Source organism: Dermacentor albipictus, chromosome 4 (assembly GCF_038994185.2).
Source record: "Dermacentor albipictus isolate Rhodes 1998 colony chromosome 4, USDA_Dalb.pri_finalv2, whole genome shotgun sequence".
Taxonomy (NCBI): domain Eukaryota; kingdom Metazoa; phylum Arthropoda; class Arachnida; order Ixodida; family Ixodidae; genus Dermacentor; species Dermacentor albipictus.
The window spans coordinates 156,007,607-156,151,785 of NC_091824.1; the positions used below are offsets into that span (position 1 = coordinate 156,007,607).

The window sequence follows — 144,179 nt, forward strand, 5'->3', positions numbered from 1 at the left end:
GTTTCTTTTCAAACTCCTTCTGGTGTCCTCACCTGCCTCGAACTCCTGAGTTGTATCATGTTTCGTATGCCACGAAAAATTACCAGAGAACATAGATCTTTCCGTGCTCCTGCCTGCGATCACCAGCACTCAACTGTCCACAGAATACTCAGCCTTTATAAGGCTTATCTTCATGATGATCTTTATATTTTTCATAACCGGCTGTCATTGTTCTTTTCCTAGCATTGCCTTGTTGTGTCATAGTTTCAAGCATTGTTTAACGACCTTTCTCCTTTATTTCTTTTTTTTTTGTATTCACCTAGCGCTTTTTTGTAGGTACACTCTTATTTTCTGAAGTGTTATGCTTATCTCCAGATTTCTTTTTTTGGTTATGTATGCGTGCGCCAGCGCACAAACCTTGGCATGGTAGCACGGTAAATAAATAAATGATTGAATATTATTGCTATTAGTATTATTATTGATCGTACTTTGAAGATGCGATACCTTTGCTAGTGTTATATGTCATTTTTTTGAAGTATGTTAGTGCTATATTTATGCACTGCCGTTCATACTAATTGCCTCAGGGGAGGCAATTAGTATGATTGCGCTGTGGCTGAGGCCAGTAAGGTAAGAATGCAAGTTTGGGCAAGTTTGTAAAAGTACTTGTAAGGAACACTTAAGTAAATAAATAAATATTACATTGGGATAGTAAAATTAGTAATGAAGTAAATAAATTAATAAATAGGCCAATACATATAATCCAGCATCAACGGTTATTTGATGCACAAAAGGATAGTTAAAGTTAGCCAGCACTTCGCTGTTTCTAACCTAACCTCGGTTAGAAAAACAGGACAAACGTTTTATTTTATAGTGGCCTACATGCCTCAATGCCAAGCGGCCTGGATATGAGATATAAAGGCGCATCACAAAGTAGCATGAATGCATTCAAGTTATTCGCCAGAATTCAGTCACCCTACTGCAGTGAGGTAAACCTTCAACAAAACAAAGCAAGACCACAGCGGTAAGTGGGTCGTATAGCTTTTTTTGCACGATAAACTTCTAATGCCGCCGAGGAAATATACTAAAACCCTGCTAACTTGATTACTGATACAGAACAGCGGCATGTTCTGAGCCCGCATTCACAAAACTTTCTTCAAGTAAGTGTCATCCGCGACTGGCTGTCGTCGCAGCAATCATCGGTTCATCACGCCCGGGCATCTGAGTGCCAGCGACTGCAAAAGCGCTGTCATGAGTGTTTTTTTTTTTTTTTGTCAATGAGAAGTCTCATTGCGTCATTCCATCTTTAATTGAATAATCATATGGCTTTTGACTTCACTGCTTCTGGTGTGCTGGGGCAGCTAAAGGTGCATTCACACGACCGGACGGAGGAGGAATTTTCGCAGCGGATGGCGCATCACGTGACGCGCGCGTCATCGAAACTTGCCGCCCTCGCCTTGTCCGGCCTCCTCCGCTCGCGGTCCGGATTGAAAATGCTCGCCGGTATTTCCATCCGTCCGTTTGGCGGTCGTCTGGCCTCAATTTAACGTAGTCAGCGTCAAATCTGCCAACATTGGACGGGTTGGCGTGGCAACGAGGGCGTGTTGTCGTCTTGATGCATCCGTGGCCTGATGCCACGTGTGTTTTTGTTGTGCAGGAGTGTGCAGGAGTGACCGCATGTGCTTTTGTTGTGGTGCAGCGGCAAAGGCGAGTCGTGGTTGCGCGCGCATTTCTATTTAGACCGCGCAGCCTGCGTGACCTCAACATGAGTGAGGTGCACAAGAAAATGCTAAGTGACGAAGCAACCGGCACTTTTTTTTTTGCTCTTGTTAATGGATTCGCAGCGCTATTGAATATAGAGCACGCCGATTATGCAAGCGCGCAGCTGCGTAACAGGCTATGGCAAGAGATCGCTCTCGAAATGGCTCAGCGGCATGAATAATCAGCGCCTTACTCTGTCGGTGTGTATTATTTGCTATAACTTCATTTTTGGGATAATGACGTGCTGCGTAACCAAAAAATAAAGAAAGAGAGAGGGCAGGGCGCTCTGTCATTTCTGCGCTCAGCCCTGTCTCTTTTTTCTTTTGTGGTCAGCAGCATGTTACCAGTTCAATATGAACTATGTAGCCGAAACATTTACTTCATTTTTGGGAATGCTCTTCTAGATTTGAACCATTGTGTTTTCTTTATCTGATTGAACCTCTGCAGAGTTTCTAAAAACGATTTTCGCGAACAAACGCCGCACGTTCAGGAATTTTCAACCAGAGCAAAAGCATCATCTCCAACAATAACCGGGGGCGCTTGAAGATCCGGTGAACTTGCCACTTTTACGGTTTTGGGCAGTCCCGCATTTTTATTTCATCAATTGCTTTTCGCAGAGGTGTTGACTGCCAAATTCCGCCATCACCTTGTGAACCAGGGGCGCCAATGTCCAAATAGCGAAACCTATAGTTCAGATCGACAAGCGCAAATAGCACTATGCTGAAGGTTTTATTGTAGTTGAAATACAAAGAGCCGGAATATTTGGCTTGATGATGCACATATGCTTTCCATCTATCGCACCAATACAATTGGGGAACTGCCATTTTGATGTCTTGCATGGCTCCAGACCACTCTCCGTCAGACTTGGGGTCTTCAAAAATTCGTCTTTCGGCTCCAGGAAGATTGCCACACATGTCTTCTATGAGCTGGTTGACAGTTGAGTGTCCTCCCTGAACTGTCAGCTTAAGGAGTAGTGCGTTTATTCTATTAAAAAAAGAAAAACAAGAAATTGTTGGTTACGCTAAAAATTAACAAAGAAAGACAGAACTCCGCATTCGAATAAAATATGCACATCTGATATTCACACTGGAATCTGTGTAAGGCTAATCTCTTATAAAGCGTCTATTTTCATGCTATGAAACTAAATTCCATACACACAGTTGTCTTTATTTCACCATATTTCCAACATTCTTATGCAACATGTTTATACGATGTTCATGCGCCGTGCAGTCAAAACAATTCAGTACTGTTGATGTGCCCTAGCATTTGCTATGTCTACGCCGAAATACACGAACTGTTCTCTGCGAGAGGTAAGGGCAGTCACGTCACAACGAAGATGTGTTTGTCATTGTACACATTGCACAGAGATGTAGGACGCTAAAGAGTGGTTTGGTTCTTTTTTTTTGTTTTATTCCTGCGTCCACGGGCTACGGAAATAAGTGCACGCGCACATTACACGCGACGTGAAGCGCGCACTTCCCAAGAGAGCGGCAGCAGTCACAGCCGAGAAAGCTGGGGGATGCCTTCGATTTAAAAGTCAGCGCGCCTCATGAAAAGTGACACTTGATACTTCAAATTGAAGCAAACGCTAGTGCTTACCTGCAACGAGAAAGCGAAGAGTGATTTGAAGCCGTGCCTTCGCTGGCACAGATGGTCTCACGATGGTTTCTTGCCGCTCGATTATATATCGAGAAGTTCAAAAAACTGCGTGCTGCTGACGCGCAGTAGGTGCTTGTATTCGTCCGGATCACACTCGAGCAGATCTTAACAAAGCAAGCTCTGAACACAAAGCGTATTCTTCGATATCCGTGGTTTCCTCCAGCATAATCGTTCTCTTTTTACAGCCTTCACCTAGACGTCTTCACTCACTTCGAGTAGAACAGCCAACGCGGACAAACGCCGCCTCCGATAGCTGTCTATCTTGGAATGCGCACTCGTACCCAGCAATTTGGCAACGCGCGTGGCGTTGGAGTCGAGAGTAAGCACGCGGATTCCGCAAACGGCGCTCCGGCTGTGGGAATGCGACCTAACTCGTCCGCGCCGGATTCAAGTGATGACGTCACCATTTTGTCCGCGGAGCAGGCGGGATTTCGCCCTCCCGTGTGTATCCACCTTAAGGGCCAGGCATCGGAATGTCCCTGCGCATATAGTTCGGCATAATGCGGGCGCGCGTCACGCACGGCACAATTGCGTTAAGCCGGGTCGAAGTCCAGCGCTAGCGCGCAACCAGCGTGCCTGACGGTGTTCGGCGCACTTTGGCGCGACCAGTGCGGGAATCGAACATTTCCTACGTCACGCCGGAGGCGCTATACGAGAGTGCATTTTGCGCTTTCTTAGCTGACTGGCAGCATGCTGCAGCCTTCAGTTCGAATGCACTGGAGAATGCACTGGAGGCGCCAAACGAAAAAGCGCTCGCTCGTGCCGCCCTTGTGCGCATGCGCTACAGAAACAGCGCCTCACGTGGCTGTGTTGCGGGCTACGTTCGACTCGCCGAATTATACAAGGCGAACAACGTGAACAGCAGCATCGTAACCTTTACACAGGGGATCGTAGCAGCAAAGAAGGCAATTTAAATTTGTTGCGAAGCCAATGCCCTGTTAGATTTCCGCGGGGCACGTATTTCACAACGGTCTTTCGCATTGTGTAAGTGGGGACATATCCGGATATTGGGATATTTTCAAACAATCTTCGACTCGAAACTCTTTCTCCATCCCACCGAGTTGAGCATAGCGCTGGAAATTGGCTAAAAATGTTTCTATAGGCTTCTCAACAATTGTCGTCGGACGTTAGTGAAGTGCTGTGGCCACTTATGTCAATGGGTGGCATGGCCATCCACTTCCTCGTGTTGAGGTTTTGAGCAGGTAAACGCTCTAGAATATAGGGAACAGTGTTCCTCCACAAATTGCGGGTCGTGACGCAAGCCACATGCCTAGGCCCTGTTTTAGGGGCCGTTTGTTCGGTGCCGCTTAACTGAATGAGCATCAGAGTCTAAGAAGTCGCATCCCTCCAAGCAACGTAATTGTCAATTAGGATTTTGTTCATGCATAAGGAGGACCTATTTGGGAACATCTATGGCAACTTTCAGCTGCTAATTTCAATGGGTGAAACATTGAGGCATTCAAGCTGTACAAGAACCCCATATTTTATTACCACATAGCCGAAGTTTGCCAAGGATGTTCTCAAATAGGCCGCTTTCATATTTAAATTGAATCCTAATTCTTGACTGTGGCCGTCGGAGTTATTTAATCCTTTAAACAACGATGTCCATTTATTAACGCAGCGTGTGCGAACAGTCATTGAAAGAGGGTGGCAGGTGTGCAGCACGCTTCTCGTCCTGCATTTCTGGGAAAAAAAGTAAAAGCGCCGACCTATTTCGGTACTCATTCTTTCGCGAGGACTACTTTCAGTGTAAAATACATTCGTAGGTCTTGACCACACTTAATTCACGCTTGAATTCAGGTTTGCTATTCAAGAACCATTACAAATGAAACAAAATATACTTAACTAAAATGCTAAAATACCGAAATACCGATAAAGAGCGCACAGAAAAAGCCAGGATATTGCGATAAAACTTGTATGTGCATAAAGCGCATCTGTATGTAAATGCGCCACGTACATACCGCATATCACACTTCGCAGAATCACCGTCCTCAAGATGACTACTGAGAAACACCTACCGGTTTATATCCCCACATTTTTTGCCATTTTTGCACTTTCGGTGGTGGAGTCCAGCCGAACAAAAGCGTTTTACGAGGTGAGTACAGGCCTTTGTTTCACATTTCATTTGCGTCAAACAGTGTATTGCTATCAGAGTTCAATGCAAGCATAGAAGATATATATATATATATATATATATATATATATATATATATATATATATATATATATATATATATATATATATATATATATATATATATATATAAAGGATAACAGATTACGCTGTGTCTACGTCGTGATGTGCGCTAGCACTTCTTTTTTTTTTCTTTTGCACGTCTAGTTTCTGCCGCTATGTGAAACTGTGATACATTTTGCCTGCATACTCGTATTGCTTCTTCATTTATGTTTTTCTCCTTTTAGGTGATAGTTCACTTTTGCTAACTAATGCATTTAATTTTCTCTAAGGCCTCCTTATGTGATTAGGTTTGGCTCTGTTCTTTTTGTGTGTGTGTGTTCCTGCCTAGTTTTACTCGTCAATTGTTTTGTTCCTTTCACATTGTATAACTAATTATGTTTGCCTTTCTTTGATTATTATTTTAATTATTTGCCTTGTAACCCTGTATTGCCCACCTGCCGCGCTCCCGAACGAGAGCAGAAGTGCTTATAATAAACAAATAAAATAATTAAATTTCCATGGTGTTTATGGGGTTAAAAGCGACCACTCGTGCTCAGAGACTTCTAAGTGTCTCTTTATATGTGCTGTAAAAAACTCAGCGTCACTCTCTAGCATTTTTAAACATTTCTCTATAATACCATACATCTAGTGGTTATTCTTTTCACTCGTTCGTTTATTTCCAAAGACAACAAGACGTGCGTCGCTGAAGTGGAAACTGCTAGAACGCATCACAAGTGCCATTAACCAGTTGGATAACCCTAGGACGCTTCAATTCGCATCGTTTGGCCAAATCACGCGTATAGAGTGTTATGTGCGAGTAATTTAAAGCAATAGTAATCAAAACGCACCTTTTATCCTGATTTCACCCGGCGAGAGCTGGAATCGTTAAGGCAATTTTCTTGGCGTCTGTCACCGGTTTAATCATCCCCTGTATATAATTTTCACACACACACACATACACGCACATTATATATATATATATATATATATATATATATATATATATATATATATATATATATATATATATATATATATATATATATATATATATATATATATATATATATATATATATATATATATATATACACGACAAAAATCGTCGGCGAACATCTCTTTTATCCCTAAATTCTGCAGGGCATAAAGCTACCCCTCTTGTAGGGCTCCATGGTGGATAGCTGGCATTATTGCCGAAAAATACTCACGCAATTGTGACAAACTCTTTGCCCCCGTTCCTTAATGGCCCCCACAAAAAAGGGTGCACCGATGAAGTGTGCACCCTTTTTCAGAAAAGACAGTAAGCATGATCTCACCTTTTGTAGTGGCCAAATCACTTACTGAAGTTACTGGCGCAGGCTATAAATAATCAAAGATGGCCAGCGGTGATTTCATTCTGGAGCTCTGTGAAAAGAAGCGACGGGAAAATCTGCCTAAGCTAGTGTCATTCGAAGACATCCCAGTGACAGTGACCCCGCACCGCACGGTGAACACGACCCATGGTGGTGTTTCCGATGGTGACTTGATGGAGCTGACAGAAGCTGAATTATTAGAATGCTGGAGTGAGGAAAATGTAATCAATGTTAAGAGGATTAAGCTAAGGAGCGACAACAAAGCGATGAGGACCAAGCACCTGATGCTTGCCTTTAGTTCAAGTGTGCTTCCTGAGAATATTGAGACAGGGCACGTGACGATCCGGGTAAGACCATATGTCCCAAACCCTCTACCATGTTTCAAATGCCAGCGACTTGACCACACCTTACATAACAGCCGAGGCTGCCAAACGTGTGCTAAATGCAGTCAGTGCTCATGAGCACTCTTCTGAATAGTATGAAAACTCCTTCCACTGTGGGAGCTGTGATGGGGAGTACACCGCGTACTCGCGGTCGTGCCCATTAGAGAAAAAAGAAAAGAAGGAAATTTATCTGTCGAAGTGAAAGAGAATATTTCGTTTAAAGAGGCACAAAGGCGGGTGTCATACCTGCCCAATTACAGCTTTGTCTATGGGACGCGCCAGCCTTCCGGCGTCTGTCCGGCCCACACCCAGTGAGCCGCCAGTGACGCCATCCGCCCCCTTGGAGACAGCGCTACTAGCGCCACTCCACCACCCCAGCAGACGGGGCCATCGACCTCCGGGCTAGCGGCCTCAAAGCTCTCGTCTCCCGAGACGAGGCCTTCGTGTCAAACACAGTGCTCGCAAGAGCGCATGTACCGCGACTCAGCAGAGGCGATGTACATAATAACCGGCCAGGCGCCGCCGCCAGCGCCTAAGGAGCGGCGAGACTCTCGCGATCCTTCCAAAAAGAGAAAAATGTCGAATGACAGGGCCCCAATGGGGCTCTGTAAGTTAAGTTATTCTTTTTACACCAGACACACCGCACAAACATCGTCTGCAACATACTGCAATGGAATGTCAGCGGACTTCATGGCAACCTCGACGACATCACAGAACTCACCAATAAATTTAACCGAAGGTGCTGTGTGTTCAAGATTCGCACTTAAAGCCTACACAATAGAAATTTTTCAAGCAATATGCCATTTTCCAAAAACACAGTGACAACGCTTCTACTTTGTCTGGAGGAGTAGCTATAGCTACAAATAAGCCTTTTACTTTCCAGCAAATTGCCCTTCATACGCCCCTAGAGGCTATTTATATGCGAGCAATTTTGTTCAACAGGGTGATAGCCATTTGCTCCATATACATACCGCCCAACTATCACCTCAGTAAAACAGGATTTTACAGCCTAATCGACTAGCCCTGAGAACCATAGATGATCATCGGGTGACTTTAACGCTCATCACACTCTTTGGGGGGAATCCCGCGATGCGATGCGAGAGGTCAACTCATAGAAAACTTCCTTGTGAACTCTGGTGCGTGCGCCTTCAATAAGAAGGAACCGAGATATTGCAACTTCCATTATAATTCATATTCATCAATAGACCTGTCAATTGGCTCTGCCTCTCTTTTTCCTGATTGATAATGACATGTCATGAAAAATCCATTTGGAGACGACCCCCTCCACTTGTCCCTCGCTTGAAACTAGCTTCAGCTGATTGGAAATGTTTTAAGGAATCAACCTATTTATCCTGAAATGTTATGAATTATTTTACTGTAGATCATGCTGCATCACATTTTGCCGCTTTCATTATTGACGCTGTAGAAAAGTTCATCCCTAAAAAAAAGAAAGGTTCTTCAAGTGGAAGACGAGTTTCCTAGTGGAACGAGGACTGCAGGAAAGCTCGAAAACAGCAAAACAAACCACGGGGCATTCTGCGCCGACACACAACTACAGAAAGCTTTTTTTTAAATTTACACAGTGTAAATCACAAGGAAAACACACGTGACGGAAGGCTAGGAGAGGAAGCTGGGGGAGGTTTCTTTGGAGAATGAATTTGTATAACACAAGAAGCAGAAGAGTGGAATTTGCTCAGAAAGCTGAAAGGGCAGAAACCGTATCCGCTGCCTTTTGTGGTTAGAAACGGTTTGGAAATGGGCTGCTCTTTGTGGTAGGAAACGGGTTGGAAGACCAAGTAGATCCTCTTAGTAAACATTTTAAGCACGTGTCTAGCTCCACTCACTATTCGCAGACATTAATTTATTACAAAGCAATCGAAGAACCCAAGACACTAGACCGCAAATGCGGTGACATCAATCTATATAACAGCCCATTCAATATTACCGAGCTTGGAGTTGCATTAAATACCTGCAAAATATCTGGGCCGGGATCAAACATGATCATGTATCACACCCGCCGTGGTTGCTCGGTGGCTATGGTGTTAGGCTGGTGAGCACGAGGTCGCGGGATCGAATCCCGGCCATGGCGGCCGCATTTAGATGGGGGTGAAATGCGAAAACACCCGTGTACTTAGATTTAGGCGCACGTTAAAGAACCCCAGGTGGTCAAAATTTCCGGAGTCCCCCCCTATGGCGTGCCTCGTAATCAGAAAGTGGTTTTGGCACGTAAAACCTCATAATTTAACTTAATTTTAATCATGTATCACATGATCCAGAACATGCAAACAGACACATAAATTACATTGCTCGCTCTCTTTAATAACATTTGGGCAGCGGGACAGCTTCCAGCTGCATGGAAAGAAGCTATCGCTGTCCCAGTCTTCAAACAGGGTAAAGACCCAACCTTGGTAACAAGCTACCGTCCGATAGCGCTTACAAGCTGCCTGTGTAAGCTGTTCGAAAAAAATAAATAAAGTCTCTCTCTCTCTCTCTCTCTCTCTCTATATATATATATATATATATATATATATATATATATAGTCATATGATGAGAAACCAACAAACACTGACACCAAGTACAACATAGGGGAAATTGCATGTGCTTAATAAATGAAATAAAGTAATGATAAATTAATGGAAATTAAAGTGGATGAAAAAACAACTTGCCGCAGGTGGGAACCGAACCCACAACCTTCGCATGTCGCGTGCGATGCTCTACCAATTGAGCTACCGCGGCGGCGTTTCCCCATCCACTTTCTTGGGTATTTATGTGTACTAGTAGAACCCTGGGAGTGTTAGCCAGCGCCCCCACTCACAGACCTTGGCGGCGGACGTGGAACGTCTTTTTTGCCGCAGGCGTCACGAGAACGTGATCTTTTCGGGTGAAGGCAACTGGTCAATAAACCCATATATGCTACCTGAAGGCATCAATGTTGCCGGATTCGAGACCCTCGTTATGTAATAAACGAGAAGAAAGGGGGTTAACCAAGGGACCAAGGTGCAGATACCCAAGAAAGTGGACGGGGAAACGCCGCCGCGGTAGCTCAATTGGTAGAGCATCGCACGCGACATGCGAAGGTTGTGGGTTCGGTTCCCACCTGCGGCAAGTTGTTTTTTCATCCACTTTAATTTGCATTAATTTATCATTACTTTATTTCATTTATTAAGCACATGCAATTTCCCCTATGTTGTACTTCGTGTCAGTGTTTGTTGGCTTCTCATCATATGACTAATAAATATCGGGTCCCTTGGTTAACCCCCTCTCTTCTCGTTTATATATATATATATATATATATATATATATATATATATATATATATATATATATATATATATATATATATATATATATATATATATATATATCGCTGTGGCTTCGTTAGTTCAGCTTTCTTTGTTGGGAGTGATCCAAGGACTAGGAAAGATATTCGGTTTGTATGCTCATGGAACGGGTTGCGCTTACGAGGAAGCTTTACCTCGAGTGCTCCTATCTAAATACATGTAAAAGGAGAATTCGTTTTTCTCGGCAACCACTGCACCAAATTCGACGGCGTTTGCTGCATTTAAAATAAAAACTTAAAATCTAGTGACTGTTGTTTCTCATTTCCGATTTCAGTCATACATTTTTTATAAAAATTGGCAAGAATCGCAAATTTTCAGAAGACGAAACTATCAAGTTTAGAACTTCGTAACTCAGCAAGAAAAAATGATATCGCAATTCTGTGAATTGTATCTGATAGCACATCTAAAGCGGACAAAATTGATATGTTACACATGAACCTCAAAAATGTATTAATATGTAATTACAACTTTTGCAGAACCCTCGTAAACAACGTCACAAATTCACGTAAGATGTAAAACGACACATCAAATTTGTCCGCTTTGAATGACCTAATGGATGCCATTTACAGAACTGCGATATCTTTCTTGATGGTGAGCTATGAATTTGTAAACGTCCTGCTTCTCTTTTTTTTTTCAAACTTCCCAATTTTTGAAAATTCTCTTAACAAAATTGAGGCCCAAAATCGAGATTCCGCTACCAAGAGTCACTAGGGTTTAACTTTCACTAACAAATGCAACCAATTTCATTAAAATCAGCCAAGGGGTTACCTCAGAGAAACGTTTTTGTGTTTTACATGTATTTGAATAGGCCGCTTTGGAGTTGGGCCTATAGGGATTGGAGCGGTCGTAGTCGTAGCGAGGACCTTGGGGCGACAGGATTAGGCGAGCAGGAATTATTGGCAGTATTTACATTTAAAACATGAGGTACATCGACAGTCTAGCGTGACTCCCATATGGAGCCCGCAAGACTAACATACAGCAAACAGCTTACGAGCACAAAGCTCACTAGTACATCTCGAGCACGACAACGAGCACTCAGCTCCCGACGACGAGCACACTCTAGCAGCCGGCAACCGCTGCTTATAAGCCCTTGGTCCCCCCATTGAGTCCCAGTGGACGGAAACGTTCGTCCAGTCATCGTTCGACGTCACCGTTCGACGTCACCGTAGATGACCCGCCCTTTTAGAGGAGGGCGAGGGCTGTTGGAGGAGGATGATGACTCAGATCAACGTGCCGCACATACACACAGGTGAAAAGGGCCGGAGCCGACGTCAGAGGGCTTCGTATAACTCTGCTTTGTCCCGGGTGGCGCGGCCAAGTGCCACATTCCTGAGCTGACCACGCGCCACATGGCTGCCGGTCATCCACAGTTCTCTGAAGTGCGCCCCGTCTGGTGGGATTGGAACACGTGCAGCGGGCTGAAAGCTGGCACGTCGCCACCCCGTGCGGCCATTCCTAACAGGCCCAAGCTAAAGCTTCCGCTTAACTTTTCCTTTTGCCTCATTATTTTCTCGAGTGGCAGCTCGCCGCAACGCTAGCAGATCCTCGGACCCATATACCCGCGAGATGGGTTAGATAAGGCTGAAGGTAAAATAATGCGAGTCAGCGTCCATAAACAAACCGTGCGATAACCCTTAAACCCATAAGCAATATGACTGTCACCTGTTACCTCGTCTGGGTTTTCCTTAATTGTACAGTACTTCTCGTGCAAAATTGGCAACTGGAAAGAATAGGCGGAAGGAACTCGGAAATTAAGGGATTTACTAATGGAGAGAGCTGAGGCAGCAGCAAAACAGGAAGGAAAGCGAAAATTACAAATTTAACCGTTGCTTGTGAAAATATTTATGGATCAACAATGTTTTATTTCCAAAGGAAGTAGAGAAAACGCCGCCAGAAGTGGAAAACAGTTCCGTGTGTTTTGAATGATGCTTCTACAGTTATCAGACGAGACGCCTGACGTAGCGACTTCTCTGCTATGCTTATGTGGGTGTTTTTCTTAGCCTTTCGCGGTGGGCGCAGTACATCTAGAATTGCAACGTCCTCTGCTTCACGCGGTTGTGCGGGACTTGATGCCACGCATCGCTATGCAGCTTCCCAAATATTAATTAGAGTCGGTTATGATAGAGTAGGATATGCAAAGGGGGAAGGCAGCTGGAGAGGATCAGGTAACAGCAGATTTGTTGAAGGATGGGGGACAGATTATTCTAGAGAAACTGGCCACCCTGTATACGCAATGCCTCATGACCTCGAGCGTACCGGAATCTTGGAAGAACGCTAACATAATCCTAATCCATAAGAAAGGGGACGCCAAAGACTTGAAAAATTATAGACCGATCAGCTTACTGTCCATGGCCTACAAACTATTTACTAAGGTAATCACAAATAGAATCAGGAGCACCTTAGACTTCTGTCAAGCAAAGGACCAGGCAGGATTCCGTAAAGGCTACTCAACAATAGATCATATTCACACTATCAATCAGGTGATAGAGAAATGTGTGGAATATAACCAACCCTTATATATAGCTTTCATTGATTACGAGAAAGCGTTCGATTCTGTCGAAACCTCAGCAGTCATGGAGGCATTACGGAATCAGGGTGTAGACGAGCCGTATGTAAAAATACTGAAAGATATCTATAGCAGCTCCACAGCCACCGTAGTCCTCCATAAAGCAAGCAACAAAATCCCAATAAAGAAAGGCGTCAGGCAGCGAGATACGATATCTCCAATGCTATTCACAGCGTGCTTACAGGAGGTATTCAGAGACCTGGATTGGGAAGAATTGGGGATAAAAGTTTATGGAGAATACCTTAGTAACTTGCGATTCGCGGATGATATTGCCTTGCTTAATAACTCCGGGAACCATTTGCAATGCATGCTCAGTGACCTGGAGAGGCAAAGCAGAAGAGTGGGTCTAAAAATTAATCTGCAGAAAACTAAAGTAATGCTTAACAGTCTCGGTAGAGAACAGCAATTTACAATAGGCAGCGAGGCACTGGAAGTCGTAAGGGAGAACATCTACTTAGGGCAGGTAGTGACGGCGGATCCGGATCATGAGAAGGAAATAATCAGAAGAATAAGAATGGGCTGGGGAGCATTTGGCAGGCATTCTCAGTTCATGAACAGCAGGTTGCCATTATCCCTCAAGAGAAAAGTATATAATAGCTGTGTCTTACCAGTACTCACCTATGGGGCAGAAACCTGGAGGCTTACGAAAAGGGTTCTACTCAAATTGAGGACGACGCAACGAGCTATGGAAAGAAGAATGATAGGTGTAACGTTAAGGGATAAGAAAAGAGCAGATTGGGTGAGGGAACAAACGCGAGTTAATGACATCTTAGTTGAAATCAAGAAAAAGAAATGGGCATGGGCAGGACATGTAATGAGGAGGGAAGATAACCGATGGTCATTAAGGGTTACGGACTGGATCCCAAGGGAAGGGAAGCGCAGCAGGGGGCGACAGAAAGTTAGGTGGGCGGATGAGATTAAGAAGTTTGCAGGCACGGCATGGCCACAATTAGTACATGACCGGGGTTGTTGGAGAAGTATGGGAGAGGCCTTTGCCCTGCAGTGGGCGTAACCAGGCTGATGATGATGATGATGATGATGATGATGATGATACTTAGTAGAGCAGTAAACGAGGTATCCAAGAAAATCCGTTATTGTTCTGCAAATATGTATTTATCTATAATTCTTCCAAAGCTAATTCAACAAGCGCTACTAGAAATTGTTGTTTTACACTTCCGCTTGTTTACTTGCTGTTGGCAGTGTACTTCCTGCGCTTCTTTCCTGCGTGAGTCCATTTGATGTGGTCCCTTGTTTGCCATATAAAGGAGAGGTGTAGCTGACAGGCGTACCTGTGAGACACACATCATTTTATTTCTTCTTTTAAGGATTTACGCGTCTTTATAGCGAATGGTGGGCATTATTCACATTTGTGCTAGTAAAAACGTACCCCTCGCCCTTATTTGCATAGGAAAGTTACCTAGGTTTGCCTCTCCGTGCTGCTCCCTCCCCCCCATCTCTCGGAAAAAAAAATTCTGGATACGTGCCTGAATGGAGGTATCTCACTAAACTATAATACTGCACGTGAACCTACCTAGCAATTACACATCTGGGATCGGCAGAACATGTGAAATCAATTTCATTTATTGTTCCATCATAATGGATTTTCTGGGTCCACTTCTGGTTCCTACGCTTCCTGAAGAAGGTGTTCATTCTTCTCAGCTTATTCCTTTCCACAAATTCTACCAACATCTTTCCTTGAGTGGTCCTAGATTAGACGCCGTAGTTGCCAGTTGCTTGTTCACCAACCTGCATTTCTCCCACTTTTGCACTCAAATCATCCATAACTACAGTATACTTAGTTTGCACTTTTCTTATCGCTAATTCATCACCTCCATAAAACCGATGTATTTCGTCGTCATCATCATGAGTTGAGGTTGGTTCATAGGCTTGTACTATCTTTAATCTACACCTCCTATTAAGTTTTATTACGACCATTGCTACCCTCTCTATATTGCTGTGGAATTCATCAGGGTTGCCCGCTTTGTCTTTATGGATTAGGAATCTTACGCCTTACTGTTTCTTATCTTAAATCCTCTATAGCAGAGGACGTGGCCATTTGACAGCACTGCATAATCCTGACCAGGTTTAATCTCACTAAGGCCAATGATGTCCCAAACAATGCCTGATAGGTCTTCAAAGAGTACTGCTAAAATAGCTTCACTCGAGAGACTTCGGTTGTGAAATATTGCCAGGGTCAGTTTGCATTGGCAGCCTGTCGGGGTGCAGAGATTCTGAGCGCCTTCTGCTGGGTTACAAATCTGACTGCCGCCTTGGTAAAGTGCTCCGACGCTGCTGGGGACTGAGGGACATTGGTTGATCGATTGAATCATTTGGGAGAGAGTGCCGCATAATGCACCAGGGAAGTTGAGTACTTCTGCGCATATACGCCTGGAATGTGAAATAGCATGCCATTCTTTCAGCTGGTTCAAAGGCAGCCGGTAATGATATACGAGTGCTACAGTTCGGGAGAAACGTTGGAACCTGCAAACGCTGTTAATTTGGCACTCTGCTAGATGGTACGCAGCCCAACAGCATCCAAGCGCTTGGCACCGCGTGGTACGAATTACGTGGACAGCCGGACAGCTACGTGACGTGAGTACCTTCCTTTGGGATGGAGATGGAAATTAATTTTGACGATCATAACGGCCATGCTGTTTGTAGCGGTCACTGCATTACAGCTCTGCTATCGCCAGGAAAATGCTAGCCTTGTGTGCTTATTGCGGAAACTGAGGCAGTTAAAGTTGAACCGGAGCCCCCCACTACGTCGTGTATCGTAATTAGATGGTGGTTTTTTGAGGTAAAACTCCAAAGCTTAGTTTTTTTTTTGGCCCCTATGTTAAAACGTATTCTCGTTTCATGCTCGATAGTGTATGGTTGCTGTCATATATATGTGCCAGGTAAAGATTGTAGATCGCTGCGAAGCCTTAGTAATGTATTCACTTATTTACGACGTAGTGGTGGAGGCTATTGCTCTGCACTTCGGAAGTATAATAACCTGGGAGATAAAATAATTCAACCAGTGTCAAAAGTTGGTATGAGTCGGCAAGCGTTCTCTTACACGTCGACTTGCTCCCCTAAGCCGTGAAGCCGTCATCTTGAGGAACAGACGACGTCATGATCATGGTAGCAGGCCGCAGGCTTGATGAATTACAGTGAATGTTTAATTTTTTCATGCGATTACCATTCTTTGGATATTGAAAATCGGTTTTGGTGTTTCGGTGTCTGTCAAAGAATAAATGTCATTTCAGTATGGCCCAGGAACTCCCTTTGATGACCCAGAAACCGACTTTACTCTAAATATTGGCAATAACATTTAACACAGTTCGAGCTGGCTTTGCTTTAATAGCAACTGGTTTGTGAGTGGTCTATCTGCCAGCCATCTTTAAATGAAGACCCTTCGACTTGCTTTCTTTCGCACGCGCTGTATCAAGCGGGGCTTATTTGAGGGAGGGATGATAGATTCACGACGCTATTACTCTGGTTTTCCCGGGAATATTACTTGAGGTTCACGCATAATATTTTGAGTTAAGCTCTCTTGAATGTCTTTAAACAGAAAACTGTCAACGTGATTTCTTCATAAAATGTTTATTTCATGAAAAAGCTACAAGGCCGGGAGTGAAATGTTGCAATTGTCGCAAAGGTATATACATGTAACCGGTAAAATATGTAGTTACATAAATGTGGAACAACATGGTATTTGTTAAATATGAATGTAATTGCGAAGCCCGAAATGAATATCTTCATGCGAAATAAAATGACGGAAAGTTCAGGCTGTGGGACAACCACAAAAGTATAATTGTGTGCTCCATACTTTGCAACCTGGAGTTCGTACTTGTAATAGAATCAGAATGTGTCTAAGTCGTATTGCGATAATGAATTAGATTTTGTTTGACCTTTAGTTTTATTGCGGTAAATAAAAAGCTATAATTTTGATGTATTTCAGCGAGAGCTTCACGGAGGTGTACAATCAAGCGGCTGGAGTAGGAATGGTCAAGAGCAGTTGTAAGTTCTCCTTCAAAAATACCTTGATCGCGTTTGGGGTCATGCTTTTAGCGTAAACAAAGGGTGGACCTTTGTTCTTCACTCAGTACAAGGGACTAACCCCACCAGACAGGCGCAATGCAGTAAAACACTTGCTGGCCTCCGCAAAATTTGGCGACGGATATGATGGGAGACTCACGTTGTGAACATTGAGTGGTCGCTTCATCGAGAATAATGAAACTGGCATATTATCCGACCAGCGTCTATGAACATTGCAGTATGGCCCAGGAACTCCCTTTGATGACCCAAAAACCGACTTTATCCTAAATATTAGCAATGACCTTTAACACGGTTCGAGCTGGCTTTGCTTTAATAGCAACTGCTTTGTGAGTGTTCTATCTGCCAGCCATCTTTAAATAAAGACGCTTCGACTTGCTTTCTCGAGTCCAAGAACTTCGAGCCGTCACCTGAGGCCACCACATCAAGAACTGCCGGACTATTCTTCACTAAAGTTTCTTCTTCTTCTTCGACTTGCTTTCTTTCGCACGCGCTGTACCGTTGAGCTCCGAAACCACTCTATTTAAATGTGTATCCTAAGCTAAATTTGCTGCATGATCCACACTACTATATATTATATTCACTCACTCGTTATCTTTCTAATACTTTCACTGGCTTATTGGAGTGTATCCTTTTCATTTTCCAGCAATGACATATAATACGGAGGTTGTGCTGCCTCCTTATAACGGCGCAGCTTACTTCTTCAAAATCAGTGAGTGGATTTCACAGTTGTTTAATTGACGTAAATGGACAATTCCGTAGTGAGCTAAAACGCAATTCATTATATGTGAAACACAGCAGTCATATCAGCCCACAGCCAGAGTGCCGAAATACCTGCTGACAGAACACTGCCCGCTTTACGGCTGCAAAATTGTGGTCTAAACGCTAAAAAAAATGTAGCATTTTCGCTCGAAAGGTGAATCCTCGATCAATACAGAACATTAGTAAATAGCTACCCGAAGTAAGGTTAGTAGTTCTATCGGCTGTATAAGCTTCGAAACATTCGCACAGTAACTGAATTAACAAGCATGCTGGCAGCGTGCGCAAGCACACATGAACACATCACACTCGGTGAGTGCTAACACGTCCTGTCAAAACTCTGGTGTGAGCAAGAGCGGCAGCAGCAGGGAGCGAAATGACCTTCGTGCAGTCTATCACTTCAACGCAAGAGCGGCGAGAACACAGCGTGCACAAAGATATGAGCCGTCTGTAGTTCACTTTCAAGGAACGGCGCGCGCAACCCGTCGCGGCCGTGCAAAGTACGCACTTGTTGGCGGATTCGAAGCCGCCTCCTGCTTTCTCGGACCATGCCCCTATGCGTTCCTTTATATATGGCGCGCGAAAATGAGCCACGATCAGTTCGCCTTCCACCCAGTCGCAAAATGAGCAGTTGCTGCCGGAGCACAAAGCCGCCCCCCTCCCCTATCTCCCATCCCCCCACAGCCTTTCGTGCGACGGAAGACGGCGCGTTTGTTCTCCGCTGCCGTCCTTTGCGCGCGCCAGATTGCGCCGCGACGCTGTTATCGCCCTTGAACATTATACGGAACGTCACGGCGACGGCCACGACAAGAATGCGCCTGGAGTCTCCATCTGCTTGCTATCACATAAAAAAAAACTATTCGCGTGAGAAAACAAACACGCACTCTAATTACTGAGAAATGCGATTCGAAATGTGTTGGTCGAATACATTTAACGTTCTGCAACTTCCATAAATACTATTTCTATAGCCACCGAATAGGCTGGATAAGTAACATTCCAACCGCTGGCTTTTCGCCTTTCCCCCTTTCGTCTCTGTAACACACATATATCTTGACGGCCGTTTTTTTTTTCGTCTCTCAGCAATCACGAGTCAACAAAACCGCGTGGTGTACAAGACCTACGACACGTCAGGAACCTGCTTTAACGCGGCGACGTTGTTGTTCAAGACGTGCTACGACGTAAAGGGCGAGTGCTGCAGCCAACTGAAATCCTGCGAGAGCCAGGGCGTATCGCTGAGCAAACCTCGCCAGAACCTGCGCTGCTCGAAGCTAAAGTTCACGCAGTATCCACAAGCTGAACCATTTCCCGTGTGCGCCGACTATTATACCTGTACCTAGCTTCATGGCACACGTCTGTTTGAGTCTGTAGCGTGCCGATATTAAAAACAAAATATATGCATCGATTTTTCAGTTATGCATTTGGAAGGTGCTCTTGAAGCTTAGTTGTTGATAAGGGCTGCAAGGGGGCTGTTCTAGTTGATAGGTTTACATCATCGGTGTTGTGTCCTTCTCGCGTTAGTTGTCTTCTTTAGCAATGTTTTCCTCGATTCTTATTTAAAAGAAACCAAAGGGAACTCGAATGTTCTGACTAAAATGAACTAGACCGGAACAAGCATGAATGATGTGCCTGCTGCCAGCTCATTTGCATGTGGACTCTCAGTTAACAAAAACCACAAGTGTAAGCAAAAACATGCGATAATTTGAGCAGAAAATTCAATAAACCAAGCGTAGCTCCTACTTAACATCACGCATTGAAATTAATCTGAATGACACAAGAGCGACTGCTTGTAACGAAATTCTTAGCGCCTCATTAAAACCTTCCACCGCGCTTGCACAAATGCCTTCCGTTGTCGTTTGGCGCGTGCGTCGTCTTTATGCGTAGCACAAGGTTGTGCGTGTTTATGTGAGCGGTGACAACCGAATGTTTATGATGAGACATTCAATACGGGCCCTGTAGACTTAGGCGCGCGTTAATGATAATAAGAAACAACAACATTAAAGCTAAAATGAGCACATAAAATGAGCACCGCAATGCTTCTCATCAAGCAAGTGTATACGAGGGAGGTTCTGAAAGTAAGTTTCGTCATTTAAAAAAAAGGAATATTATACAACAGGTAAAAGAAACAATTACCATAAGAATCCATGCCCGTTGCTTGTTATACGACGGAAGGAGCGCCAGCGGAGGAGGGATGACGCACGCCCAGAGCGCCGAAGAAGAGAGAGAATATGGCAGCAGACGGGCGGTGCCCGCGGTTACTCGAGCACAAATCACAAATTGTAAGCAGACGTGTGTTGAAAACGTGGTCGCCAATGAAAGTGCGTGCTGTTATCCGGTATGAAAGGGCGCGTGGGACTCGTGTGTCAGCCATCCATGAACGCCTACAGATCGTGTATGGTGAAGAGGTCATGACTCACGCCTTGCATCGCAGTGCACCAAGTTTTACCAGAGTGGTTTCTTAATAGCGATTGCGTGAAACGACAAATGTCTCAATGTTGCCGGCGACTACGTGTAAAAATATCGCAAGGTGCATAGTTCATGACGCCATGGTGTATTTTTTGGCACTAATGTTTACATCCTTCGTAGTTTTCCAAAGTAAAAATCAAATAATAGTTTTAATATTGTTGTAGTATTGACCAGCATTCTCCAGCTTCTGCATCTTCTTATACACTTATCATTTAGTGTTTTCGCATGCGCGACTATCTCGCACAGCCTCGCATTTGTCATTTACTGACGAACCTCACATCTGATGTCTGGTTTATTCGCATGACTCACATGTGATAGTGCAGCCGGTGTCGTAATTGCACATGTATACGGCAAAAGATACTACAAGAGAGCTCGACTTCGAATCGCGGTCCCGGCTTGTTAAACCCGATCACTCACACGCACTTCCATTGGAGAGACCACACCTGCAAACTAGCTCAGCTTCGGGGTCCGGTCACCTTGCTTCCTCAGTGCGCCTTATTCAGGAAAGCTTGTATTTGGACTGGCTGCTTGTATTGCACACAAAGAGCAATAAAGGCCTCCATCTTATGTTTGCACGCATGTGTTGTTTCTTTTATTCCTAAGAGCTTGTCTACGCCGCTGAGTGTGCAAAGGCTCTGGGAGAGCGGTAGTATCAAACCTACTGCCAAGCAATCACCCAAAGGTAAAAAGGTTAGCGGCGTTTCACTTCGTGAACTCGGGTTACGCGAAAGAGTATTGGTGCTCTTTCATTTCTGTGCGTCGTGCTTATGCTATTTTAAATTTGCTTTGATTGTGTGTAAGTGTGGCGATAGCCAATGTATTTTTCTATGTTTTGCGTTCATTTATTGATTTTTTATGAACTGTAAAGTGCGATTAGGAAAGATGATAATACACTTTAAGAAAATGCATGGTGCCTATGGTTTCAAGCAATTTGGTAAGGTACTATTCAGACTATTAATTTTTCCTCTCTATTACTTCCTCTTCTGGAGCCTCCTGGGAGTCGCCAAGCCCGTGCCTTCTGCCGGACTTGTTCAGCTCGTGCCTGGCGCTTGGCGACCTCTTTGCGTTCGGTCGGCTCTCGCTCGGCCAACCACCTCTTGCGTCGCTGCTCCGTGCTTCTCGCTCGGTGCTCGGCCTCTCGGTCACAGACGAACCCAGTGTGTTCATAGCGCACACAGAACCCGTAGCAGCTGTAGAGGAGGTCAACCCAGCGCGGTTCCCTCTACTCATGTCTTCCGCGATGCTTCGGCAGCTTTCTCCTTCCCGCTTCGCTCAATGCCACCTAGACTTCCCTCTAGGTGGCGTTGCATTGCCGCGTGTTATGAGGGAAGATATAAGAGGGAAGATATAATACAGAAGAAGAAGCATGTGCTTGCTGCGGTAAAGCCACTGAAACTATGAAGCATGTTTTATTAGAATGTGAAGACGTCTACCCAGCGGTCGATTTAAGCACCACTTGCCCCCTTGAAGCCCTTGGGTTCAGCGAGAGCAGTTGAAAAGTAAACATGTCCACAATAGGCATTAGTAAGAGGCGATTGGAGGATTGGCGGAAGAAAAGTAGGGAAACGACAAAAAACGGAGACGTACGAAAGCGCAGTTCGCAATAGGGGAACAAAAAGTTTGGGTGTAGTAGTTCATAGTGTTTTTTTTTTTCTTTTTTTTATTGTTTGACCTAGGTAGGATATTAGGCAGTATAATAGCAAGAGCTTGGTGGCCCGACCCACCACCCCGTTCCAAAGGGGACGCTCATAACATCCATCCATCCATTCAGCGCGCTCCTTCGTACTTTCGTAGGCGTGTGATTCTCTTCTCCACCTCCAGGCACCTTCCTCCTTCGGCGCTCACTTCCCTCGCAGCGACACACATGATCTCGCCAATTTCACAGGCGGGGCATGTAAACTCTTGTGCGCAAAACGCACAGAGGCTTGCCCGACAGTCGAGTTTCTCAGAGTGGAACGTTTAGATAAGTAGCAGGAGTCATTTAGACGCCCTTGGAAACCCTGCGGACCCAAATAAGCACCAGAAAACGGGGTCTACGATTATGTTTATTATGTCAACCTTTCATGCAGAATACCAAACGCTGACAGGAAGGGATGCCCTCAGGTAATCGATATGCTGCCTTTTCGAAGCACAGATGTTCCGTAATGGCCGAGCACTTAGATGGGAGCGCGCTTTTATTTTGTAGCGGACGGTTTTATTGGTGGTTCCGGTCTATGTCACGCAACCCAGCCACGGCGCATGCTCTACTGCGATGCGGCACACCCGAGGCTGAAAAATGGCGCCACTAGACCCCATCACAAGATCCCACATTGAGGCCTCTTTCGAGTCGCGTAAATTCACAAGTTGCTGAGCCCCGTACCAAGGGAATTTCCTTTAGAAAACCAGGGAGAAGGAATTTTATGGCAACGGAATTCTTACTCACAGCCTCCCGTATACGAAGTTTATGGTCCCCCACAAGGCCGTAGGTGCGGCGAAAGAAAGACATGACGGTTACGTGCTACCAGTTTCCAAACGTAGATGCATCCCTAAGAAACATAAATTACTTATATTCGTTATGTGAACGAGAGCAGTTTAAGATCGCTAACAAAAAAGTCATTTTATCTCTGCTCTGGAAACCGAAAAAATGCCTGTAATTCTGCCTTCTACGTTGGAACGTCTCAGCGTGTCTGCATTCTTCCGTTGTACGTTGCGTGAAAGCCAGGGACAGTTTGCAGCTTTGCTGAAATAAAAAAAAGGAGATTAAAGTGAAATAAAGGAAGCATAAATGAACAGTGTTTCTCTCTTTCTCTTTGATGCTGAACACTCTGCAAACGTTTATCTGCTAAGCTTTGAATGGGCCATGGAACCCTTATTGTTTTAACATTTAAAATAGATGGGGAATTGCTTTACCGCCTGATTAAATTGTGGTAGTACTCGAGGGCTTGAAGTAAAGAAAACCCAAGCCATATTCCTAGATAGCCGCCAATGTAGCCGAAGACTTCAATCACCTAAGGAAAAATAAGATGAAGACATGTCTTATTTGGACAAGCCACGAAACGTGGAATGGTTCTGTTGGAGAAACAGAATGCGTAACGTTTAAACGAGGAATTACTTGACACTATCATAAACATTAAGAGAGCCAGATTTCGACTCATTGTTGACTGAGTACACATGTAAAAACATTCGTGCATTTGTCGCTTAGCCACTTCAGGAGCAGATACCGGAAACACTTACACTAAGTCTGGGTTGCTCCGTCACCAGCTCTACGCTGTCCGTGGCAAATCTTACATTGAGCTCGTATGCTGTTCTGAGAACATAATTGGATTAGTGTCTTGACGGCTTAATGTAAGAGTGTATTTCTTATCTTGATTAGTGCACTTACTCTTTAGACCCGTTGGATTTCTGAAACAAAAAAAGATATGTCCAATCTAGGAGCAATGTATAGATAAGAGCGAATGAATTGCACCCAGCTCGCACTACTCACCGCAATAGGCCGTATACCCGTGACACGGCTGTCGTATGCGATGTCCCTGAAGCACAAAGTGATATAAGGTAATATAATTGGCAATGACAGAATGACGCTCCACTGATGGTGTTCACTCAAATGGAACAGGGTTTGTTCACAAATCGTCGTAGATTGTCATTCAGCTGGCTTTTTTTCAACTACGGCTTAAAGTGCTTTCTACAAAAACATAATTGTGATATATTGTTCTTGTATCGAATATCGTGTGGCACTGTATGTGTTATACCGTACTTTCTATTAGCACTAACAGTACTGCAAATAACAGACAACAAAGTAATAAAACAAGCTTAGTAGAGATATTGCTATTCTTTTGTTATATAATGTTGAAGTATACGCAGATTCAATATGTGCGTTTATGCAACCATCCCTATAGCTGTTCCTGAGGTACACTTTTGATATGTTTAATTTTTGCGCCTTGGTACTTTGATTATGTGATATAAAAGGAAAGGGGATATACCATTGTTAAAAGAGGATCATGTGTAGGATTGTAGTCACGCTAGACGCAGGACGTCGTAAAATTCAGTTGCTGGCTGCTAATATATTGAACTACTTATCGGGCTGTCATTAGGTTAACGAAGGGTAGCGGCCAGTATTTTAACAAATTAAGAAAACAACCTAATATTGTTGCCTCTTAAATATTTTTTTCTCATTATAATGCACGTAATAATTCAAAACATAACTTGTGCTTAAATGTGCCACATTTTTAGTGCCGCCGCGAGATATAAAAACGCGTGTGAAGCCACCTAGCGATCTTGCGACAGCGCAGTCATCCATGGTGACGCACCTGTTTTAACTTAGTAGATATCTTGGATTTGAATCAGAAATATAAAAAAGAACTAAGCGGTAATTATGCATGCGTGCATTTGGTGAAGTAGAGTCACAATAACTATTTTGATTTCATTGTACAGCAATACAGGCAATTCTATAGCCGGCACGAGAATACCAGAAAATTGAGTTGCACCAACGCAGTGCCAACAGAATGGGCAGAAAGCAAGTGGAACACGAACAAAAAGTATCATGAATGTAGCGGAACAGAAGCTGCGTTTTGCGAACATCTCACGTATAGTATGAATGTTCAGTGCGTATTGCGTAAAAATTTGCCATTGAAGAGCACTATATTATAGCTTCAGTACAAACCATGCGTTTCATTGCCAAACAATCGGCCCAAATAGCCCACAGCGAAGCGCCGCCGTGTACATTTCAGTGCACGCCCCGACCATCCATCCACGCTAACGCGTCCATGGGGCTCCCACTTAAGCTCGACCTCACGGCCAATACCTTTGAGTGCTTTGTAACAGACACGCTAATAAGTTTCAGCTAACTAAATGTGCGGTTTGAGTCAGTAATTCCATTAAAGCGAACCTTTCTTGCGTAATTTCCCGGTTTCTTGGCGTCCGTCTGTTGGATCGATCAGTATCGCGGCGGATATTTTTTTTCTGATTCTATATACGAACGTTAAAGGTGCAGCGAACGCAAGTGCCAGCGAACGGTCTTAAATAGCGTTTGTACGCTGACCGATGCTGTAGCGCGAATAAGCGTGTCTCTGTTCTGTAAAACAAAAATAGGAAGTTTTACACAGTAACCTGAACAAGTAATGACGGCTCCCAGGTATCTATAAATCACAAGTGTTTGTCAATGTTACGAAGCAATATGTACAATGGCTCCTTCAGTTACTTTATTTTCAATGGCTTATCAATCTGGTATATACCACTGGGTGTCTGCCTGCTTTCGTTCAATCCTCCAGAATGGGCATATGCCACAGTTAAACAAGGGCTGTATAATTTTTGTGTGCAACTAGATAGTGCGGTTCTCCTCTGTATAGACGAGTGCAACTACCATTCTTCACTCAAACAGCACCATACATCGCATTCGTCTTCGTGACATCGCTGCGTATGCCTCCCCCACTGTGCCTCCTCCTAAACCAGTGTTTGCATTCCGGCGTGACTTCTTAGCGGTGCCGTCGATAAAGATGTAAAACAAATTCCTGAATGTCAAAGTTAGTAACATTGTGGTGGATAAAGATATACAATGCATCAGGTTTCACCCTCCATAAGACGAAAGTGAACACATGTGAGCGTAGTGCCTTGAGGTGTACATGATTTAATTAATCGTTTCACATAGATTCCAACATCTGCGTTCGACCTGCACAACTTTGTTTTCTGTGCTTCACAAGCCTACCGCGCGGTTTCCAGTAGGGTTCAAATGAAACAAGGAAGATAAAGGAACTTCTTACTCGCACGATGGTCGACATTGATCCATGCACGATTCAAATATGTTTGCTTTGTATGCAGCGTTCCAGCAGTTTTCTGCAATAAAAGTCGACAAACAGCCGGTGAAATGCCATTGCGACTGATCCTATATGCTTCTTTTTTTTTGCGTATCATATGAGCGATATTACAGGGTATTCTGCTCATAGCCATTGTAGCCAAGCTCTTGTAATACTGAAGCAGATTATGAAAAATTACAATGACATTTATATGTTTTTTTTTATCCCAGCGTTTTCAAGATTAGCATAAATTATAGCTGTGCAAGAATAAACCTGAGAAAAATATTGGAGCAGTAAGGTATTGAACAGCAAGGCGCAAAAAGATATATGGAAAATATTGCATCACAAAAGCCTATTATCCTGTCAGCCTTGCAAGGAATCTTTAAAAAATCGATACTACCACGATGCATATATCGAGCGCCACAGTTACAAGCGCAGTCGCAAAAGCCGCAGGCAAGGGGATGACTCATTACTGCGTCATTTTCAAAATACGGATACATACATTGTTCATTCTGGATGTGCCAAATTTGCAGCAACAGTTATTGGAGTATTCTTATTAAGAAGCAAGTCAAGCCTAGAGTTACAGTTATATGTTTTAGTAAATTTGCTCTCAAGTTGAGAAATCAGCCTTTCTCATTCCTTTCAATAGATATGCCGCTCACGTAAAACGACGCGCATCGTGAATGAAGCCCTTAGTATTTAAATTGGCACATCACTGACGTATAACTGAATAAAGAGCATTAGCCATATGATTGCGATTTTGATAGCACGCGTAAAAAAAGTAATTGAAATCAAGTCAACAAGTTATCTGCGCGCCTTTAGGAAGCGTACAGTATGTGGTTATAAGCATTCCTGTCCATTCTACAAAGATTTAAAAGCTAGTAAATTGCAAGACCATATTTTTTTTCCGATCGCAACGTTTGATAAAATAGGCGCACAAAGCTGCTTTGCTATATGTCAACGTGCACTAGAGTTTTTGGGCCTAATGGAAATCCTCTAAAGCTTGAGTCACTTACTTCCTTCCAATAAGTCGCAGATGCGACCTTTGAACATGGCTGAGTATTCGTGATCCGACATGTGACAGCTGCACAGTTCCATCTCTTTCTTCATCAAGCACGTCTGAGTGCATGACTGAAAAATAAAGTGCCAGGGAAAAAGTTTATTCAGTCAGTCAGGGAAAAACCTAGTGTTTTGCTGGAGCAGAAATTGCACTTTCCTTCCACAATTCTCGCGAGAAAACGCACTCTATGATTTTACCTCTAAATTTTCCTGTACGCTGTACTTTACGAATATCAGTATTGCAACAAGTCGTTTCGCAATCCTTATACTGGAATGCTGAAAGCGGAGTAGTTGTTTAAAGCAACCTTTTTTCTTATTGACAGCTCCACTATAGTGTATCCTGCTGAATCAACAGCCATATAGACTACTGGTGTATGAACGAGATATATATGGCTTGTAAAAGAGCGAAACGATGCTATGGAAAGATCCAGACTAATCTTGTCTACATAACCATATTTCGCGTCGAACGTTCACGCTGACTGAATTATTCTGTGTATATCGTTAAAATAAGGGCGGTTCAGTCCACTGGAAAACAGCGTAAGTTTTTCCAAACAAAAAATGTTTTAGCTGTGGTTGTTCCTTCCTGTATCAAACTGTTGTGAAATGAGGTATGTTTGCACATTACCTCTTGAGATGAAAATCCGTAGAATTCTTCCTTAACGCCTTCACTAATGTAGTCCTTACAGCGTGAAGTGAAAGGGGACGGCAGGCGTCGTTTAGTTTGCTGTAAGAAGTGACAAATCATGATTAAAACAACTGCAATACTTCCAGGCATATATTTATTCGTATGAGGAAAACAGCGAACCGTGTTATCGCTTGCGGATCTTAGCGTTGACACTTTTTTCACAAATATCGGTACCGTTGGCATTGGTGCTCGTTAACACCTACCAGAACTAAATGAGTTGCGATAACAGGGGCGCTGAGCGGCCTGATGTACAGCGTCGCTCAAAAAAACGTGCTGGGGCTGTATATGTGTGTATGTTCAACATACACCCAGCGTAGCTTTGAACGGCACTGGTTGACATTCCCAGTGCTAGATCTTGTAAACATGAATACAGAAATTAGCGGACGGATTGATAGCCGTCGCCGTGGCACAATTGGTAGTGCAACGCACGTCTAGTGTGGAGGTTTTGTATGTCTGCGACCGGCGGCACGTTATCTTTTCGTCCACTTTCATTTCCCTTTTCTTTATTATTTCATACATTTCAAGTTCAATCACAGCTAATTTCCCCGAAGCTTGCCTTGGCTGCAGCGCCTGTCGGGCTTGTATGATCGTGCTTAACTAAATTCGAGCGCTTGGGTTATCCAGCTTCACTGGTCTCTCTCTCTCTCTCTCTCTCTCTCTCTCTCTATATATATATATATATATATATATATATATATATATATATATATATATATATATATATATATATATATATATATATATATATATATATATATATATACGCGCGCGCCGCAAGTGTGCGTTCGTGTGTGTGTGTGTGTGTGTGTGTGTGTGGTGTGTGTGTGTGTGTGTGTGTGTGTGTGTGTGTGCGTGTGTGTGTAAACTAACGGTGGTCTGCTGCGGACAACCGTCAGCTGAAGTTCGCTCCTCGAAGAGGCAACACAAGTGTTGAGTGAGCTGCTGAACAACACTGTGCAATGTGGTGAACGTGGTTTAAATCATGGTTCCGGGACGTCAAAGAGGTGCGACGACCTACTAATGAATTTCTCTCGCATTTGCCGCTAAATCACCTTTGAATTTTTTGCATTGCGGCTCTATTGGGATGCAGCCGCTGAGACCCGGATCGAACCCGCTACCTCGAAGTCAGCAACGCAGCGCTATAGCCACTGCGCTACCGCCGTGCATGAGCACTCTACAAGGACGCGAATAAATACAAAGTGTTGGCTACTATATGGAGCAAGCCACACATGTTTATTGCCATAGCGATTCTATGGGCACACTGGCGAATTGTTGTTACCGTCAGCGTGATGTACCGTATGTACCGTGATGTACCGTTCAAGTGCATTAATATCATGCCCCGCGAGCCGCATGGTGTGGTTGCGAGAAAACGTATGAGAGGGTGAGCCGAGAAGAATGGTGTCTTGATGAGGGCCGCTTATCGCACACCCAATGTTGGAGGTCGCGCGTTCAAGCGCACTTGAGGAGGTGCAGGTGAGGGCACGTCTACTCCTCTAGACCGGCTGTGGCTGAGCGTGGCACTTCTCAGTGCATACGCGGCCCTCACGACCCATCTCTGAAGTAATCTGCAGTGGCTGCAAAGTGTTGGACGGCCAGAGATGGCTGGTGGCTTCATGTGTGCGTTTCTCCCACGTGCCTACGTTGAGGGTCGCGTAACCTCGTCTTTCGAAGGCACTTTGAAGCCAGAGGCAGCATGAGGCGTGCGCTCAGGGCTGCCGGCACTTTTTATCATGCCAGCGCTGTGACAGCGATTGCTCGTAGCCATCGAGTGAGATATATCCATTTTGGCCTGTGCGCGCGTGACACCATAGGTGTTAACTTATTTAGGATGTGAACATTTACTATAACTTCTACGACTGATAAAACAACGAACCTTAATTACTTCATGTGGTCGTCCAATACTTTATCACTATCAGTGCCTCGCCTTTGGGTAGAAACTGACTTTTTTTTTACTCTATCACATATTCAGTCAAAAATAATTATTAAGCTTCGCAAGTAATAATTTTAGGGTAAATATTCCAACAAGAAACTCTAGAGCATTCTAGCAAATCTCTAGATTCGCAGCTTTGAACTTTGTACTTGTTATTTAATAACATTTTCTGCGGCCTAAACAAAGCTAGCAAAGTGTGAAAAAAGAATAAAATAGCTCATGGGATACCCGCTTGAGCGCCGTGATTGAAGCTCTCTCTAAGGTGCCGTTGGGCTGCGTGCTTTGTTCGTTCATATGTGGTACATTTTAGAGCACCGCGATAGCTGCACGCAAGCGGACTTTCTTTGGGGCACAGAGAAAAAAAAATGAGTAAATAAGAATCAGGAAGTTCAAATGTGCTGAATTAGATCGTTCCTACAATGCTATATGCGTTTCTTATTGTACGTTTCACCGTAACGCTAATGATTGTGAGGTTGGTTAAATAACTTTCAGTGATTATCCACCTAGGCGGAATAGCAAAAAAATTGTGCGACTTCCTCCATACCACAGCCAACAACGTGCTATTGGTCGCACCCTCTCACAGGGCTTCGGCATAATATTAAACTCGCGCTAAAGTAAGCCGGAATATCCTGTAAATTGTTCGGAACAGCAAGGGTAGTGTATATATTAGGTGTGTCTTTTGTGTTCTTCATTCCTTCAATGCTGTTTTTATTCTATCCCTCAGATTGAGTAGTAATAAAGACGGAAAATCAGAAATAAAAAAGGCAATTTCCAAGACCCGCTGAGTATCGTATTGCGGCCCAACCTGCTTTATGGCGATGTCGTAGCTCTTCTGTGGAACCAAGGCGATGGCGGCGTTGCGCTCGGGTTGGCACAGCTGCGGCCGCTGTACGAACACCGGGAATGGCAGCAAGCTCATCAAACGTAGAGTGTTTCTCTCGATGAAGCGCATGCGAATACGCAGTTCTATAAGGCATTGCGGGGAGAGAAGGGACAATCAGTATTTTAATGCGAACAGCATTCTTAGCCTACTTCAGCCCCTTCGGATCAATATCTCAATCTAGTCTGGTTAAGCCACACTTGAATAAAACAATTCATTACAATTTCTGCGGTGCTGGGCGAAACCAAACTAGTGTTACACGGGTCCCTCAAACACAGTAACCCGACGCTTAGCGTGGCGCCACGAATGCCTGCGGGTAGTAAGGGATTATTTCTCGACTTTAACGCGCACCAGCGCGCCACGGATCTCGGAAGCCCCAGAAGAAAAGAGGACTACGCGCGGACTACGTGGATACGCCGCTAGATGGCGCATCATGTCCAGAGGGAAGCGCGAGAGAAAAGTCCAGCTGCAGAACACAGTTCACACGCGAAGCACTTCAGCGGTGGAAGTACGGCGTGTCGCTACATTGCTTGGATGTTAATCGCATTAGCGTCGACGCTCAACGTGAGATTGGCTCTGCCTCACTTTACTGCCTTCTAATATTTACTCTTCTCGGCACACTCCACAGAAACAGTAGGCGCTTGCTCTTGCTCTTTTCCCTATGAAATACTTAGGTCGAAAATGGCAGAATATATATACACAGAAAACGGGGGGGGGGACAAACAGGTCGAGTTGAAATAAATTGGCTAATTGCAAATAATTGGCAATGAATAAAGTTCGAACCCAACAACCAGATCAACGACAAGTGGCGCACATCATTCGTTGCGGGCTATAACTTTCTGTGCTTTTAGTCAGGAAGTATTGAAAAGAGCAAAACGTTCTTGAGAAAAGTATAAAACTCAGTAATTCATACATAAGAGAGTGGTAATACCTCTTTATGTCTTCTTCATTGAGCCTAGCTGGTAACCAGCATGCTTTCTAAATCGCAGGGTTGGAAGTAAGTGTTCTAAGCCAGGTGAGAGTTTGTAAGGCCTAGCACCTCTCCTTTTTCTTCTGCCGGCGTATCCCAGAGATCAAACCATAAAACTAGCCACTTTTACCGCATCTACTGTCTGTCACAGGATGTATACAAATAAGATGAGAAAATAGTCCTTCGCTGATTAGCAGCGCATCGCAGCACATTGGGATATGTAGTCAACTTTTGTGACATAAATAAATGTTCACACGCAAACTCCTCTGTGAGTTGTCCAAGTATGCGCAAGCATTGTGCCACTTTCTTATCTTCATGCAGCCCGGTGACATTATCACTGCCATGGGAGCTGATCTGACTAGTATAAATGACAGTGCTGCGGCAACACGAACCATTATCAACCGTGATCAGCCGTATTGCGGCGGCGGCTGCACATGGAATGGCCGCACGGGCCCTATCTTGAAAGCGAGTTGCGATGGGGACGCAGTGCGCCGAGTGCTGATAGCATCGTGTGCGCTGTGTTCTCGCCGATTAGTCCACGTTGAAGGGAGAGTCAGCACGATGGTCAATGCGCTAGCTGCTGCGGGCCCTATCTTGAAAGCAATCGTCCTACGTGACGGATGGACGGAGGCACGGAAGAACGGTCGAATGGGTTTCTTCGTTGGGTAAGCACATAAATCCTTACGCATTTAGTACATCTAGTTTGGTATAGGTAGTTAAAGCGCGTAACAGATAAGGTGAATCTTTCTTAGTGGTACAGTGTGGTAGAGAGCGCCATACTGTAAACAGTGCATGACGTTTAGCATATTTGCAACATGACAGCGCACCACGAGAAGTATGTGGATTGCATGGAACCTTCTCTATCTGGGCTGTTAAACTAACTGGCGTGGTAATTTCGACCCGGCTTACTGATGTTTTAAAAAATACTCACCGTATAGCCAGGGCATGCTGCACTTCTGAAGCATGTTGTCAGGGCCTCCATAAAGAGTACTGTCTATGGTGTAACAAAGCATGATAGGCAAACGCAGAAATGTTATCCGGATGCTGAAATTGAGAATCACATAATTAAAGAATGCATGGTTGTTATTTTTAGTGTGTTTTAACAATAACTTTCCCATGGCACATTTACCAAAAGTAAATTCATCTGATTCTCTGCGTCATGTGGAAGGTCTGACATAACATTCCGGGCAAATGCGAATGTATAAAGAGGTAATAACTTATATGTTCCAATGAAGTACCGCCAATGTAAATCATTATAACTTTTGAGCTTAAGTCACATGGTTATTATATGTCATTCTGCAGCGGATTTTATCTTTCAGCTGTTTTGCTAGGAAGCTTGTGCTTAATATACGTGCGCCCAAAGATTATAATGCACGAACTAACCTTCTGAAGAAAGAGCTTCTTACGGCAGTGCTGATACGTGCTTACTCGGTGCTTCCTGTACAGCACCGCTGACTTAATGCTTTCTGTCCTCAGTGTGTCTATTCGAGCTCACTTAATGCTCCCGAGTGCTTTATGTGACCTCGTTAATTAGCTGTCTCTAGTGGATATATATGATACATCAAGTTTGACATCATCATCCTTGCGGCCTTTCTTTTGTGAAGTGCCATCTAGTTCTTTCTTTTTTTAGGTAACCATTCTATGTGAACAGGAATAGCCGGCGCTGCTTAGAGAAGCCAATATCTGATAAATATTATGTAAAAATACAACGAGCACAGGCTGTCCATAGGTTACAAAAAGTACTGTTTAGCCTTATCACAGGCTTCTTTGTTAGCAATATATTATCTGGATACTAGCTCAGAAAAAGTGTGAGGTCTTGCCCTCACAGGCCGCCTGGCAGCACATATTGTAAATAACTCATTGTGACACATGTGCAGACGTTCTATAGAATGTCTAAAGAAATTTGTTTGAAGTTTCGCGCAGGCTTCTCTTTTTCAGGGCATGTAGGTGGAATGATTATGTCTTAGCTATTACAGCAGATATGTGAACCCATGTCTACTTGCTAAAACCTCAAGAAAGATTACTTTCTATGAGGATAGCCGCTTTCAGCTTACATTTAAATACAAAAAGATGCTCTGTATAGACAAGAAAAAAAAAGCTTACTTAGAAGAAAAAAAGCTTTTTAAATGGCCAATTTGAATATTGTCAGTCCTCCTGCAAATTATGGCGTGCGAGTATTTCGTACGATCTTCTTTGCGTGACGCAAGCAACCAGAGGTCAGCGATGCAGGTACCTTTCGTTATGAAATGTGCTACTACAACCGCCATTGCATTTCATCATGTCTTAAGACTACACATATCTATATCATATTAGACATTGAATAAATACTTTAGGTAATATTGGTCACCAGGCAATTTGAGTAACCCCCACTAGCCAAACAGCCGTTACTTGTGTTCATAAAAAATTAACTGATGTAAATTGATACTGTCCTGGAACGATCTCAAACGGATCCCTGGTTCTGATAGGAGTGTCATTTCTCAACCAGTCACCATTCTATTATTTTCGAACATACTTAAAATACTTACTGGTCAACGCAGCTGAACGACCGACACTCGGAGCTGGTTGACTCCATGAGGCATTCAAAAATTTCTTGCGGTTTATATCCGACAAGTTTTCGCATCTCTGGTTCGTACTGGGCTCGGAAAATTCCAAACGTCACCTCCTGCCATAAGTTAGAGGGAGGCAGTGGATTAGGATAAATATTCCTTGAGTCTTCAAAAGAGCAGAAAAATGAGTCCAGCTAATTTTGTCGTACACTTTGGCCACCGTATCATGTCACGATATAAAGCCGTTCTTCACAGAGTTATTTATTAAACACCATTTCTTCGACAACGCACTCAACTTAACCAGAGTGACAACACACCCACTGCAAGTTGCTGTGAATTGAACGGCCTTATTCAGAGTTAATTTTCAATTAGTATATTGAGCCACACAGAGCTGTAAGCTTCACAAGAGAAATACTTCAGCATACCTGGCTAAACTTGGTGCATAACCGAGGGGTCTTGAGACAAGCATCAGACTTTTTGTTAATCCTGAAAGAAAAGCCAACAACTTAAAAACAAATTATGTTATGATCCGTTATGAGTTCCACTAACATTACACAGCTCATGCTATACAAAACTATACACAGCTGACCGTCACAAAGTTCAGAATCACAACCTTTGTCATAATCTAAATTGTATCATTACGAGTGATTCGTCAGGGTCACATGTGATATTTTCAATAAGTTCAAAACGTGTAGTGTATGAGGCGAAAGATACCGATGCAATCACGTTTTCACGAGTGTAGTCATATGTTCTCGGTATACCGTCTCGCCAGACAAAGTTATTGTTAAGGAAGAAGCAGGTGACTGGACATGGTCAAAGCAAAATGACATTTCGACTTCCGCGTGTGAATCCCTTGTCCACAATCTCCTATAGAGTGCATCGTCCAGTGCACAGTGTAGCTGTTGCAGTTTACACAAGCACTCTCACTCACCAACTATTGATGCAGACCGTCACTGACGGGAACACGAGGTCCCGCCTTTTCACTTCTGTCATTATGGACTGATGGCCGTATTCGAGGTACATCCTGACCTGCAAACCAGCCTGGTACATAAATGTGGCCGTGCAAAGCACGACCATGACTGAACTTAACAACCAAGAAATAGCACAGCGCCTCTGAACCTGATTCATGCCTCAGTTTTATCGCAACTCTATATAAGAACTGAATACGGATTCACAGACTGGTCTATAAGCTGAGCAGAGGCGTCTCCATTCACTGCACACCCAGCCAACGTTCTGAGCCTTTATAGCGAGCGTTCTCGTAAGATACAGATAATGGTCTCGGGGCACATCAGTATTATTAGCAGGCAATGTTAATAGATCCTTCTACTGCGTGCTTCAGGTTGTAGAAACCTCGCAACATGCCCCACACAATTTACGCCGCATGTTGGAGTCTGGTGCCATGATTTAAAGCCAGCTTGTCTGTACTCTGCGTAGCACGACCGATGAGTATATTACATGGCGCACCGATTTTTTACCCGTCACCGCTAACAAAAGTTGACGTTCGTGACACCATTTGCTTATTGATTAGCGTATCTATGGAGGCCTCAACAACTATAATGGATGATTACGTTCTCTGTTTTTGTCTACGACAAAACTTACATGGCACGGACAGTGTTTTCGGCCTAAATGACTGTTGATGACTACGATGTACAACGTATATACGCAATTAGGGAATAGAAGCTAAGCTTCCCACTCGGTGAAAAAAGTGACGTGGCTTTTAAGTGAGTGAACCAATGAAAACTTCTGACAGCCAAATTTTATGAGGCTTCATTTAACCCACGCAGGAGCGGACAGGGAGGGTTCCTTAATAGGTTTACGTTCGCTTTTGTGATGACATAAATACTAAGGATATTGCAGGAAAGTAAGAGTTGCCATTCGAAGCGTAATAACTTCAGGATGAGCGGTAATTAGTCGTGCGCGTGGCTAGTTACCACCAGCATCATGACTTAAAATTAAATTATGGGGTTTTACGTGCCAAAGCCACGATCTGATTATAAGGCACGCCGTAGTGGGGGACTCCGTAAGTGTGGACCCCATGCGCTTCTTTTATGTGCACCTAAATCTGAGCATACGGTTGTTGTCGCATTTCGCCCTCATCGAATTGCGGCCGCCGTCGCCTGTATTCGATCACGCGATCTCGTGCTTAGCAGCGCAACACCACAGCCACTAAGCAACCGCGGCGGGTGCCAGCATCATGAACAACGCTCGGTGTGTGGGAAACTGGCACATCATTCAGCAGCGAAATTAGAAGCATTCATTTTGCACAAAGAAAATTATGGGCTGATATGTATTACTAAATTCAATACGCAGCTATTATAATGTAGTGTTTCACACCCCTAGTATAGCATAATTGCTTACATAGCACTTTATTTATTTTGTATTGTACTCATTGACATTCTACTTGCAGTGGTCTTTTCTAACATTACATTTTACGTGCCATATTGTTTTGTTAAAATATTTGACGATCAGAGTACATAAGTTTTCTTGCTTTTCATGTTCGCAGCTTTCGTACATAACAGAAATGATGCTACTTAGCCAAGCACGAAACCTATGGTAACACAAAGATTCCAAACCATGAAATAAATAAGGTATTTGTCTTACGTTAGCGACATTTTTGCCATTTTAGGGGGTAATACAGGGTGTTTCACGTAACTTGAGCCGAATCCTAAATATATGTAAATGTCACGTATAGCTAGACCAAACAAAGGTAATGTTGTCTGCCGTTGCTTGGAGATACTTAGATTATTTTTGCATTCCACCTAATTACATATTAGGCTTAATTAATTAACGAACTTCTAAATTATCACAATTAGATTAAAAGTGTCAATGAGAAAATTGCAGGGCCACTTGAAAACATTGAGAGTCATCGCACACTGTGAAGGTGGATGACCAACGGAGTGTATGTATGGTGATAAATATGCTGATAATAAGTATATGCTGATTAAAATGAAAGACGCATACCACAATGAACTGAATTTTTTCACGTTTTTTTGTTAGTTCATTAAATTACATACCCAATGCCCTTTCTATATTTAATCTTCTTTTGGTTGCTTTCTTGGATTTATTATTTGGTCGCCAAGGCGACTACCGCTTTATGATCCCTATGATACACATATATGTGGCTCTGCGGCCACACTGAAAAGGTTCTTGGCCAATGTGAAGTCTATACACGACCAATGACGCGTCGTGGGTACACTGATGTTTCTGTAGTGTTGAATGCGGAACCTTTCCCGAGAGAAACGCCACGAACCACTTTCCGTCTGGCCGAGGCCCCTCTATGTTGAGATCGCCCGCAATTACGATGGCAGTGGAGTCGGTAGGGGAGATACAACCAAAGGTGCACACGCCCGGTATTTGCGCCACGCTCTTATCCGCATTGCGTTCCGCCCGCCGCCGCCGCGCACATTCCCGCTTCTGTTCACGACGGAATCCTCCGCAGGCGCGATGTTTTTCTGCACTCTTCAGCGCTTGCCGCTCAGCCATTGCACGGGTGGAAAGGAACTAAGATAAGGTTACGTTGTTTGCCTATACAGCCCATGACGTCAAACCGCAATTCATACTAAACCATGTACATTCCTGTGTTACCTTTTTTTTTATTGCGACATTTCAATATCAGAATAGGTTATGACATTTCTCGCAAATTAACGCAGCGGGGACATACCAGGCGATATGCTTCTTCTTTGGCACTTTTAGCTCTTGAGTAGACGCCATCTTTTTTGCGTACGCACCCAAACCGCCAGAACCTAGCGCATAATTGCTCCACTGTGAAACTGCCGATACAGCTCTCTATTGTTCAACACGTGCTGCATAAAAGTTATATTTTTTCCGAGCGTGAAAGTAGCCCGCGAATACGCGCAAAATTGTCGCGCGACTGACCCCTCGAGGCACTTTGCATGTATTCGAGGGTTTCTTTCACCCTCGGCAAAACCCTCTTACGTAGCCTGTATTGAGCTACAGAAAGCTGTATCGGGAGTTTTTCATGGTTCTCTGCAATTTTCTCATTTACGCTTTGCATATAACTATAAAGATTGAGAAGTTGATTACTTGACGATTTATCTAATGAGGCTGAATGCAAAAATAAGTCGAGTATCTCGAAGCGATGACAAACGAGATTATCTTGGTGCAGCTAAGTAGCATTTGCACATTTGTAAAGTTTCATGCAAAAGCTGCACCCTGTATCTAGATGAAAAGGCACAGGTTCATTGTGCGTATATATATATATATATATATATATATATATATATATATGCTGTGCTACTAAATCCATGTCGAAAACAATGTTGAGCATAAGATCAACCATTATGATACTCTGGAAATTCAATGCTATGTTTGTAAATTATGTGTTGAAGCATTTTACAAGAATGAGATGTGACAGAGATGGGTCTGTAGCTTAGTAAAGACTGCTTATTCCAATATTTGAATAGTGGAAGCATTTCACCGTTTTCCAGGCGAAAGGGGCAACAGATGTCGAGACAGATTTCTAAAAAATAACAGGTAAATATTGACTAGTTCATAAAGAGTATCTAAAGATGAATGCATTGCATATATTGTCAGGACTACCTTTCTTTTTCGGATCCAGTTTTAAAATCAAAGTCAGCACACTCTGCTTCGAAATAACAGTGTTGTTAATAGAACTATGAGTCTGTTCTTTAAAAGGAGGAACAACGGAGTTATTAAGTGTGAAAACAGACTTAAAGTAACTATTAAATACACTTGCAATCATAGAAGTATCACTTATAACTGTGTCGTTTATTTCAAAAGTATCAGTAGTAGATTATTTTGGCAGAACACAGCTCCTAAATTTACGTTGATTATTTCTAAGCAAACCTGGAAGTGTTACTTGGAAGTAAAAATCACGAGCAGCATTAGTTTGGCTTCGAAGTTCCTCCATAAAAGCAATGAATTGTGCAGTAAGAAGACGGTCACCAGTACGTTTAGTACGCCGCAAAAGTCCAAGTAGTCGTGACAGCTGCAAAATTTCCCTTGTGATCCAAGGCAGCTCTGAATTCGTCTTTTTCGTTTCTAACGGTACAAAAAGCACGACGCAAAATGTAATGAGATCACTAAAAATGTAGTTAAATTATCGACAACGTCAAAAATGCTAATCGCTTCAAACTGGCTAAAGGAAGCACTAAGTGCATCAACTATACCAACATCATGAGCGTGGTTCATATCGCGGAAAGTAGAATAAATATAACGGGATTTTGGTACAGGACAGGGAATGGATTTTAAGACCGCTTTATGATCTTATATGCCGTCTACGACAGCACATTCGTAACCATAATCACAGATCCTGGGGCTGAAGAAAAAAAAAACAAGATCGAAAATTACCGAGCCTCTTGTGGCATCACTGACTATTTGCTTTAAACCGGAAGTCTGTGAACAGTTCAGTGTTTCTATGTAATGGTGGAAATCATGGCCTAGCCGAGATAGCGACGGATAGTGTATATCATGGACATTAAAATCACCCATGCATATTAAATTTGGCGAATGAAGTGCTATTTCTTCGATGAATGCATTCAAGGAAACCAAAGGGTCTGTGATCAAGTTAGGTGGGTGGTAAGAGACACCACCAACAAAAGTCGATGACTCAAAATAAACTTTGCAACAAACCGATTCAGTTTGAGAAGGAGCGTCAAGCACAGACAAATTTAAGTCCGAGTGTAAATTCAAGACAACGGTGCCACCTCTACCTTTTGTTCTATGAGTTCTTATAGCATCAAAACGTTATAGCATTATAGCATGATAGCGTTAAAGCTGGCACTGCAAATTTCACTATATAACCACGTTTCCGTGATTCCAATGATATGGGGGAAGCAGGACAAAGTTAAGGACAAGAAATCAGCAAACTTGTTGACTAAACTTCTGGCGTTAATATTGCAAATGCGCAGATTATCGGGGAAGTCAGGTGGGCGTCATCGAGAATGAGAAGCAGTAGCTGAAGGACGCGCCCTGGTATCACGATTACGAGACTGCACAATCGTGTCTGCCCGTGCCAGTTATAGCGCACGTTATCAACAAACACGTGGTCCTTTACTATGCGCGCGTTGTAGGTCATATGACCTACAACTTGCATATTGACAGTTTCTTACAAAAGCCAATATTTAAGAAGGTATGCAATTACTTTATACTATTTAATATACCTTGAAAAACGGGAAAAAATCGGGAGGTCGCGCGATCCTCCTTGCACCCTGTAGGCACCCTGTAGTGACGCAGTGACGCACACGCACACGCACATACGCACGCACACACACACACGCGCGCGCTATATATAAATAAATAAATAAATATATATATATATATATATATATATATATATATATATATATATATATATATATATATATGTGTGTGTGTGTGTGTGTGTGTGTGTGTGTGTGTGTGTGTGTGTGTGTGTGCAGTGAATGTTGTGTCAATACTTTACATCGTGGAAAACAATGTACCAGAAATTATTCTAGCTCTGAGTCTCATCTCGCTATGCGTTCATTCTTGCTCACCAACTCTTTCCTTAAGTTTTTGGGGAACCGTGATTTTTTCGCAACGACGCGGCCATCGTGCGCTCGCGCCACATTTCTAGATGTTAGCGCTACCTCTTGACAACCAACCACGTAAGCGAAAGTATTTTGTCGCCATTGTTTCGGAGACCGCTTTTGCGACAGCAAATCTTGGAGGCCATGCACCTGTCCTTACAGTACCGACAATGCTTCAGAGATGGCGGTAGGTATTCAGAAAGCAGTGTAATTCTGATTTTGCATTCGTCGAGTCTGATTGCCGTCTCTCCGTATGTTCTTAGAGACGTTAGAATGGTAAAAAGCTTAGAATTTCCGTTCGGAACGTGTTTAAATCTGGTTCGGAAGTTAATTTAAAAACGGAAGTGTGACAGAAGCATAGCCAGAGAGCAGCTTCTTTAAGAAGAGAAACAGTGGTATTACCGTTTCGGGTGGCTATGGGTATCTGAACATCTGACATTTCTACATTACTAATCAACCACGTCGGGTAGGAGAAAGAAAATGCTGACAGTAATGATTACACGGCGACATGTTGGCTGCACATTGTTTTCTTTATTTTCTGTGTAACAATCCATGAGAGTGGCTTGTTGGGCTAGTTGGTACATAGTTATGCTAGGAGAATGCCACCTTCCTGTCTCTTTGTCTATGTCTGCCTCTCGATTTTTTCCTACTCTAAAGTTTGCTGGCATTCTCCTAGCATAACTGTGTAACAATTGTTTGAAAAGTAACTTCTTCGCACTTTAACGTTTTTCCCCTTTCTATTCCCCTATTTTCTACCCCCTGCGTACGACGGTAACAAACCGAGTGCTCGTCTGGTCGACCTCTTCCCCTTTCCCATTCTTGCTTTTCTCTCTTTCTCTTCTCCCAAACACCGACATTGAATCACTCGCTGACCTTTCCCCAGCCGAGACGATCGTTCCCGAAGTGAGCTTGCTTTAGCTAGGCACAAGCCACTTCAACAGTCGTTTTGCCATAGCACGATTTTTCAAAACCCGAGGAAAGGCAAACGTGATATTTTGACTAGTTATTCCTAGAACTAGCCTTTGGCTGCCACGTACTTCTAGTGTTTGTTCTTCGAACAACGTCCTCGAGGGCTCTCAGAATAGTTGAGAAACACGTACCATGTCCTTAAAGGGTACCTCAACAGGTTTAAGCATTGCCAAAAACAAGCACGATGCGTAGATCACGCGCTGAGGATTTTGTCTTCAGTTATCAAACCTCTACATAGCGCGAGGACCAGCTGGTATTTCACTATAAATCCCCGGTTCCCTTCTATGAATATAGGCAAGGTTTAAGAGAAAGAGATAAAGTTGCGCTGGGGATGCAATATATCTTTCTTTTGCAGTTTGATTGTAAGCACGCTGGTGATGTGTTGGAAACGTTTAGTTTACTTGGCGGATGAAACACTTTGCGTTCAGAAATAACCAAAGCATTTTGGCGCGTCAGTTTATTAAAGCTACATTCGTGGTATCTCTCACCTAACATTACTGCCACTCCCTGGGTTACATTTTTGGTATTTTGGACATGCTTTATCGCCTTTCGCACAATACGAAAAAATAAAGATAAATTAAGTATTTCTTTTTCTTTTAGGACATATTACCCTGACAAATCACTGACACAATGCATATGCAAAGGCTATAGATAATCAGCCAGAACCTTTCCAGGCCAATAAAAATAGAACAAGGTATCACTTGTGCGTAAACAAGCGGCCTTGAACATGTCGTATAGTGTTGTCCGATTTTCATAGGACAACCCCGTTCAAAACCTGTGAACCACAATATATATAGAGAAATAGGCGTGATTCGCCGAAGTACTCCGGTTACGCTGCTGAGTGCACAAAGTCCCGCGTTCGATTGCCTGGCTGACAGATTCACAAATTGAAATTCCATGCCGACAGATAACAGAAGCACTTGTCTGCCAGGCTTTTGGTGCCCCGAGGAGGGCAAAATTAATCCGATGCCTTCCGCCTCTGCACCTCTTAGTCACGTTTTACTTGCTGATTTCAAAGGAACAGTTAAGGGAAATCCTAATTATTTGACATTGCTAAAGTATTTCTCTTTCAAAACTGTACACTGTTATTATATGGTGATACTGATTGCATTATAAGAAGAGAGAACAAAGGTGACTGTTTCACTTTTTTTGTATTCACCAAAACCCAACGCCGGCATGTTAACGTGACGTCCCTGTTTTGCACACTGCTGCCTTCTCTCCACTGACAGGAGCATCCGTGGCTATTACTGCATTTATAGGGATGTTCTCAAGGTGGCCATCTAACAAACCTGTTACATATCTAATAGGGAGAAGCTTAGCGTTATTAGGAAATATATTGCCGGATTCAAAGCTTACTGTCGCAGTAGGTAAATTAGGGAAAACCATATCACGGGATTGATACTTGCAATGGTTCTAATAGCTTCTGCACCTAAATTACCTGGGGACGGTGCAGTCAACACCGCTGATTCGCAAAGAACACAGTTGGCTCTCGAATGAACACATAGGAGGAGTGTGCCTGGGGAGAAGCATAGATACTGAGTAATGGCTGAACTGTCAGTATCCAAAATCGAGTTTGAAGAGAAAGCAGGTGAGTTTCATGATAAAGAATATATTATTCACTGCAAGTTTTGGAAGGCCAAGGCATAGGCGTAATGATTCGCATTCTAAAAGAACGAGAGGGCGTAATTTATTAGCAAGACATCGAGAAAATAATACGCAACCAAACTCTAAAGTGGGGCGGACAGAATACAATAAATCATCACCACAGTCTCCCTGCGCATTCCGAAATGACTGTTGCTGACTCTTCGTAACGAAACCAACAGCCCGTGCTCCTTTAGATGCGATGTATTCTATGTGCGTCCGCCATTCAAGCTTTTCTGTATAAATCATTATCAGATAGTTAAATGTTTGTACCTGAGGTATTATCTCCTGATCATACGTCAGTGTTATCCGGACAGGAAAAAGCAAAAATATGATGGCACTTTTGTTGACATTTAGCTACATTTGTATTCCCTTAAGACATATTTTAATCTGATTCAAATACGACTGTAATTCTTTATAAAGGCTATGGATATCGCTTGACACCCGAAAAATTCGATATCATCAGCGTATACATATAACTGCACATCACGGTGTGTAGGAATATGATTTAGCAAAATATTAAATAATTTTGGGGTGAGTACTGCGCCTTCAGGAACACACCTTGTCTGTTGGTAACATTGAGAAGAAACACAGTTTTGGTAGCAGTAAAATGTATGTCCGCTCAGGAAATTACACATCGATGCAATTATATACTGTGCGAAATTCACGCTTTCAAGTATGTCGATAAAGATGGTGTGCTCGTTAAGGTAATACGCCTTCGCAATGTCTAATGTCACTAAAGCCGCGTACTGGTTGTTGCGGCGAGCGAGTTGAATTCGACTCTCCAAGTCAACGTGAGCACACCAAATTGAGCACCCAGGCCTGAATACTACTTTAGAGTCACCTAATATCAGGTTGTCGCCTATCCACCTTTGGATATGACCATACAATAATCTCTCGATTAACTTTGCAAGAGTTGAAGTCAGAGAAATAGGCCTCATGTTATCTATTGTGTATCCATCGCCCTGCTTCTTAAGTAGTGCAATTACTTAGACAACTTTCCAATCTGGATATATCTATGCATTCTGAATTGAAAAATTTATAGATTTAACCAAATTTTGGCGAGACAAATCGAATATTATTTTTATCATTGCTGTAGTTATGACATCAGGACCTGGAGCTGAAGCTAGCAGTGACTTTACCACTTTCACTAATTCTTCTAATGTGACTTCTGTGAATTTATCAGCTTGTTCAGGTGCCGGCAGGTTATAGGGTAGAAGTGACGTAAATCGACTGGCTAAGCCTTTTGCTCAGGTCGAGCATGCTAGCGTGTTCTATTCTTGCGTTACCTGCGTGTGAGCCCATCTTCTTCTTCGCCTGCTTTGGAGGCGATAGTCACGCCGCTACAATATCTGTACAGAACTGTGCGGCATTTAATTAAGTACCTTCTTTCTGCTGCTGAGCCTCACCGCATTCGTTGTGTCACTTTAATGTGTGTGTGTATGTGCGTGAGAACGACGTTTATCAATTGAAAAAAATTTTAATATGAAGCATTTTTCTCCGAGTCAACTTCGATTTCTTGTTGTGTATCTGACCTTTTTTAGGGGCTGATCCCGAAGACAGTACGGCGTAAAAGAAAGCAGCCAGAGAAGAGAACATTATAAACATACCTTTTGTTTCAGAATTAGGCTACCAATACATGGAACCTATTGAATTCACTTTGGAGGGCCTCTCTTCTCTCATAAATAACCTTAAGATGTCTTCTTCATGTGGCATAGATGGTATAAACTCAAAGATTTTAAAGAATACAGTAGAAATATCAAGCAAAATTCTTTTTTACATATTCAGACAATCACTTGCGACAGGCCACCTTCCCGCAGATTGGAAGATGGCGAAAGTTATACCTGTATTTAAAAATGTCAACAGGAACTCCTGTTAGAATTATCGTCCCATTTCATTGACATGCATTCCCTGCAAGTTGCTTGAACACATTATCGCTTCGCAGATTTACAGACATCTTGAAACTAACAAATTCTTTTTTCATAATCAGCATGGCTTTAGGAAGGGCCTCTCGTGCGATACACAGTTATTTGAATTTACAACAGACCTACACACTAACTTAAATTATAACTTACAAATTGATTGCTTGTTCCTTGATTTTTCGAAGGCATTTGACCATGTCGCACATTGTCGCCTAATATCAAAACTATCCGCACTTAAATTGGACTGCCTTACCTTGTCATGGCTCCGAAATTTCCTGTCTAATCATCAGCTGTTTACTATTGCAAATAACTACTCTTCCTCCGTAACAGACGTTTCTTCTGGTGTACCACAGGGTAGAGTCATCGGTCCCTTGCTTTTTCTGATATTTATTAACGACTTACCTCAAAATTTGTCCTCCGCCATCAGAATATTCGCCGACGACTGCATAATGTATCGCCCAATTAAAAACTCAGATGATCATCTCGTTCTTCAGCAAGACCTTCAACAAATCAATAACTGGTGCAATAAATGGCTAACGACTTTAAATACCACAAAATGCAAAGTAATCTCTTTTACCCGGAAGTCAGCAACCTCACAGTATCCCTACCATTTAATAATTACACTGTTACAACAGCTGCACAATATAAGTATCTAGGGATTCTATTCACATCAAATATTTCTTGGACAGAGCATATCACCTCCATTTCAGCTAATGCCTCCCAATGGTTGGGGTACTTGCGACGCAACTTAAGAAATGTTCCTTCAAATGTTCGCAAGCTAGCTTACCTAACTCTCACTCGTCCCAAGCTCGAGTATGCATCTCCCATTTGGTCCCCTCACCAGAAATACCTAATTGAAACGCTAGAACGGATCCAGAATAGAGCAAGCCGCTTCATCATAAACGATTACAGCTACCAGTCTAGTGTTACACAAATAAAACTTAAGCTTTCATTACAATCCTTGAGCACTCGCCGAGACATTGCCCTTTTATCACTGTTCCACAAATTCCTTCACTCCACTCGAACACCCGCATGCTTGAAACGACCCTACTCCACGTCACATAGGCTTCATAATCATTTCCGCTATGCCCGCCTTTACGGGTCTACAAAAGCATTCCATTACTCTGCTCTTCCTCGTGCTATAAGAATATGGAATTCGCTCCCGGACAGCATTGCAAACCAATCTAACTACGATTCATTCCGTGATGCCTTGACTGAATACATGACTAAAGAAAAGTGAAGTTTTACGTTTGTCGCAGAATGCTTTCTATACTTGCACTATCTTTTACAGCTTATTTTCGCATTATTACCGTTGTGTCGCTATGTTAACCGTTTCATTGGAATGTCGCGTCCGTAACTTTTCTGTGATTGTTTTTCATTATTACTGTTTTTATTAATTACACGACTTCACTGAAAACATTCTGTGTGATTTATTCCTTGTTATTATATTATGTTTTTATGTTTCTTTTTTTCTCTAGTGAATCATGAACTACATAATTATTGTTTCATCTCAGTTGTACTTTGGTTGTATGTTGTAAACAGATATGGTTTATAGATGTCTTGTATTCTATGTATTTTCTATGCACTGCCCCCCTTACTCAATGCCTCACTTTGAGGCCTGTAAGGTATTTTTAAATAAATAAATAAATAATAAAGGAAAAAAGAAAGGGGAGGGGGCGGACTGCGAATAGGATGGTCGTAGTACGTGACTTCTGCGAGAATTAAATAAAAGCTTTGTGCTCCAGAAATTTTTGCAGAACTACATAATTACTCAGACATCATTGCGCCTTTAGAGAAGCTGTTTTGCATCAAAGTCCGGTAACCCTTTGATTTGCATTTGAGCCCGCACTTGAGTGTGGTCCCGCCTATTGGGCGTGGGCCTCTAGAGCGAAACCCGAGGAGAAAAGGAACAGAACCGCTCGCTGCAGAATACTTCTATGTTTCATAACACCCGTTGTCTACCAAACCAAGCCTGTCTCGCATTGCGTAGATGTCAAGTGGAGTTGAGGCTAATTAACCTCTAAAAGCGAAACTTTTCTTTGCAAAGATCGCCAGGTTTCGTAACCGTGGCTGCGGCCTAGCTGTTCTCTTACCGAATAGGCCAACCAGTCATAGCGGATAGCCCGTACTGCGCGCGCCGCGGGGTTCCTTGCATGACCGCGGCATGGCGGTCGCCTCCGCTCATCCGGTGTAGCAGCGGCCGTGCGGGAAAGAAAATGAACGAGAAAGCTCGCCTCCCCGCATCCGCGGCTGCACGGTAATGAGAGAGTAAGCGTTTCTTGCGAATAGAATGGACTCAAACTGCACTACATACGTATGCGCATGCTGTCTCAGAAACCAAGATGCATTCAAGGCGTCCGTCGTACTTGCTAGTAGTCAGCAACTCCGCGTAATAAAATTTAACAAACCAGTATATTTAAAGTGCGCCCGCGCTTGTGTGTGTGTGTGTGTGTGCGTGCTTGTGTGTACGTGTGCGTGTACGTGTGCGTGTGTGTGTGTGTGTGAAGCATTGGCTGCAGCATTTCTTTCTTTGTCCTATAGTAGTATACATCGTGTTGCGTTGAAGAACAGGAAAAATTTCAGCTTGGATACTGCCAGAGCTGTTCATGATCATGCGTCAAGCTTTGCAATAATTAAAGATACTATTGTTATCTGAAGCGGCAGTGCTATTTGCAGTGCAAAATATTACAGAACTTCTTTTAGGGATATAGCCGCAGCAGGAAAATGCTCGAATAAAAGCGCAAGAGTAGCGCTAACAAGAGCGAAGCGGAGCGGAAAACAGCGGAAAGACAGAGATGCCGTAATACGGTTTTTTGTTATCGCGCCAAGGAGGACGTCGTGGCTTCTACATCTCAAGAAGGAAGGCCGTTGGCATCCGAACCATTGCGTCTAGGTCAACACCCACTCATTGCCGTCATATTAGCATACTTATATTGTGTTCCTTTGAACACAGGACGAGTGCAAGAGAGATACATGAGTGTTCTAGTTCTGCAACCGCTAAACCTGTGTGCACCCTGCATGCCTGACTCGGCACGTTCGCGCACTCCAGCTTCGAAGTAAGAGTAGCGCATCACAGTTCCTGCGCCGCCGTGAGCTGAAAGGTGAGACAAGGTTTGAAGCATTTCGCTTGGACAGGCCATGAATCAGGCGTCTCTTGTCCTTCTGGGTTGTCTTTTTCTCCTCAAGCATGCCCGAAAAGATGGCACCGGAAACAATACGGTGATAAATCAAACAGACGAAACGCCATCCGCAGAAGCAAGGGGCCTGCCACGCGGGGCTTGCGTGCGAATGTACAGCAAAACTATGCGCGAAGCAGCACCGCACCGAGCCGCAAGCCCATTCACGAAGCGAACACTTGTCGCTATTGCGAGTTTCCTGTGGCATCCGAGGAAATACAAGACATAAAAACGCTTCCGGTACGCTCTAATGGTTCGCGGATGCAACGCGTCTGACTGAGGAATTAGTGGTTCACCAAGGGAAAGCAGACGAATAAGCAAACGTGGAAACCTCTCGCGTGCTAGAAGCGGACAGGTGACGGCGGGTGTTAGGGACTATTTAGAAGGACGAATGCATGGCGGCACAAGAAGCAACTGCGAAGAAAAGGGCGCCATTATCGCACCGCGAAAAGAACTGGGCATGAAGGGGGCCTGGAAGAAACCCATTAGTATGCATTTGCAAGGTCCGATTAAGATGGCCTGAGAAAGCGATGCTGGCAGTGCGGCGCAAACGAAAAATCACAGAGGCAGTCGTGTATTTTAGGAATACCTACAGCACAAGCTTACCTGCATTATGCGCGAGACCGCAAATGTGCTTCATCTCGTTTCGCTGACTAACACGCGTCGCGGGTAGCTACAGAGTAGCATGTGTATCGGAGAACATAGCCCAGGCGTAACCACTTTCGTGCGCTAGGCGAGACTACGAATCCCGCAGGAGACTCAACCTTTCTGTGGTTAGTTAAACATGAAAGAGCCCTTGATGTTTCAACTATTCAACCATTGGACCTACATAGTTCGTTTGTACAAAGGATGCAGTAAAAAAGAAAAAAATGAAGATCCATTCCACTCTGTGAAGATTCGATAAAGATTATACAAGGGTAGATGCATTTATTTTTATCAATCGGTAATGGTAGTGATGGTAGTTTCGTGATTACTGCGATATACACTGATTAGTCCGGTTACAACCTTAGACAGAATCTCGACCAAAGTTAAATCTATAGACGACCGTTGTGGAGTAGTTACTTGGGCTGGTGTAACACTTCAAACCAAACTCTTCGAGCACAAATTGGGTCAACCAATTCTGGCCTGGTTTTGAAATGTACATTGAAGTCCCCAATGATGATAACAGGAGTAGTGTACTCACGGCTAACCCATGCTAAGTGCGTGGCCATGTATTTCTCAATATCACACTTGGGCGTGCCTGGTTGCAGAAAATGAATATCACAATTCTGTCTTTTGTTTGCACGGCACAGATATCCGCACAATCGGCGGCATTGTTCTCTCGCGAGTCAAGCCCGTATGGTTCTACGTACAGTTCCCCGCAAAAGTTTACGAGATGCGGGATTTGCGAAAGATCCAAATTTCCGCGAAGCCTGTGCACGCAGCCTCTAATTAAAAGCTATGACCCGCAGCAGTTCCTGTTAACTACACTGTGATCCATTAAATTATAAGCACTATGCCTTGACAGAGCAGGAATCCGCATTCGTCGTGAAACCCGTGCCCCGCAAACTTTTGCGGGTGACTGTACTTTATGTCTTCGTAGTATATGGGAATGCCTCCTGCTCGTAAGCCCAAGTGCTGTTCACAAACGATATCACTATGCCCATCAACTTGAATCTATGCATCTTGGTTGATTTACTTCATTTATTATCATTAATTATCATTAATATAATTATAAGGGGCGGAGTGCTTTAAGCCTGCTTCACCTCCGCCGCGGGTCGGTTCGGCCTCACACAATCTCCGAGATACAAGCACAATCTCGCTTTTTTATTGTCGATGCACAAACACAAAAAATACATGAAAATTTTGATTGATTTATTTCATTTAATATTATTTATTATAATCTTTATTAGGGCGGAGTGCTTGAAGCCTGCTTCACCTACGCCGTGGGTCGGCCCCGTATTTCAGTACCTCCGGGATTGGCGCCCATTTTTGCCCACTGACACTACAAATATATTAAGGGTAGAGGCATGCAGCTTCGCTGTAATTACATACACTTGAAATTGCAGCTCCAATGCAATAGCACAACTGAATAGGTGCGTGAAACACTTTGATTTATTGATATAGGAACTGGCGTCTGGGGCCTTTAACTTTGACATCGATGTCCGCTTGACTGGATCCTGTTTATGGTTAAATGCTATTTACGTTCATCGCCGTATGAAGAAGGCAGTGACATATTTGTTGCCAATATTTCAAATACAATCAATCAATCAATCAATCAATCAATCAATCAATCAATCAATCAATCAATCAATCAATCAATCAATCAATCAATCAATCAATCAATCAATCAATCATATGCAATGCAAAACAATCATCCCGAAGACGAGCTCGTGGAGTTTGCGGCGTGTGCTCGCAGCCACGCTCCTCATAGCGTCAGCGGTTGCCAACGGACGGCGCGCATACTATTGCCGAACACATACTTGCATGCGCCTATTTATAGATCTGATAGTTGTGCGAAGTAGTATAGTATATATGTTCAAAAGAGGGTGGCATCATTCCTCATCATTTATAGGGCTCCCATATGACGCGGCACGCCTCCATATACAGCATCTTACAGCAGTCACGTTTCCCCACGGCTGTATCCGTCAGTGGAAAAAGCAAAGTGAGAAGCGTTACGAAGGAATCTGCAGCCACCTACAGAATTCATCAAATTTGGCAGGCTCAAGATCCAGTACAATTGATGCGCGCTATGGAGTAGCAGTAGGGCATGTACCATAATGGAGAGGAGAAAAGAGAGCGGCGCGTTTCTTGTGGCAAAGATGGCTCCCCGGGGCAGAGACGTCGCTACAGGGCAGAACCAGGTGCTGATCGATCTTGGTGTGGTGGCTGCGTGTAGCCGTGCGCTAAGGCGCAGTTATTCATTTTCGTGGGTTTGCATTTATTTAAGCAAGAGAAAATTAAACTTTTGCCAGTCATTGTATCTAGCATGCACTCCATTTCCAACTAATTTGGGATCACTGTCACGGACAACTCTTTCAGCACTCTGGGAAACCTTTGGATAACGGCCGTATGGCAGTCTGGGTTGGAATGCTTGAATAGGCAATTTTCTACAACTGAAGCACGCATCACGCCCTCAAACATTTAATTTTTTTACTTCACTTCTTTCAGGACATTGGGCGAACTTCCTGCATGGTTCCTAATAAATGCGTATAGTCATTAAACGCCTGCATAAGTAATTTATAGCAAAAGCAGTAATTAACATTCCCACTTTTCACTTTGGTTACACATCACCCAGCAGCGGGCCGACAATTTATCCACGCACTTCACCCCTTGAATGCCCCCCCCCCCCTTCCCTCTTTCTATACAAACTCGGTGAATACTCTGGCTCTTTCAGGACGCCATCAAAATTGGTATGTAACGGTCTTTTTAGCTTTCCTAGTCACACTGACAGCTTCAACCGAAAGACAGAACAGCGTGTACGAAGGTTCCAGCGGCGGCTTACACAGACGGCGCCGACGTGCGGCTGACGCCTTGGCGCGCGCTTTGGAGCCAGCCGTCGCCGCCGCCGCGTTCAAACGTCCCCCGAGGAGTTTTTATGCTTAATTTTTACAGTGGAGGTGGTTCTCTGAAAGAGAAGCCGGTCGCTTCCATCTTGATAGAGGTAAAAAGCCCGAGCCGGCGTATAGCCAATGTACCGCAGCGCTGAGGGTGTTAGTCGAGCTTATTTATCGTGCAGGCACTCCGAACACGGTTTAACTAATTGTAGCACGCTGTCCGGGGGCATTACAACTTAGTGCGTGTGATGGCGGCACGAATTACGCAAAGTAGGCGCCCCTGGTACAACGTTATAGCTGTAACATAAGCTCTCGTTGTTTGCTCACGACCGAATGTTGCACGTACGTTTGCTTCATTTGGAAACGGTTAGGAAGGTGCTTGTACATACACGTGTGAAATTTACGCCGCCAATAGTCGCTGCCGCGCCACTGTGTGTATTATTATGTAGCGCAGCTGCCACGGAAAATGTACCTGAACGTATGTGTCTCCAAGCCCATACATTCAAAACACGGTGGTTCATCGGCGGTTCAAGGGACTTAGCGACATCTGTGTGAAGATGGAACACTTCAAGTGGGAAAAAAAAACAATGTGTCGCCATACCCGTTAAAAACAGAAATGACGTCATTTCTTTCTGAAAGGCGCGAAATTTGTTTTGGTGCCTGCCATTAGAGCTGTATATTCAAATTCCCGGCCATTCGACTTGATAGACGTTTCGAGCTTTCAGCGTGGAAACAGATGTAGCAGGTCAGCCATTAGGAGGACACAGAACAGACTTCCTTTGGAGGCCGACGAAAGCTTTCAATGTAAAGGGATGGTCGTGTCCCATCGTCAGACGCCAAGCCCGTCGGGCAGCGCAGACGCACGAAAACGGCCAAATAATTATCTCGTTGCCGTAACTCACTACTTTTGACTGAACAGGTTAAGAAACGATGAAACTACCAGCACCATCAAATTCAGACAAACGTCGACAAGTTAAACATCACAACGTGCGAGAGGGGTGTATTCTAACAGTTGAAATTACGAGCGCACCTTCCTGTGCACTTCAAGAGCTACATTGCATTGCAAGTGATAACGGCGTCGTCACCCCCTCTTATGTGGGCGCTGAAAAATCTATTTATTGATAATAATAGCGAAAAATAGAGCTGACTTTTCCCGTTATGCGTATATAATGTTGATTGGACATATTATTTTCGTTCAATGAATCCAACTTTCTCGTTTTAATTAAATAAAACGTTTGTTTCTTTCTCAATGTTTGTCCTCTCCTCACATAGTCGCGCTTCAATCGCTTCTCCCATACCACCCTTGCCGATGTCGGTGACAATTTACCGTGAACCAATTTTCACCCGAAACATGGCGACCTATTTTGAACGATCTTGCAGCTGGCTCGGGTTGTGACGCGCGGTGTGCATTTTCCATGGCCTCCTCTTTATGGTTTGCACGCATCGCGCGATGTCTGTGTTTGTAGTAGGCAAACCTGTAGGCACCTGGACAAGACGCTCGCTGATATTTAAAACAATGTATGTCGACGTCAGACGCAAGACGTGGGATCCCACCCTTACGTACGCGACATTCCCTTCCAACTCGGCAGTGAAAGAGACAACCCAGATGGCGCCGTTGAAGCTCGTTCACGGAAGAAACCCGGCGACAACGCTAGACGCCATGCATATGATGCCATACAATTGTTGTGGAACACAACTAGTTTCCGGCGCACACGTCTACATCGACTGGACCCCTGTATGCAACTTCATCCCCCACTCGGACTATCCCGACGCGAGACAACGGCGCTTTACCCATTGTGGCTTGGCGTAGCATTTTCGAAGTCCTTTGCTTTCCACATCGCATGGGAGGATAGTGCTGCGGACGTGGAACGTACTTTTTGCCGCAGGCGTCACGAGACCGTGATCTTTTTGGGTGAAGGCAACTGGTCAATAAACCAACATATGCTACCTGAAGGCATCAATGTTGCCGGATTCAAGACCTTCGTTATGAGGGCTAATATGACTGATAATGACTAATGACTAATAAAGATCGGGCCCCTCGGTTAACCCCCTGTCTTCTCGTATATATATATATATATATATATATATATATATATATATATATATATATATATATATATATGTATTGGTGGTAACAAACGCCAACCATTTTCCGTAGCTCGCATCACGTGTATTTACCATCAATGTTCGACACCCATAGCGCCACTGCCGGCGTTCCTCATTGCGCCAGCCTCGTGACGCCTGGTTTCTGCAGGAGTGGATGCTCCCATAAATTCTTACCGACAGAAAGGAAGCCTGCACTCTTCCATACTTCAGCTCTGAAATATAAACTTGTTGGGCAGTGCTCGCGCTCAGATCAAGTGCTTTAGCTTTCTTAATGTAAGTGCTGGGCTAATTATAGGAAATAAAATTAGGCAAATGTTACATGCTTCTAAAACGTTAAAGCGAAAGCGTAATTTCAGATTTGGCACATTTCTTGTCACTATTAAGATACGTTTATGAAGAATCGTGGCAACTGTATACTGGAACACACGACAGAACTCACCAAAATCTCCGCATCTACTGGTGGTAGGCCAGTGCCGTCAGCGCCTGCGCAGAGGAAGGGGCAGTATGGGAACGCTGGCATGATGAGTGGCATCGAAACCAGTGGTGGAAGAAGACGACGACTAGACCCCCTGACGACGTCGAATCTTACACGACCGCATAAATAATTGGCTGATAGAGAACATGATTTTGAGCCCATGCCAAATTGACTTCAGACGTGAGTGCTCGATTTCGTCTGCCCATGTCAACCTAGAAAGTCATACTCAACTAGCTCGATATCAGAAAAAATAAGCAGCCTTAGTAACTTTGGATATAACTAAGGCGTATGAGAGCCAAAGCTTAATAAATAATAATGTAAGCCTAATAAACGCGCTTCAGAATGCTGGTCTGCCAAAATATTTTGTCGCGTGGGTCTATGGATTTTTAAGCGGCAGATAATTTTACTGCTCTCTACGCGGATTGCCTTCATTAACTTATCAAAAATCAAGATGCACAGCACAGGGATCACTCCTATCGCCATTACTGTTTAATGTTTACTGGGTACTGTATCTTTCCAACAGGACGTGCATTAGTACCTATAAACCGATGACATTGCATTTTTGCTGCATCGGTAGACTTACATGTTTTGTATCAAACGCTACCGCCTTATATAAACCACCTAGAAATTTGGCTTGATGGTAATTAACTTCTCGCTTAATATCGGAAAAAGTTTCGCCCTAGTTTTCCCTCAAAGCGCCCCTGTGCAAATTTCGGTTCTTTATAGATAAGGCCGTATCCCACAGGTGAATTCACTTAAATATTTACGTGTAATGTACACCGAAAAGCTCAATTGCGTCCGCATATAGAGATTATTATCTCAAAGGAAGCATGCGCAGCAGGAATGCTGCGTAGACTCAGCACCAATCGATCAGGGTTGCGTCGGCAAGTTCTCACTATGATCAATTGCATGTATGTTCATAGAATGATAGAGTGTGGCTGCGTTTTGTTGTCTGGCGGACCTGCATACAATATTCGGCCTCTGATTCTATTAGAACGAGAGGCATTACGTTTATGTCTTGGGCTTCCTAAATTTGTCACTAACGATATCTTATATCAAGAAGCACGCCTGCCTTCTCTTCTCATGTGATTTCATATCCTAACAGTACAAGTATTTCTAAATATATATGCAACACCACTGAGATCACAATATGCTTTCATTATTGAAGCGGCCTCAATTTTTAACTATCAGTGCTATCCCTCACATTGCCCTCAAGTTGGTTTCGCACATGAACTGTTGGACCCATTAAATGTTCACCTATGCCCGAGGTGGTCTTACTAAATTCCTCGGTTCCAGTTGCTAAAATTGAATTGGATTTTTTTCCAAATAATGACAGACATCTTCCCTATCAATATCTGCATATTATATTGGAAGACCACCTTGCACACCTAGATACAAAGACCGTTATAGCAACTGATGCTTCTGTCTGTAAAACAACGTCAGGTGTGGGCATTGTATCACCACATCTAAATTAATATTTTTCGATTCGGCTACCTGACTTCATGCCTATCTTTCAGGCGGAATTATTGGCAATTGTCTTAGCTTAGTGCAAATTACCATAATCTCTGTCATCAGCTGTAATCTTAAGTTATTGCTTGCCTGTCTGCTCTTCACTAACAACGCACCAAATTGTCAGATTCATTAGAAAGTTTCTATTTTCCCAAGAGACTTACGTCTCGTTCGTTTAGTGTGGATGCCAGGCCATAAATGTCTAGCCTTAAACGAATATGCAGGTACACTCGCAGTAGCATCCCACGATAGTCCATTTTATCATCGTCAGCTTTTATCACTGCGGCGCCATTCAGAAAATGTACTACAACAAATAACTTCGCATGAGCATCATTAGAAACATCTGATTCTCTGCATCTCAGTTTTCCTTGGAACAACAAATGGTGCTCCTCTAGAGAGAGAGAGAAAATAAGGGTAGGAAAGGCAGGGAGGTCAACCAGAACATCATCCGGTTTGCTACCCTACACTGGGGGTGGGGGAAAGGGGGAATAGAAAGCGGAAGAAAGGGAGAGAGTAAACACTGAGTACGTGTGGGAGGGACACCAAACACAAGGACACTATAAACGGTCTGTTAAGCCCGTGCACTTCAAGTACTGCACTAGTGCACGAATCGCTTTTCGAGCCAGCGACGGGTGTGGCCACGGTCCGAGTATCTTTGACTCGGTGAAAGGTCTCGAGTCCAGTCTGCGTAAAGTTGCCCGCAGAGAGAGGCGTTGGACATCGTAGCGAGGGCATGTACACAATAGGTGCTCGATGGTCTCCTCGCACCCACAGGAGTCGCACATCGGGCTCTCGGCCATTCCCATACGGTAGGAATATGCGTTCGTAAACGCCACTCCTAGCCACAAGCGACACAACAAGGTTGCTTCGCCGCGGGAAAGGCTAGATGGCAGTTGTAGCCGTAGCGTGGGGTCCAGTTTACGTAATCTGCAATTGTAGCCACTTGAAATCCAGAGATCTTGGGACTTCTTGCGCGCAAGTCGGCGAAGTTCTCTGGCAGCGTCCGACCTCGCCAAAGGTGTTGGACGCGTCTTGGTATCCTCGTGGGCACACCGGGCAGCCTTGTCAGCTAGGTTGTTGCCGACGATGCCACAGTGAGCAGGGATCCACTGAAATATAATGTGGTGTCCTCTTTCCAGAGCATGATGGTGCAGTTCCCTGATTGCAGATGTCATTTGCTCGTAAGTTCTGGGACGTAATGCGGACTTGATGCTGTGAAGGGCTGCCTTAGAGTCACAAAATATGACCCATTTCTCTGTTGGCTCTTCGGTGATGTACATCATAGCGGCATGGAGAGCTGCAAGTTCTGCCGATGTAGATGTAGTCGTGTGCGACAACTTGAATTTAGCTGTAACGTGCTTGGCTGGAACGACGAATGCGGCAGTTGAGCAGGTAGGTGAGGTCGAACCATCAGTATATATATGTATGCGGTCATCATACGTCTGGTGCATTAATAGGAGCGTAAGTTGCTTCAGAGCCGGCGATGGATGATTGGACTTTTTTGTAATTCCAGGAATAGCAAAATTCACTTGAGGTGGTCGCAGGCACCACAGGGGAGAGGAAGGCTTCGCCGCCGGTGTAAAAGATACCGGTATGTACTCTTGATGAGCGCTAATCACTCTTGAAAAGGTTGCTTGAGGTCTATCTGCTGGTAGCGAGGCCATATGATGGTCGGGGATCCTTGACAGATGGCGAATGTGCGCTCTGAGAGAGTCGACAGCTACATGAGTCTGGATTGTATGGTCTCCTGCGATGGCGATTGTTGCTGCGGTTGAAGTGCACCGAGGCAGCCCTAAACACGTGCGTAGGGCTTGACCTTGTATGCTCTCCAAGGCGCGAAAGTTCGTCTTGCATGCACTTGACAATACTGGTAGGCTGTAACGTAGGAGTCCGAGAAACAAAACCCTGTACAGTTGCAACATAGAATGCACTGGTGTACCCCAGTTTTTCCCGCATAGAAATTTGAAGACCTGAGCAATGGCGACTAGCTTCTTCTTCAGATAGACGCAGTGAGGGCTCCACGAGAGGTTGCGGTCAATGATGACGCCCAGAAAGCGATGCGTCTTAACATAGGATACAGCTTGACCATCGATGGTAACAGGATACGATGACCTTTGTTTCCGCGTAAAACCAAGTAATGCGGACTTTTCAGTAGACACACTGAGGCCTTGTTCTCGGAGGTAAGAAGCCGTCATGGTTGCCGCCCGCTGAAGCCTGGCTCTTAGCTGAGGGCGAGTCACCGCAGAGGCCCAGATGCAAATGTCGTCGGCGTATATTGAGACATGTACTGTCTGCGGTAGGTAATCCGCTAGTCCTACCAGGACGAGGTTGAACAAAATAGGGCTCAACACTCCACCCTGCGGCACACCACGGCAGATGTAATGGTCTGAAGTTGGGCCGTCTTCGGTCTGTAAGAAAAAACGCCTCTCAGTCAAATAGTCCCGAATCCATTGATACATTCGGCCACCAACTCCAACAGACTCTAGTGAGTTTAGTATGGCCTCATGGGCGACGTTGTCGTATGCTCCTTTTATATCCAGAAAAAGTGCCGCAGATAGGCGCTTGAGGCTTTTTTGATTTTGGACCCATGTTATGATGTCAATGACGTTGTCGATGGACGTGCGACCTCGACGAAAGCCTGTCATGGCGTCCGGATAGATGTTGAATCGTTCTAGGTACCATTCCAATCGAGCAAGAATCATTCTTTCCATCACTTTGCTGACGCAGCTCGAAAGCGCAATCGGACGATATGATGAGATCTCAAGCGGAGACTTTCCAGGTTTCAGAATGGGGATCAAGCGGCTCGATTTCCATTCTTTAGGAACGGCGCCATTCTGCCAAGACTCATTGTAGTAGTTGAGCAGCTCATCACGTGCGTCATGTCCAAGGTGGCATAGGGCAGCATACGTGATGCCATCAGGTCCTGGTGACGAAGAACGCCTGCAGGTCGCCAACGCAGCATCGAGCTCTTCGAGTGAAAATAGCACGTTTATTTCTGGTACACGTGCCTCAGGGATGTCTTTCAATGCTGCGTCAGTAATGATGGCCACGGACCCAGCAATTTGTGCACAGAACTCTTCAGCCACTTGAAGTTCTGAGCGGAGTTGGTAGAGGGCCAGAGCAGCGAAGGGCTTCCTTTGATGCGGAGATGAGCGAAGACCTCTAACCGTTCTCCATATGTGCGAGAGCGGTTTTCGGGGATCAAGCGACTGACAGAATGTTTTCCATCGCTTATCTTCCAATTTATCCATGCGACGCTGGACTTTCTTTTGTATGCGTCGTGAAGCCCTCAGATCCAAGACGGACTTCGTGCGCCGATACCTCCTCTCCGCCTGTCGGCGTGCCGCACGCAGCCTCTCAAGTTCCACGTCCAAGTCTGTTCGCCTTGTTGACCTTGTAAGTGAGCAGATGGATGTTTTCAATGCCTCTGCGATTGCTTCTTCGATGGTGTGCGAGAGGCCTTCCCGACATGTGTCATCCATATCCCTCTTAAATTTTGACCAATCAACTGCACGCAAGACGGTAGAGGAGCTTTGCTCAACTCCTCTAATCTTTATGCATGTTGGAATATGGTCGCTTCCATGTGTTTCTATGTCCGTAAACCATTGGACGCTTGAGGCAAAGCGCCGTGACACCAAAGTTAAGTCCAAGCAGCTACTGTAGGTCGTGCCTCGCAGAAATGTAGGGCTGCCGTCATTCACACAGTACAAATCATGGTCAGCAGCAAAGGAGGCAAGGCGCCTGCCTTTGGAGTCAATTTTAGTGCTTCCCCATAGCTGGTGATGCGCGTTGAAGTCACCTGTGATAATCCAGGGGCCATTGTTCATTAGTAATATTTTCTTTAGTCGTTCGGCCTCAAAGTGACCCGCTGGGGATATGTAGGCTCCAATCAGTGTAAATGACACATTCTTCTTTTGGACATTTTGGCAGACATATTGGTTGTCATCATGAGGCTCTATCGCGTTAGCGACATATGTTAAGTCCGTGCGGATGTAGATGATCACCTTCGTGCTCGCACCGCATGTGGACGAGACGAAAGATTCATAACCGGACAGTCTGAGTGGAGTTGATGTATTTGGTTCGCAAATAACCAGTATGGGGAAGCGATGTGAAAAAATGAATTGGCGAAAGTCTGATATACGGGTCCTTAGACCCCTGGCATTCCATTGAAAGATCGACGCACTTTTGAGTTCAGTGCGGAAGGGGACTGTTGGTCGAGCCATGATGCTTAAACGATGCTAGCAAGCACTGGATTTAGTGCATCCAGTATTTGCAGAGCGCTTCGAGCTGCTGGTGTTTGCAACTTGTTCAGTATAATGCGCATTGTATTAATTAGCGATTGCAGCATATCAGCCACTTGCCTGTCTTGGTCGCACAAATCGCCGGCAGTAGACGTCGGGAGTTGTCCAGCGAAAGTTTGCTGTGATTCTTTTGGTGAATGTTGTCGTTTTGGTAGAGCCGGCCAAGATTCGGCAGATGTGGTCTTCTCAGTGGATTGGCTCTTCGCGGTCCTTTCCACATTGTCTGGCCTAGGTGGTGGAAGGGGAGGTGGCGTTGTAGGAAGTGGCATGCGCCTTCCTTGTTGTTGTTGTTAAAAAATTTATTTAAAAACGGAGGTGTTCGGGCCACGTAGGCCCCTGGGCCCCCGCACGACCGTAGTCCACTCAAGTGTTTATGTTCCGTAGGTCCATAACACTGGCAGCCCGGCTGGTCGCGATGGTCTGCGTTGCCGGGTCCTCAGAGCGGAGCACGGTCTCCCAGTCCTCCCACGATGTCAGGTGCTCCAGGCCCCGCGGGGGAGGGTCCGCCGGGCAAAGCGAGAGGATGTGGATGGCGGATGCGAACGGTTCGGGACAGAGGGCGCAGGCGGGCGTGGGGAAAGAGGGATGGTAATGGGATAGGGTGACAGGGCAGGGGAGTGTGTGGGTCTGGAGTCGCCTCCACAGTGTCGCATGCCTGTTGTCTAGGGATGGGTGAGGTGGGGGGTAGATCTGACGTGCGGCCCTATAAGCCTGCGTGAGATCGCTGAAAGAGTGCATGCGCTCCTTCGTGAATCCCGGATCGGAGGCCGCCTGAGCCCGGTTAATAGAACCTCGGGCTAAAAGGTTGGCAGCCTCGTTTCCGGGATTCCCGGAGTGCGCAGGCACCCATATCAGCTCCACATGGCGGGGTGGAGGTGCAATGGGCGAGTCCAGTATGCAAAAAGCAGGAACATGGACTCGGCCTCGTGCAAAATTTAGTATAGCTGTTTTTGAGTCTGTTATTATGTACCGGGCTTCCGTATGGGTGATGGCAATGGCAATCGCACCTTCCTCTGCAGCTTCTGGGGAAGTGTGTGGGGGGAGGGGTAGTGTGATGAGAGGGGAGAGGGAGGAGTCCACCACGGCGGCAACCGCTTGCTCTCCCATGCATGCGGCGTCCACCCATACGGCGTCCGGTTCGGGGCCGTAATAGCGATGGAGCGCCTTAGCTCGAGCTCGGCGGCGCGCCTCGTGGTGTTGTGGATGCATGTTCCTCGGGAGCGGCTTAATAAGCAGCTCCCGGTGGATGTGGCGTGGGGTGGTGAGTTGTGTAGGTTCGTTGGCCGGTATCCGGATCCCGAGGGAGTCCAGGATGTGCCGCCCAGTGGATGTTCGTGTCAGGCGAATGTATTGCGCCTGTCGGTGGGTTTCTACAAGTTCCCCGATAGTGTTGTGGAGGCCCAGGCCGAGTAGTCTGTCTGTGGGTGTATTAATTGGTAGTTTTAATGCTACTTTGTACGCCTTGCGTATTAATGCATCTAGGGCATTAGTATCGTGTCGGGATAAGTCTAAATATGGGGTTGTGTAAAGCACACGGCTGAGGACGAAGGCATGGATGAGGCGACATAGGTCGCGCTCCTTCATGCCTCTGTGGTGGGCTGAAACCCGGCGAATGAGGTGCGAAATCGCACCTGCAATCTGCTTGAGTTTCTTCAGGGTGGTGGTGTTTTTACCATCACTCTGGATATGGAGTCCCAGTACTCGGAGGGTTTCAACCTCCGGCACTGGGCGTCCGTCCAGCTCGATCGTGATGGGAGAGCATGGGGAGCAGCGATTACGAGGTCTGATTAGTAGCAGTTCGGATTTTTCTGGGGAGCAAGAAAGACCGATACTGGCAGCATAATTTTGGGTCAGGGTGGCTGCAGATTGGAGAGTGTCCTCTATGCCGCCGTCACTGCCGTGGGTAGTCCACAGCGTGATGTCGTCGGCATAGAGGGTGTGCTTGAGATGGGGTATGGTTGCCAATTGTCGGGCCAGGGGGATTAGGGTGATATTAAATAGAAAGGGGGACAGAACGGACCCTTGCGGGGTGCCAACACTCCGTAAAGTAAAAGAGAGGGAGGTGAGTGCGCCAAAGTGTATCTGAGCCGTGCGGTCGGTCAGGAATGCCTGAATGTAGGTGTAAGTACGTGCACCCACATTCAGTGGCGAGAGGGCAGTCATGATCGCATGGTGTTCTACGCGATCAAAGGCTTTGGAGAGGTCCAAAGCCAAGACTGCCTTTGTGTGACCCGGGATAAGGGGGTCGAAAATGTCGTGCGTAAGTTGTAGCATGGCATCCTGCGCGGATAAATGGGGGCGGAAGCCCACCAAGCTGTGAGGGTAAAGGTCGTTTTCCGCCATGTGTTGTGTGAGTCTCGATAATACTACATGCTCGAAAAGCTTTCCGAGGCATGAGGTTAGCGAGATCGGGCGAAGGCTTTGGAGTGTAAGTGGTTTGTTGGGTTTGGGTATGAAAATAACCTGCGCATGACGCCAGGACTGGGGGAGGGTGCCCTCCCTCCAACACTGGTTGAAGTAGTCCGTAATCTGTGTGATGGATTGATCATCCAGATTACGAAGCATAGATTTGGTTACCTGGTCGGTGCCAGGTGCGGAGCTGGTACGGAGAGTCAGGAGGGCCGCTCTGACTTCCGTCTCCGTTATGTCCGTGTCGACTGTGGGGTTGGGCTGCCCTGTGTAGGGAGGTAAGCGAGTCGGTGTGCCTGGGGAGGTGTAGGTTTTTTGAAGTGTATCTATAAGGCTGTCAGGGTTGTCCATGTGTGCGTGGACGAGTCTTGTTACATGGTGTTGTGTTGCTGTTTTTGTCTGCATCGGATCTATAAGGTGGCGGAGGAGTTGCCAGGCCCGCTTGGTGGACAGGTTCCCAGCAATGCCGTCGCATATCTGGCCCCAGTTGGACCGGCAGAGCTCCTCAGAATGTTGTTGGATTGGGGTTTGCAGCGCGGCCAGCCGCTTTTTAAGTGTCCTGTTTAGCTTATTCCTCTTCCACCGTTCTAGGAGGCTGTGATAGGCCTCCCAGAGGTGGGACAGTCGGGTGTCTAATGTAGGGGTTTCTGCAGGGGTTTCAATGAGTTTTGTGTTGCATTGGACGTCATCCTGGAGTGATTTCACCCAGGTGTCGATATCGGAAATAGGGGTGTCAGAGCGGGCCGCCCGAGTGGTGCGGAGAGAGTCCCAGTTTATGAGTTTGTGTGTCATGTAAGTGTGACGGGGTTGTTTGTATGGGACAGTGACCTGTATAATGTAATGATCGCTGCCTAGTGTGTATTGTGTTCTGGTCCAGGTGACGCCTCGGAGGGAGTGGGTCAGCACCAGGTCCGGGCTGGTGTCCATGCTGACGCTATTTCTGATCCAAGTGGGCGCCTTCCTTGAGGAGCCTTCCTTGAGGAGCGCCGGCAACGTGAACGTCGCTTCCTGATTTTATCGGCGGCTTCGCGATGAGATGAACGATCTCTCGCCATCTCTTTCAAGATCGCCATTTCCTTCTTAATATGTGGGCATGTCTTCGATGAAGCTTCATGTGATCCTCCGCAGTTTGCACACTTCACTACAGTCGCGCCACATTTATCTGCAGCGTGGGGCTCTCCGCAGCGGGGGCATGCTGCTTGATTTTCGCAGACGCTGCTCACGTGTCCCAGTTTCATGCATTTGCGGCACTGAAGAGGTTTCGCAATGAAAGGCCGCACTGCATGTCTGAAGTGTCCCACCTTAACATGCGAGGGTATATATTTACTCTTGAATGCTATTTTCACGCAGCGTGAACTGCCTAGCCGCTTAACATCAACGATGACCTCATCATTGGCTGGCTTGATAAGAATCGGCAAGTCGTTATTAAGGATGGCGACGTCTACGTCGTAGATAACGCCGGTGACTACATCAGATCCCAGAGGGATGTAAGAGCGCACCTGAATGCCATCGAGGTCCGTTACGCTGCGTAGAGTGGTCAAAGCAGCCGCATGCTGGACATCAACCGCCAGAAGATTTTTCCGGGTGTTCACTCGAATGTCCGATATTTCATTTGGCACCAGGGCTTCCAGTGACATCGACACAGATTGTCTGTTAAGTAGCTTCATGTTGACGTTGGGAAGCAGGGGCACGAATATGATGGTATTGGCGTCCGGCCTCTGCGTCTGTCTCACTGTTTGCGTGCTTGACGATGAGGACGTCCTGGTGTTCCTTCTCTTCGCTCTGCGGCTCTGCACAAGCTGGAAGTCGTCATCGGAAGTGTCCTCACTGCTGAGAGAGTAGACATGGGTGTCCTCGCTGTCGGTGTCGCTCTGCTGACCGATCCGCTTCCTGGAGGCGGCCGCCGCTGACGCCGCCGTCGCCGGCAGACGTGCGGGGTCGTCCACTTCCATTACGACCGAGCAGGGAGCGAGGACCAGCGGATGAACTTAGGTTTTCACAGAAATAAACCGGAGCTAGAAAGAACAGCGCTGCATCAAAAGACACTTCGTCGTCTTTTTTTTTTCTCTAGAAAAGCTAAAATAACGATTACAAGACTAAGGTGCCAAATCCCCCGCGGAACTTGACCTCCACAAGTCTGGTCTGGCTATATAGCCTTTGTACCCTTTAGGAAATGAGAGTGAATCTCTGGAACACTTCTTCTTTTCAAGCCGCCGTTTCAATATTCAGCGAAAAAGATTTTTAAAAGAGCCCTTCCAAAAGGTTGGCTTGAATTTGCCTCTTCCTGTAACTTTTTCCCTTGGGGCTACCGTATTGGATTACTGCCGCCGGAACGTTTGTGAAGCCCTCTGCATGTTCTGGCATGAGACAAAACGAATTGCATGTCAGAATTCTTCTAGCTACTTATTATGGTCACAAAATTAACAAAATATCTAGATAATTTATTACTCATACCTGTAATAGTGGACGCTTTAAATCCCATTTGCAAGATACTTATTTCATTTCACCTTAATTTATTTTTACAAATGCTAACAGTTGCTTCACCGCCGGATTCATGGCTCATACTCCAGAGTGGGTTGCGCAATTTTACCAGGAAACAAGAACAAGACGAACGCGCGAGCTGTGGCACAAGCGCGAGGGGCAGTACGGGAACGCTGACATGATGAGTGCCGTAGGAGCCAGCTGTGGTCGAGGACGAAGAATGCGCGAGCAGTGGAACGAGCTCGTCTATGTGGCCACGGGACGTGAGCAATCAGGCACGCACAAGGCACGCCCTTAGTAAGCCAGAACCGCGAAGCAGCCGCGGCTTCAGGGAAGCGTCATAGAGAAATTCAGCAAGAGGGGATACTCGGCGGAAACTGGCAATAGGAAACACGTCACGCCTAGCGTTCACTCCTCCGTTAGCTGACGCTAGCATCGAAAAAAAAAATGTGAAATGAACTGACAGACAGCGTTTTCTTTTTTATTCTTTCCCGCTAAATCTAAAAAAGTTTTGCGCATCAATGAACTTATACTTTGAGACTTTGTTTTCTTGCGTTGTACACCTAGCAACAAGCTAACGGCAAACGCCAGACACGCCAGATGCATGCGTCATGTGACAGCCATGCCATCGAAGCGAGCGAGGCCGGCGGCTCGTGTGAAGTTCACCCGTTCGTCGACCCGTCACTTTTGGATTTAGCCTGTTTGTTCGGCCCTCAGCGTATTCTTGCGCTCCTTCTGCGCTGCGACAAGGCACCATTGCACTATTGGACTACAGCGAGGTGAGAAATTTTGTTAGACAGTCTGCGACGCATTTCAAGCAATTTAGGCTTCTACGGCACGTACGGAACCGAGTCTTGTGACGCAGCTAACAAAAACAGCTCGCCTGTCCTCGCGTAGTTAAATTGATTAATGACTCATACTGAGAGATGCTTGAGACGCTTCCTATGAGCCCCAACATTATTGTAACTTATTTCGGTAGTTTTTGGGAATGCTCGCCGCACACAGCTTTCGGACGCAGTTAGCGAAAATCAGCTTGGCCGTGTGACGCAGTTTCGCGAGGGCTGAACGTTACTGGGACAAGTCCGTGACGCATTCTCTAACCCCCAACATTAGTGCAATTGATTTGGTTAAGTTTCCGGATAATTTGAGGCACGCAAGCCGCGCCTGGCTTTGTTGCACAGTTTTGAACAAAAGCAGCTCAGCCGTGGTGACAGTATGGCATGTCCTGAATCTTATTGAGACAAGTTTGTGACGCGTTCTATGGCCCCGCAAAATTGACCTTCTTTCTGTACCCACGCTTGTCGAAAGTGCGACGAGCGATTGCCAGTAGTGATAACACTGGAGTGTGTTGCTTGCGCCGGCTTAACACGCAAGAGATAACGCCAAAGAGCTGAAAAACCAAGAACTCGAAAACGATGTCTTCTGAATGACTGAAAACAGGCTTTGCACCCACGCATTCATCTTGAGTGCCAGTAGAAGGCATTCTGCGAGCGTCTAGCATGCCCTGTGTTGTGCCCACCTCTGTGTATGTTGCGCACTATCGCGTCGGCTGAGGCCAAGTTGTATGTAAACACGCAGTCGCCCGTGTATTTGTGCTAATAAAGTGCAGGAAATAGAGCCCGGGAATGCTAGGAAATCTGATGCTTTCTTCATATTTTATGGTATTGTTTGGGATGAGTAGGGTACTTTCTGAGCCACGTAGTTTAGGCAACTCGATGTACTAACCACTAATCCCATATGTTGACTGGAATCACCCTACATACTTGCAGCTCCCGTAGACACTAGCGCCACAATTCCCTCTATTAATCATTGCATGAAACTCTACGCTTGAAACTGGGAACCATTAAACTACTCCTTCACTGCATCGTTCTTAGAGGGCGCTATCTGATTAAACGCGTTCGGCATTAGAGGTCGATCCAACACGTGCGAAAAAGTGCCTGAAACTTGGTAAGAAAGCTTCACTTTAAAAACAGTTAACATATTATTTAAATTCACCTGTAAGTGCACTATATTTACTACGTCCCACTTCCGTTGAATATGTCAGAAGTACCTTGAGTGGTACATAAAAATACATGAATAAATTGCACTTTGCTGCAATCGAAAATAATGAGTTGTTTTGACTTGCCGAATCTATAGCGGCAGGACCAGAACATGCTGTAGTCACTGCTGACGGTGAACGTCCAGTCCATGCCAAACATTTCTCAGTGAATGCGTCTGTGACATGTCTCACCAGCCGTGGTTTCAGGCACTACCTGGCACCCTCTATTAAAAAGAAATACGCCGCGCCAAAACCCATTATGCCACACCCTACGGTCACGCCGGCGCATGTGTTACACTGAGCACGTATATGCATTTACTGTGATTCGTAAAGATGTGCGAGAGTTGCCGAATTTATTACGTTTATATAGCTAAGAGATACACTATATAAACTATATGGCAGAAAGTACGTCCACTTTTTCATGACAGTCCTTTAGAAATGCCGTAAAAGAACTCAGCAAAAGAAACCGGTGTATAGTGGGTTAAACTATAATTAAATTTGGAGCAGAAAAAATATTGAACAAGTGCCAGTGCATGGCGCTTCACGACGCGCATGTGGTTTTTGAAACGTTGCGCCTACTCTTCCGCCATAACCACTACCCTATCTTCACATGTGCGTCATATAAAGACGTCATACGCGAGCAAGCAATTTTTTTATGCGCAAATGGCAAAAAGAGCAAAGTGCGCACAGCCATGTTGAATGCAGATTGACTTCAAGAACAGCAGTGCATAGGCTATGTTCCTGTGAAATGTTTGCAAGCGAAATTTCATTGCACAAACTCTAATTGATCTAAGAGAATGCAATATTCGGAGAACCCAAAATCACTGGGCAGTGAAAGAAACGTCATTAAGTTGACACCGCATAAATATCACGGATGGGAATGGTGGCGGTCGTTAGAAACTATGCGGTGTTGAACAGTTACCTGCGAATGTTCATTCCAGAAGTTGCATTAATGACAACTTCAAATCATTATAACAGGCCAGAAGTTATCCCAAGCGGCAGTGAAATAAACAGGAAATATAGCGCTAGTATTACCGGAGGTATAGCATATGCAAAGCAGGAAAAAAATATCAGCACATTCATCACAAAGGAAGAAATAATGAATATTTGGGCCAGCAAATGAACACCTTTGTAGCGATGTAGCCCAAAGTTTGTTTAATCAGTCAGAGTGCATGTTTTCAAAGGCTTGATGCATGGGCGCCGACCGAAGTTCGTTTAATCAAAGAGCGGCTTTGAACGACTGATGCTTAAGCGCGCAGGTTTCTAAACAAACACGAAGAAAAAGAGAAAACGGGAGTAAAAAATGGCTAGGAAGCGTGCTGCTGTGCATGCTATGTTATTCTATGGTATGTATTGTTAGATATGGAGCTGGTTCCTGCGATTACTTCGAGTTCCCCAGACCACATCGGATTGCAGCACAGCTAATTGAGGAATGCAGAAGCAGGAAAGCGCATTCCAGAGAAGCGGCCGAGCAGACAAGTTTAAGGCAACGAGTTTACATGCCAACAAGTTCGTGCGCCGCCGGGATTAGCAGGTGGGCATCCGACAATGAAGCAGGTGCAGCCCTCCCCTTCTCTTTGTTCGAAGTGCATTGCCAGTCTGCGATGCAAGACCGCAGCAAGCCGCCAGGTGTGACACCACGACACGGGCGCCTACCATTGGCTGAAAGTGGCGTCATCGGAGTGGACTCTCCCATTGGTCAAACATGACGTGACTTGCAGTGCTCGAAGGGTTTATAAGAAGCCTTCCAGAGAGACCTGAGCATTCTGGGATATGCCCTGATTCCCTGATTCACCTCTCTCGAACTTCTTGCCGCGGGCCGCAGCGTCCGAGTTGCTGCCGGCCCGTAATGTCTGTACGACTGCTACATGTCGCTCACCTCCCTGTATAGAATGTAGAATAAATCCTCCCAAGTTTGGGTTTTCATCCGCGAAGTCCGTCCCCCAACCCCTACATCTGGTTGGCAGCGGTGGGATCGCCTCCGAATGCATCAGCTGGTGGCAGCGCTACGAATCAACCTTCGTCGAGAGAGATCGTAAGGAACCGGGAAGAGCGAAGAAGAGAGAGCCTTCGTCGAAAGAGGTCCGAAGAAACTGGGAGTAGCGAAGAAGGAGCGAGCCTTCGACCCAGGGAGTCCGGAGGAACCGGCAACAGCGGACAAATGAACCGGATGGCAGAGTGCTGCAACCGTAAGTGAGCGCGTGGTTTTTTTCCTTATGATTCGCCAGACTCAAAGGTTGTGTGTTCAATTTTGATAGTTCTGGGAATCGGGAGTTTGATGCATTGTGTGTTTGCACAAATTAATTAAGGAAAACAGTTTTAACCAACTGTCGGGGCAGCTGCCATGGATCTTAGAAGGTTGACGAGGTTGGACTTGTTGTTGGTGTGCGACGATTTGGGAGTTGAGGCGGACGAACGGATGGAAACGCCAGCTATCATAAAGGCGATTGAAGATAGTGGCAATGATGGCAAAAGCATTGAGCTTGCTTGGGAGGTGATACAGGAACCACGAGAGCGTGTGCGTCGTGTACGTTTGCGAGAGCGCCGTGAACTTAGGAGTAAGCGTCAGCGTGAAGAACGCGAGAATGAACGGAAGCAGGAGCTTCAAGAACTTACTCTTAGGTGTCAGCGTCACGAACGTGAGAAGGAACGCGAACGTGTGTATCAGGAACGTAAGCTTGAGCGTGAGCAAAAGTATGAGAGAGAGAAGGCAGCACTGATCAAAGAGATACAGCATTGTGATCAGTTATTGGCACAGAAACAACGGCTGTCTGAGAATTCTGTAGGTAGTACAGAGCGAAAGGATGCGGAAGCATCGAGCGGATTTTTGCCAGAAGCCGACGAAAAGAGTAGTGCCTGTGAGATTGGCTGCCGATTCATAAGTGAAGGGAAAACGCTAGCTGCTAACGATGCCTTAGTGGCAACAGAGGCCGTTAAAGGCCGTAGTGAGAGCGACGAGGTGCTGTGCCAACAGATGACTGTGGAGACAGCTAGGCCAGCTGCGAACAAATTGGCACAGTTACCGAGCGTGTGCGTCGCTGGTAATGTTAGCGAGGTTGCTAGCGAAGAGAAGGGCACTTCTGACCCGACAGAAGCGAGCACCCATGTAGAGCCAGATGTGCGTGCAGAAGTGAAGTGCGAGCTGGACGATGCAGTTGAGAATAGTTCTCGGGGTGGCGAGCTCCGTAGCTCACGAGAGAACAACTGCATTGTTCAGGGATCGGTGCGGCTCTCCGCCAGTCTAGATGGCCTAGATAGGGATGATTCAGTTAATCATTCGGACTGTGCGCGTGAGACAGCGATCGATACCGACGGGCTGTGTGCCGATTCACAGCGTGCGCTGGGCAATGTAGTAGAGGGCAGTTCGCAAGAGTGCGAGTTGTCTTACTCGAGTAAAGCCTACTGCATTGTGCCAGAGTCGGTTGAGCTGTCCGCCAGTCGAGGCAGAGAGAGAGTAGATTTAAATGTAAATCACTCAGACAATGCGGGTAAGAGGCCGATCCGGGCCGACGAAATGTGTACCGGCCAGCACGAGGCACGAGAAGGCGACATGAAGGCTAGTGCAAAGAGAAAGCGCCTTAAAAAGAAGCGCGGTAAAAACCGAAAGTCGGTAATTAATGTAGCGCCGCCAAAGATGGCGAGAAACCCAAAAGGGCAGGGCGCGAGGAAGAAGGTGCGGTCGTCTAGGACGATGTTGACGCATCCAAAATGGTCGAGCCACCGGTCAAAGGGGGACCGCGAAGAATGTTCTGCGCGGACGCGGACAAAGGGCACAGGGCAGTTAAGCTCCTCGTCGTTCCGTAGTTCTTTTTATAGCTCAGCGTGCAGTTCGAAGAAACGCAAGGTGGCAGGACGAGACCAGGTGGGGAGTAGCGACGTGGTCAATCGCGTTCGTGTTGAAAGCGGGGCGCGGGGACGCAAATTGGCAGTAGACCGTAACGTCTTGGGGGAGCTGATAGTTAGTCAGCCCTTTTGTTGTCTCTCGGCAGCCAGAGTAGCTTTCAAGCCGCGACGACCGCGAGGACGGCTCAAAGTATGAGTCAGTCGTAAGCAATCGGGAACGGGAGGCCAAGAGCGCTTCCGTAGAAATGAAGTGTTTGTTTTTTATTTTTGAGCATCGGAAAGTTTTCGCGATTTGAGACTAGGATTTCTTTCAAGGTGTAAAGTTTGAGCTTTGTTTATGTTTTGGTTTGAGAAAGCTCCGAGATTTGAAAGACGCGTTTGTGTAAACATGTAGTCTCGCGAGATGCTCATTAATAAGTAGATAGGCTTTTTTTTTTCTGTGTGTGAGTAACCTGAAGGTCAAGGTTATCGTCGAAAGGCCTAGGGTAAAGCGCGTGTGTTATTTAACCTTCTTTCTTTTTAAGTGTTTTTGAATTTTGCAAGGTTAAGCGCGTAGATTTTCAGTGAGTGCCTGATTTGCACGGAGAAGCGTTCTTAGTTCCATTAGCGCGTGTCCTGTGTGGACGGAAGGAAGCAGACTTTATGACTGGGTTGCTAGTGTGTGTGGAGGGCAGCCGTATTCTGACTTCTTTAGTGAGCGTGCGTGGAAAGAGTTAGTAGAAGACGCATTATTTTAAGAGTTCTGCGGAGTGTGTAAGTCCCGCAAGTTTAATTGTCCGTTTATGTCACGTGTCCTGTAGGACTTTCAGGACAGAAACGTGAGTAAGCGTGAATGAAAAGTTTGCCTACAATGCAAGTACGCGTTCTGTTTAGTGACCACAAGGCTGGTGCACTTGTGATTACGTACTTGTGAAGTTGACCAGATTGTTCAGTGGCACCATTACGTGCGATAAGTACGCCACTGCGATAGATTGGAAACATGATGTTCGTGTAGTTAGGCCACTTAAGTTATGTTCGGCTGTTTTCATTTGTTGTTTGCATCGTCAACGACCCTTTTGTTTTGCAACAACAATAGTACTCTGGTCTTGTCGGCATTCGGGGAGAAATGGATAGCGGTTTGGAAGGGTGGTTGGAACTGTTTTGTCGAAATTGGGGAAATAAAAGATCAGGGTTGATTTTGACTCAGTAATAGTCTGGCGAGTCAGGGGTGAAGAGCCTGCGCTTACGCGTGGTGCAGCGCTGTGCTGTTTTGTTTGTTTGACGTCTGTTCTCCAGGGCCAAGGATCCCGAAGTTCGTCAAACGAGGCTCGACCCCAGTACCCTGCAGCTTCTTTCAGCGTTCCTCATGGCCAGCGAATTGATTTCACCGGCCATTCAGAACAACCGGGGCGAGGACGAGCTGTTAGATATGGAGCTGGTTCCTGCGATTACTTCGAGTTCCCCAGACCACATCGGATTGCAGCACAGCTAATTGAGGAATGCAGAAGCAGGAAAGCGCATTCCAGAGAAGCGGCCGAGCAGACAAGTTTAAGGCAACGAGTTTACATGCCAACAAGTTCGTGCGCCGCCGGGATTAGCAGGTGGGCATCCGACAATGAAGCAGGTGCAGCCCTCCCCTTCTCTTTGTTCGAAGTGCATTGCCAGTCTGCGATGCAAGACCGCAGCAAGCCGCCAGGTGTGACACCACGACACGGGCGCCTACCATTGGCTGAAAGTGGCGTCATCGGAGTGGACTCTCCCATTGGTCAAACATGACGTGACTTGCAGTGCTCGAAGGGTTTATAAGAAGCCTTCCAGAGAGACCTGAGCATTCTGGGATATGCCCTGATTCCCTGATTGACCTCTCTCGAACTTCTTGCCGCGGGCCGCAGCGTCCGAGTTGCTGCCGGCCCGTAATGTCTGTACGACTGTTAATTGACGCTCACCTCCTTGTACATAATGTAAATAAATCCCTCCCAAGTTTGTGGGTTTCCGTCCCGAAGTCCGTCCCTCCAACCCCTACAGTATATGAAGGTTGTAAAACATAATGAAGCCTTATCAGAATTTTTGCTTACCAACGGTTTTTCAGAGATACTCCATGCGGCTGTATCTTAGGGCAGGCATAATGTTCGATTGCCATATTGAAGCTTTGGATTCTCAAGGGGCTTCTGAGAAACATGAAAAATTTCTGCTTTATATTCTTCAAACACAAACCTAGCGGCTTTTCTATGATTTCTAACCTAAGCATGGCATTTTTAGCTTGTGGATTCCAGTTCGCAGGACCGTATTCTATCGCAAACTGAATGAGTGCAGTTGAAACTAGTAACGCAAGCTTAGTTGGAGCCATCTTTTTTCCTTCATTAAAATGTATAGAACTCTGTGAGGAGCGAAGGAGGAGCGTCTAATCTTACGTTTTTCTAATATTTAGGCATAGAGCACTCACGAAGAGCATTCGGCGTTAATCAGCTTTTGAGATTCCTGGAGTGGCCGAGAATGAAGCGAAGCGAATGCCGGCAACCCTCCGGCGTGGTTGAACAGCCTGCATTTCTGAAATGCCAGCGGCAGCATCAGCAATGTACGAAGAAAGAACACCGCTTACACCCAGAAGCGCCTAGAGCACAGCGTGATGCCAACTCTGGAACTTCAACGTTCTTTTTCAAATTTGGCAGGAGCCACAATACCTTGGGTTAAACTAGGAAGCACAAAAAAGATCCGCATGTATACATACAACTACTTCATACGAAGAAGGAGCTGCTATAAACGTGCGAGGTATTTAAAAAAAAAGTAAACATATAGGGCTAAACGGAAGACGAGAAATCCGCTTGTATAGAAGCGGCGAGAAGCGCTAAGTACGTCATTATTGTTCATCAGCAAAAGCAAAGAAGCGGAAAGTTGTAAAAGCAGAAGGGAAAAGAAATAGCCTTTAAGCGTGGATTGAGGCGGCGCGCAAAAAAAAAAAATGTTTAACTCGCAAAGCGTCGGCAAAGCCACCCGAAGGCTCCTTTTGGTTCAGAGACGCGCCGCTTTATCGAGCGTGCCACCGTATTTCATTTCCGGCAACTGCGGCAGACACTTCGCGCCTCCTGTTTTCTGTTCTTTGGTTTGTGTATCTAGACTCATCTTCACTTAACTTTGGAGACTGAAAGCGGGGAGTGTACGAGCTTACATAAAGATAAAGAGGCGGAACTGGCCAGTCATTTCCCTGCCTACAGCTTTCCAGCTCCGAGATTAAAATGCAACAAGAGTAAAAAATATCAACCAAGTAAAACGAAACACATATGTGAGAAAGCGCGCGAAATAAGCGAACTAGATGTGGCGTGCAGCGGCACCACTGGGAAATATTGCACTCAGGCTTTATGGTCTGTCAACGGAAACACAGTCTAATAAGCACGTACGTGGTTTTGCCAGAACGGAAAAGAAATTTTATTGTTTGTTGCAAAAGCGCTTGCACATCTAGCACACTCGCAGTCGTCTGATTGCACGTGATAACGAGGACGGCAAGCTTTCCCTCTGCTCCGTCGCTAGAATTATGGTTTGGCTGTTGTGCTTCGCAAGATGCGACTTCCATTAGATTGATTTTCGCGGTGGCTTTTTTATGACAGGAAGTTATAAAAGAGTCTACAAAGAACTATTGATGAAAGCAGTGAGTATACATGGAAGTGTAGGAGCCCTGAGTGGTGTTGGCCATTTCATCAACTTCAAGCTTTTGTCATCGCGCTGTCTCTACCTCAGCCAGAAGCCACTTGCTAAAAAGAGGCAACGCCATTACGTATTGTTTTCAATTGTATTGCGTGGGCGCGTTCTTGGTACTTTTCACCATCGCTTTGAGAAGTTCCTGGCCAGACAGAAACTACGCACAGCAGATTTTTAGAACGCAAATAATTTAAACGCCTATTAGAAGTTAACGCCTACATTGCTTGAACTTGAACACGTAGGATATGTTGCAGCAGTCTCTTTACAGTGTCGCTCAATCACCACTATTATATTGCACAGGTGCCCAGTGTCACCGATAAGCAGCTGAAAGCGTTTCATGTTGGGGCGAAGCTCCGATTCATAGCACAAGAAGAGGCCATACCGCTTTCACGATCTGACGCAGCTAGGAGACTTCGAGTGCTTGCACATGAGATCACGCTATCTCTATGGTGCACACCAAACAGCCAGACCACCCACAGCAACCGTCAATACCACCTGCTCTCTTTGATGCATCTCTATATGCCAACTGGACTGCGTCGAAGAGAGGCGACTCTGCTTTATCGCTTATGGCTGGGGGTGGCTTTCACTAAATCTTACTCCTTCCGCATTGGAATGGCCGACAACGATCTCTGTAATGCCTGTCTTTGCGAGGAGACGCTGGAACATGTTCTGTGCGACTGTCCTGAATATAATGTTCAGCGACATTCCCTGGCATCTGTTCTAGCGCGCCTTGACAGTAGACCATTGTCCCTAGACACGATTTTCACATGCCGCCGACAGAAGATATCGCAGGTGAAGGCGACAAAGGGACTACTTCGGTTTTTGAAAGAGACGGGATTGGACAAGCGGCTGTGAGAGTGACGTCGCGTACCATGCCAGATTGATGGACTCCAACGGACGATGTGTGTGTGTGCTGTGCTTTGTGCTCTCTCTCCCTCTGCCCCTTCCCCATCTTTAATCTCCCCCATCCCTCTCCCATGTGTAGGGTAGCAAACCGGTTAAGCCAAACTGGTTAACCTCTCTACCTTTCCTTCTCCACCTTTTCCTTCCTTCCTTCCTTCATAGTCACCGTAATTGTGCGTCTTTTTTTTTTCTTCAGTGCAATATTACGCTTTACAAGTTACCATTGTAGCGCCCGCCGTTCATCTCTCTGCATTTTACGCGTGAAGAAATTTAGTGGAATGCATGGGTTTCGTTAAGCTAATCATGGGCTTACCCGACACAGAACTTAAATTTGATGCAGCAGTCAAGAAAGCATTACAGACCGTCGATACTGGTCTCTGAAACTGGCCTGCAAAGATAAGATTAACAAAAGTTTTTTTTCAAGTGAGTGCTACTGCAAGCATCTGATGCACTAAATACAGAAATTCCGTACATAAGAGTTCTCACACCTTTCGGAAGTCTTAGCAGTCAGTTTTGCGAGTGACCAATGTCTGCGGAAGTCATTGCATAAACTTCACTATATTCATTCGGCATACCAAAGCCTTTTGAAAATGCTTGTGATTATCTGAGCTTATATACCAAAGTACAAGTTTTTCCACCGTCTAGGGTGCTGGTTTGTGGAATGGCTAACAAACTTACCCTTAAGTGGAAGGTTTACTTCGGGAACAGCTAGCTGAACACATCGAAGCAGCGAAATTACTTTGCATGACAACCCATGCTCCTATGTTTTTTTAGGTTTGTTGCACTTAAAAGAAAAAAAACTAAAATCTAGTCACTGTAGAAGCTGAGTTTTAACTCGAGCCATCAGTTAACAAATATACTGCTCAAAGTTGCAAAATCGAAGAAAAATAGCATGGTTTCAACACTGTATTGACGCAATAAAGGAAGTCAGAATTTTATAAAGCGCACATAACAGTACATCGTAAGCGCACGAAATTGATGTATTAAACGCCGTCTTGAAGTAAAATACAAATATGTGAATAGAACTTTTGAAAGAAAATTGTAGCGCTTTCTTGTAGGCAGCACATTGATATGTCAAATTTATTCGTTTGAGATGCTCTAACGATGCTGTTTACATAACTGTGATATCTGTTTTTGGCGCAGAATTACGGATTTTAGGTATTTATTTGTATATTGATACCTCAATGGTCTCAGAGCAGTATTACATGAGGGATGAAAAAAGAAATGCAGCGGTTCTCAGTTAATGTGTAAAATACTGATTCTCTATGCCCAGTCTTTTAGCATGGTGATATGGATGGAAAAGTCGTTCCAGTCTTGTGCCTTACGTAGAAAAAAAAATATTCTGGAAGGGTTTTGTACGGTACGCTCGGAAATACGGTGTTAGGATGTCTGATAGGCTGGCCTGATGAATACGTTGCTTAGTGGCAAGGAGTAGAAAAATTAATGTAAACACGCAAACGCAAACTTTCACGACGAGAGTCAAGAGAAGGAGGGCCATGTTGAGATTTTACGAAATTTATACTTACTTACGTGTCAATGGTAAGTGTACCAGCCACAGGACAAACCTGTACTCATGCGGGGGCAAACGTCGCTAGTGTGACTTGTCTACTCTCCTTTATATCCAACGCATTTTCCTGTATACTGCGCCTGCTCTACCAACGCTGGCGTCTTCCTGCGCGTTCCACCGGCCTGAAAGGGATGCGCTGCTGGCATATCTCACTGATAGCTATAACCCCCAGTACCGACGTCCTCCTCAGTGCCTTAGTCATGCGGGCGTTTCGGGGCTGATTGACATTATGTGCCGACCAAGCCACTGACCAAGCCACTGTCCGAGTCTCTTCACGTAATTTCTTTACCTTACGTGTGGAAAGAAGGGGCGTCATATACAAGCAAACGTTAAATTTCTGCTACAAATTGCACACTTGTAGGCTTTATAACTCTTGACGGACACCGATTTCAGTTTGAGAGAGTTCACGGCGGGGTGAACTCTCTCAAACGCGAACTCTCCTGCTAGAATCGACACAAGTACAACCGAGCTACGCTTTTCAGAACGTCGCAAGCGAGGCTGAATTTGTAGCGTCATCTGTTCAAGGGACACACGCATGATCTAGTAATGACTCCGTTGTACTGCAGGATAATACGAAAGTAAGGCGCGTGGCTACTACGCTTACAAAGGTATAAGCGATATTAGTGTTACATGTACGTTAACAAAATTTGTTGCTGGGCTAGTCGGTTCATGCTTAACAACTGAATACTGGTAAGTGCAATTTCAAGACGGGACAGGAAATACACAGAAGCACAGGACTATGTCTATCTTCTTTCCCGTCTTATAATTGCGCTTGCCAGTATTCAGTTGTTAGTGTAATATGGCTTCGTTACATGCAGTTTAAGCAAGCGACCCCATGTTGCCCCGTATGCAGACTGCAATGAAAGAAGTTGCGCGCCAGAAGGCTCCGTAATATTAAGTCGCATAAGTGAAGCACGCATCTAAAAGCAGTAGAACCTCTCTATAATGAACCCGTATATAGTGAGCAACGGCTATACTCAATAGATATGCCACGCCGGTAACGATTACACTCTCATAGGCGTCCTTGTGATTCTGATATGCGAATGCCTGTAGTGAAGAAGTGGGTATGCAGAAGAAAAATAACGTTATGTACTATAATATTGAACGGCGTTCCCTAGCTTTGCCGTGAACGCGAACGACAATGAAGCCCCGAAGCCACTAATTTAATTGCGAAAAAGCAGACGTGCCAATGAAATTTCTTAGAGTCCCCGGAAAATTGCTTCGGTGCATAGAAAAGCAGGCTAGTAACGGGAGATTCAACAGTTTCATTTATTCAAAAATGCTGTGCTGGCCTGTAAGCAAAAAAGTTCTTTCTAAAAAAAAAAATCTAGAAAGTGTAATGCTGTTATTTGGCATTATTCTTTAAAGTTTTCCATGTCATGAACATTCATCTTTGTTCTTTTTGATCTTAGTAAACATATATTCTGTCATTCACAGTGCAATTTACGCGTCTTAACACTTAAATGCTTGCGCGTCTTAACACTAAACTTTAATTGACCGGACTTGCCGAAGGTTCTCGACTTGAGGCGGGTGCACACCTATTCCCTGCTCCTTCTCTGGACGCTACGCCAAAGAGACGCAGCTAACTTCACGTGCGCGGTCATACTGCGCCGTGTCTTCCTCGGAGGCTATCGTGCTACCGGACCGTGCTACTGGGGCAAAACGTTCGGTTGCCCCCGGTAACACGGCCGTTGGGAGCCGACCTCCCCTATAGCTTCGTGCCGGAGCGTTCCCTAATACTGTTGTGCAACCGTTTGATCTGCGAGAGCTTCGCCTCGCGCACGCCGCGCTGATAGGGTGTAACAGTTACTCAAAGTCAAGGTAATCATTTAATAAACACCTTCGTTGTACTCATTGCCTTACCCTTGCGGCGCTCCGTCTCGCTCCCAGCGGAAACCAACTGAGCGTCTGCTTTGGGCACACGCAACACACGTGGCTGAGCGGATGGTTCCCTCTGAGGGATTCGGATCGTCCGACCCGCGTGGTGGTCTAGCTGACTCCCGGTGGAGTGCCGAGAGACGAATACCACAAATTATATGTTCTGCAACTCTTATTGTTAATTTTAAAATCCTTAATTCTTCGCTCTATAAAAGTTAAGCTGTAAGGCGTAAAGATTATGCAGCGCGTAATAAGCTATAAATATCGAGTATAGTAAGTTACACAACTTCTTTGGTGTTGTGTTGCTTCTGGTTAACAGAGGTTCACTCATGAAGATACTATCCAATTAACAATTTCGCATGTGTAATCTGTCAGCCTAGGGGAACTATTATTTTATTTATTGACCCTTTAAACGGAAATGTAAGGTACACTTCAAGGACTTAAATCCACCCACCCATTTTGTTTAGATATTCGTGATGATTAGCTAATAAAATGCACCGCTAAAAGAAGCAAAAATCGAGAGCCGGATTATTCAAGGATTATTTTCATTTTCTGCTGTTTTCGCTCTACATCATTAGCTAGCTGGACGGCAGTTTTTCGCTACAGCCAGCATCCGCCGTTAGCTGCAACGGGTGCTAAAAGATCTATAGAATCGAAGTCTAAAAATCCTTACATTATACAACACGAAAAACAAACCAAAAACAAAAAACAGAGTACAAGTTGAAAGAAAATTTCCTAGACATTTTTTACTTTGGACGCAAAGCTCCAAAGGTCACGCCACTTGTTTTGAGCCTACAGCAGTCATTGGTTCCACATTTAGTGTCTCCCAGAGGGTTTGAATTTGCCGGTGCGGAAATAGCAAAAGCAAAGAATGCAAAGAATAAGTTAAGAGGGAAAGGTCTTGTATATTATAGGGTGGTGCAAAGTATAAACACAAAGACGAAAGCTTTTCTGAACGGAAGGTTTAATTTGGGCAGCCATTCGGTGAAAAAAAGGTGCCAACACTGGCTTTGCTCTGCCACAGACCCTTAGCGTTTTGCTGCTGATACAACCCTAAAAAAATAGGAAAAAAATAAATAAAAAAATGCAGGACACTGACGGTAACGACATCTGCGTTCCCTGCTGGCAAGTAGCGAAGAAGAAGAATCCTTTTATAAGAAGGATTTGTCTTGAGCGGTAAATTTAGTTTATTGGTTCGATGTCAAACTACTTGTAGGGACCCGCAGTGGCCTGTACTCAGCTGAGTTCGGCACCAGAGTAGATGAATCGACGGTGCTCTCTTTCCTAGTCGAGTGCTAATGGCCGAGTTAGGAGTGGGACATCATTATGTGAGCTTTGTGCAGGCGCTACGCAATTTAATTAAATTTCGATTGCACATTTCAGATATGAATGCAGGGAGCAGAGACAAAAAGCTTGTCGATCGACAGCTTCTACCCGAAAGATCTAATATTGAGTTGAAACTTCAATCGATTTCTACATATTGAAAGCACTCAGCTATGCATGCTCTTTCATATTCCTAATAGGCCTCATAATTAGCTTCCTGATAAGGCACAGTAAATAGTCATTATTATTTGCCAAGTTCACGTTATACTCCGTATAATTTCAAGAGCTAGAATGAGGGACTATGCGGAGCAGAGGCATGGTGCGAGTCAGGAAGCGTGCGGAAAGGGTTTAATCTCCGAGAATTATAAATGCGCCAATGTCTAAGTGCCCAGTCGGCGTAGGTCAACAAAGCCGAAGTCAATGAAGCGCTCTGCAATGTTTCTCGTCAGGCTAGTGATTCAATAGCCAAAACCATGAATATATTATTTAAAGCTTCATATACAGGGTGCTTCCGCGAACAAGCATATTCGTCCAAGCATACGATGTTCAGGAGCTCTCTTGCTTAGCAAACTCAACACTTGAAAAAATGCACACCTGGAGTATGGCGAATTCACTTGAAATTATTACCAAAAAAACAAGATCAGTTTTATTCACACCTTGTCAAAAAACAATTAACCATTCGCTTGATCTGTACCTAGGGAGTGAAAAAATAGCTGTTTTGCATGAGGTTAAAACACTAGGAGTTCTCTTCACTGAACACTTAAGCTGGGATGTTCATGTACAGCGTGTATGTACAAGTCTGTCACGAGCTTGCGGTGTGCCTTCTAGGCTTCGTCATGTACTGATGGACAATATTAAATTATTGCTTTATAACGCTTTCTTCGCAACTCAAATTAACTACTGTACTCTTATATGGGGAACTACTTCGTGTAGGAACAATCAGAAAATATGCATTCTACAGAATAGGGCACTGCGTCATATAGCGAATGTAGTACATGATGCGCATACAAAGGATCTGTTTCTAAAATATGGCATACTTCCAGTTCAACTATTGTATGACTTTGCTATACTATTAAAATACAAGAACAGTCTTAAGCTAAACGAAACCACCTTTCTTGCTTTATGCACCTTAACAAAACCATCCGACATACCCTATACGCTCAGAAATAGAAGCACTTGGCTGACTCCCTTTTCAAGAACGTGTCATGGAAGAAACAGCTTAAAATGGCGCATAGCTACCCTTTTAGGTGACCTGGAAAAAGACAATATCGACATAGATAACTTAACCCGCAAAAAATGGAAAACTTTGTCTACTAAATCGCTGGTGCTCTTAAATTCATATAGACTGTTCGTTGACTGTATGATTAGACTACTACATCAAATTGAAATATTTATGTTGTACTTTTGTTCACTTTTCTTGTAGAGAGGTTTCTAATTATTTTAGGTGATGTGTTTCGAGTTTTCTGTAGACTGCTGTTCTGTGGGCTACTGCTCATTATATATTTTTCAGTGACATACTATAACAGAGAAGTCGCTACAGATTTTTGAGTATTTTATATGATGTGTTTTGTGCTTTTTTTCCCATACTTTTACATGACCATTTGAAATCTGTGAATATTTGTTTTTTTCACTCAAATGTCTTTTCTGTCTCTTGTTTCTACCAAGTAATGGGGCAAGCACCCTGTCAAGCTGCAGCTTAGCAGCTTTTTGTGCTTGTCCTAGCATTCTTCTGTTTGTACAAAAGAAATGCTGAAATAAATTGACTTGACATGACTTGACATATGCATAAAATACTTTTTTACTGGTTACAGGGTTAGATCTTTGTTCTTCATAAGTAGTCCTGCACAGTTATGTATGAAGTGGCCCACTTATACTCCATATTGTGGATTGAACTTGAAATAAGCTGTAGTGTTGGACCTACCACCCATTTATAACGTGAAGTGCTCTTGCATCAACGAATAAATACAACAAAGTGCATAGATAACTTGAATTTCGTTGTCCGAATAAACAGACGTTAGATAGTGAGTTGCTGCATTCTTATTTTGTTTCATTGCATTTGTTCTTCTGCGTATTATTATTATTATTATTATTATTATTATTATTATTATTATTATTATTATTATTATTATTATTATTATTATTATTATTATTATTATATACAGAATACAGTGACGACTAGTTTTCGTTTCAAAGCCGTGACTCTAATCTCAGGCTCAGTTCTACTCATTGCCCATCAAATAAATATTACCTATACAACAGGTAAAGCCATATGGAGCCCCTCTGCTCCACCCTCCACCGCACCTGAATGAAGAGCTAGTAAATTCCTGCATATTCTATTTGTTGTATTGCTTAGATAGATGTTTAGATGTTTATCACCGAGTTATAATGTTGAACGGATCCATAGTAAAGGTACCCGTTTAAAGATAGCATTACAATGCTCTGTATGACATCCCGGCAAGCTTCTTCAACAACTCTCTAGTCAGAGTTGCACCGCTCCAAGAATGAAGGCAAAAGAAAACAAAACAAGGCAGTGTAATGAATGAATGCATGCCGCAGAAAGTGGCTAACCACTTCCTCCGGCGTAACAGGGTGGCGAGGTCATGGAAAGTGGACGTGATCCGGGACCTACTACAATCCGCGCGATTCCCGGAGACGTGACGTGGAAACTTGTGTTGTTCGTTTCCACTCGCTGGAAACCACGAATTGAGCCTGCGCCGCTCATCACTGGCACCTGCGCAGCGTCTTCTTCGCCCTTCTCTTGATTACCGGCCGAGACGAAGTCATCAGGGTGTAGGTTTCCAGAGCATGTCTTCTATGTTTATTGCTGTTGTTCGTGCTTTTTTTGTGTGTGCGCGTGGTTGTTGGCTGGAGGAATGTCGACGAGCAAGTACTACCTAGAGTGAGGGCGTGTACTTGCGTCCCGTATTGCTTATTAATACGTTCTCTAAGGATGGTTTCCACTGAGGCGTGTTGACAAGTAAACAGCTCAAAGGTGGCGTTGGGGGCACACAATAAACAAACAAGACGAGATCTGTTTCGCAAGGTAGCAAGGAACGTAGAGCCAATACAGTTTACTTTCTTTTTAGGTTGTTGCTAATGTTGTGCTGTGTTGTTTGCGAGCTATATTCTCGTGCACGAGAGAGAAAGTAAATGAAGGAAAGATTGCGAGGTTAAACAGACGAGCGGCCGTTTTGCTACCCTACACTCGGGGCAAGAATACGAAAGGAAATTATGAAAAAAAAAAGCTCCGAAGGCGCGCAGATGCAGTAAATTTGTGGTACGGAGAAAGGGCCCTGCAAATTGCTCGCAAAACAAGCACAGTGTGCATAGAATAAGCTACCTGCTACAGAATCCACAATGCTGTTTTTTATGTAAGAGCTGTTTTACCACTCGTCGGCGGCTTAAGAAAATAATGTGTGAAACATCGCGATTGCTTTGCACGTGATCTTAGAAACAGGTATAGCGAAAAAAAATTTCTGAGTGCCTACCCTTGGCCCGTATTCTCGAAACTTATTTTTGCCTAAGTGCCATCTTCGTTGGCCGTTGCCTGAGTGATCGTCCTGTTAGAAAACCGATTGCTGTCGTTAGTGGCGGCTACTTCAACACGAACCAGAGAGGAAGTACTTTTGCGTAAGAGAAGGGCGCACTGGTTGCTAGCACACCCCAAATCCCTTTACTAATACATATTTTCTAGCTTGCGTGCTGTTTTTGTACGAATATTTCTTTGAACTTTGCGCCAACACTGGCCATTGTAAGTATCGACTTTGTCTTTGCCTCGTACTGGCTGCTTCTTTATTTAGGAGGGAAGTCTTAAACTGTCAACTTTAAGACGGCCCTCCCGCTTCTTTCCATTTAACATCGAGCGTTATATGAAGAAAGTTAGGCAAAATAAACATCAACCTGACAGCCTCCTTCGGGACTGCTTTCATGCGCAACCGGAGCTTAATAGAGCTTATCGCGGCAGTTCGCCAGCGAGGCCATAATTTATTGGATACGACAGACGCCGCAAGCATGCATGTATAGGACGGTTGAGGAGTTCCGTGGCTCGTAAATAGCAGCCTTCGAGGAGGTCGATGGCAGAGATGAGATAATGCACTTTTAAAGGCCTCTCCCAAGGCAATAGTAGGACCCTGAGGAGCTGTAATTAATTTTTTTTCTACCATCCATGGGATATGTATATCACGCGAAAAAAAACCAAGAAGAAAAAGACATGTATGGCTAAATTTGGTACACTATCTTGCATACTGGTTGAAACGGGAAACGCGGCGGAATACTGCACAAAAAATACTGGATAGGTTGACACACATTCACGTGCTCTGCAATATTTCTTTCCGTTTCTTTATAAGTTCGTGTGTATGACGGAAGCATAAAATTCTGCAGCGTGGCACCTGAAGTCTTGAAACTGCCGGCATTGTTTCGCGCTTACGGGAAGAGATTGTCCTCAGAAACCATCGCTTATGCAGAAAGAACTATAAATAAATCGTAGCCAATGTAGAAAGGGCGATGGCTCAATTGACAATAACTGCAGTTTCGACGGACAGTTTATGGCTCACGCTGTGCAGCATTGTAGAATGCTATGCGCACCGAAAAACTGTCCTTGTGTCTTCTCAGTGGCCTACTGCATTTCGTAAACCATGCAGCACCGAACGTTTCTCTGCATTTAACGAATTTTTCATGGCCATTATCATTCTTCCCACCACTCTCTAGAGCATTTGCGACAAAGTTTATCATCATAAGCAGCCCTGGCTAACAGGCGCTGTGGATGCCACTGACGGAGGTCTAGAAATATACATGGCGCTTTTGCAAACATTCATGACACAAGCGGAATCATCCGATATTAAGATGGTGACGGGCAAAAATGTGCTAGAAGTTTTATACATGGCGTTATTGGCGGTGCTCTGACGGTGCGTCAATAAGACAATGCTGGATGAGTTTTGTAGTAGATTGTTCGCGCACGATTCCGAGTGCTAACAGCGAGCTACTCTGTGCTAACCACTGGGAATCTTACAATGCGCAATATCGGCTTAGTTATTGTTTTGAATATTTCGTACTACCTGCGAAGCTCGCATGTTCGCAAGCCACCACAAAGGCCACTTTGTCAGAAGTGCACTACAATGCTTTTCGTAGTCAATGTGCAACTTATGGATGTCGAACGCCTTAAGTCGTCACATAATTGGGCATACTGTGCGTTTTGCACAGCATCAGAAAACTTAGAAAGTGACTCACTTTTCAGAACACTGGAGTGCCATACGTACTACAAGCAGATAACAAAACGCCTTATGTGTTTTATAGTGGGTGTAAACTAAATTAGGAATTGGTACCTAGTGGGCACCTCACAGTCTTGCATATTCTTATTTCAGAACCCGACGGAGTCGGTGTGGTTGGACTACCACTACGCCAACGAGGGTTGAAGTGACAGGCTGAGTAATAGCACCACTCTTACCCGACAGCTGTCTGTACAAGAAGCTTCTTGTAGAGAGGCATCGTAAGTAACAAAAAAAAAAACACTATAGAACCTCTGGTTCTTCACGGGGACCTCAATTTGTGTCACTGCGCAAACGAGAAAAAATGCACTCGCTAGCAGAAATTCCAGAAGGTACAGGAAGAAGAATCCCCCACGTTCAAGACAGCACCTCAAGAAAACGAATAGGCAACCAGTTTAGGAAGCAGACGTGTCGTGACATTCTTCTCCCAAACAAGTCTCGTTCTCCCGTCTTCCGCGAATCTTCCCTCGGGGCACCGCCGGCGCGCGCGGTAGGAACTAGGAACAGTCGCTGAACAGGAGCTGGCCCATTCTGACTTGTTGGCTGATGGCGAATATATATTTCTGGATGGAAATACTTTTCATACCGCCTCTGGTCACGTTTTTTCTTCGGCATGTTTTCATGGAGTTTTCTTTTGGTTCCAAATCGTGAAGCGTGAACACTCGCCCTTAAAGGGACGCTCAATGGAAACACTAAGTCGGTAGAGACAAATAAACTATTATTTCAAAAGTATACCATTGCTAATTTTGCGGGGAGAAGTTGATTATAAAAAAATATAAGATCAAAGTTCATTTTTTTTTTAATTTCGCGCCATAACGCCAGCGTAGGTACGTCAGTGGGACGTCACATATTTCAAGGTTCTTTGTTTATATGTATTTTAGTCATCGCTAAGCAAAGCCTCTTGAAACTAGCTAAGTTCATTCCTTGTCCCTTTCAGAATGCAATACAGTTTGTTTCAAGATAGATTAACTAGGCCCAACTAGACGCCGTCAATATCCACAGAAGTCACAGGAAGGTGTTTCGGGAAACATGAAGAGGGCATCACCACCATTTTTCGTTTTTACACCTTTTATGGCTTACATGCCTATTCTGACGGGAACAGTGACTTCTTTTGGCATTGTGGAAAGTTAACTTACTAAAACGGTCCAAATTGCCTTTAATCCTATTGTGCCTTTAAACGACAACTTCCCGCTTCTAGTCTTGTTGATTAGGTTATTAATGCGAAGCATTCTTGTCGACTTCAACCAAGTTGTCTGTAAGGATCAGTTGGTCGTTATTGTTAGCCGATCCAGAAGGTAGTGAAGTCTAAAAATGTGGGCCAATCTCGAAAGTGGAGTAGTAGAAATGTGAACAATCCCTTGTGTATGTACAACTTAAAAATAAGAGCTGATCCCGAAGATGGTGCAGTCTTGAAATGTAGGCCAATGCCAAAGGTAATACGGTCTAAGAATGTGGACTGTTCACGTGAGCATGTGCAATCTAAGCATGTACGTTGGCCAATTTCAAAGGTAGGGTGAAGATTAAAAATATGGGCCGTTCCAGTTGGTACGTGCAGTACAAAAGTGCGGGTCGATCCCAAAGATAGTGCAGCTTTGAAGGTAGTGCAGTCTAAAAAATGTGGGCGATTTGCGTGGGCACACGCAGTCCTAAAATGTGGCTGAATATATATATATATATTCTAAAATGTGGGCTGATTACGAAGCTAGCTTAGTCAACATGTAGGCAATGTCTGCAGGTATGTGCCAGCCACTGGGAGGGTGCCGCTCTTCAATGGCCTTCTTTGAAGTCAACTCGGGTTACAGGGTATCACAATAGTAACAAACAACGCGAGCATTCAGCATTTCTCAACACGTCGTAAAAGCATTAATAATTCGCTGCAGAATAGTTATGAGTCATAACAAGTAACCATTATCTGCCAAACCAAGCCCGCTTCGCATTGCGTATATTGCTACTGAAAGTGAGACTGTTGAATTTCTTCAATGGATCCGGTTTCTGTGCCATGTTTTGCTCGGGCACAGCTTCCGATTACAAAATGGTTAACAGGTGAGCTCAGGAGCAAGAGGCAGATGAAGAGATCGAGATGCTGCTTTGCCAATATTTGCGGTTGGGATCGCATGGAAAGTACTAGACCATCAAAGGGGCTTTTCATGAAATCAAAGAGGACAAGGTTCATTCATAGAATAAGAGAACATGCCTGCGGAATACTATGCGGAAGGACCTTTAATGTTCATCTCATCATTGGTATTGCAAATAGCTTAGCTCAGGCTCGCTTCGCATGTGCTTAAACTGACACATCTCTCCATTTTTCATTCTTTTTGCTCTCTCTTTTAGACACTTAATACTGTGTTCCTCGTGTTTTTAATGCTGTGTTCCTCGTGATATATAGTGAGCAGCAAAAAAAAGTCTAAATAAATAAATACAGCCAGAGTGATGCTTCGCGACGTTGATGTGCCCGCATAGTCTTTTCCTAATTAATAAGCAACGCTTTGTAGGACGAGGAGCTACCTTTGAAGTGCTAATACGACAATAGATGATGCTAACTGCGTATAGAATAAAATAGTTGTTAGTTTATTCACTTCATACTTGTGACACTCCATACATTAGTATACTGCTTCTAAGTTTTATGTTAAGAGCAAAATGTTTAAGCACTCCACTGGAGAACATGCATGTAAACGTATGTGCGTTCTCAGGATGCAAGAATAGTAGTGGAGCTGGCAGTGCTAGGTCACGCTCATTCGCTGTGGTCTCCACCGGAGTGACTGAGGCACTAAACAGAACATAAGTCAACCTCGCCTACCGCATCTGCACAGGTCCAGCGAAACCTTCAGCGGGGATGTGGAAGTGAGCACTTAGTGTGTCACCATCGCGCGTGCACTATCAAGCTGTGGGTGACACTGACCGCTATTCGTTAGCGTCTTGTGTTCAATACTAACTATTAAATGTCAGTGCATCGACTCAAGCGTAAAACTGCCCCACACACAAGCGCAAGTTGAGCTCTTATTTAAGAAAGGACACGGAATATCTTGGAAGCAAGGGTTTCCGCTATTCCTGTAAGTCATCCATGGTACAATGCTTGAATGTGAACAGTGAGCCGTAGGGGTGGCCTTGGGTGAGGTTGATGATAATTATTAAAACTTGTTGGTGCAAGGGCCAGATGGGGCCAAAGAGTGCCATTGGCTGAGTTTGAGTTGCTGGCGTGCAGTGGATGCTGCGTCCCGCTTCAAGTTCACCGTTGTCGTTAGCCTTCCATGTATGTGCACTGACGAGCCCCAGGTGCTACGGCAGTTACCATGTTCATTTATTTTACACTTAAGAGCCCTTTAGACGGCATATCACATAAGGGAGGAGCTTACACTTGACAAGGGGCATTCGGGCGTAGAATCTAACGGCACCGCTTAGCAGACTAGTTCTACCTAGTTACGGTAACAGACGCTCCTCCTCCTCTTCCTCCTCCTCCTTCTTTCCATTTTTACACTCTTGGGATTTTGGAAATTTGATCTCGAGTGGTCTGATCGCTCTGATTTCCTTTTGGATCAAACGAGCAGGAGCGTAGACAAGGGGGGGGGGGGGGGGAGGTTTATTAACTTCAGCATCTCCCGTAATTTTTTTCGTGCTGTCTTGCACTACCGACCAATACAACCCCCGGTGCCGGAAATAATTCTGGATTTTGTCTAGAATGTGTTTTCATGCCCGAAAAGACATTTCAGCGCGAACATTGCGAACTTGGGCTGTAGTTCGTGGCAACGCTCATGCACATGGAGTCACATAATGCAAGGAACCCCATCCAAACACAGTATCAATGGCCCACATGCTCGTCCCGGCCTTTCGCGGAAGTCGAGGAATCTACGGAGCGCATGGATTTCAATTCTGAAAGTTCATGGGTATAAAGTTTTGAAACTTTTGATGTGGAATGTGCATTGAAATTTCTAAAGTCGTGCTTTGGAGTTTCATTTCCAGAACTTTGTGGGTTTAATTTTCTTATGAACATTGGACGCCAAAGGTAAATTGACTTTTCTAAAGTCGTACATCGGACCATGCAACGAGACAAGGCAAATCAACGCACTATCAGACAAGCTTACAAAGCACGCAGCGAGGTCTGATGAGACGACGCGTTGCAGTGGTTCATTTGTGACATCAAGTCACAGAAAAGAATATCAATACTTTTTTTCACCTGCATGAAAGCATCCATGTCAAGACACGCCAGCAAAGGTAACTAACGTTATTATGTTTATTTTTGTACTTTGACTTTTATTCGCGAGTACATTCAGCCTCTTCAATTTTCTTGTTCTCGCTACCCGCAGGCTGCCAGAGCCAGACAGAGAGCACGCGTTTTTCTCGTGTTGCCGCGACCACCGCGCGGCGCACTTAGGTGCGCTTCGTTTTTCTCTGGCCGAATGGATTTTCATCTGGCAGAGCTTTAGACGCTGTGCGGCTAGTAGACGAGAAAAAGAAACAATGGTCGCTCACCGCAATCACTGTGGGGACTCGACAGATTGCAAGGCGTTCGCTTGAGCGCTACCTCTCCGGAAAGTCTCGCCGGTGTATAATACCGAGCACTGGGTGTATGGTTGTCTGTGGACCAAGCGTCTCACGTTTTCTTTGATATTGTTTCGATAGCCACATTAGGTGCCCAAAGTAGGCATTTGATTGTGGCCAACAAGCTTTCCTTCGGTTTCTTTTTCATTTCTGTGCCCCTACTCCACAAAGAAAAAGAAAAGACATTGTTGCGGTCCAGCGAATTGTCACATCATGAAAGTTGAATTTTGTTACTTCTGTTGCGCAAAGTGATGAGCTACGGGACCCTTCAGTTGCCGGATACTCTTATAATATTGCGATATGAATTATATGGACACGCCAGGGTCATTTCTGCCGTCGCCGACATATTCCATATAAAATCCAAGGACGATAACATCCTGACCGCTTGCCGCATGCCGTATGTGCGAGTGAGAGCGTAGGGGCAGGGGTGGCATGAGTGAACCGACGATGGTGGCTCAGTCTTGTGTGCACAAGGGAAAAAGCGGGGAGGAAGCATGCCGCCTTCCGTCACTCGCGATACGTCAGGGGTGTGGAGGGTGTGGAGGGAGGGAGGGAGGGAGGGAGGGAGGGAGGGAGGGGGGGCAATAGGATTTCGTGATCTGTGAATCTGATTCTGCAACATGTTTTTTTGCCTTGTTTGACGCATTATGTATAGTGACTTTTTCTTAGATACGTAAATTTATTGGAGACTTGCACGCATATTTCAATATCTTGTTTCGAGGTATTGTGTTTACGTACAGTGAACTTTGTTTTCAGTGACAGTGTTTTTTCCTTTATCAAGCTATAGCTTCGCATTTGTGTATTTCGTTGTATCTTCGCATTTCTAATGTACAAGGGCGGGTCAAATGAATTTGAGCCAACCAACCCCGCGCAATAATGGTTCTGTTCTTTAGCTGCAAGGCATGCGCGTAGCACACAGGCATCTCTCATTTACAAAAATGACACACAGGTGTGAGGGTAATTGTTCTTTAATTGCCTCATACACTGGGTTGAACATGCTTGCGTGACATAATAGACGCTCCAGAAGCTGAACAGCGTGGTGTCGTGAGGTTTCTGACAGCTGAAGATGCTTCCCAAAAAGAAATTAGTCGCCGTGTGGCTGCAGTGTACGATGAACATTGCATTTCATTGGCCACTGTGAAGCGTTGGAGCCAACTGTTCGAAAGACGTGAAAGTTGCTAAGACGATCCAAGATCGTGCCAAAGCCACCGTGCGCACCCCCAACACAATTCCAAAGGTTTCTGAGATGATTAAACAAGAACGGGGGATAAGCGTCGATGAACTGGAAGAGCGTGCGAACATTAGCCATGGTTCGGTTCACACCACAATTCATGAACATCTCGGTTATCGGCACTTGTGTTCGCAATGGATGCCCAAGATTTTGAGCCACCGCCAGAAGACGGAGAGGTTCGGCGCCGCCTTGACTCATCTGATGCAGTATCACAATGAGGGTGACGACTTCTTGTCTGCAATTGTGACCGTGGACGAATAATGGTGCGACCACTACAACCCTGAAATACGACGGCGAAGCTTACAGTGCAAACATTTCAATTCACCACCCCAAAGAAAGGAGAAACCCTCATTTCCATCGGAAACGTGTTGTTGACTTTTCTTTCAATCGTCAGGGGCCATTACTGATCGAATTCGCTAAACCGGGCCAGACTATCAATCGTTTCCGATATTGTGAAACGCCGGATCGTCTGCGTGTCGCAATCAAGAAAAAACAACGTCGAAAATTGACGAATGGGGTCACCTTGTTCCGCGACAGTGCCCGTCCCCATGTTGTGGTTAACACAAAACTGGCAACGTTCAAGTGGGAAACGCTGCAACATCCACCATACAGCCTAAACCTGTCGCCTTGTAACTGCCACTTTATGGGGCAATTGAAAAAACAGCTCAAGGGAACCAGGTTCGCGTCGGAAGATGACGTGAGAATAAGTTACAAACTTTTTGAAGCAGCAACACAAGGAGTTTTTTGATACAGGAATCACGTGACTCGCTAGTCAGTGGGACAAATGTCTAAATGGAAACGGAGCCTACTTTAAAAAAAAGTACCCCGTTTGGCATATATTCGCATTGGCTCACTTTCATTTGACTCGCCCTCGTACATTTTACAGATCTCCTGCTTTTCATATGTGCTCTCTGTTGCGACTATAATTTCGGTGCAATTACTCCAATACACGACAGCTAACAGCTGCTGCTTTGGAATATATTGGTACAAAGGACACCGTGATTGAGATTTTTCCCTGTCCGCTGCATTTGTACAAAAACGTAAACAACGTTCTTGAATAACCATTTCATTCAAACAGTTGTCCTGGACTTGTTCATTTCATATCCTTTACATTTATCATATTAGCAGCATGCACTGCTTTGTTTGTTTCGAACTGGTATAGTTTTAAAACCTGGAACCTGGAAGCATTAATGTCAGCTATCTCGGGTACAATTTTTGGGACATACGAGTATATTCTTTCATGAAAAAATACATACTTGTCTTCACAGTGCATAGCGTTTAAGAATTCGTTTGCAGGATCTTTGGCATTGAAAATGCAGTTATTATTCATATATTTGATTCCTTGACAAATTCATAACGAGGAGGCCGAGCTGCAACGTGAGCCCCTCCGTGGTGTATAAAGTTTTCAGTTTCCCAAATTGCCCCAAAGGCGCTGCGAACGTAATTGCTAGCCCAGCAGAAGGCAGGCAGAGTGATAAGTGAAATACCTTTTCTTTACATTCCTTTTTTTAAACATACTCAAAGATGGGTGCAAGCTCCGGGTTGTATTCATTTTTCTAGCTAGAAGCGCTGTCCCTAATGTACGGCAACGTCCCATGCTCGTCCACTATATTCATGCCACTCATAACTACAAATAAAACAACGTTCGTGTATTACGTAGCGCCCATTTCTGTTTTTACAGGAATATGATGTCAGGTAGCGCTCATCCTCTTTAGTACGATACATCAGTTCATTTCATACACCATATACAACGAAATATAGCGCAAAAATACACCCGAGGGCAAGCGCTGGTGTTCCGGGCAGCCGCAACAAGTGCTATATAGTGACGCCACTCTTTCGCAGAAGTTATTAATTACACATGTAATTTCCATCACATTCTTTTCGTCTGTTCTGAAATGAGCAGACGCTACAGGGCTTTGAACACTACAGATCTTTTGACGACTGTGTCCGGAATCCAAGCGCTCGAAACTTTGTCACGTTCTGATTACGCTAATTGAAATAATTTCTTACGATATTTGAACAATTAAATAAAAGAAGTTGTGCAGCAACCATCGACCATAATTGAGAGACCGAATGATGGGGCTAGATAGTAACAAAGCCTGGGAAAGAGAGCTAAACAGAAACCGAAAAAGCAAGTGCGCGAGAGAGCGAACGAACAAACGATCATTTTTCTTGCCGTGCCACAGACTATCGACCACCAACCGCGAAACCGGCTGAAATAGCCGAATAAAGCTATTTGCTTTAATAGTTTCAAAGGCTATGGCAACTTTTTCATACTGTTCAGCGGATGAAAAACAAGTGCCTGTTGTAGGCACCGACGCATAACTTTGCCTGACCAAGCAAACAATTAAAGAAAATTTGGTGCTCCGTTCAGCAACACACCGCGGGAATCACTTTATATTAAACATTTGGCATGTAGCTGGCTATCCTCATTTAGTGTTCCGCAAAGTGTTGCCAGATGAAGTAGCACGTCCGCGTGTGCTACGAAAAGGGCTACGCGATGGAACGACGATATCTGCGGGATGGGGGTGACGATAGCAGTACTCTGTAAATATACTATAGTTTGAATAGCTGCGAGCAGTGCGGTTGACGCGTAGTTGTTACAGTGTGTCAGTTAAGTAACTTCAGAAAACATCTGACGCTTACACGTTCGCGAGATGAGTACAAGTTATAAAATTAAGGGGAACACAATTAGAATCCCTGAAAGGTTGTCTTTTTTTGATGAGGACTAACTCAGACCCGTCGAAATGCCGCTCAGCTTAGCTTAGCTCCCTGAGGCAAAGAATCATCAAAATTAAGCCTCGCAGAACTTGCTCAGTCTCACACAATCACCGACTCACTCATTCTAATGGAATCGTAAACATAGGTTCAATGCGGCTAGCGGGCTTATACAGATGCCGGGAACCATGGACCGAGACTTCTGTAATCAAATATGTACTCATACATGGGAGTGTGCCTTGTGTCAAGCAACACCCTGTGTGTCTTGTTTCTGTCGTCGTTCCTTCTTTGTTCCGCTGTGGTTCACCGATAATGTATTTTGATATGGCTAGAGCTGAAAAAAGCACGTGTACCCACAATTACACGCGCGTTAGAAGGTGTCACTGTTTGGTAATCATTATGGAGCTTTACACTGTGGCATTTTTCGTTATCTACTGAGTGGGTATGGGACGTCGAAGCCACCAAATAATTAAGCTTTAATGCGTCGTGGCTAAAAATTGCTTTATTTTTTCAATAGATACGCTATTTCTATGGCTCCTGCCTACGCAGTCAACACTGTGGACTCATAGTGAATCTACGATTTCAAAATATTCACTCTCAACCGAATAAAGCGAAAGTTGTCGCATATGATGAAAGTAATGAATCTGATGAAACGGAGCTCATGCTGATGAAATAGCTCATGCTGGAGGACAAATTATGGAGATAGTAAGAAAGAAGGGTACAAATTAGGTAATTCAATATTGCTTGATCTAAGTTCTAAAATCACGCTCAGTAATCACTCAACAGCAATTAAAAAAAGTGTGGAAAAGTAACACTTCGATAAATGGTTGAATCTAATTTACCAGTACCATTGACTCGCTCTAAAAATTATCAGAACGAAAAATAAAGGAAAAAAAAAGATTGTTTGAATCCAAATAAAAAGATATGCAGCGATGAATAACTAGCACAACATTTACTATTGAAATGACAATAAAAATGCAATTTTGTTAGACAATGTATCACAAAAAATAAGCTATTTTTAATATAGCCTACCTGCGTAATATATCGATTGCACACGCATGTTTGGGAACAAAAGCTCGGCGTTCACGAAAATGGATGTGCCACCATTTTGGCGACAAATAATACGCATGAGCCTAGGTAGGGCCCTTGAAGGGTAATTTGTATTCCATCGAGCACGTGTGTGTTTGCAAGCAGACGCAAACGCTATGACCTATGACAATTGAAAGCTTCAGAGGACGAAGTTTTTACCGCGAACGCTTTCACTGTGTATACCCTTATAGCATAAATTTTATAAATAGAATATCGGTTCTGGTCTCCTGCTGGAAAATAAGATCTCGCTATTGTTGAGCATACGAGGCTAAATATTTTCCGACTCTAAGGAAACATGAACACAAATTCATGGGCTAAATTTGTTGCTATGTGAAATGTATTGAGAATGTATGCAAATGAGTCAGGGTTCAGAACGCGAACGCTGAGTATCGCGTTTAGCTGAAAATTTGAGGTGGAAGCATTCCGCGCCGTATTTTGTTATGCTTCCACAAACTTTGAGGAATATCCCCCCCCCCCTCTCCCTACCATTGCCCCACTACACTCGCACATTGTGCGGGTTGAGCATGCTGGCTCTGGATAGGCATAATGCACTCCTAAACTGAGGAGGAGAGCCAGCAGGAAAACAAGTACAAAACAGTAGTATTTGTAGACTCAACTGCCTCTCTAGGAAGCTTTCGTCGGCGCACAAACCGGCAACACTACCTCACGTCTTTTATTTTCGTTGAAATTTACTGTTATCTATTAATATCAGTGAAGTATGGGCCCACCTTGAAAGAAATATGCGTGCAATTCTAAACTGCTTCCAATATTGTATTTGCACTCCTTTCGATTTGGCTAAGTGGAGCTGGGGTCAGCAAGCTGGCTTTTTACATTTTGCAATATACATTGTGCTAACGATCGCGATACCATAGAGAATAAAGAAGAATGGGGCCTTCACAGCCTGACAGTTTTGTTTAATAAAGTAGCAAGCGGGTGAGAGTGGGGTGCAGTGCTTATTATTGTCATTATCGCTGACCATGTTCAAGACGCAGTTAGCCATGAGTTGATTCTCACCCTTTTTTTTTTTTGCCATGGATTCTGATTACGACATTGATTCTAGGAACACTAGAGGGGAGATGTTCGTAGAATTTATGGAAAAAAACTCCGAATAATGAACACCTTTTTTTCAGGACGTGCAGAAACAGGATGTGTACTTAGAAAATCCCTAATGAAGAAACAAGGAATGAAACAGATTTCATACTGTCTGCCGATACCAGTATAGTGCAGGATCTAGAGGTGTTAGGCAGAGTAAAGGACAGTGACCATAGGTTACTGAGGTCTAGGATTTCTTTCACTTTGAAGAGAGAAAAGGAATGTTTTTTGGCATTCAACCACCATTTGACAAGAAATTAATTTTAACGTTTCAGATGACATGGAGGTAATGAATGAAACCTTACTTAGGCTGATTTCTGAAGCAGCAATTGAAGTAGGAGGTACGGGGCCAAGGCAGACAGTAGGTAAGCTCTCGCAAGTACCGAAAGACCTAAAAAAGCTACAAATTATGAAAGTGTCCAGCCCAAGAGATCAGAGAGAATTTGCTGAACTGTCAAAATTTGAAGAAAGTAAGAGATATGCGAAATTATGACTTGAGGAATTGAAATTGAGAAAATTGAGACCCGTGATTCATAGACGCGCAAAGTAGGCGCCACTTCGACTGATGACTCGGCGCACTACAAACTCATGAGCGAAGGACGGCAAATGGTCCTCACGCTTCGACACGAGAAAAGGCTGCCAAAGAAGAAGAAAGGTCGGCCCCAGACTGCCCGGGCTTCCGAGAGCATCGATAGAACTCAGGAGAGAATTCTGGAGGGGGAGGGACAGTCACCACCAAAAGCAAACCTAAGCACAGAAAGCTTCCCCTCCCTCGCTCCTGCTAAAGACAACATTGAAATCTTAGTGGGACATTATCAGGGAATACCCAAGAAAAAGCTGACCAGTCCACATGTTGCGGATGCAAAGATTGCAGCATACCACCATCAAATCTATGGTACGAAATTTCTACTGCTGATCAAGCCGGGTTCTAACATATTCACAGTGTTGACGCCCTACCAGTCGGTCACTCACGTACTTCGCCGAATCCCAACACTGTGCGTCAACAGCCGGCCTCACCCGGTGAACGCATGCGTGACGACTAGCGAAGGCACAACCATGGTGGTAAATACACGGCTTAGACCCGAATACAAATCCCAGAGGAACTCAAGGCAAACCTTCGCATACCAATAGAAGTGGGAGTATTCCTGCGAGCGCGGATGCTCGGAAAGTCCCAAACAGTATCTGTAACCTTTGTCGGTGGCCTCACTGCGCAGTTTGTCTACTAAAGAAGGTTCGAACTACCCTGTGGCCCCTACAGGGCAACCCCGAAACTGTGGAAGGTCTGCCACCAAACGGGACACCACTCTGTTGTATGCCCGCAACCGGACACGATCGCGTGCCATACTTGTGGCCAAATGGAACCCACAGTGGCGTGCGAATGAGCTCCAACATGCGTCACCCGTGGAGAAGGACACCTGATGGGGGACAGAACCTGCAAATTGCGCCTTAAAGCCTTTGCTAGCAAGAAACCACTTCACCAAAAACAACGCCTTAGCAAGGACTCCGCGCCGAGGAAGAAAATGAGACCACATTGGATTAGATCGGAGAGATTCTCTTCTCACGATCCATGGCCACGAACGCCGAGAGTTGAGACGCCATTAGAATCCAGGTGCCGGTCTAGGACACGGCTCGCAGGCCCGCCTAATCACAAACCCTCCGAACCCTCCCTAAACCAAATCCCAAAGTCCAGAGCCCACGGCCAGAAACCCCCGACCAAACGCTCGACTCAGACGAACAGGGTAAGCTGGGCAAAGGCCATTTACCCTGCCGCTACAATAACTTTCAATCTAGAATATCATAAAATTGCTGAGGCAAACGAGCTCCTCCGCGAAAGCCCAGAGAAAATCAAGCGAGAGTTGGACTTCCTCAAAAGCCACAGAACCCTGGGTTGGGCGCCACCCCATGGAAACCCAAACCGCATTTCGCGGCGTCGACACCAGCTGCCAGTGTCCACCTGTAGAGGCAACACTCCAGCAATTGGTGCAACAAGTGCAGAGAGATGTGTAAAGCTTCCGACACCTTTTCTCGGAATTTCAAATCTGAAGGGCTACGTAGACGAATGCATTGCCAGTGTTAGGAGGGCGGGCACCAAAAACGGCAAGCTCTAGCCTGTCTACTAATCCAAAACATGCGAGTCGTCAGCCGCAGCCTTAGGAGACGACAGACAGCGACCGCACTTCACGTACGTGGCGAGTAACTCTATGGCAGCCCCCGAACACCTAGAAATCTGGCACTGGAGCTGCCGAACTTTTCACAAACGCTTCGTCTCGTTACAACTATATGTAAAAGTTTCGCCAATGCAACCAGACATCATTAAACTGATTGGCTACTGCAGCATATCTGATCCGGACTATCCCAGGCTAGCTACGCTGCTGGCCAAAGATGTAACAACGAGCGTAGACTAAATGTCGGATTGCAACGTTCATCTTCAAATTAATAGAGTCCTGGAGGAAAAGCGAAGCGAGTTGAAATCCATTATAATGTATACAGCCCGCCCAAAGCAAGAAGACGTAGATTTCATTTCTTGATTACAGAGGCAAAGCTGCGCACGAACGTGCAGGACGAGCTCGTGTTGCTGGGTGATTTTAACGCACCACATACCAATTAGTGGTTCAAAAAGGACTCTCCCAAAGAAAGCGCTCTTGAACGAACTACTCAGAGGCATGGGCCCCAGCTTACAGCATTGTCGGTGTCGTTATGGGGCTGTGTAATAGGGTTAGCAACGGCACTTTCCCTGACTTTGCTTCCACATACAACGTAGAGAGAGCGAGATGGATGAACTTAGACGAAAAGCTGGGTAATGCTTACTTTATCATTAGCATATCTACAGCCTCCCCAAAAATTTAAATGTTCAATAGGCCAGATAACGATTGCGGATAGGTTTTTTTGCAGGATATATCCTGTACCCGATAGGCCCCCCCGCAAGAACGCCATTGAATGGATGGACTTCATCAAAGAAGCTCATAAGAACATTGTAAGCAAATAAAACAAGAACAAATACGCCAGTTTTCGACCATCACCTTTTACATAAGTGGGAAAGTAGGCGACGGCTTGCGAAGAGATGAAAACAAAAAACAAAGCAAAAGCTCAACCTTAATCTTCTTAGGAGAATCGCGGTCATTTCGTAGCAAGCCAATGAGTTTTCGTGGAAGTTCGAGGCATAGAGCTGGGTTAGCTCTTGCGATTCCTTTAGAGACACACTAAATTCCTCTAAGTGGGCTGTACCACACAGCATGCTAAAGCCACATAGGAACAAGATGGCTACTAACGGCATCCTTCAAAAACTTACAATACAATATGTTTATTTAACATCTTTCGGATGTTGTGTGCGACGACAAAAAGCCAATGGGAATGCTTGACGAAGCCCACGCACCCTACAGAGGCTTGGCAGTGGTACACGAAAACATACGAAGATGCAGCGCGAAAACATTTTCAGATAACAAACACAAGATAATGAACACTAGACATCAAATACATGCTAACAAAGTTGGCATCGTTTAGCTAGGCGTGCATCGATAGAGATTATTTGTTTAATACATGCAGAAGAGTGTAGCACAGCGTGTCACAACCATAATTAGTTCGGGTCCAAGGTACGATTGATTTCAAGCTGGTTCGTGCTGAATGCTTAGGCTTTTTGCCTTTTAATGCGGACAGCTATGACATAAAACAGGTATTTTTTACAACACTTGCTTTATACCGTCGGAGGAGTAAAGTTTCGTACCACTGAGGAAGGAGGTTATCCGAAGTGCCTCAAAGATTGGCTCAGCGTGTCCTAGTCGCGGCGCATTCACAATATTTCGAATGCGTTTCTTTTGAAGCGATGCAAGTGGTTGATATTGATAAAAGACGTGGTACCCCAAATCAAAAAGCAATAATTACAAAAAGAAGAGCACAGTACATTATACAGCATTTGCTGAATACGGTTCGGCATGAAGTATTTCAGTGGACACAAAATACCAACAACCTTTGAAAGTTTGCCCACCACCATTTCGACAGAATCAATCCATAATAAATTTTAATTGTTGATGACACCTAGACTTTTTACTGCTGGAACCATTTGGATGAGGGACAAACCCCTCCAAAAGAAAGTGGCGGTACATGAGACAGCTTATTGCGAGATCTGAAAAGCACCGCTTTCGTCTTTTTCAATGTTTATTTTTTAAATATTGTATCTAGACCATTCTAGAAGAGAGTGTAAACAATTGTGAGGCTTTTTGCTCAACATCTGACAAATGTGCGGCTCTGAAGAATAAACACACGTCATCTGCGTAAACGAGAAATGTTGGGAGCTTGCTTAAGCAGACGATGTCATTAACATGCAGTAGGAATAGTAGCGGTAACAAAATATTACCCTGCGGAACGCTTGAAAAGATGTGCCTGAAATATGAGGAATCAGTGTGATTCCTCAGGAATCAGCAGTGATTACGGAGAAACAAACCAGGAGCTCTTTCAGGCACTAATAACGTGATCTATCGGAAATGAGAAGTTCCCTCCATGCACCCTGGAATATAATTGACGAGAACACGAAAACGCTAGATTAAAAAAATAATGAAGGCGAAAGTTTTCGCGGCAGTGTAGGCAGCAAGGCTGAATACGGCTCCAGGACCGGATCAAATAACGAACACGATGATGAGAAATATGAGCGTTGAACTTATAGAGAATTCAGCAATTTCTTTAATGAGTCTTTAATGAGTCCCGTGATTGTACTTTGCCCCTGTGGGACTCAAATGTTTTCACCATGTGTCGGTTGCGTTCGTTGTCTCAGGTCATACGGATGCCCGTCCCGCCTGGATTACCACGGCGTGGAGACCATACTCTACCGTCTGTGGCTAGGCGTTGCCTTTACGAATTCATATGCTTTTCTCTTTGGAATGGCCAACAGCCCCATGTGCGACACATGCAACATCGACCAGACGCTCGCACATATTATCTGTGTCTGCCCGCGATAAAGTGCTCAGAGACAAGTGATGTGCGGAGTATTGGACCAGTTGAACAATCGTCCACTATCAGAACTAAAAGCTTTAGGCCAATGCTCCGAAAGAACAGCGTTGAAGGCCTTACTCGCGTTATTAAGGTTCCTGCGGTCTACGGGGCTTCACGACCGAATCTAAGAATGCCACCCCCTACTGCTCTGTAGTGTACGCGCTTTGTTCGTGCTTGTCTCTCTTTCTTTCTATCTCCCCCTTCCACTGTTTCTCTTTTTATACCCCTTAACCCTTCCCCCTGCGCAGGGTAGCCAACCGGAACTACCTCTTGTTAACCTCCCTGCCTTTTTCTGCGTTATTTTCTCTCTCTCTTTCTTTAATGAGGAAATCTAGGATTCCCGTACACTTCCACAGACCTTGAAGGCAGCAAAAATATTCCTAATTGCGAAACCAGAGAAAGCCCTACTACAATCCCTGCGACCAGTATCTCTCACGTAATGCATTGGAAAACGCTATGAAAGAGTAATACAATCGCGACTAATGGTACGCCCACACTAGCGACAAAAACGCGCGCGACACGCCGCACGCGGCAAGCGCCCGCGCGGCAGACGCGTGCGGGCAAGTCCACAGTCGCGTTTTGCGGCACGCGGCAGCGGCCCGTGGAGTCCCGCGTTGTCTCGTTCCATTCGATACTTCTCGCGACAACGCGCTCTCCGTTCTGCCCATTTCGTCTTCTATCGGAAGTGTTGGTGTTTTTTAGCGCCACTGCCGGCCACGCTCAGGCATGTCGGATACGGACGAGGAGCTACTGGTGACTGTGAACACTATAATACTTGTTTGTTCTTTACTTGTGCGACGCCGACGTGCCAGACAGCGGACGAGAAAGTTTTGAGTGCGGTACAGGGACACTGAGGGCCAGGCGCACACTCTGCTTCCCCACCTTCACCAATTACTCACCTGTCATGCCAAACTGCTGTCCATAATGTGCCAGCGGTTGGCGCGCAGCTCCTTGTCCGACGCTCGATTTATCATAGAGGTACGCATACCCGCGAACGGTTTCCAAAAACGCCTCCATTGCGAGGCGAATTCTTCGTCGACGCCTCAGTGGCGGTGTGGTAAGGCTTAACAAAAACAGCCCCCTTGACTGGAAATGGCCTCTGAGATTTTACGGCGCGCGTGTCACTGTTCAGTCTCAGAGCCCATAGATTATGATTCTTTGCTTATGCGACAGGTGGCGCCACAACAGCGCGGCTCGTAAAGCGGCTCGCTTCTGATTGGTGGACGTTTCGCGTCTGCCGCGAAAAATGGGTCTCGCACCCATTCGCGCGTTTGCCGCGCGTTGCTGCCACTTTTCGTGAATCTTGCCGCGCGCGACAGCACCGCTCGCCGCGCGCGTTGTGTCGCGCGCGTTTTTGTCGCTAGTGTGGACGTACCATAAGGGCCCACCTCAGCGATCAAAATGTTTCCCCGAGACACGTTCGGTTTCAGAGAGAGCCTGTCCACCTCGGGTATTTTCGTATTACTAAAGGATTTGGTGATAAACAACATACCACAAGAAAGAAAGCACCCAGTGCAGGCACTGGATCCCGAAACGTTTTTGACACAATGGCGCATGACATCATCCTATCAGGATGAAACGAGATAGGTTGTGGCACGAATAGATACAACTATATCAAGTCGTTTCTAACCAATCACGTGACAATAAAATAAATATACCCTATGATACATGGGGTCACCTTTTATAGGAGAGGCTTTCCAGAAACCGAGACACTGAGACTCACACTGGCCCTCGTAGTGAGCCGGCTAACGTATTCTACCCTACCATGAGCCCAGGCAGGCAGACGCCATAAGAGCATCCTACAAGGCGACACTTGTCCCCCAAATGGGGCACCCAATGAAGGGCTACTAGCTTTAGGCCTACATAATACCTTAGTTAAACTGTGGGTGGCCTTGTGGATGTCGCAACGGGAGATTTCTCTGCTCTTCATCGAGCAGTAAAATCTTAAGGAGACTGGGCTTCCCTCAGCGCCCGCAGTACACAAACGAAGATCTAACGGTTCTACCAAATGAAGTGCTAGGGAACATAGTAGTCGCTCCCATCCCCAAAAAATGAGCCATCAATACCATGAAGGCCGCTGACAAGCGCGAGTCCGGAATCTAGACCCGCTGGGAGGAAATACTCGCAGCGGGTCTCAACGCTGGCAGTGTCAGCTAGCGCCACCATTCAGAAACCTTGGCGGCGGATGGGCAATATCTTTTCTGCAGCAGGCGTCTCAAGTACGTGACCTGTTTACGTGACGGCGACTGCTCGATAAACATTGACGTCTGCATGCTGCCTGCAGGCGTCAATGTTGCCGGATTCGAGACTCTCGTAACCTAATGAACACAACTAGCTATCTTCCTTAATGATCTCCACGTTAATCCTGATAAAAACGTTCAAACCGATGCAATCTTTCTAGACTACTCTAAAGCTTTTGACACAGTGCCTCATAACCGCTTGCTAATAAAATTATCTAGATTGAACTTGGATCCTCTTGTAGTACAATGGATAAAAGAATTCCTTACTAATCGTTCCCAGTTCGTCTTTGTCAATAACGTCTCCTCCGAACCCCTCCCTGCCACTTCAGGTGTCCCTCAAGGCTCAGTCTTAGGACCGCTTCTTTTCCTAATATACATTAGCGATCTTCCGCTGCATGTATCTTGTCCTATTCGTATGTTCGCTGACGACTGTGAGATTTATCGTACTGTGACTAACATCTCTGACCAAGCATCTCTCCAGAATGACCTTAATAACGTGCAGGGCTGATGTAACCATTGGCAAATGACCTTGAACCCTAACAAGTGCAAATTTATTTCAATTTCCCACCGTCGTAATCCTCATCTGTCTACTTACACAATTGCAAACGTCCCACTAGAATCAGTTCTAACCTATAAGTACTTAGGCGTAACCCTGTCCCACGACCTTTCCGGGAATGCACATGCTACTAACGTAATCTCGTCAGCAAACAAGTCCCTTGGGTTCATGAGGCGTCATCTTCGTCATGCTCCACAGCACGTCAAACTACTCGCATACAAATAATTTGTCAGGCCACAACTGGAATATGCCGCCGCCATCTGCAACCCTCATCAAACATATATCATCAATGCACTCGAGTCGGTTCAGAATCGTGTGACTAGATTCATCCATTCTTCACATTCATATAACATCAGCGTTTCACACTTAAAGGCACAATATAGCTTGGCATCTCTTGCTTTTCGTCGTCGCATCGCAACGCTCTCTCTTTATCACAAATTTTTTTACAGCTCACTAAGCCGCCCACCTTACGTCACGCCATCATCTTCACGCATGTCACAGCGCACCAGCCATCAACTCCAAGTTTCTCGTCCTCGAACACGAACTGTCACTTTTCAATCATCATTTTTTCCTCGAGCTGCCAAGGACTGGAACGACCTACCCATGAATGTCGCTGCCATCGCATGTCATTCACAATTTCTAGAAACTGTTGAAACTTGTATTTCAATGTAACACCTGCCTTTTCCTATCTTCGCATGTTAACCACCCCTTATGTAATACACCGAATGGGGTCTTTAAGGTAATAAAATGAAATGACATGAAATGAGAGTAAGATATATATATATATATATATATATATATATATATATATATATATATATATATATATATTCGGTGCAAACTTTTGTGAGTGAGATACGCAATCTCACCGAGTGTGCCTTGCCATTGGTTAACACTCATTAATCACTCAAGTTAGGCTCATATGCTCATATGCTATGTTCCTAGCGACAAAATAAAAATAAGCTTCCAAATAACATGCCATCTCATATTAATGTCTGCCAAACGACATCAAACTATGTGATGCCGAAGAAATAGAGCGAGATGAAAAGTTGCCATGAGCATTCTAACGTTAATTTTTTTCACGCCGATACTTATCGGCGTACTCGGCACTTTCCCCCTTAATTAGTTGCTATTCTGTCTGCAAATATTTTTCTTAACACCCGGTGCCAGTGAAAGCGGCGGAAACCACCAGAGCTGTGAAAGAACCAGGGATTCGGAAACTTGAGAGCGCTGAGATGCCACCGAGAAAGATAGTAACTGGTATATGTTGCTTGTGCGTATTTTGTTAGCTTCGTAGTGAAAGCAGAAAAAAACCAAAACAGAAGTAGGAGAAGCCGCATTCCTGCAGTTTACGACGCCACCGCGAACACTTTCTTCTAAGCGGCGTTCCATCACGCTTGAGTGCCTTAAACGTGGAAAATGTTGATTCCTTCCCCCCTGCCCCCCCCACCCCCCGACAGGGCGGCAATCAGGTCGAGTGCTCGGAAGCAACAACCGACACCGCGGTTTCGCTAACGCAATAATTTAACGGGGGTTTTCACCCAAGTTTTCCCAAACTCCGAGAGACTGTCACGGTCCGCTGAAATTAATCTAGGCTGAGCGGAATGAATACTTTCAGCCTGCGGTGCTTTCACTGCTTTCCTGTGTACTACGCATTGCGGTGCCGTATTGCGAGCTATCGCCTTCTTACGCAACTCTTCTACCCATGACTCACGTGCGGTTCACTCGTGTTGCTGCTCCTTAGTTTAGCGCTGCCGTCGAGCGATTGTGGCATCATTTATTTTGCGACTATGCCTTTGGACTACTTCATTTCGCGTCAGCTTATTATCTGTCAGTGATTAGCAGGCGCATGAACATTCAGCTCCAAATGCGGAAAAATTAGGTATGTAAGACCCTGGGATTACATGGAAAAATAAGACAGCAACCTCCCGCGAGTCCTCGTGCTCTTAACTGAATTGCTGCAGCAGCAGGATTCACCCATAGTGAAGGCCACTGGTACAGACAATCTCACTTCAAAAACGTCCGGCCTTCATTCCTCGTTTTGGTTAACCGAGCACAGTCTTGCTTCTCACGTTCTTTTTTCTTTTTATCACGAGAAATTAGGGTGCTTCCTAAAAGCAATTTATCTGTAAAAAAGAAATGATTTCATTTTAAAAGAGAAACTCATTCTACAATATTTGTCTTTCGTTGATGCAGCACTAGTACATAACATTTTGCCTGAGTTATGTACCGAAATCCATATTTGTCTCACTCTGGGGAAGGTGTTCTTCGCCCTGTCCGTTGAACGTGTACAACCACCTGCAGCGAAAACGTGCTGATTTAAGCGGCACACTTGCACCTTGCAAGTTAAAACAAGACTCCATGAAAAAGTAGTATATGTACCCTGCAATGCAAATTGTATTGACTTTGCAACCAACCTGATACAATAGAACACTGTTTTATTTTTCTCCTGACGTATTTTATTTTTAGGACATTTTACAAAGAACAATCAAAACAGAACTTCTTCTCGCATCTTACGGTAGCCGGTTCCCTCCTTTCTAAAAGGCATTCAGTAATACATCATATAATTAGTTTGTTACTAGGGTCGTATTCGTTAGGGAGAAGCCGCATGATCGCCAGACATGCCGAACCACATCGTTCGACAAGGTCTAGCTTTGAAGAAGAGGCTGTACAAATGCGTAGTGTGATTGTAACCTTTGTTACCATCACTGAGTGGATTTCCCATCTGGATGCGTGTCTTAGTTGGCCCGATTTTTAAAGTTTGATTGGACTGCGTAGCATGTGCGCGGTTGTTTGTTTTGTGTGTGTCCAAATGTAATGTAAATAATGTTCGCATGACATTAGTCATATTTTCATGAAAGGGAGAGAAATAAATTGCGCGGTGGCGCAGTGGGTAGCATGTCCGACACTGAAATGGGCATTGTTGTCATGGCCTAGGTTCGAATCCCAGTGGTAGGCATCGGGGACGAAGTTTTCTTTTTCTTCCTGCTACGGTGATGGTGAATCATGGGGAATCTGGGAGACAAAAAATTAACGTCAACGACAACGGTCCTCGTCAGTGTAAAGAAATGGAAGAATGGACTGTCAAAGAATTGTTGCGACTGGGGGTCCGAAAATGTGGAATATATTTGCTTGTGTAGGGGTAAGGGAACTTGGGGCGGGGCCTGGGGATATTCACGGTGTTTTACATACAAGTTTATATTACATATTCGCAAAAAATTCAAAGTCGTTCAACAAAATGAGTTCATGAAGAAGTTGTAGGAGCTGATCACTCCCGCTGTCCGTCGCTCTTTTTATCCCCTGCGGGGTCATTGTTGATTCGTCTCTCACAATCCGGCGTCAGCAGACCGAAGACCTCAGGTCCCACAAATTCGGAGGTATGTTGCCTTCTTTCTCCAAAGGGAGCTTTGTCAGAAACACATGCACATCACTGGGCACAAACAGGGATTGGGGGGTTAGCTTACTAACCCCGCCTCGGGCATGGACGTGCCAATTGGGGCAGCTGTCAAGCGAAGGACCGTACCCTGGCTATTTGCCCAAACCTTTCCTGACCGAAGTACTCCAGTGGTGGCCATACAATACCCGCTATCAGAACAACTTTGACGGGGCCGTCGGCTCGTTGACCATAATCACGTTATCTGTGACCGGACGTTGTTGTGGGCGGGAACGGCCGATAGCAACATCACATCATTTTGAGTGCTTGACTGCTGTTGTAGCAAAAAAAATGTATCAAGGACATCCATGTGCACACTCAGCATTTATCCGTTGTTTTGGCTAGTGGAGTAAGAAAACTTCGTACACTGCTTTTAAATATAGCATCAGTGACATTTCGGCTGTTACCATGTATTAAGCATCTTGGCATTCAACCTTGATGGATCTGTGAGGCGTAAAACGCTACGATGTAACCAATTGTGGTGGCTCAGTGGCTTGTGCTGCGAAGCACGAGTTCAGAATATCGATTACAAACCATGGCGGCCGCATTAAAAAGCGACCAGACTGTAAAAAAGCTTTGGGTGTGCACCTTAAAGAAGCACAGAAGCTTATGTGCCAAACGCTAGCTTTTCACAAGACAAGGAGCAGGCTTCACCGCATGGTGCGTCACAATTTACTTTTTGTCATACAATATAAAAGGAAAAGAAAAACCACAGTGGTTAAAGTAAAATCATAGCTTTTGAATAAAATGTTTATTACAGTGCCTTGGCGCGTTCAACTGTATCAGTCATAGAGCCGTAGACTACTACGAGAGCGGGAATCGAGCCCCATCACCTCGTGCTCTACCGCAGAGCTGCTGAACCTCTCAACTGTGTGCCCTCGCTCTGCCTATTCGCCAGCCTAAACATTTACTTTTCTTACTTCAACATAATTGGGGAAACACGCACGCGGATTAGAAAGTTAGAAAACGAGTCATTGTGATCCATAGAGCACTTACACCGCAGGCAGCATTTGAGTGACAGCGCATTGCACACCCTTCCCTGTTTTGCAAGCTGCGGTTCCTCTCATGCGCCACTATTTTCTGCTTAACGCGACCAGATTTACGTTGTTGCTAAGCAAGCTTATCGGGTACGATTCCCTGCGCTGGTACGTGTGCCGCTTTCAGAATCCGCATTTGTTTTGTAGAGTACTCCTACCGCATAGAAACACTTTGAGCCGCAAGCAAAATTGTCGTTTTGTCTGGTTATTCGATTGCCTATCTCCTTGAAAGTCATACATGAAATACTACGCTTTTGTAGTTCACAAAGGCGGGAGCAGAGAGACGCTCGAAAATCCTCACCACCCCTGCGTTTGTCCTCGTGCACTGTAGGAGGCAGGAAAAATATCTGTGGCCTTCCACTCTGTGAAGAAGGATGACCAGCGAAGCTGTGTGTGGGCCCCTTAATGGCGAACTGGACCACCGCCGCGGGTCAGCCCGGCATTGCACTATCTTCCGGATCGGCCCACGTATGGGGTGCGCTTCATAGCTGCTTGCCCTACGCCGCGGGTCGGCCCAGCATGGCACTATCTTCGGGATCGGCCCATGTTTGGGGACTGCTTAACGCCGCCTTCACCTCCGCCGCAGGTCGGCCCGGCATTGCACCTTCACCGGGATCGGCTTACAATGACACGAAAATTTCCTTGGACGGTAGAGGTATACAGCTTCCCTGTAAAACAGGAGGAACGAGAGAAATAAAATGTAGACAGGTGAACCAGATTCGCCAGTGGTACGCAACGGGAAGGGGGTTAAGGAACGGTGAGAAACGGCAAGAAAGGGAGGGAGGCACTGGCAGTGTCAGCATGTGGGTCTGCCCATCTCAACGTCACTGTAGCGAGTCGGTTTGAGAAACTTCAGTAATGCTTACGGATGAGGGAGGGGCTGAGTTGGAATCCCACCGACGGACAGCCATCGGGCAACATGGTACAATCAATCCCCTTACCAAGCGCTTGGCTATCAAGTGCCTATCAATGCTTCAGGGAAGCTGCTGCTGGTGGTTATAACATCGCACATCCTAAACCATGGGCAGACATTTTCGCGTACCACGGCGAATGGACGGAAACGTCCCGGCGTATTGTAACTATGGTGAAACTATACAGTTTCCCTACATGTCCGAGCTTGCATTCGCATAAACTGTGCCCATTCTTTCTGAGCGAATTGGGCTCTGTGCGTACGGTAATTCTTTAGAAAATCAATTTTAATTTGGTAAGGAGATATAGAGTGGTATTCTACCTATCATTTTAGCCTAACGGGAAAAAACCACCCTTGAAAATATTTCCCTTTGAACAGCATCAGATGTAGTCGCACAATGCGAGTGCTTCTTTCTCTGGCTTATCGTTAGACAAAGAATTTCATAAGGGTGTGCTTGCACTGCAAAAACCAGCCGTCGTTTTAAGTCTTTCTTATCATTTTTGATAACATTTCTGTGCCATTCCGGAAAACCCTTGCAACCGCCGTGAGACCACAAATACCACATACCACGTAAGAGCCGCGAATACCACACGAAAAATGAAGAAATTGCTCGTGATTATAATGCGATTTAATTGGCTGCCATGTGCAGTGCGTCGTGGTGTATGCATCTTACAAAATGACAGCTCTCCGTCCTTTTGAGTGTCAAATGCCTTGGAGCTGTGAACATATTTCCTGTGATTTATTGTAATATTTTTACAGCGTAGCGTACTGCCTGGCCTTTGTTAATATAAATGTCGAACTATAAATGTTGTATTGAAGGTATTATTGCATTTCAGGCAATATTTCATACATTACTGGTAACCAAGATCTTGGTAGCAGTGTAACGGCACATACAAAGTGCAGAAAAAATAAACAAGCAAAGCAAAGCGCTGCACTGCGTCCTCTCCGTTGCTTTTTCTGCGCTTTGCGTGCACTCTAACGCTTTTACAGACAATGCATCACACAAGAACAAAGCACAACCTCATGTGGCAGCTTTGACGTCCTTTTAAGGCAAAGTATTCAGTGCATGACACCAGCCACGACGATCACGACCAAGACACTGGCAGAACTGCGAGGTCATGACGCAGTCTATGGCGTGACGTACAACGACTACGGTAGGACAGTAACGACGACGATGGGCCTTCCTTTAGTTTTATTCTGCGTTGCGTTGTTATATGCGCATGAAGAGTGAGTGAGTGAGTGAGTGAGTGAGTGAGTGAGTGAGTGAGTGAGTGAGTGAGTGAGTGAGTGAGTGAGTGAGTGAGTGAGTGAGTGAGTGAGTGAGTGAGTGAGTGAGTGAGTGAGTGAGTGAGTGAGTGAGTGAGTGAGTGAGTGAGTGAGTGAGATAGAAAAAAAAACAATTCTAGAGTTTAACTTCGCGAAACTGCACAATGTGTGATAAGGGACGTCGTAGGGGAGAGCTGTAGACTAAATTTGACCAATAAGGTTTTTCAACGTGCGCAAGAAACACGGTACATGAGAATCGTTTTGCATTAATCTCCATAGGAATTTATTTATCTAATAATACTGTGGACTGCAGTGTGTCCGAGCAGTACATGCACTTCTAGCAGAAATGCAAATAAGTGCAAAATACTGTTTCGAATAGGACTCTAATGCGATATACATGATAGAATAAATAAGGTTCTAATCAATGCATGCAATATATAAGGCCTAGGTTATATAGTTCCTCACGGACAGTTCCACTCAACGTGGCCACCACGGCTGGGAGTAAAATTCTCTAACTCGCGCTCGAAAGCAGAACGTTACTACAAGAATGAGTCAGATTTTATTTGCAGGAAAAACAGAGTGGTGAGCGGGTTAACTCAACAAAGCCCGTCCGGCATCGAAGCCAGGGCCGATGACGCTGCGTCGTGCTTGGCAGCAGCCCACACGTGCCGACGGGCTTGCACTTCACCGATGCACAAGGGAACAGAAAAAAAGAAAGATTATTGGCGGCGCTCATAGCCATGAAATTGAAACTTCGAGAATATCTTAACGCAGGAACTTGCACTATTCTCCGACTCATATTTGAAAAACAACTGCCTGCGCAACACTGGAGGAGGTAGCGATGCTCGAAGTCCCAGGAAAGGCGTCCTCGATCTTATCCCTTTCTTCGCCTCGTCGCTTGTGGCTCCGCTCGATTTCTCTCAAGCGCTGCCTGGCTGCAGCCAGAAAGAACCCGCACGTATAAAGTGCAACACACTCTGCCCGCTGCCTCTGGAGAAGCCACAATTCGATTACACGTACGATGCCAGAAGCCACTGGAAGCGCCTTGCAGACGCGCGGCATCTCCGGTAAATCGCCGGCTGCGCGTTCGTTCGTTCTTCCCTAAACTGTGCAGTGTCTCGCAAGTTGAACCTAGTGCGATCTCACCAACACCAAAGCCCACTTGACTATTCGCGATTTCGAAGATTCACAACTGGCCGGCGCCTTGGACGACGAATGATTGCCTACAGTGAGCGGCCAGTGCATGGAAGGCGGGTCAAACGCGAAGCCGTTCTTCAATCTGAACAGCGAACATAGTGAACTCAGCCCCTGGTTGGAAAAGGCAAGCTCTGCCTTGGTGACGCTGCATCGTTTCTGCGAGATTGGGTATACGGTGCAGTCCTCCGCCGGCTGCTTTCACTCGGCCCTTCCCTTTCTCTTAGCGACCGTCGGCAACGCCTTCGTCCGTCGCTACTGCGCCGTGCTCTCGCGGCGTCGGATGGACGAGTGCTTTCTTCTTGCTTGACCAGACACCGATAGTGATAAAATGGTTCGTGACGTGCCGGTTCTCAGTGAACCGATGATCAAGAGAAAGCTCGTGTTTCACGTACGTACCGAGCGAGGAGAAAAGAAACGCTATAGTGGCGCAGACTGACCGCTAGACAGCGGCTCTCTTTCGGAAAGGAACGATCCATGTATGGAAGCAAACCGATACTGGCCGCAACTGCAATATTCTCTGCAAGAGACCGGTCGGAGTGCTCCTTTCCCGTTCTCCTAATGTTTTGTCTTGTAGTGGCCACTTTCACCGCGATCACAGGAACAGAATGACAACAGCCCGCTAAGACATGTTCACCGCTGTACGCTGTGTGTTTGCATTATTTCCGTGAGCTAAAAGATAGCTAAGCTTTCGGGGTTAGTTGCTCCATATCAGCGTACAAAGCTTTCTTTCGTATCGAGTTTGACACGCTGAATACTTCATGATGGCCAGAGCGTCTGCTACTATACCTTGTGATCATTTATTGGGAGAGAGAGTTCGTTCCTTTCTTCATTAGGTTTATCTCTCTCACCCTCTCAAACGGCACAGAGGTTGATAGGCTTAGATTATCGAACGCCTGCGCCCCCCTCCTCCCTACTCTTACCTTTTTTTAAAGTCAGCAATGTGATTTTGCTGCGTTGGCTTGTTAGAATGTTTCATGCACCTTTTATGAGGTCGTCATATCATGAGAAGTCAACATACAAAGACGCCAAGGACAACACAGGGGAAATTACTTGTACTTAATGATTGGATTAAAGAAATAAATTAATGGCAAATAAAGTGGATAAAAAATAACTTGCCCCAGGTGAGGAACGATTCCACGTTCTCCACCTGCACCCAAGAAAGTGGATGGGGAAACAGCACCACGGTAGCTCAATTGGTTAAAGCATCGCACGCGTAATGCGAAGACGTGGGGTCGTTCCCCACCTGTGGCAAGTTGTTCTTTCATCCACTTTCATTGCCATTAGTATATCATTTCTTTAACCTAGTTACCAAGTACAAGTGATCTCCCCTATGTTGTCCTTGGCGTCTTTGTTTGTTGGCTTCTCATGATATGACAACTAAAATTGGGCCCCTCGGTTAACCCCCTTTCATCTCGTTTATGAGGTTGGTATATCAAAGTAAAAAGATGCAAGCCACAGCATATGGGGGTGAAGTAAGAAGGAGGTAAGTTTAATAATGTGCAAGGCATAAAGGTCCGCCAGAGGCATCTTCCGTAGCGAAGCCGAAACGTCTTTTAGATTTCTTTCATTTTTTAGTACTTCTATGTTGGTCGGTGTCCTTCGTTTTACTTCTTCAATGCTTCATCCCGACCAGACGGGCTTCCGTCGAACCCTCGATTTCACTGGGACACTACGTCCCTCATGACTCCTATAATTAACACATGGCTATCAGTCCCCCGCACGTGCGGAGCACCTGAGCAAAGCGCTGGTCAGACCTGTAACACAGCAGAGAGTGCTAAGAATATCTGGGTCCGGACAGGCCGCCAATGAAAACTGACCGTTGCAACGTTTAACACCCGACCCCTGTCGAATGAGCCTAGCTTAGCAGGTCTCTTTGATGAACTATCAGACATTGTTTAGGATATAATCGGCCTTAGTGAGATTCGAGGAACTGGTGAGGCTTATACAGTACTAACTGCCTTTTCCTCTGCTATAAAGGATAAAGGTCTCCCAGATAAGAAGCAATACGGAGTAGGATTCCTAATCTATAAGGACATAGCGGGCAACATTAACGAATTCTACAGCATTATTGAGAGGGTAGCAGTAGTCGTAACCAAACTTAATAAGAGGTATAGATTAAAGGTAGCACAAGCCTACGCTCTAACATCCAGTCACGATGATTATGAAGTAGATCAGCTTTATGAAGATGTTCAATTCGCGGTGAGAAAATTGCGAACTCAGTATACTGTAGTAATGGGCGACTTCACTGCAAAAGTGGAGTCGATTCTAGGAATGCTAGAGGAGAGAAGCTGGTAGAATTCGCAGAAAAGAACAAGCTGTGAATAATGAATACCGTTTTCAGGAAGCGCGGCAACAGAAAGTGGACCTTGAAAAGCCCTAATGGTGAACCAAGAAATGAAAGTGATTTCATACTTTCTGCCGATCTGAGCGTAGTGCAGGATCTAAAATTGTTAGGTAGGGTGAAGTGCAGGGATCACAGGTTAATGAGGGCTAGGATTCAAATCAATTTGAAGAGAGAACGAGTAAAATTGGTCAAGAAGAAACAGGCCAACCTAGAGGCAGTAAGGGTAAAAGCAGGCGAATTCAGGCTGGTACTTGCAAAAAAATATGCAGCCGAAGAAGAGAGAGATCAAGATGGTATAGAGGTAATGAATGAAACCGGAACTAGGCTGGCTTCGGAAGCAGCAATTTAAGTGGGAGGTAAGGTAACAAGGCACTCAGTAGGTAAGCTCTCCCTACTAACAAAGCAACTAATTATGAAACGACACGAATGAAAGCTCATGAGATCAGATAGAATTCGTGGAAATGTCAAAGCTGAACAACACGGAGAAAATAAGGGATATCCAAAATTATAACCTGAGAAAGACTGAGGAAGTGGTAAAAAATGGACGAAGCATGAAATCAGTGACAAGGAAACTTGGCATACGACAAACCAAGATGTATGCACTGAAAGATAAGCGGGGTAATATCATGAGCAATCTCGAAGGTATATTGAAAGCGGCGGAAGAATTTTATACTGAGCTGAACAGTACCCCGAACAGCCACGATAGGGTTGCATAGGGTTGCCTAGTTACATAGGGTTGCCCCATAGGGGCAACCCTATTTAACTTTTTTTTTTGCAAATAAGGGGGAGTGACATGTTTTTACTAGCAAAAATTTGAATAATGCATTTTATTCGCCATAAACACGCGTAAATGTGCTAACAAGAAATGAAAGGTGTGTCTCACAGGTACGCCTGTGAGATACACCTCTCCTTTGCTTGGCAAACAAGGAACCACATCAAATGGACTCACGCAGGAAAGAAACGCTGGAATAACACTGCCACGAACAAGTAAACAAGCGGAAGTGTAAAATAACGACTGCTAGTAGCGTTTGTTGAATTAGCTCTGAAAGAATTATAGCGAAATATGTATTTGCGGAACAATCCTGGGTTCTCAAAGGCCGGAGAAGGTACGTGCCCGACTAAAGCTATTAAGCTGGGAAGGTTTAGGAGTGAGGATCAACGGCGAATATCAGCAACCTTCGATTTGCAGATGACATTGTCCCGTTGAGCAACCCTGTGGACAAGTTACAACAAATTATTGAGGACTTTAACGGATACAGTTTTATGTGGGGTTGAAGAACAATGTGCAGAAGACAAAGATAATGATAAATAGCCAGGCCAGGGAACAAGTGTTCAGGATCACCAGTCAGCCTCTAGAGTCGGTGAAGGAGTACGTTTACCTAGGTCAATTAATCACAGGGAACTCTGATCATGAGAAGGAAATTCATAGAAGAATAAAAATGGGTTGGATCGCATACGGCAGTCATTGTCAGCTCCTGACTAGAAGCTTACCATTATCATTGAAAATGATGGCCTATAATCAGTGCATTTTACCAGTGCACTGATATAGGGCAGAGACTTGGAGACTGACAAAGAAGCTTAGAATAAGTTATGGACCGTGCAAAGAGCGATGGAATAAAGAGTGCTAGGCATAAGGTTAAGAGAAAGAGAGCGGTTTGGATCAGAGAGCAAACGGGTATAACCGATATTCTAATTGACATTAGGTGAAAAAAATGAAGCTGGGCCGGTCATGTATTGTGCAGGTTAGATAACTGGTGGATCATTAGGATCCCAGAATGGGTGCCAGGAGAAGGGAAGCGCAGTCGAGCACGGCATAAGACTAGATGGTGTGATAAAATGAGGAAATTCGCGGGCACTAGTGGGAATCGCTTGGCGCAGGACCGGGCTAATTGGAGAACCCAGGGAGAGGCGCTCATCCTGCAGTGGACATAATATAGTCTGATCATGATGATGACCTCTGATACGAATGGCATGCATCCGCAATTTCTCGGAAATTCTGATTGGATAGAGCAGGCCCAATATTTTGAACATGGCCTGTGGGGGCATATATGGAAGGTCAGTGTGGGCGAGGTACGATGATATGGCGGTGGCATTTAGTGGCTCTAGGGAAAGTACCGTGTGGCGGCATGTTGGCAAGTGTCGAGAAAGGGCAGTTTCAGTGACATTACCCGGGATATCGGGCATTACGACGGCGGCTGTTTGTTGAACTTCATCGCAATGCACTAGCGTAAGTCAATGGGCGCCATCTAAAAAATTGTGTTCCAGAAGGCCACCTGAATTGCAGCAAATTTCAGTTAGCTACGTCGAGATGGTATGGCCATCTAATAACATGCGTATTTATGACACTTATTAGTAAATTTACTGCTGCGTAATAGGCATGTTTTTATCCTCACCAACATTCTGCTATAATGTAGGAAAGTGCTACGACTAAGAGCCGTAAATAGGCATGCTAATCAAGGGCGTGCGCTATCGACGTTGCTAACTGAAATTTGTTGAAATACAGGCGGCCTTCTGAAATATTACTTTCTTACGGTTTCCAAAGGAGACTTCATATATTGTCGGTAAAGCTGCACAAATCCCGTAGTGTATAGTGTTCTAGTTTCAGTGCGGTTATCGCTGTGTCTGTGCTTTGTTTATGACGGCTGGAATGTCAACGAACTAGGCGGTCCTCAGCGCAAATATCACGTGGAACGTTGAAAAGGTATTTCTCGGGAGTTTCACATGCTTGGTGTCCGCTTAGAAAATTTTCAGCTCTCCATAATGCATTAGCGTCGCCGTTGGTTTGCCTACGTCTCTAAGGTCTGAGTTTGTGTGTCAAGTCTGGTAAGGCTAAAATGTTCTAACATTACGGGGACTGTCTCAATATTATCCAGCTGCAAACTAGTTGGAAACGCCAATATTTCGTCTGGTGCGAGATGCTTCAAATCAGTATTTCCATGGCCTGCCATTCGTCAGAAACACACATGTCGAAATTTAGCTGCAAGAAGCTTTTAATGTAATAGTATCGACTGCTGCTCCGCGCGGTGAAGCCGACCATTTCGAAACATTTCAATGAGTTTCGAAAGGTATAAAGGTTATAAACAGGGATAACGTACCTCAGAGAGATTGGCCAACGTTTCGATAGGAGTAATTGTGTTCGTTCGAAAGGGTTTTAAATTGGCGGCGCTCATAACAAACTTTGAACAAAAGTGTAATAAAATATTGCTCGAACATACAACATCCAGAAAGATTTGGGTAATTTTATGACCAGCTAGCTCAGACGTAGTCTCGTTGTGCTTGCATAGTATCATAGATTTGAAGTGCACGTAAGCTCTTTGATATAGGCTGCATATTTTATTATTTATTTACATGCATTCAGTCACCGATGCTTTCAGAGGGGAGTGCAGTAATAGCAGAATGATACATTTCTGAAATAAAGGACAAGAAACGACAAGTTATGTGAAAACAAAAATGAGCGAATGGCAGTCAAGTAACAAAAGCGAATAAAAACTATGAACGAAGAACATATTATCACGCGTTGTAATAAAGAGCACGAAGCACAAGTTCGCTAAACCGGAGTAAACGCTGTGCAGTAAAGCAGGAAACAGGAAAAAAAAGGAAAATAGCGACATCAGACGCCTGGAATCTTTTCACTGTCAGGAAAGGAAAGAAACAGCACGTCACACTTATTTACGCAGGAAAATCACAAAAGGAAATAGAGCAGTGCTTTCCGAAATAGAATGTGATCATATATAAATGCAATATCTGTGGGAAGGTGGTTCGATTCGTTACAAGTATATCGAATAAACGAGTAAATAAGGCATTTTTGCGACGATGAAAGGATGCAACCTCATGGCGATTATCAATACGAAAAGAGTTTTATGCGCAATTGGAAATGAGATGCTTACGTAATGATTGATGAAAATACATTTAGTGAAATAAACATAGACGGAAAACCATGCTTCGGAGCAATAAGGAACGTGCGCAGAAACTTTTGTTTATATATGTATTATTAACCATATGACTGTGCATGGATAGATGGATGGAAAAACTTTATTGTGAGTCCTGAGATACGCAATTATCGCGCAGCGGGCTGCTGCCATGTTGGGACGGGCAGGCGGAGCATGGCCGCCGCATCGTGGGCTCTCTGGATGGTCCAGATTTGGTCCCCGTAGTCGGAGCTTCGCAGTGAGGTATTCCATCTTGACTGGTCTGCTTGATCTGTGCTTCGTAACGAGGGGCATCGCCAGAGTGTATGTTCTAAATTAGCTGAATCATCGCACTGAGGCCAGGTATTGCTAGTATATGTGTCTGGGTAGATCCAGTGTAATAAAAATGGATTGGGGTATATCCCCATCTGCAAAAGTCTGAGGGTGATTGTCTGCTATTTTGTCCATTCCTTATGTGGGGGCGGAAAGACCCTCCTCCTACTAAGGTAAAAGTGTTGTGTGACTTCGTTGTTAGTGGTGGGAGAACCTCTGTTTTAGATTGTCGAGGGCTGTGGGGGTTCTCCATTGGCACGGAACTTGAGACCTTGTGCCTTGGAGTGGGCCAAGTCATTCAGGTTGGTGAGCCCCTCTTCAAAGAACCCTATGTGTGATGGAAACCACGTTATCGTATGTGGGGTGATAACTTTGCCCTTGAGAGTACAGTGGGCTTCCTTGGTGCTGGAGCCGATGATAAAACTCGGACGGCAGCTCGGGAGTTGCTAAATATTCTTGGACCATACGTCTATAGATGGAAAAATAAAACGTACGCTATTCTGAAATGTAGCTAAAGAACATGTTGCAGGATAGAATGGTTAGAGTCCCAAATGGAGGCAGCGTGATCTTGTAGAGAATTAATTAAGGTATTGGAGAGAAGTAGCTTTAGGCAGATGGGAGCTTCAGTAAAGTTTCATCAGCCTAACTCAATTAATATCTAGTGAGGAGCAGTGGGAGGCTGCCTTGCGCAGCTCCAGGCCCGATCTTCAGGAGGCCATCCTGGAGTGGGCTGAGAGGATAAAGGAGGCCTACTTCAAGTAGTTCCTCCCCCACCCTCTATTCCATTGCCCCCTTCCCTTTAAAGAGGGATAAAGTTTTTCATCATCGAGTACCTTGGAATGACAATGCGCCGTTCTTTCCATTATGTCACGCCAATTGCTTTAGTTATTACCAGATCTTCCAAATTTTTTGGCTTGTTTTCAATTTTCGTTAGCTGTAAAGAATTGTGAATGTACGGCTGAGCGGCAGGACACCTAACTCATAATAAGAACAAGTGAACAAGTGGGAGACGTGGTAGCATTTGATAGGCTAGAAGGCATCAGCACGACTAGGAGAAAACAGAAACAAACGCTTTCGAATCAATAAATAGTGACTAAAATATTAAACGAAGTACAAAGTAGTACTTCGAGATCAACGCTCAACAGTCTTGATAATCGTCTTTTTACTGAATAAAATGTTTTCGATTGTAGAATGGTAGATAAGCCTGAACTAGAGCCCTAAAACCGCAAATAGGTTTTTAACGAACAATTCTATTGTACTTCTCCCCCGGTGATGCAACTTTACTGTCGATCGAAAACGTGTTGATGCAACTTTACGATTGAATACGTGTTGTGTTTTTGTGATCGTTATTACATCGAACGCGACGTTCTTCGTAGTGTGTTAAGCAGACTAGATAGCAGAGCATTTTCCGAGAGAAATATTCTTCAACCATGGCCCCACATGTCACAAGTTTACAAAGCGACGTGGGCATTGCTGCGGTTGCTGAAATTGACAGGTCTCAGTGACCGACTGTAGGCGTGATGTGGCGGACAACCACACACGTGTTCCAACGGTGCTTCCTGTCTCCCTTCCTTCTCTATTTTAGATATTACCCTACTTTATCTTTAGACCTCCACCTCTTGCGTTACGTAGTGTGGCGTAGCAAACCGGATTGATTGTTCTGGTTAATTTCTGCCTTTGGGAGACCCCCTTCCTATCTCTTCATTTTTTATGTTTCACTCTCTGTATCTGTAAGGTTTCACTATTACTGCTTTGGAAAAGTTGTAGACTCTGCATAAATTCTAGGTTTACGAAGTAACGCCACGTGAATACTGGCTTCATTTATTCCGTCCTCAGTGATGTCGATACAGCCATCGAAAATTAACAACTAAATTTTAGAGTGACAAAGTGATGTTGGGACTTGAATATAATTATAGACAGATCTTCTGAGTTTAGTCTATTGTGAAAGACGCTGCAAACTGTTTGAGAAGGAAACATTGCTGGTGCACGAGCGTCCTATGGTAATTTGATACTCCTGACCTATATTATTAGATTATTGAGGTAAATATATATCACTTGCATTATACCAGTTTCTTAAAATATTTTTCCGTTAATACAGCATTCTTCGACCTTCCACCCCGTCTCTCTTTTACCAACCACCGCTGGCTTGTTGGTCATGTCCTTGTAGTTCGTAAGCGTTAACGATTAAAAGAACTTTCAAGCAAGCCAAACTAAGAAGGCGGTTGCCACTGTGGGAGAACGCTGCTTTTAGAACAAATGGGTCGAGAGCCGAAGGGCTCGCTGGAGTCTACAGTTTCTTGTTCTTCGAGACAGATCTCGTAAAATGATGAAAGCTGAACATCATTCTTTTACGTTCTTTTCCTGACCAACTGCATGCAGATGTGCATGCTCAATAACAGAGCTGTGCACTTCTTTCAACAACCTTATTGAACGCTATCCACGAAACTTCACCATTACGCCTCATAAATGCATTGCACCTGTCCCGTTCCGCCACCGATGCAGTCATCCTCTCATCTTTCTTGCACAACCACGGAGTTCCGCCTGTGGCAGAATAAGACAAATGACGCATACACCGGTGTGGCTATTTCTGGCAAGATGTTTAAAAATCAAAAAAGAAGAAAAGGGGGAAAAAAGAAAGAGAGAATCTGCGCTACAAGCTTGATAGCAAACAGCAAAAACAAGCCGCGCTAAGAGCAAGAACACAAGGATTCGGAGAACAGGGAAGAAATATGCGATGAGCATATTGGAAGAAATGATGCATGGAAAATTTTCAGACGTATAGTAACGAAAGCCGCCCACTTCACTGGTGTTTTGTTCGTACTTATTTGAGCTCGTCGCCAAGCTCGAAATAAGGAAGAGGCTGAAGTTGCGTTCCTTCGCGTGCAACATGGATCGGGTGCATCAATCACTGCATGCTGTATCAAGCAGCGTACGACGTCGTTTCGAGACTGTGAGGCCTTCAGGCAGAAAAAATAGCCCAAGGACAAGCTTTTACGCTATGCTTTTAGACTCAGAAAGAGCCGTTTCATGTTTTGTTTTTTTTTGCTTATACTAAGAGAACACCGCTTACCTTTAAGGGGAAGCGCAGTTTTAATATTTCAGCTTGTTTTGATGGCATATTTGTTCTGATGAATGTAGGAGTGCTTCTTATTCAACTAGTTGTCGAAACATAACTATTGGGAGGGGTTTGTCTGCAAACTGACGCACATACTCAAAGAAGGACAGACGAGACGAAGAGAGATTCAGTGGAGATTTAGCTGTAAAAGCAAAAGAAATAGCCTTACATCGCACATCTTTCAACTCCGGGATCCATGATTTAAACCGCGTGCACGACATTGAAAAATGTTGCCCAGCTCACTCGACGCACGTCCGGCCTCTTCGAGGAGCAAAGTGCAACTGACGGTGGTCCGGAGCAAACCGCCGTCTGTCGCACTACGCCGGGTGTTTCCCTTGGGCCAAACTTTGAAGCTATCCAAATGAGGCGTAGCTATATACACAACAGAGCTAATGTTGTTAGCCGTCGCCTGGAGTTACTCAGACTATTTCTTACGTTCCGCCTAAATATATAATTAGTCTTCAATAATTATTCTACTCAAATATTATAATTAGTTGAAAGGTGTCAACGCAAAAATTGTAGAGCAACAGGAAAAACTCTCGAAACAGCCTTCTGTTGCTCAACATTGGCTGCATAAAAGTGTTTTTTTTTCTAGTGTTAAAGAAGCCTGCGAATACAGGCAAAATTGCCGCGCGATTTGCCACTCGAAGCACTTCGCATGTATTCGCGGGCTTCTTTCACGCACGGAAAAACGCTTTCACATAGCTCGTATCGAGCAAGAGAAAGCTGTGTCAGGAGTTTCTCATGTTTCTCTAGAATTATTTCACTGAAACTTTTCTTTTAATTATATTATTTGAGATGTTGAGTAATTTATCAAGACTTACTATGTAATTACGCGGAATTCAAGAAATGATCTGAGTATCTCCAACCGACGGCAAACATTACCTTGGTTCTGTCCAGCTACGTAGCATTTAGCAATGCATTGCGTAGCCACTAGTCATATGATGTCTTCTAGGTAGATTGTTCACCAAAGCAGTCATCGAGTGGTCGGACCACTCCTCTGACTTAGAGTGGTCGGATTCGGCACTAATGTCATTCTGAAACGAAGGGAGATACTCCAACCTGAAACCTCGCTTGCTTTGCAAATTGATAAGGACGTTGGAAGCACATGGCGGTGAAAAGCACGCAAGAGCTCGACCTAAACACTGATAGACATAAGCACCGTTTTTAAGCATCAGTGGAGTTTATTCTTCTCGAGCCCAATTCATGTTTTCAATGCTCTTGATGAAGCTCAATGACCTAGTTACCTTCTTGATCTCAATTTTCAAGAATACCTATATCTCCAACAATTGTACTTTTACTTTTTACCAATATTTAAATAGTGCGACCTGCAGTTATCTTTTCTGTTCCGACTTTACTTTAGCCCTTATGATCTTTAATGTTGTCCTTCCTTTCCTCCTTTCGCTTGCTTCTTCCTATCTTCCATTTCTATGCTAGTACTCTTTCTTCCTGAAAAGCATAGACACGTTGTGCTCGTTCCGGTGCCAATTGCGAGACAGCTCCTTGCTTCTTTTTCTCTCTGTCGTCTGCCGACATTTTCTCGAGACAATAATAATAATAATAATAATAATAATAATAATAATAATAATAATAATAATAATAATAATAATAATAATAATAATAATAATAATAATACCCAATCAATCAACCAGTCGTAAATGTTGTCTGAGTGCTGGTGCACTGAATGTATAGTAACGCAGTTTACTATGAAGCGAATCAGATTGACCAAAAACACAGTAGAAAAAGACATAAAGGAGCAATATGTATATATATATATATATATATATATATATATATATATATATATATATATATATATATATATATATATATATATATATATAGTTTGAGCGTCGGGGCTGCGTCGAGCAGAGCAAACTCCAGAAATTCTTGGTGTCAACATGTGACCCCTTTTAAAGCGAAAGCTTTACTGGCCGCGAACTTGCGATTTCGCCGTGGCGGTGCTCCGAGGAGGCATATGACGTCACAACGGGCTCCTCGCCGTGGATATTTCTCTCTCTCTCGCTCCCTAGTCTCTACTGCGCATGCGCCACCAGTAGCAACAAGCCACAGGTGTTCCGCCGATGCGCAGCGCCATGCCTTTCCGCCGTTTGTTATGACGTCACACCGAGTTCCTCGTCGTTGCGCTCGCCTCCGCTCGCTTCGCCAGCTGCGTCGAATGCCTGATAACATGTCGGAGGATTGAAAAGGAGAGCTCGCGTGCGCCGCAGACACAGTTGAGGTGGCAGTATGGACGGCGACAATTCTGATAAGCAGGAGAAGGCCTGGAATCGACATCGGAACGATTTGAAGAGGAAACGAATCGCCCAGGAAACAGACGAGCAGCGCGCCGGACGACTGGCCAAACGCCGCAACATAGCTAGACAATTAGATTATCCTGGACTTGCAATCAAGATTAACCAAGGCTAACAATGCTGTGCCTTAGATTACTCTACGTAGATCTTGGCACAGCCTAGCTAAGCCACTGCCAATTTTTAGCGAAAGACGAGCGTGGCTCATTGCAAAGCGACAGCGCCTCAGGGAACTCCTAGTAAAGATCTGGCGGTCATAGACCACATCCTCACCGTATTGATCACGGCCGATATCAAACATTTCAAAGCGCGACAGAGAGAGAGCGCTCTAACGCGGTCAGCTGAGGATGCCCCGCGGAAAGCGCGGAATGACGTCTTTAACGAAAGTGTTTAAAACAAAGCTCTTAAAGGTTGCCACAAAGGATGGCACAACCTCTATTTAATTATGTTATAAACGGACAGTAAAAAAATACTGACAAGTCTACTTGTTACTCGCATATTTGGTTGGGCGCAAACACACAACCGAGTAGGTAAGCAATGATGGGAGGCCGACTTTGATGGATACATTATTTTTCCATAAATCGTGATCGTTTTATGTGTGACAATATAGAACTATTTTTTGTGCAGGAAATTGCGCTGCACCACCTCGGTTTGAATCACCCTCGCCGGAACGGACGAGTTGGCATAATCCCCACGTATTCTCGCTTTTTACCGCTCTCCGTGAGTCGGTCATTGGGGACGTCACAGTAGTACCATTGTCCAAGATAGGGGATGCCAGCTTAATTTTTCAGTTCTGTCATTTTCTACCTTACGAAAGGTGTCTTGTCGTTACGAATGACAGGTTCGTTGTTACAATAGCCCAATTTTTCAGTGCAACTGGACTCAATATGTTCCTTTAGTGCCCTTGACGTACATAAATGTATGACATTTCAAAGGAGCACTTACATCTTGCACTTTGAGTACGTAGAATTTTGGTTCCTCTTCCACGAAGGCGTTCCTTGTTCACAAGTCTGGCATAATACTTCGAGCTGATGGTTTAGTGTGAGTCTTATGTAACTGCCACTTCGAGATAATGTAATCATAAAACAAAAATTTATGCATGCTGCTTGCTTGGGCAAGAAAGCAGCCTTGCACTGCTCTTGAAAGACACGAAATTTCCGGCTACCTTGTAGCTAGAGGAAGAAGCCCCATGGGACCTGCTTGGGTCTTCTTTGAGATCATGCGGCCAAGACAGGAATGAATGCATGCATGGCTTCCTAAGCATAGGGAGAAAATAAGAGCCACTTCGAGGGCCTTGTGGGAATTCTTCCTGCTGCGTGACTCCGTGGATTCCGTGCTGTCAGGTCCAAACAAGTCAGACAGCGGAAAAAAAAGGAGTTCGGTGAAATCGCTCCTGGTTGTTAGTGAGAATCACAAGTAGTATCGCTACGTCCTTCCACTTCCTCGTGATGAATGTGCTTTTGCCATATTAAGTCGCTGCTGTGGCGGCTTTCTATTTCGTTTGGAATAAATAAACCACGTCATGACCTCACGGGGTGCCTGAGTCCTGTTGATTACTGGTGATGGACTCGAGAGGCAGTTCTCTTTCATCGATTTTTCTTGTGACTTATAGCATTCCTATTAAACAGAATAGGTTTGTTTGGATCTTTCACGCTTTTTTGCTTGGTGGTAGGTAGCTGTGTCATGAAGTTATAGCAGCGCCATGCCATTGCCACAGGGTCACCACGGTGAGTAGTAAAATGGACACATGGGGACAAGCGTTAAATTTCAACTATTGGTTTTTGCTCACTGGCCGAATTTATGAAAACAGAGAAAAAATATTTCGGTAAGCAAAACAGAAAACAAAACCACGAGACCATTTAAGCTCGCATGCCTGTGCTTTTGAAAGATACATTTTTTTTTTCCTGATGATGCCGCATAAAGCGAACGAACGCAATTATCTTACCGCGCCATGCGCGCGGCCTCGGCGATAGTGCGACGATATTCGTCCTTATGCACGAATACGTGGGTGCACTCGAACGCCGGTTCACACCTACAATAAGATAATTGTGTTAGTAGGCTTTCTGCAGCATTGTCAGCAAAATAACTGTTTATTTAGAAACCACAGGGATGCGCACCTAGACGGTCTTGTGGTTTTGTTTCCTGTTTTGTTTTACGAATTTTGTGTTTATCAGTGCATATAAATTCGGCCAATAAACAAACGCCAATAGTTGGACGTTAGAGCTTGTCCTCATGTGTCTTTCTCTGTGGACATGTTTTAGTTCGCGCTGCTATAACCTATGATGCAAAACCAACTGGCCCAGTCTTTCACCATGCTAAGGTAGGCAGTTGGTGGCGGTAGGACAAATTTCTTTTTTGTTCACAGGTCAGAGGTGTATAAAGGTGTGCCACGCGAGTGTACCCTCGCTCCCCGAGAAAAAGGGCGGTCTTGAAAACCGGATTTTCTACGGGATCGGTGCGAGGACAAGAACTTTTACGTATGCGCAACCAGGAACGCAGTTTCTTACAAAACAACCTGAATGGGTATGTGTAGCCATCGTATATCACCCACTTTCAAGTATAGGTGCAGTTTCGCATTACACCTCCACCACGATGCATGTATGTCGGATGGCAACTGAGCTCCCCAACTCATTCTCAGCAGCTGAACGTCGCGACCACTAGGCTTCCACTGCGAGCCACATGTGGACTTGGGAGGAGCGATTTCCGATGTGCAAAAGCATTGAAGTACCTTCCACGAAAGAGAAATCAGTGAAATGTGGCATCGTTGTTGATTATCAAACATAAATTCTTCTTTTGCTGCCGGAAGCCTGCATGTCTACTACGTGTTTAGTTAATGGTTTAACTTAAAAGATAAATTCTGGGCTTTTATGAGCCAAATCACGATATGATTGTAAGGAACGCCGTAGTGAGGGATTAATTTTGAACATTTGGGATTCTTTAACCTGCACCCAATTCATAGTACCTGGCTTTTTTGCATTTTACCCCCATCGCAATGTGCCATGCAATGGCCGGGATTTCATTCCGTGCCTTGGGGTATAGCAGCGCCACGCCATTGCCACTAGGCAACCACGGCGAGTAGTAGAGGCTTTACCGAATGCGGACGAATCACTACTAACACAAACAAGTTAAATTGTGAGTTCTTTTCGCTTACAAGTCTTTCATAAAACAGGTGGGCATTAACTGCAGGGAACCCGCGATCGGCTCTTCCTATGATGTTCTTCGCTCGAATTATAAGCTGGCTGTGGAGCCACCGTTAACCACAGATAACGGCTGCTTAATCAGAGCGGTAACTACCTTGCAAGTCTAATCACTTATTTTAATTTGCTCAGCTCTTAGGTGCTCTACTGATGCGAGTAGAACACTACCCGAAAGTAACGCGGTCACGGGGAGCATGCCAACTTTCCGGACGTGGCATGGCAGCAGGAACGTATCCCTATGATGGTCGTCCTCATTACCGCGAGAAAACTTGCGAAACGGAAAGCACTTGTATGGAGTTCTCGTGCGAGACTGACGTGCGCTGGTTCTTAATTAGCAACTTGCTCAGTGGCACGGCTCTTGATGAATTGCCGCGTCTCTGGTCCTCGCACAGGAAACGCTTCTTTTCGTCTGCGCGTTTCTTTCTAAACGTTGTCTCCATCGCAGAGCAAACGCATGCTCCGGTACCGGTCGTCGACCACGTACATATCACGCCCGTGCTATGAAATGGGCGCAGCTGTTTTAGCAGGGACCTCAAGGGCTCGGTAGGCTGAACAACATCACGCTAGACCTGCAAAGTGCCCTTGTTTTTGCCTGATGTAGAGCAGGCAGACACCCTTCAGTGATTCTCTCCAACGTGACAAGCTTCTCGTCTGTATGCTCCCGAGTAGTATAAAGGTCATGGGGGCATCGTGAATATACCGCGCCCTCTTTACTGACGCAAACGGTACTAATGCAGTGCAAGTGTTCTAGTAGTTTATGCGTGCATGTCGCAGTAATGCCAGAAGGAGGAGTAATGTAAAGGAGAAGTAAAGGAGTGCGTAAAGGAGTAAAGGCACTCAAGTTTGTAGTCTCACACCAAGGAACTCAATATATGGCAACACTGGCGACAAAAATAAGGTCCTCGATATTCCATATGGATGCAATATGATACCGCGGTTCTTGGAAGCTTATTAAATGTCTTCCAGATGTCTCCTACAATAAATGCTATGTAAAGATCGAACAGTGTGCCCAGCTTCGCAGTATTGTGGCTCCACAATTTGATTATGGCATTTCATCGGCAAGCACTGTTTGTACCACAATGACAGCACAAATGTCTCCGCCTTTGTCCTCCTTTATTTTGATCACTTCGTTCTGTTTTCCTCCACTGCTGATTATTATTCATATATCGGCCATATTATTAGGTCAGAGTGCTGGAGAGGTAGTCAGTTGGATTAAAGAACTTAAGTAAGAACACGACAGAGGGCCTGCCGCAGTCCAATACAACCATGCGAGCTGCTGGATACGGTCACCTTTGTCACGGGTCGTCGTTGGGCTGTGTTGTCGGCTAGTTGTAACGATACCCGTGGGAGATTGTCTGATGAGCTGCAGCGATGAGTAGCCAGTAGCTTTATAAATGCAAGCAAGTTAGCAACGTTTCCTGGGTGTAAAAATAGTGTCTCCGTATGTGATTCGATTGTAAAAGGCGCAGATATGAAAGCATTTGTCGACATCGATCGTATTTATGTTGTGTATAGGTAATAATGTGTATAGGTTACATAATCATGTAATAATAATGCTGTGTATAGGTAATAAGGCAAGAATTAGAGATATATTGCACGAATTAATGGTTGGCTGCACTTATAATTCAATTCAATTCGCTTTATTTCCCAGAAAGCGAGGACGCAAAACAAAGAAAAGAACTTTCTAGAGAGGTTTGCCGGCTAAAAGCTGCTATCAGCAGCTTGACAAGGCCGGTGAAACCTTACAAGGCAGATGGCAAAAAGGACAAATATTATTGTACATAATTCAAGAAACGCAAGAAGCAAATAAACTGACCCTTGCGTACATTGGTTCCCGTTGTGTTTAGACTTCAGGAAAATACTTCTAGTACAACATAAAATTTTAAATTTTCATATGGTGTGTAAATAAAGTTAAAAGAAATAAGTTATCAGGCCAAAAACACTTTATAGATCATAGAACATGAACACAGCAATACTATTACCCTGTGTTTACGAAGCACATGTGTAGTTCACGCAACGAAAAATTTATGGCGTGCTTGTACTGGTTAAGTATGGTTGGTAAGTTGTAGTTCAAGGTTTGGTGATATAATTACTTCGAAATTTTTGAAGATACCCGACATCACTGTTTTTAGTACATACGGTAGGAACCCTATGCGTTAAGCGCGCAATATTTGTTAAAAGCTGCCTCAAAACACCCGAAGCAAAATAAAACGAGCGCAAAATACGAAACGCATATACGTGTTCAATAGTGGAAATAGGGTACTTATTTAATGCAGGTCTTGTCGACACCATATAATGGGCATTATTTGTGAGCCGAATAATCTTGTTTTGTAAAACCTCAAGTTTTGCCATGTTTGCTTTAGTCGTAGTCCCCCACAATAGATTGAAATAATTTAGATTTGGTGTGAAAAGGGCGAGATACACCTGTATCTTAAGCTGCGTTGGGAGGAGGCGTCGACAGCGAGCAAGTACACCATCTATAAGAGGAGCCTTTTTACACACGTTGATGACGTGCTGATTCCAACACAGGTGAGAAGAAAAGGTGACAAGAATTATGCGTTCACTGAAAATATCGATTTCCTGACCAGCATACGCAAGTGGTTGTGTTAGAAGAATTTTGTTATTTATGGCCCTGAAAATTATAGCTTTTCGTGTGGTTGTGTCAATCATTTAATTTTTATTAGACCAAAGAAATAATTCTTGTAACGTATTGCACCTAGTCATTAATTCGTTTGCCTGTGGGCTTGATGGAAGCATACTGGTGTCGCGCACGTGTATCACAGATTTTCTGGTATTCTCAATATTAACAGTGCCATTAATATAGATCTTAAACACTAGCGGGCCTAATACGCTCAATTTTGGGATGCCACTTAAAACAGGTAAAAAAAAAGACGCGTGATTGCTGAAATGAACACGTTCTAATCATTTACATAAGTATGATCTCACCAAGAACAGTGGGGTGCCACGAATACCGTGTATGCACATTTTGTGCAATAGAATTTCATGAGTTAAGAAGTCAAAGGCCGCACTGAAGATTAAAGAAAAGCCTGCTGCGAAGCAACTTCTATCGATATTTTGGAAAATAGTTTCTTTCATTGCCAATAACGCTATCTCAATAAATTTGCATGTTCTCCAGCCTGATTGGGAATCGGTTATTACGTCTCGTGAATAATCAAAAATGACATACGAGAGAAATGATTTTTTTTTCGAACCTTTTGTAAAATATTGTGATGATCTATCGTGTGGTTTTTTGGACGACCATAGGTAAGCACTCGCGCCGACGATCTCTATAAATGCTTGCCCAAATCCAGTCGGATAATTAATTGGCTTTGGAGCTGCTTGGGTTGCATGTATAATCTTTCGTTAGGCTTCTCCACGAAATCTAAACCCTTGGACAAAGCTGATGTCTGACAACTATCACGCACTTGTTTCGAAGCTTCAGTATAGAGTTCGATGTGGCATGGATTGTTTAACTACTAAGGAAAAACAAACTGATGAAACAAACTGTGGTCCGCCTAATAAAATCAAGGCACATAACGTGATTAGCCTACGACGCGACAGACTGTATACGAAATACTCAACCCTGCCTCCTGTAATTAGGCCGTGCAAATGCATACCAACGTGCCTCACTCGTACGTTTGAAGCAGGCGCCGACGTTGTCTTTAACCACGCGATAGCCTGGAAAGCTACGACGGAATGTGTACTGGCGCATTAGCGGCCTAGATCAGCGGGCGGCGTTTTCCAGTTGAGCGGCGTTTCCAACCCTATTAGCTCTTGCTTCATCATACTCGAAACTTGTACGCTTGATTTCAAGAACCAGACAGCGGTCAATACGTTTCACAGTGGTGGCTTTCCGTTGTCTTTCTTTTGCGTATGGGTGAAAATTAAGACCAACACAAAAATTGTTTCTGCAGGAAAAGTTGATGTACCCGCATATGTCAGAAAAGCCGTAGCAGGTGGGAACGTTGTTACTGACGCCTTTGCTTCACTTGTGCTTCTTAGTTTCTTTTTCCTTTTCTTTCTTCTTTCATTGCAGGCGGCTCCTTTCATTTGGTGCACCAGGCACACCGCCCCCTTCCTGATGTTGCCCTTACAAGTTTATAAGAAAATTTTGCGTTAGCTTAACTTATTGCGCTGATTTAAGAGTATGGTAAAACGATGACGAAAACCTTGCTGTCACATTGCACCTACTATCACCTTCGCAAAAATGCCTTAGCATTTTAAACAGTTTTTAAACAGTTTCGGCTCTAGATGGTGGGCTTGCTTTTGCTGTATCCTTCTTTTCCTAGAGTTTTCTGCTTCTGAAAGTTCATTTACTGCTTCCTCCTGCGCGATGCAATCATTTCGAGGTGTCATTCCTAGGTGAATGATTTCGAATGAAGCTTATTCTTACGAGTGTAATAACAAGTGTCACAATGAGAATGACGTGCAAATTAAGCAGCGTTGCCCTACGCCATACGACTGCGCTCGTCGTCCTGACTGTTTGTTTGTCCTGACAACACGTTGCGTGTGTTTGGGTTTTTGGTCTGCACAAATGAGTCCTGCACAGATTTCCGACGGTCACAAAAGGCACAGCTTGAACATACATGCAACGAAACTAATGGAGACACAAAGAACACATGTAGCGATTCCTCGGAAAGAAGCCTTTGTTGGTAGTTGACAACAGATTCGTGATAATCCGGGGATCAAACCCTGAACTATAGCCTTTTCGTTATAGTCACTATGTACCACTTTAGCTAACCAGGTACGTAGCAGGTCAAAAGTGAATTTATTGGCAAGTGGATCACTGGAGTAAGGATTTACGAAACGCTTTCTGCGGGAAGCTGGAAGAGGGAAACTTCACAAAAAGGCTATGTACTTTCCCTTTTATGAATTATAAAACCGTAAAATTGAAGTTACATTCACAGGAACGCGTCATTCACAATCACGATCAAGAGGTATTCTAACAACGACAACGACGACGACAATAGTAACAAGAACAACAAAGAATCCATAAAGTAGTAAGAGTACAAAAATTAAGCTAGAAGGGCCACCTAATGCGCAGCAAGAAAAAAACCTAAAGTAATCTGCATTCCCCTTCTGTTTCACTCTAAACATATAAGCAGAAGAAAAGCAAAAGAAGCGGCAATAGGAGGACTAGAAGGCGCCAAAAATCCCAACTAGCACGGCTTTCTGTGCAAAGCGGGCTCCCATAAGAACAACAGCTTGGTGCATTTCTAGCTGTGTTCGGCATATTATCTTCCTACTAGAATATTAATGTATTCGGTTTAACTTCGCGCGAACTCGCATCCCCTTCACCCACTTGAGTGTCCAAAAGCAAGAGCACCTAAGTGGCATTATATCCCCGGCCGTTTCCATGGCAACGCCAACAGCATGCCGTAAAGCCCGACGAGCGCTAGCATGCAAGTAGTGAATTTGGGAAAAGAGTTGCTGGCCTATTCTGCAAGTGCTGCAACCGTTGTATCAAAACTTTCATTGCCATCAAGGAGTCACCTGTGCTCCTAGAGAGCATTCAGGCACACAATAAACTCCATAGTCTCGGTAAAGTTCACTGCACTGAATACGCTGCGATTTAGCGTTGATGACTTCGCGTAGGCGCACACAAATCTTCATGTCGCCCTCTTTATCAACCACAAAAATTTATGAGCAGGGAAGTTAGTATTTCTGCTTGCTGCGCTATACTGTTATACGAAGGGCAAAAAGGAGACACATGTGCGCAAACTTGCAACTGTTTATTGTTCACTGGCGCACATCAAATATATACACGGGGGTAAAAGAAATAGGAAACACGAAATGAAAGACGAAAAAGAAGTCGGACTATGCACATCTTATTTACCAATGACAAGTAAGGCTAGATCTAACATCCGTCTATGAATTTAAAAGCTTTTTCTCCCAGCGCCACAGAAGGTCTGCTAACGTAGTTTCCCGAGTCATTTTTGATCATGAAAAACGTTTCCAAAATTTCACGTGATTTTTTTAGATCTGCATCGAGAGAAAGCCTTGGTTTCTTTGAATATAGGCTTGCAGCCACATTGTGCTCAATGCGTCGCCAAATTTCCTGGTGACTGGAGCATTTTTGTCTCATACCTGTGCTCTCTTAGCCTGATATTAACTCATCTGCAAGTCTGGCCTATGTATGATTTTCTGCATGTTAAAGGTGCCTCGTGCACAAGGTTGTCAACATACAAGCTGCTGTGTTTCCCTCGCACGAGCAAAAGAACAGATTCACGAACACCCGGCTTTCTTTCTATGACATTTTGAAAGGATTTCGTCGCGCCTAATGCCATGGCTTTCCCAGACTTCCTTCCTGCATTGGGGAGCGGGCCGTGGTGGGCGCTATGAGATCAATGGCGCCCACACTGCGCGATTCCGTGACAGCGATGTCCGCTCTGGAGGAAACAATACCGAGTTACGAGGCACCATTCCGCGTTCTCTATTTGTCGTTGTTCTCTTCGCCCGCGGCAGCCTTGACAAACAGCTCTGAGGAAGTCGCCGTGTATCTGCTGCTTGGCTGTTGGTGCGAGAGAACGGCGCGTCACTTGAAGGATGGCACCAATTCTCGCAGACCATCTTAGAGGCCCAGAAAATCAACAACAATGTGACGAGATGAGACCGGAGAGGTGCACAAATGCGCGAGGTACGTCCACACGTGGTCATCGTCTTTATGACCGAATGAACTCATTTGCACTCGACTAGAAGCAAATGTCGGCCGTAATGGGACAGAAGCGGGTCTTAAACACGCCCATTTCCTTTATTGTCGCAGGAGCAGTTGCAGACATAACGGTAGTTTATGAGTGGTTTTAAAATGGACTAGGTCATTTGGAAAAGCTCATATTGCCTTAATGGCTGCTAATAAGAAAAAAGGGGGCCAGATTCTCTTCCATTTTTTTTTAAAGAGGCCTGCTGATTAGCATCGCCGACACTGACCGGAATCAATTTGTGAACGTCGTTGAAGATTTTCTGGGCAGCGAGCATTGCACGAATACTCCGGTTTAAATTCCGGTGAAAAGGGCATAGCAAAATCAGAGCACACTCCTTTCAAAGCTCGCTTTCGGGTCCTACCTTATACAAAATATAACGTTTTTAAGCCAAGCTACCATGCAGTACTTACTTCATCACGTTCTGACGAAGAAAGGGGCCGCTTCTACGTGGAAAAAATTTACAGTATCCTGCGGCGCCAGAAGAAGAAACGGCACTAACTTATGCTTTATTGCGCTCAGTAAAAATCCATCAGTTTCCAGTTCTGTCAACCTTTCTCAGAACCCGCCGTGGTTGCTCAGTGGCTATGGTGTTAGGCTACTGAGCACGAGGTCGCGGGATCGAATCCCGGCTACGGCGACCGCATTTCAATGGGGGCGAAATGCGAAAACACCCGTGTACTTATATTTAAATGCACGTTAAAGAACCGCAGGTGGTCGAAATTTCCGGAGTCCTTCACTACGGCGTGCCTCATAATCAGAAAGTGGTTTATGCACGTGAAACCCCATTATTAAAAAAAAAAACCTTTCTCAGAGACGCTAAGAGCGCTTGCGCAAAATTCTTTGCGCTAGGCACTTGCTGATTTCACATGGAGGACGAAAGGGGCAGAAGGCTATGCGCAGGCTCAAACAGACAAAAAATAAAACATACTGTGAGGAATTGGCACGGTGCATTATAACATTATTTTCTGGCGCACGATCCCGTTATATATCTCCACCTTACTATGCTACTCTGCAAGTATGCTACCACCTTTTCAAGCTCACTGTACCTCATGATGGCGAAAGAAACATATTTGCTGCTGGAGTGCCTTTGGGATGAATGCACGGCACATTGCTTTCCACTAAAACGGCATTGCAGAAAGTACTTGCAACATCACGTGAACGAGACATTTTGCATCGCGGCTTCCTTATCTGCTCTTACTTACTTATTTTATTTACTTACTTACTTCATTTATTTGTTGTCTCAGTATTCCTTCGCGCGTAACAGTCTGTTACGCTAGCATAGCCTCGTGAGCATTAGCTTATAGATTATCGTCATCGTTGTTGTAGTCGGACAAAAACGGTGCCTGCACACGAGGGGTAATTGTACAGAGTTCGCCAAAGATAGAAGACAAGCAAGAGTTAGAGCGCTCAGCAAGAAATACTCAATGAACATCAACACGAGATATACAGATGCGGCAAAATACCCAGGTAGAAGAGCATACGCAATTACCGCGACCAACAGCCAAGGGAATGAGATAGTCGCTGCGGAGGAAGTGGCGCTCGTCCTCGGCATCGCCACATGCAGACACAGCAACCATCTTGAGCGACTCGCAAACGGCATGTAGAAACCTACGAAAAGGCCGAATTTCTGCCGCAGCAGTGAAGATTCTAAAAGAAATAACAAGGCGCCAAGAACTACCCGAAACGTACGTCGCATGGAACCCAGGCCACGAACACCTGGCAGGAAACGAAGCAGCGCATGCTGTCGCCCGAGGGCATACCAGCCGGGATTTCCTGCCACACGGTCTCCGCAAAGCGACGAGGTTGGAGGACGTTCCCATCAACTACGCCGCAGTATTGCAACATTACCGACTGAAAAGACAATATCCTCTACCACATCCAAAATTAAGCAGAGAAGAAGCCACCACCCTCCGCAGACTACAAACGATTACGTATGTCCATGCAATTATCATGCACCGGATTGCACCACACCAAATTCTCATACCTATGCCGATATTGTGAGGTACCAGACACCCTCCAACATATGGTGTTGTTGGATTTCCCGTGCCTACACCGCGAGAACAACAATCAAGATGATGCCTCAGAACCGCTACAAGCGATCGAAGAAACATGGGAGGCAATGTTAAAGGCACAGAGCCTGGAAGATCAGTGAAGTCTGGTGGACCGGGCGTGGGCTGCGGCATTAGACAACGGCTTTCTGGACTAAGAGAGCTGCCCACCTTAGGCGAAGAAAGAACACTTTCTCGCTGTTTCTCACAATAAACGATCATTCCTCCTCCTCGCCTTGTAAACAATACTGGCTCAATATTCCCACGACCTAACGTAAGCAGCCTATACACAAGCTTTTAGCTATATATATTAAAACTGCCGAAATTCGGCGTTATTTTTCGTCTTGCTCACTGGTTAGCTTTGCTAAGCCCATGGACGCGTTTAGGCGAGTGCTGCTGATTTTCTTGTGAGCCTGTATAACACTGCATGTAAACAAAGGTGCAATTTTAGGCTGTAATATTATTGGGAAACATTTAGAACCAGAAAAATAAACAGTTATGCTGCCCGATTTTACTGAGCATTCTTTACATTTATTCTTTTCAATTATCTTTCTTCTTAGTATTCAACTCCAACGTCACTGTGTCGCCGCTATGCCGTAGATTGGCCCCTTGGGGCAATGGTTAATGTGAAGTGATTATAATTTAATGTTTTACGTTTATTGTGGGCTTTCTTATAGAATAAATACACAGTTCAGACATTTTCCAGGATCTGACAAATTTGTTCATGGGCCCCTATTGAATCTAACAGCGTGAAAAGAAATGTTTGTTCACAAGTATGTGGAAAATGATACATTTCGACAGTTACTCGAAAAAGTAAGACTGCGGACATGTGTGGATACCTAATACAACATGACATCAAATATTAAATGCTGATTAACAGTGTGGTTGGTCGTTTTATGCGTGGTTTCAGGAAAATGAAGCACACTAGATATTATTAAGGTTTCATTTCTTTATGTTTTTCTTGAATGAAGCAAGAAGTCGGAGCTAGTTTTGTGTTATTATAGAGGCCAATTTGTAACTCCCGTGAATTGCAAGGTTGAGCACCCGTGATAGTCATTTTAGGTAGCAAACAGCAATGACGTGAAGTGTATTTGTTGATTCAAGGTGGCTAACGAAGGGACACTATCATTAAGTTAATGTTGCCATTAGTCATTGCCAGTCGATGATTTCGCTGGCAAAAAACTGCCAAGAACTAATATCTCTCCAGCTTCCTACATTCGGAGACGTGGCGATTTCCCGTGCCGCATCCACTCAGCGCGCCCACTTGCAGCACCCTCGTTTTTGGTATGCTTTAAATGTGTCTGAATGGAGGGGCGTGGGCGAGTGAGGGCAGCGAAAACGCAATTTAAGTAACACGAAGGACGTGACGTCCCGCATGTCACAACACGCGGCCTCTCTCGAAGCGGCTTTCGGGATTGCACCACAAAGAAGGCGACATGGGGACAGAGGAGACGCTGACGAAATTCAATTTAGTCGCTGGCGCCGTTCCTCCCTAGAACCTATAAGCAACATAGTTTCCTCGGCACGACATTTATTCGCTTCGCCACTTCTTAAAAGGTTCTAAGAAAACAGAAAAGAGAGTCAGGCGGATACGCGAATGACGTGACGGAACGATGCGAAGAGGTTAGCAGGGTATTTGACGCCAAGACGCGAGGTTGAGTGGGCCCGTCACGATGGGTTTGAGCGTCAGTGAGCTGGCAGCATCAGACGGGTAGCTTCTGCGTATAACTTTGCGCCTTGGCGACCGTGGTGACAGGAGGTAGGGTTGACAGGGATAACGCGATGCATATTTTCGGGCATAAATTTCAAAATGCTCTCGGGTTGAGTTCGCGGATTTCAATATCGTTTAAAGATACACCGTGAGAGAGAGGCTTGCGAAAACATGGATGCGTCTTGAAACATCAAAAAGGAATAGATTATTGGCTTGCGCTGCGCCCGTAACCTGAATTCTCGCAGGGCAAATATATTGCGGAACACGAGGCGCAGTACGAAGAAATAAAAAAAAAAGAGCTGCTATGCTTACAGACGCTAGAGCCATGAGACGCAGCCCGCATGATGAGAGGCACTAGAGAAAGTGCGTGCATTTGTTTATGGGGGACTTATATAGCTCTCAAACGCCGCTGGGAATCGGTCGCTAAGGAAAACAAAAGCACTGCCGTCTCTAGATATGTTGTCAGCGAACGGTTAGTTACATGTCTGAGAGAAAGTTTAAAACCAGAATGTCGCTTGTCATCCTCGACAAAGCACTATATACGGGCCGTGCTTATATTGTACCTTTCTTTCTTTCCCACACCACAGCTCAATACAGTAAGGCCACCTACAGAAACACGTCCGAGTAAGGATCTTTTGGCGCTGTTCAGCGGTCAATTACGACTTGTATATATTGACTTCGTGAATAAATAGTGCGTGTCTATTAGAAAGTTTTCTTGAGTGCCATTTGTTTCACTGACAGACATAAACTTTAAGCCGATACGGCAATGAGGGTGTCTACCTAGAAGTTTAAAACACTAGTTTTATTTGTAATGACAATGTGTCGATAAAAGGCTGCTCCGGTTCAGGCAGCGAAATTAACCTCTACACTGTTTCTTTAACTACCGAGAGGCATTGATGCGGATAACGTGTTTAGAGCGTCAGCCGCAAACTTTCTTTTTTTCTTTATAAGCCTTGGTGTGAGCGCGCCGAGACGAAGATGGGGCGAACGAGAAGACAGAGGCGTGCCCCAAGTTTCCTTCATAGCAAGGACGCTGAGAACGTAATAGAGCTTATCGTTTCCGTGCACCAGGGAGGCTATTTTTCACGCTGTCGGACAACGACCTCGAAGTTTGCAGGTAAGCGATGACCGAAGCAGGAGACAGGTAATAAATAAGGGGCCAGTGGTCAGTAGTTTGGGCACCCAGGACACTCGCGAGACAAAAAATAAACGTTGCGCTTCAGAGGCTGCAATTATTCTGAGCCACGCCGCTTCCATAGAGCGGTAAGAAACAGCAGTAAGATGGGAATGCAAGCAGAAAAAGAGAACTTCGGTATTGTCGACGTCCATTCATAGTGGAAGTTGGGACCCGGCTACTAAGGAGAAGACAAGGAAGACAGAAGAGTATGCGAGAGACAGTTTAATGGCGGTACGTGAGCGACGGTACAAAGTGCAAACCTACAGAAAGTGTAACCGTAAATTTCTTCATTGAATAAATGGGCAACATGGGATCTCTGACGTACTTTAAATAGCAACATTTACTGCCCAGAAAAGGTGGATTCATGAGGCGGGTTTAATCGCTGATTCATTATATGAGCTCAGCAAGTCGTGGCTCACTTTGTTCATGGTGTACGACTTCGGCACGCTGACTCCCGTATCACTCTTGGTCCACACAATGAAGCAGTGATTCGGTTCGCTGTTTGAATCCAGCTTAACCCGAAGCAAGCAATACGGTAACATATCTGAATGAGGCTGGTCTTCCCAAAATATTCAATTTCTCTTTATTCACATTTCCAGTTGTCTTAAAAATAAATGGGTAACATGTCAAGGCACACACCTGCATCTGACAGGAGACCTCATCCCAGTAGAATACGCAAGCTAACTGAAGTACTGTGTACTAATGTGCTGAAGGCTTGATTTCTATTTCATATTTAATAATGGAGTTCACATATCGCAGCCTTCAGCACTACTGATGTCATAACTGCTAGTTCAATTGTTGGCATATTTATTACATCAGCTTTTTGTGGTGACGATGGTGAAGTGGCACTTTTAGCACTTATGTGTTTTGTAACAATGTTAAGATGAGAATGAAGCACTCTTCCTTACGAAAATTTTAACGCCATACGGTTAAAGCAAATCAACCATGGCCTTTTAATGTACGTGATTTGAAGACTGACGTCTGAATAATGGTGTAACATAGGCAGAAGGGTGAAATGTGTACATTGTCACCGTACGCTCAACAACAGCAATCTGACGAACTCCGAATCATATGACAGATGACTCAAGGGAATGCATGCGCCAAGTTTTATCAGTAAATGAAGGGTTTACAGCCACATATTTATGCATGGCCTGCTAAAGGTTGCGACAGAAACTCGGGATTATTATTGACCATGGGCACCAGTTGCCATTACCAATCACCAAATAATTATACATAAGTTCTTTTGAATGCGGCCTCATCGAAAGGCGACCGCTGCGTTCACAAATTTAGTCATAGTGCTCTGCTGCAGAACGTCATAACCACCGACTTCCCTCGGCGACTTACTGTGCTTTTGACGGTACAGCTTATTATTTTATTTTGCACCTGCTAATTGTAATTTATTCTGTGCGCGTAAAGCGTTCGCAGGCCTCTTATATTCGGTTAGGCACGAAAGAGAACGTCTGAAGCGATGCGACTTGCAAATTCTAAGTGAGCTCCACCGGCGCACAAACGGAGATTGAAGCGCAGATGTTACATTTCCCGGTTGCTTCTCCATGCAATGGTTCTTCATTGTATTTGTACCGGCACAGATAAATAAGAACGCTTGAACACCGCGTGTACTGGCCAGGAAGGAAAAATAATGAATAAAAGAAACCTGCAACATGCTGGGTGAAAGTTTCGTTTTTTTAGGACCTTCTCAGCATACAGAGAAAGCAGCAATATTCCACCGTTCCGCCTTTCCTTTGTCTAGCTGATTTTTCTCATTATGTAGGACATGCATTTCCTCTTTCCGAGCTTTACATCGAAGGCGGCCACTCAGACTTAATGATGTTGCCAGTGATAGATGGCTACCCACTGAAGAAGAATGTGGCAAGGCGTGGAACACCTGATGCCTTTAAGAACATGGTTAAGCGCGTATTTCATGCAGCTAAGGTGCCTCGATTTTCTCCTCGCCCGCCACTCCATACGGACGAGCAGGAATTAGGGGCACCTATATACGCAGCGGCAAAGTGGCTTTGGTGAGCAATGAACGAGGACATACAGGGCGTTTGTGAAATAATGTCTCTATTTCTGATGTCTGCAATCTTTAATGTAGGCATGCTATGCCTTTCCTGTTGCGCTTGTGGTAGCTCGAGGCGGGGGTGGGAGTTCATGAGCGGAAGGGGGCACGAGTAATAATTCATTAACTTACGAGGTAAGTTAATGAATTAGTAACTAAACATACAAGTAAATAGGTTCTATCTTATTGGGGCATCTTTCTCGTATCAAAATAATACAGGAATTCGAATAATAGGAAGAATACCGCTTCAAGTGAGAACAATAAAATGTGCAAATTACAAGCTATAAAGTAAATTTTCGTACCTGGGCTTCAGTCGAAACACTCAGGATAACGTTTCCGTGTATAAAAGCTAAAGAGCACGCGTTAAACAAGATTACTCTCCAGCTAATTATCTTTTATGGCTTCATGCTTAACGTACCTTTGTAATGTTTTGCTGCCGAAGAATATAAATTTTTATGGTGCTGTCTGTCCACTCCGAGTTCATCCAAATCTACCCAGACAGAACTTTGCGTGCCATCCTTTTCCCATTTGACACCTTGTATTCTTATTAATTCCTGTATTTTATTGTGGAATGTCGTCTCGCCAAAATCTACACATTGTTCAGCACGAGGTCTTTCTGTTCTATGAAGCGGCGCTGCAGGAGTGGACCACCAGCCCGTACAATCGAAGGGACAAAGCGACGACGCATAAATGTGTATAGATTGCATGCTTTCATTAGCTATGTCTTGACAATTGCAACGTAAATAACCATGTGTTACATGGTGGAAAAACACTTGTGACATGTCTTGTCAAGGTGAATGTTTATTTTTTATTTCCTTGACAAATAAAAATAAACTGGAAGGCCGACCCACTTCTTTCCAGCTTTGCTTCGTGCTTCGTCTTCACTGCATTAATTTAAATAGTGTAGTGAAGCCATATTACAGAACCACTTTGAGGCAGAAATGTAGAAAGTGAAATAAAACTGACCTCCACCTGAACGTGAGATACCGATGCAATAGGAACTCCTACTAGCTGCCCGACCGAAAGCTTCGCAATTGACAAATAGCTCATTCAGGTCCGAGAATTCGAGCACGTTGTAAAGCTTGCATTTAACTGCAGTGCCGTTAAAGTAAGCTCTATACGCTCCTATAATCCATTCATTGCACTGGCTTGCTCGAACCATACTTTTTCTCAGATGCGGTACACTTCGACACAAATTTCGTTTTTATAAAGTGTATTCACAGTGAACGGAAGACGATGTTCAGGGGTGTAGCCCTGATAAACCATCCACCTGAAGTTATACACTTAAAGCTGCAACGTGAACATTTGGCTGCAAAAAGAACATCCGTTCAGATATTTTGACTGATCTCAATTATGTGGCATCTTTCTTTATCAGTGCAAAGAAAAACGAGTTGCCGAGAATTCCTTGGTCTCCTGTTCACGCAAGTGTGTAAATTAGTGTAGGTTCAGTGTATAACGGGTGTCCGAGTTAACTTGGACCAAGATTAAAAAAAAAACAACACAAGAGCTCTAGGGAAACCATACCGACTGCATAGTAGCGGCAATCGTGTGTACTTACAGTCAGTGTTTTTTCATCACGAAGTATTAATTGCTTTTCATTGGCGAACTTTTTAATTATTGCTTGAATCGCAAGCATGTCAATCACAAAGTTGTAGGGCATCTAAGATAACCTCCGAATCAAGCATCTATTTTTTGCTGAAGTGCGCCTGGTTGTTTTTTCCAAGAAAAAACAAAAGCCCGCGAAATATACGAAATATCAAATAGACGCACGCTCGCTCGCCGCTACTCAAGCGCCTCCAAGCAACCTTTGAAAGATATACGGCTGCACTCGTTTATCGCCGCATGGTGCAATGCTTCTTCATGTAGGACGGCTCGAGAGGTTTCACGACCTAACTTATGTGATGCGATAAGCGTAACCTCCTGCGGATGCAAATCTGTTGTGCTCGATCATGAGGCACTCGAAATCGCTTCAATCTTCACGTATCATGAAACAAAGTTACAAATTCAAACAATGTTAAAAAACAAATACAGGACGCGAAAGAGCAGGAAAAAAGACAGCTTTCGAAAGGACAGATTAGAGCTACTCAGGAGCTTATGTCAATAAAAAAATAAACAAAAAGCGCGTAAGGTGTCTCAGCCGCCCACAAGGAAACATCTAAAGGTGCAACTGGTTTAGTCATTAAGGCGTTCTGTCTCTTGAACTTTGAAAAAGAGGCAGAACAAAGGAGTTTTCTTCCATGTTTCTTTGTTGCAAGCTTTCTTTTTTATCTAAGGATAGGGGGACGTCATGAAGGTGTGTTAAACAGTAACGTTTTACACCAAATTTTAGCGGTTATATTTCCCTGCCGCTTACAGCACGTGCTCAAACAAGTCACCGTATGAAGCAATGCATTACTTGCTTCTTTCCGACACTTGTGCTGTTGCAGCTTTGACCAACGACGTTCGAATCTCACGGCAGACTCTGCTTATTTTTACCTTTGGGGCGTCCGGTGTGGTGGTTTCGCTGCCATACGCGCAGTCTTTCACGTGGCCCCAAAAGAAAAAATCCAGCAGTGTCATGTCCTGCGACATTGGAGGCTAGGGTACAGGTCCGTGCCGTCCAATCAACTGTTCAGGAAAAAGCTTGTCGAGTCACGCTCGAGACTGACTACTACTGGGCGTAGGAGCACCATCGTGTTAAAACCAGATGTTCCGAAGGCGCGCAAGTGGAACGTTGCAACAGACATCGTTCACGAGGCCCTCAAGGATGTCGTTGGCGTAGCGTTGCGTCTTTAATGTGTTGTCAAAGAACATGGGTCCGATATTGTTGCCATAAAAAAAACGCACCGCACATTAAACGACCATTGGTATTGGTGTCGTGTTCGCGCCAGCCAGTGGGGATTCCTGTCACTCCAGTAGAGAGCGTTTTGAAGATTGCCTTCTGCGTTTCTGGAGAAATTACCTTCATCCGTCCAAAGCACGTGAGTGAGAAAGTCCGGTTCTTCACATTTCGTGAAAATCCAATTTGCAAAGTCAAGTCTGTTTTCAAAATCTTGATCTTCAAGTTTTTGATGAAGATGTACATAGTACGGGTGCATATGCCCTTTCTTTTTAAATCCTCCACACTGATTACCTTGAGTTCCCGGCCTCC

The 144,179-nt window shown here is 44.7% G+C and overlaps 1 protein-coding gene and 2 long non-coding RNA genes across 3 annotated transcripts; 1 reads left to right on the forward strand and 2 right to left on the reverse strand.

The window, feature by feature from the left end:
• Window positions 1–23,057: 23,057 nt before the first annotated feature.
• Window positions 23,058–23,779, reverse strand: LOC135903818 (uncharacterized). Its single transcript, XR_010564932.1, has 3 exons — window positions 23,689–23,779; window positions 23,365–23,462; window positions 23,058–23,194 (listed from the first exon to the last, which is right to left on the reverse strand). It is a non-coding gene; the product is annotated as an uncharacterized lncRNA (long non-coding RNA).
• A 53-nt stretch (window positions 23,780–23,832) lies between these two features.
• On the reverse strand, window positions 23,833–109,157 carry LOC135903805 (uncharacterized). The gene is made up of 11 exons (XM_065434224.2): window positions 109,073–109,157; window positions 35,245–35,354; window positions 34,739–34,799; window positions 34,293–34,429; window positions 32,699–32,811; window positions 30,723–30,883; window positions 27,928–28,026; window positions 27,260–27,374; window positions 26,211–26,283; window positions 23,939–23,984; window positions 23,833–23,856 (listed from the first exon to the last, which is right to left on the reverse strand). The coding sequence occupies exons 2-11, from the start codon at window positions 35,334–35,336 to the stop codon at window positions 23,833–23,835; spliced, it is 921 nt and encodes a 306-aa protein (XP_065290296.1). The 5' UTR covers window positions 35,337–35,354; window positions 109,073–109,157.
• LOC135903817 (uncharacterized) lies at window positions 65,961–86,530 on the forward strand. The gene is made up of 3 exons (XR_010564931.1): window positions 65,961–66,147; window positions 83,181–83,382; window positions 85,953–86,530. It is a non-coding gene; the product is annotated as an uncharacterized lncRNA (long non-coding RNA).
• Window positions 109,158–144,179: the final 35,022 nt, after the last annotated feature.

Coding starts and splice junctions, on each gene's coding strand:
- LOC135903805 (XM_065434224.2), bottom strand. CDS start 35,336: ATGTACCTCGAATACGGCCATCAGTCCATAATGACAGAAGTGAAAAGG. Junction 34,800..35,244: donor ACGGTCTGCATCAATAGTTG/GTGAGTGAGAGT, acceptor CTTTTCTTTCAG/GATTAACAAAAAGTCTGATG. Junction 26,284..27,259: donor CTGCGACTTATTGGAAGGAA/GTAAGTGACTCA, acceptor CTTTTATTGCAG/AAAACTGCTGGAACGCTGCA.